The sequence below is a fragment of the Diadema antillarum genome, unplaced genomic scaffold, assembly GCF_040938485.1.
Source record: "Diadema antillarum isolate AM-2024a unplaced genomic scaffold, OU_Dant_1.0 scf00000226, whole genome shotgun sequence".
In the NCBI taxonomy this organism is placed as follows: domain Eukaryota; kingdom Metazoa; phylum Echinodermata; class Echinoidea; order Diadematoida; family Diadematidae; genus Diadema; species Diadema antillarum.
In genome coordinates this window covers 2053342-2179459 of record NW_027271115.1, presented here as the reverse complement: position 1 = coordinate 2179459, position 126118 = coordinate 2053342, and the positions used below count along the sequence as shown (strand labels likewise).

At 38.8% G+C, this 126118-nt stretch overlaps 2 protein-coding genes and 1 pseudogene across 2 annotated transcripts; all 3 read left to right on the top strand.

Annotated features, from left to right (window-relative positions):
- Nucleotides 1-23384: 23384 nt before the first annotated feature.
- Nucleotides 23385-89196, top strand: LOC139724668 (integrator complex subunit 15-like; annotated as a pseudogene).
- A 7479-nt stretch (nucleotides 89197-96675) lies between these two features.
- Nucleotides 96676-100669, top strand: LOC139724705 (actin, cytoplasmic A3a-like). Its single transcript, XM_071635827.1, has 5 exons — nucleotides 96676-96801; nucleotides 97712-97951; nucleotides 98807-99053; nucleotides 99733-99924; nucleotides 100344-100669. Exons 1-5 carry the CDS (start codon nucleotides 96676-96678, stop codon nucleotides 100667-100669), a joined length of 1131 nt encoding a protein of 376 aa, XP_071491928.1.
- A 4771-nt stretch (nucleotides 100670-105440) lies between these two features.
- Nucleotides 105441-116219, top strand: LOC139724667 (ribosomal RNA-processing protein 7 homolog A-like). Its single transcript, XM_071635796.1, has 7 exons — nucleotides 105441-105486; nucleotides 107350-107489; nucleotides 108440-108559; nucleotides 109385-109511; nucleotides 111119-111216; nucleotides 112495-112693; nucleotides 116134-116219. The coding sequence occupies exons 1-7, from the start codon at nucleotides 105441-105443 to the stop codon at nucleotides 116217-116219; spliced, it is 816 nt and encodes a 271-aa protein (XP_071491897.1).
- Nucleotides 116220-126118: the final 9899 nt, after the last annotated feature.

The window sequence follows — 126118 nt, the reverse complement described above, 5'->3', positions numbered from 1 at the left end:
AAGATGAAAACAAAACATTAATTCCATGTTTTGTAACGCTGAAATATAAAAATTTTCGGCTCGCTCGCTGCGCCCGCTCGCCAAAATTTATCAAAAAAAAAGAAATAAGAAGAACAAAACGTAGTGATGACGTGGAAATATAAAAATTTCGGCTCACTCACTCGTAGTAATTTAGAGTATTTTTCCAAGTCCTTAGTTTGTTGGCATAAATCGTTATCTATGAAGCCGTCACTATATCTTGATTAGAATTGTAAGATTTAATAACCAGAAAATGACAAGAATTCCATGTTTTGCAAGGTGAAATACAAAAATTGTCGGCTCGCTCGCTGCGCTCGCTCGCCAAAATTTATCAAAATTTATCAGATTTTATATCACCCCTCACAAAAACCCTTTTAAGTGCTCGAAAAGCATATCAAGTGGACTTTTTTAAGTCCCTACCGGGATGGGATTGGGGTTGAACACTGCTGTATAAATCGTTATCTATAAGACCGTCACTATATCTTGATTAGAATTGTCATTCGAAGATTAAATAACCAAAAATGACAAGAATTCCATGTTTTGTAAGCTGAAATACAAAAATTTTCGGCTCGCTCGCTGCACTCGCTCGCCAAAATTCTTCAATATCTATTACATTTAAATCACCCTCAAAAGACCCCTTCTAAGTGCTTGAAAAAGCATATCATGTGGACTTTTGTTAAGTCCCTACCGGGATGGGGTTGGACACTGTTGGTATAAATCGTTATCTATAAGGCCGTCACTATAGTTAGAATTGTAATTCGAAGATTAATAACCAAAAATGACAAGAATTCCATGTTATGTATAAAGCTGAAATATAAAAAATTTCGGCTAGCTTGCTGCGCTCGCTCGCCAAAATATATCAAAATTTAGGGTTGCCTATTACATTTCAATCACCCTCAAAAGACCCCTCTTAAGTGCTTCAAAAAGCATATCATGAGGACTTTTTTTTTTTAAGTCCCTACCGGGATGGGGTTGGGGTTGAACACTTTTTCAGAAATTAGGGGCGCAATTTTCGCGCTTGCCCCGGGCGCCGTTTTCCCTAGATACGCCACTGACTACCAAGTACAGTCAGTATAGTAGCCTACTGGAAGCAGCAAGCTCTGGAAGCTCTGGGAGTAGCAAGTTACTTGCTATTCAATGTAATTAGTAATAGCACATGGACTTGGTAATCTTTAGTAATACAGTCAAACCTGCCTTAGCGGCCACCTCTCTATAGCGGCCACCTGTTTATAGCGGCCACTGAAAAATCCCCCCGAGAGAAAAGCCATGTTAAAGACCCTGTGTATAGCGGCCACCTGTCTAACGCGGCCAGCGGCCACAACTTTTGTTTCCCGCGGTAGATTTTAACCTGTCTATAGCGGCCAAAAACCCGATGGAGCCGTAGCCGAGCTGATAATTCAGGGTGTTTTTCTGCTTTTTAGCCGTGCCAGTCATTTCTGGGCAACATTCAGTGATCGCCACCGTTGCATTCATCACTTATTCAGTCACAATAATGCACTAATTCATGACTGTGCACATGCTACATCTAGTGTACTGTGCAACAATTTCATAAACACCGGCATTGTTCTATGCATGATACACACGTGTGCATACGTACACACATAAATGTACATGTATATACAACAATGATACATGTACATGTAGGCAATGCACACAAAGTTGACCCGATTACCTGTCTATAGCGGCCACCTGTCTATAACGGCCACTTTTTCCGTATCCCTTGGGTGGCCGCTATAGACAGGTTTGACTGTAGTAGATATGAATTTTTTCAATGACTGAAAGTTAAAACTGAAAGATAACTGAGTGTGAGTCTACAAATTGTGGTTGGATGACTTTATTGCGCCTAAAATTCACTATAGATATCTAGGTCTAGGAACAGTGGCGTAACTATGGGGGACATGGGGGGGGGGGCACGTGCCCCCCCCCCCCCCCAATCCGCTGGTAAAAAAAAGAAACAAGGGAAAAAAAAACCTACGAAATGGTAATTCAAGGGTTAGTAAACTGCTTTTGAAATCGACATGAAAGAATGTTCAAGAAAAAAAGATATTTTTCTAAGATTTCTTTTAACCATAATAAAGAGGTATAACATTGTTCAAAAAGCCCGGAGTCGACAAAAGATTGTGATTCAGCGTGACTCCTGGTTGGCATTTTGAATACAAGCAGGATGTGCGCAGTGACTCAGAATATCGGAATGGCAAAAAGAGTCGCTGCAATGTTGCGCAATGTGATGTTTGATAGGTTGTACACATTTGCTATCAAAGCTTGATCATTGATTATGCAGTGTTGCTATACATACTAGTCTATATTAAAATGCCTCGCATTGCAAATAATAAGACTTGACCTTGGCTATTTCCTAAATTTTCCATCTACAGTCAAACCTGTCTATAGCGGCCACCCAAGGGATACGGAAAAAGTGGCCGTTATAGACAGGTGGCCGCTATAGACAGGTAATCGGGTCAACTTTGTGTGCATTGCCTACATGTACATGTATCATTGTTGTATATACATGTACATTTATGTGTGTACGTATGCACACGTGTGTATCATGCATAGAACAATGCCGGTGTTTATGAAATTGTTGCACAGTACACTAGATGTAGCATGTGCACAGTCATGAATTAGTGCATTATTGTGACTGAATAAGTGATGAATGCAACGGTGGCGATCACTGAATGTTGCCCAGAAATGACTGGCACGGCTAAAAAGCAGAAAAAACACCCTGAATTATCAGCTCGGCTACGGCTCCATCGGGTTTTTGGCCGCTATAGACAGGTTAAAATCTACCGCGGGAAACAAAAGTTGTGGCCGCTGGCCGCGTTAGACAGGTGGCCGCTATACACAGGGTCTTTAACATGGCTTTTTCTCTCGGGGGGGATTTTTCAGTGGCCGCTATAAACAGGTGGCCGCTATAGAGAGGTGGCCGCTAAGGCAGGTTTGACTGTATATGAAACACACACACTCACAAACACAAACAAATTAGGGGATGCTCTATATAAAGTACAGATTTTGGACATCCTTCTCCCGCTTGGTCACTTCGACGCCCCCTCGCTGGTCATACCTCCCCCAATCATGAACATAAACCGACACCCTTGACTACCAGTGGCGGATCCAGGGGGCGCACCGGGCGCCCCCTCCCTCCAATGCGAAAAAAATATACATGTAGCTACAAACGACAGTTTTTGGACGGTAAAATGTCAAAATTTTTAAGATCGCTCGCCTCGCTCGCTCGCATTTAGATATGCCATTCTCCTGATGTTACTGCCAGTAATTGCTAGCAGTTGCGCCCGGTGCGCCCCCCCCCCCCCCCCGAATTTCCAAAGCGAAAAAATATAGCTACAAACGGCAGTTTGGGGACTGTAAAATGTCAAAATTTTCAAGCTCGCTCGCTTCGCTCGCTCGCATTTAATCGTTATGCAATTCTCCTGATGTTGCTGTCAGTAATTGCCAGCAGCAATTACGCCCGGTGCGCCCCCTCCCCTTAATTTCCAAAGCGAAAAAATATAGCTACAAACGGCAGTTTGGGGACTGTAAAATGTCAAAATTTTCAAGCTCGCTCGTTTCGTTCGCTCGCATTTAATCGTTATGCAATTCTCTGATGTTGCTGTCAGTAATTGCCAGCAGTTGCGCCCGGTGCGCCCCCTCCCCTTAATTTCCAAAGCGAAAAAATATAGCTACAAACGGCAGTTTGGGACTGTAAAATGTCAAAATTTTCAAGCTCGCTCGCTTCGCTCGCTCGCATTTAATCGTTATGCAATTCTCCTGATGTTGCTGTCAGTAATTGCCAGCAGTTGCGCCCGGTGCGCCCCCTCCCCTTAATTTCCAAAGCGAAAAAATATAGCTACAAACGGCAGTTTGGGGACTGTAAATGTCAAAATTTTCAAGCTCGCTCGCTTCGCTCGCTCGCATTTAACCGTTATGCAATGCTCCTGATGTTGTTGTCAATAATTGCCAGCAGTTGCGCCCGGTGCGCCCCTCCCCTTAATTTCCAAAGCGAAAAAATATAGCTACAAACGGCAGTTTTGGGACTGTAAAATGTCAAAATTTTCAAGCTCGCTCGCTTCGCTCGCTCGCATTTAATCGTTATGCAATTCTCCTGATGTTGCTGTCAATAATTGCCAGCAGTTGCGCCCGGTGCGCCCCCTCCCCTTAATTTCCAAAGCGACAAAATATAGCTACAAACGGCAGTTTGGGGACTGTAAAATGTCAAAATTTTCAAGCTCGCTCGCTTCGCTCGCTCGCATTTAATCGTTATGCAATTCTCCTGATGTTGCTGTCAGTAATTGCCAGCAGTTGCGCCCGGTGCGCCCCCTCCCCTTAATTTCCAAAGCGAAAAAATATAGCTGCAAACGGCAGTTTGGGGACTGTAAAATGTCAAAATTATCAAGCTCGCTCGCTTCGCTCGCTCGCATTTAATCGTTATGCAATTCTCCTGATGTTACTGCCAGCAACTGCCAGCAGTTGCACCCGGTGCAACCCCCTTAATTTCCAAAGCAAATATATATATACATGTATTATTATATATAGACAAACGGCAGTTTGGGGACTGTAAAATGTCAAAATTTTCAAGCTCGCTCGCTCCGCTCGCTCGCATTTAATTGTACAGTTATGCAATTCTGATGTTGCTTCCATGAGGTGCCCCCCCCCCCATGTTTTGACCCACGGTACGCCACTGAACACCCCCCTTTAAAAAATCCTGGGTACGCCTATGGACTCGACTATACAGTATTCGACTTGAGAAAAAGAATGAAGATGGCGTATCGATATCTCTTGTGAATATCGAATACAGACCTCATTTTAACTTTCAACCAATGAAACAGCCGCAAATTTGCAAAGAATCGTTTTTCAAGTAGTTCAAGTTTTGACACGTCCGGCGCACCATGAATCGAATGACGTCATCTCTTAGTTTGTTTGGGTTTTATCCTTCGATCTCTAACCACTGGATATAGCATAGTACCAAAGACGCTTAATTGAAAAGACTGGGAACTGCGCGATTTTCATGTACAAAACAAATGGACAGCGCGCGGTCATCAAGCGTGCTAATTAATTCATACGCGGGTATACTCAGTCGCACTTGGTGGGTAGTTTCTCAGTTATAGTGGTACGCAATTATACTAATGATGCACAGGATAGAGTGTGTTAGTGAAGGTGTGGCGCGCTCGAGAGTATTGACAATGGTGCGACATGCACGAGGCGCAGCCGAGTGCATGTTTGCAACCGTTGTCAATACTCGAGAGTGAGCCGCACCTTCACTAACGCCACGAAATAATCCTGTGCATCATTAGATTTATAAAATGGGTCGAAAACTAACAGCATTATTCACGTACCTTTGTGGGTCAATACCAGTCAGCTACATGTAGCACTCGCTCAAAAGTCAAGGTGTCCGAAGATGTTCGTCCCAAACATTTACGCACGTCGCACTCGGAAATCCCGCACACTATAAGTACTGTACGTACGTATAAGAGTATACGTACGCCACGTACTGTTATGCACAAGAAAGGCCGCCGGCTGTTGTGGCAGCCCGCGGCCCGAACTAGAAGTTGTTTACAGGATTGACAGCGCGTATAGTAGCGCGTGACGCACTTGTAACAACTGATTGAGTGCGCACTGCTAGTGTAAAACATTGTGACGTACATCGGGCCAGGGAGGTGGAAGAGAGACTCTTCTTAGTGCTTACCTGAAGAAAATAATGCACGCACACGTGACTCATTTCAGCGCTTCCACTTGGCTACATTCTTGAACCCATTTTATAATATACTAATGATGCACAGGATAGAGTGTGTTAGTGAAGGTGCGGCGCGCTCGAGAGTGTTGACAATGGTGCGACATGCACGAGGCGCAGCCGAGTGCATGTTTGCAACCGTTGTCAATACTCGAGAGTGAGCCGCACCTTCACTAACGCCACGAAATAATCCTGTGCATCATTAGTTTTATAAAATGGGTCGAAAACTAACAGCATTATTCACGTACCTTTGTGGGTCAATACCAGTCAGCTACATGTAGCACTCGCTCAAACGGTGTCCGAAGATGTTCGTCCCAAACATTTACGCACGTCGCACTCGGAAATCCCGCACACTATAAGTACTGTACGTTCGTATAAGAGTACATGTATACGTACGCCACGTACTGTTATGCACAAGAAAGGCCGCCGGCTGTTGTGGCAGCCCGCGGCCCGAACTAGAAGTTGTTTACAGGATTGACAGCGCGTATAGTAGCGCGTGACGCACTTGTAACAACTGATTGAGTGCGCACTGCTAGTGTAAAACATTGTGACGTACGTCAGGCCAGGGAGGTGGAAGAGAGACTCTTCTTAGTGCTTACCTGAAGAAAATAATGCACGCACACGTGACTCATTTCAGCGCTTCCACTTGGCTACATTCTTGAACCCATTTTATACTAATGATGCACAGGATAGAGTGTGTTAGTGAAGGTGCGGCGCGCTCGAGAGTATTGACAATGGTGCGACATGCACGAGGCGCAGCCGAGTGCATGTTTGCAACCGTTGTCAATACTCGAGAGTGAGCGGCACCTTCACTAACGCCACGAAATAATCCTGTGCATCATTAGTTTTATAAAATGGGTCGAAAACTAACAGCATTATTCACGTACCTTTGTGGGTCAATACCAGTCAGCTACATGTAGCACTCGCTCAAAAGTCAAGATGTCCGAAGATGTTCGTCCCAAACATTTACGCACGTCGCACTCGGAAATCCCGCACACTGTAAGTACTGTACGTACGTATAAGAGTATACGTACGCCACGTACTGTTATGCACAAGAAAGGCCGCCGGTGTAGCGGCAGATAGCGTTCCGCGGCGTTTTTTGTTCTAGAACAGTATCCGCCGGCAGTTATCGTTTCAATCGGCAGTTATCGTTCCGACATGGGCTGAAATCTGCCGCGATTAGTGACGGCAGATACTGTACAGCGGCGGATTTTGTACGTACAGGCTACTACGTTGTAATAGCGTTGCTTAACCTGCCGCGTGCACGTGATCTTCGTCAGGGACTGTGTCGAAAGAGTTCCGCGCTGCGCGGATTAGGTTCCAAGTGGCTACTGCAGCCATTTTAGTAAGCAAAATGCTGCATGAATCGTCACGAGATGGAGTGAATTCTGCCTCCCTATGAATACACAACAGGGCGGACTTATTCCTCTCTTTGAATACGTTACAGGGACTCACGGTTGACATTTTTATAATCTGTTGATATTTTTATAATCTGCGGACATTTTAGTAGGCAAAGTGCTGCATTCACCTAGGCATGATACCTGCACCATGTGCACTGGAGTGAATTCTGCCTCCCTTTCATTTTCTCGTTTGAGGGGGAGCCGAGGGGAGGGGGTGGGGGAGGGAGGGGGAGGGATCATAATGCTATTCAAAAGCATATATCTATAAGATAATTTCTCGCATGGCTACGAAAAAAAAGATACGTGCGGACCAGAGCTAGCTGTTGTAACCTCGGAATACCGGTCTGGAGTGTAAGTGGAGGCAGCGAAACAGCAGCAGCGAGGGGCGGAAGCAGCAAATATGTGTGGCGCTCCGACAAAATGAGTCATAAGTCGCACGGGGAGTTTTCCCGTAATGAGCCGAAAATGAAGGGGAAGCACTGCTCGGGTCGAAATTTTTTTATGACTGATTTTGATTCCTTGATGTTTTATCTGTTTGTACAGAAAATTTCAGCGTGTAAAAATGAGTACAAGTGTCCCAAATCACAGTTTTTCTGAGACAATTTTTTTCGGTTACATTTTTTTCGAACGCTCGCCTTTGCGTTGCGTTTCGCACCTATTGTTCTTGCCCGATCGGGACTCCGCCTCCGTTGCTAAGGTGTATGCTAATGAGGCATTGCTCTTGACCCCATTGAAGACAAAACAAAGCATGGTGCGCGCGGCGGCGTCGGCGGCCAAGCGGCGAGGGCTTTAGAATTACGCAATAATAGTGAGCTGACCAAGGCTATCGATTTATTGCATGACCAGCGAGTTTCGTTTGATACATGCACTCCATTTCATGAAGTGGTGATTGTTTGACGCACAAATCGCGCTGAAAAAATTAATTCCAACGAATGATCACGCAAAATTTATGATACTTTATCTATGAGCTAATACAATGATCACATATCGAACTTGAAACCTCTTTATGCGTGTGTGTACTTTTACAACGGTTATTAATTGGCCTAATTAATGAATTCATTCAAATAATCATTACTTTCGTTCCCTGGTATGTGACTTGCTGTTTAAAATTCATCTCTGGAGATATAGTAGGGCCTAAGTTGTCAATTATTCTCGTTTTTATAAAGTCGACAATTCGTGTGATAATTCGCCAAATGATGTAACGCGTACTATTATTTCCCTGGTTAATAAAACTTTTTGCCCTATTTCTTATGATGGATTGGGCCGTGATGGCATGGAGAGAAATCGGAAGACAAACATTATTAATGCCCAAATAGCTCGTGTTCCCTTTGGAGGATATTCTGACTCTTGTCATCTGTGTATTTTTTAGAAGTAGGACCTATTTGAGAAAGGGACAGAAAGCTGTGTCGCTACTCAAAAGTGTGCTTCTTCATTTTGTTTTGTTTTTTTAATCAGAACGTTTGTAATGATAGCTATTTGTCGTGTATTGCGTGTAGCTGACATGTGAGAGGTCAAGTCTGCAAAGAATTTGGCTAACAGCTTTGCGAAGTAGCAGCGTTAATTGCCCATTGAATTGCGTATTCTGAGGAATTTCTAATGAAAGAACTCGGACGACACTGTTCACGCCTTAAACCCCGCATCAACGAAGCCTTAAACAATGAAAGGTAAACTTCCTGCTATCAAGGGGTGGATAATCACGCAACCAGTATTCTTTTTTCGCCATTGATAGCAGAATCAGTGACGGAATGGAGCAACAGCTTTGGAGGATCGGCATTATGTCTGCTAATTTGTAAAAGAATGTTTCAGTCCCCTTTTGTGTTCAGAACCACAGTCAGGGACGCTAACTTACTCTATCTCCTACAAGCTATCGTTACTATCTTAAAACGTGAATTTTATGAAAGGTTACAAGTGATCGCGGAATCAGTTCTTCTGCGTGACTCAGGCAGGCTTTTATAATAACATACCAAACTTAAATCGTTTACCTGTATAGAAAGGGCGGGGATATATACACACTTATCGCAATCATCCGGATTTGAGAGTGATACACTCTACTACTTTTCTTCATCTTTCCCCCGACAAAGACCATGTTAATTCAAAACAAACAAACAAACAACCAAACAAACAAACAAACAACCAAACAAACAAACAAGCAGTTGCATTACATCAGAACGTACAGAATTTTTGTGTTTCATGTATTTATAGGTCATCTCTTGATGTATAGTAGGCATTTGTTGTCGTTTTTACAGCGTTTCCTAATAAATGCCTATAGCGAAAATCCAACACAACATTTATCAAGGAGGGAAGGGAACTTAAATTTAAATATAACATACATAATAGTTTACAGAAATCAGACATGTAAATAAGGCAATCATATACATCCGCACGGCCGATTGTAGTCTCTTACTTTGATTATCAAACACGATCGCCTGCATTTACGTGTTTTTTTTTGTTCTAATTTCTTGAACTTTGCCTCATTTTCTCTTTTTTTTAAAACAATTGCTCGAAACATTTAAAAATCGTAACACAGTCTGCTATCCCACAACATAATATTCCATTTGATTCGTCACTTATTGTTGGTCGGGTGACGCCAAATGTTGGAATCTCGAGCGATATGATACACGGCATTTTGTTTGTTGGTTTTCGTCTTATCGCTCAAAAGAATTTTGACTACGATTACAGAGGTATCATCTACAAGACATAACTGATGGTTTACAGAAGTGATCATCAATTCAGTAAGGATTAGTCAAGTCATGAATTCACTTTACCCAACATGTCTAATCGAACTACGACATTGTTTGGGTAACTGCGCCTTTCTTATTCTCATATAGTTCAAACTTATTCTTGACATAATCAAAACAAATAATTCTTTATGTAATTTCTCAAAATACTCAAAAGATGGCCTAAGTCAAAACTTTCTGCAAAGATTGCATACGGCAACCTTTACTAGCCTAAACAAGTTTTCTAGAGCTATCAGTTCCCCCTATGACGATGACTTCGATTGCGTTTTGAACTTGTATCGAACTACTTTCAAAACAGCTATTACCTTTATAGTTCGATTAATGAACCAGTCTTTTGAATTCATAACCAATATTCGTAATCGTAATCATACAGTAACATAATACTGCATGTCAATCAAAGTAGGAAAATGTAAATGCTATATTAGTAGCGCAAAATAAATGAGTAACTATTATCTTCATACATTCTAATTCCTAAGTGATGTTGCTACGAAAATGACACATGGTTTGACGACTGCTTCAAGCAAATAATAAAAAAAAGGAATGGGATATACTTCTAATGATAGTACCACGCCGTACAATGCATTTCACTGTATTTGATAACGTTTAGTTACGTTTCTGTGCGCTTTTCATATACGGAAAATAAAAGGCAGATTGATGCTATTAACATGCTAACACACAACGCATTCAAAATGTTTTTTTTTTCTTAAATACACCGTGTACAATATAATGTTTTAGTATACGGATTGAAACTTTTAATTTGCGAGTCCTTTATAAAGTTATAAGCAGGGTTATTACATTATCAAGCAAAAATTAAAGTATTTAGGGATTTGGATTTGCGCAGAAGACTATACAGTGCTATATATGGCGATCGTTCGCAACAGAGACAATCCTCTTCAATAGATATACGATGTAATTCTGTTTTCATGAATTGAAAGAGAAACGAAAAGAAGTCAAATTTTTAACTTCATTTAGCTTTCTCACCAATTGAACTTAATTTGATCTGCCACACATGATCGCTGTGTGCTCTATAAATTCTATTAGAATATTATTTAATCGGCGTGCTTGTTTTTTATGTAGAATATCACAGGTAAGTTTAATTCATTGAAGTTCATAATGTTTGTACATATGGCGTGTTCGTTGTTTTGTATTTTCATTTTTATAATATATCATGTGTCCATTATCTGATTCTGACCACGAAGATATGGCGACTGTTTAAATGCGGAGCATGTACTGGAAAACTGTAATGTCTCCTGCCAGTGTAGACAAACTAGTTTCTAGTCTATCCCCGCTTGAAATGGAAATGAAATTTAAAAAAAAAAACCGAAGTTCGACCTTCAGCAGATTTCAACCGTTTTGTATAGTGCCTGATTCATGTAATGGACACAATTCTTTAGCACATAAGCAATCACACATCTTTCGGGAATAGATGTGTGTCTTAATGATTGTATCACAAGGAAGAAAACTCGTCTCCTTGCCTGAATTTTAGTTTCTTCCTGTTCAAGCTTGCGTGAAAGAAATAGTTGAACATCAATCGCAATCATTACGAGAGGCACATCCTTAAAAATAAGCACAGGAGTACTGAGACACACTACGAAATAAAAACGGGCCTTTTATCACTATTGACAACGCATGGCATCGAAATGCTTTTTTTTCTTGGGGGGGGGGGGGGTAATACAATTTATTATTCTGGAGGTTCGTTAATCACACAATGAAATATGGTTCGCTATTAGCTTAGGTTCGTTGACAAGAAAATTAAATGCGGTTCCTTTCCGGTGGTTCCTTTTTAATACCCGAAAGTAATCAAGCAATCATTTTTTCTAATAAGGTTTGTGAATACAAAACGAAATGAAGAAGGCCTAAGTATTAATTCCGAATATTTGTCAGTATTATTATCTATACTCCACTTCTCAAATGCAGAAAGATTGTAACTGCAAATGTGATGTAAAAAAAAAAAATCAGCTTTAGCTACTTGCTAAGTTAATGGTTTTTTATATGCTATGGTATTACAAAAGTGACTGAGAATAAGAAGTATATTTATGATACAATCATTGTAAACCCAACGTGAAGCTGTCAAGCCTACATCAACCTTTGCTTCTGATACGTATGATATGTGCAGCATTGGCAAGCGTGATAAGCGATAATTACTGTGCACGCAACGCCTATAAAGGAAATGTGCCTAATATGGCGGGAATTCAGAATGTTACGGCTGTATACAGCTGCAGCAGAACAGACGCGAAAGCAGTCTTTGATGCTCTGCAACATTACGACCATGTGCGTAATTTGAGGGTTTTTAGTACACGCAAAGAACACGATCTCAAAAGACGAGTAAGACGCATTGCGTGCCCGCCTACAATAGGTTCTCAGGTTCTATTTAGGTATTGGTACTTGCTAAACGCATCCTCTTTAGTTTCCATTGACAACAACATGGGTAGGAGAATGGAAGCGATCAACGCCCTCGCTAAAAGACGCTTCTCGGAAGACGCATTGCGTGGCTTTTTTTTTCTTTCTACTGTTTCCTATTGTTTGTGAGTTAAAAACTTGCGGCAAACCACAACGCAGCCGACACACAACGCGTACCGACGCATTCATGCGGCGGCAGCGGCACGGACACAAACGCGCCGAAGTTTACATTCGGGCTGCCGTATTGGTCAGAATCGTTAATGACAGACCTGTCCTGCGATTGGTTAATTATCTTACATACCCAAGCTATCGCCTTATACGGTAGTGCGTACGATGGAGCGTAAACGCCGTCGCTAAGCTGGACTGTTGTATTGTTTCGTCCCGTGAAAGAAACAGGTTGTGAGCTAGAACGTAGCCTGAACTTTGAGAGCGATTTTCTCCGTTATTTAGAAAATGGACTGACATCATAAACGTAGTTAATATTCGTTTTATGATCTATAGGGATATCGAAATGAGTTGTATTACATATCAGTGTAAAGCTTAGAGTCTGTAGAATTCACATATAGGCATAACTACGATTTCATTTTTTGCGACTTTTGACTCATTCCGACGGAGCGCATCACATATAGAGTTATTGTACGTGAAACTCGAAATGGAAGCAGCGAACAAGCAGGGGCGCATTGGCAGAATCAGCGAAAAGAAGAAACCACAGTGAGAAGCAACGATAGTAACGATACCTGCGCTTCAGAACAGTATCCGCCAGTGTTAGGACACGATCTGCCGGCGGATACTGTTTTAGAACAAAAAAAAACGCCGCGGAACGCTATCTGCCGCTACACCGGCTGTTGTGGCAGTCCGCGGCCCGAACTAGAAGTTGTTTACAGGATTGACAGCGCGTATAGTAGCGCGTGACGCACTTGTAACAACTGAGTGCGCACTGCTAGTGTAAAACAATAGCCGGGTTCACACGTACAAATTAGCGGGATGACGATCGCGATGCTCATCCCGAGTTTTTTGGCGAGCGTCCACACGTACCAAATTAGCGGGATGGCGATCGCGATCGGTAGGCCTATCCCGCTAATTTGGCGAGCGTCCACACGTACCGAATTATCCCGCTAATTGCCGATAGAGACAACAACAAAGCCTGCAAACTGGGTCACACAGCGCCCTTCTCTAGCCGGGTTCACACGTACAAATTAGCGGGATGACGATCGCGATGCTCATCCCGAGTTTTTTGGCGAGCGTCCACACGTACCAAATTAGCGGGATGGCGATCGCGATCGGTATCCCGCTAATTTGGCGAGCGTCCACACGTACCGAATTATCCCGCTAAGTGCCGATAGAGACAACAACAAAGCCTGCAAACTGGGTCACGCAGCGCCCTTCTCTATCACTGCTTGCGCGCACTTACCTTTGTCCATTGTCTTTTACGCGTCAGTGGTGTGGTTCGCGCGCTGTTGTTATTGTTCTCCAAAGAGGTGAAGGACCTCTTCGCAGAGGCCTCGCTGTTGTGATGTGCGCATTGCATGATGGGATGTAAAAACTCGAGATTGTAATCCCGACCGTTCACACGTACCAGCGCGCGGCCAATTATCCCGCTAATTGACGAACCAGCGCAAGATTTCTTGGGATTAGCATCGCGATGCTTATCCCGCTAATTTTCGGGTTTTTTCTGTCCACACGTGCAAAAAACTAGGGATGACGATCGCGATGCAAATCTCGAGATTTGTATCCCGCTAATTGGTGTACGTGTGAACCCGGCTTCTGTCACTGCTTGCGCGCACTTACCTTTGTCCATTGTCTTTTACGCGTCAGTGGTGTGGTTCGCGCGCTGTTGTTGTTGTGCTCCAAAGAGGTGAAGGACCTCTTCGCAGAGGCCTCGCTGTTGTGATGTGCGCATTGCATGATGGGATATAAAAACTCGAGATTGTAATCCCGACCGTTCACACGTACCAGCGCGCGGCCAATTATCCCGCTAATTGACGAACCAGCGCAAGATTTCTTGGGATTAGCATCGCGATGCTTATCCCGCTAATTTTCGGGTTTTTTCTGTCCACACGTGCAAAAAACTCGGGATGACGATCGCGATGCAAATCTCGAGATTTGTATCCCGCTAATTGGTGTACGTGTGAACCCGGCTATTGTGACGTACGTCAGGCCAGGGAGGTGGAAGAGAGACTCTTCTTAGTGCTTACCTGAAGAAAATAATGCACGCACACGTGACTCATTTCAGCGCTTCCAATTGGCTACATTCTTGAACCCATTTTATAAATCCAATTAATGTACAATACAAATGGACGCGTGCGCAAACACCCATATATTGCGCAGTGAAACTTAATCATGGCAAGGCGCGTGATCAATAAATTCGACGCAACTGATTGGTGATTGATGCGCTTATTTCTTTTGTCACTGATTGTGTTTTGGCGTATTGTGGCATTGCCTATTTTTCATGTACACGAATTAATCCTTATTTTTCTAAAATATTTTGTTACGATTCAAGCACTTTATATCACAAAAATCGTGTATAATTTTAAAATCTTTTAAAGATAATATTAACACCATTTATCTTATAAATAATCAATGCTTGCGGGCGGACTGAGTTGTGTTCTTAGCTCTGTGATTATAGTTCTGCCCGATCAGTCAGGCGCAAGATCGATTTACCGATCTTATGGAAAAGAATGGTTTTTGGCTGTTTTCAATCACCCGCCGCGTGATGGCGTAGAGATCGTGCTACATAGACTCTACGCAGTCGTTTATTCAAAACAACCAAAAACATCAAAATTATTAATCGATCTGCACGCAAGAATGATAGGAGTTGCGTATACGTGAACGGGTGACATGGTAACTTCATTCTCACACACACACACACACACACACACACACAAACACACACACATGCACAGAATATTTCTCAGTATAGTTTCTTTTTGAAGGTATTGCAGTTTTGTTACGTTATTAGTAGTATACACACACGCACACACACACACATACATACATACATACATACACACAAACACACATATTTTTAGTGTCTCAATATGTAGCGCTTTTATTCTAAGACAATGCAGTTCCATTTCGCGATTACTATGGTCCAAAAACTACCTGGCCTGATGTGCATGCTTGGTGGGGGGGGGGGGGGGGGGGGGGGTCAAGCAGGAGAAGCAAACCCCATAATTTGAAAACCAAACAGGGTGTTGACCCATACGCAGAGCGGGAGATGTTTTTAGTACCGTTTTAGAATGTTTTCCCCTGCTCGTTTGTCATAATTCAATTGCATATCTTGGTATATAAGAAATCAAAACAAGAACAATTACATAATCTTACCCCCCGGTTCAATAGAGGGGTTTCGTAATGTCAAATTTTATGCACACACCTTTGTTAAATTTCGATAAGCAAACATTTGTTCACCTGATAACAAACAATAACATTGTAATGGATGGAATGATCGTCACCCGCTGTGAATGTTGCTATAGGTTTGACAAGCTACAATGTTTGTCCGACTTGGCAATACTAATGTATGCAGTTCGCCTTCTGACTATTGTGATGTGGTTGTATTTGACAGGTGAATACATAGTTTGTCTACATTACCAAATCATCTATTCTGCTCCACCCCCCCCCCCTTCTACTCTATGTCTCTGAGCTTCACGATAAGATGTTACATTGATAAACATTAGCGAGTTGCAACCCAACTGATAACAAACAATACCCTTACCAGATTGCGTTATTTGACAAAGCGCCTGTTCGAACACGTCTATAAGGAACGGTTCGTTCAAATCTTCAAAAATATCGAGCCTAATTACGTATTCCAGTGGAAATTCTCAAAAATGTCATGGCTCATTTTCTTTTATATTAACAGAGAAGTATCATTATGTATTCTTCATGATTCATGCGCTTTGTAAAAAATATTGAGCCATGACATTTTCCGTAAATATTTTTTGAAAAACGGTACTGCAAACCAAACATTTGTTGGCCATAGGTATAACACGCAACGCATCGCAAAGCATGACGGGACTAAGGTTTATGTATTATTCATCAGGCCCCAAAACAACCATAAACCGTTCTTTTGGGGAAGAACGGTATTTCGATCTTGTGCCTGACTGCCGATTGCGGTCCAAATGTGCTTGCTCCATGCATACTGCACGCTTTCCTATCTTGTTAACTCTTTGATAGTACCAAAGATATTAGAGTTAACAAGATAGGAAAACGCACAGAATGTACGGAGCAAGCACATTTGGACCTCATTTGGGGAAGGGAGAAGAATTAAAGTGGAATTTTGTGAGAAGTTAACCCGTTGAAGACGAGTCCCGGGTATAATCGGGCTGGGGTCATAAGAATTGCGTGTAATAGCAAAATCAGCTCGTCTTCAACGGGTTAATGGAACTTAGTAGGGTGGAACATCCTATTACCGGACGCTTTTCTTTGTGGCTTTGAATTCCGTACTCATAGAGTGAAATTTCGGCTAAAAACAACACCACTTATTCACAGACTCATGGAAATTACGAATTCAGCCAACTTACGTCATTTCTTCGTTCCAGTTTTTAGAAAATATGCTTCAAACATACCCCTCTAAAAATAGTGGTTTTTTGCGCGGTGCAAAATCGCATTGTATTACCGGACGCTATTTTCGTAATCGAATAATCGAGGTCTTTCGCACCTAATCCTTGCACCAGAATCACAATTCATCCCACAAATCACCATACACATTCTCACCGAGCGGATGACACACAAAAAAATCTGCAAATGAAGCTCAAATTTCGTATTTTACAGTAAAATGTCTGTCTTGACCATTTCGAACAGTTCACGCAATAAAACCTTGTGAGAAATCGACAACTGGTTAGAGTATACGTGCTTTGTCTATGGGAGCTGCACGCGCGGGTGATGAGTTGCGTGCCCCTTAGCGCACAACTATTCCGCATCGTTCGCGTTTGAGGACGATAGCTACAATTTTTCCGATATTGATCAGTGAACTTTTGGTTCTAATAGAATCTTCAGCATTTTTCCTGTATGTGAGTGGGATTTCATAGAATTTCAGTCGCGAAATGTGATTCAAACATGCATAAATATTAACTATAAACAAGGTACGGGTCACTCAACTATAAATTTGAGGTAAAATGTGAATTTTTTCGTTTTTTTTTACATTTTTATGTGGCGTTTTTTGCGATTTCGGTCCACACAAAGTTCTGTGAGGCTAATCTACGAAGTCTCGCGCGTACAGAATGTCATTAGTACGCAAAAATGTGCGTGTCCGGTAATACCATGGTGTCCGGTGACACCATGCTTGCCCCTACAATTTTATGTGACTTTGTGAACCTTTGCGCAATTTTGCATAACTTTGTGAAAAGTTAATGTAACTTTGTACAACTTTGCGCAATTTTTTGCAACTTTGTGAGAAGGTCATGCAACTTTGTACAACTTTGCACATTTTTGTGCAACTTCGTGAGAAGTTTATGCAATTTAGTGCAACTTTGTACAATTTTGCGCAATTTAGTGCAACTTTGTACAATTTTGCGCAATTTTTAGTGCAACTTTGTACAATTTTGCGCAATTTAGTGCAACTTTGTACAATTTTGCGCAATTTAGTGCAACTTTGTACAATTTTGCGCAATTTAGTGCAACTTTGTACAATTTTGCGCAATTTAGTGCAACTTTGAGAAAAGTTTGTGCAACTTTGTACAATTTTGCGCAATTTAGTGCAACTTTGAGAAAAGTTTGTGCAACTTAGTACAATTTTGCGCAATTTAGTGCAACTTTGAGAAAAGTTTGTGCAACTTTGTACAATTTTGCGCAATTTTGTGCAACTTTGTGAAAAGTTTATGCAACTTTGTACAACTTTGCGCAATTTTGAGCAACTTTGTGAAAAGTTTATGCAATTTTGTACAATTTTGTGCAACTTTGGTCAATTTTGTCAATTTTTGGCAACTTTTGTCAATTTCCACTGTGACATGGGGCCTCGAAGTCCTGGTCAAGGCAGATGAGGAGGGTGCGGGTGGTTCCTATGGGAAGCCCATCTGTCCAAGCATTGACCGCAGCTGTGGGATCCTCTGACGGATGTCCGAGTACCAAAGGCAAACATCCCCTTAAACTAAAACAGCGGAAATATAGAGGTCTTTCTAGTCACTGGTGACTATACTGGTTGTCACAAATCTCTGACATAGTACAGCCAGTGCAGTGGTATGATTATGGCAGGGCCCTCTGGTAGAGCAGTGGCAACACTGACCAGTCTACCCTGCATAAAAAAGACGTTGTTATTATTATCATCATTACTACTATTATTATTGTATTCATATTTATTATTATGATTTCTATTATGATAATTATTACTATCAGTATCATCATCATCATTATTATTATTATTATTATTATTATTATTATTATTATTATCATTATTATTATCTCCCCCGAAATAACAAGCTGCTCGTCTTTATATTCCTTTAAACGTAAATTAAAAGAGTTTTTATTGAGTGCATATTTTGCAGACACTGAACAGTCGTAATGTCTTATGAAATATTGTGGTATGTTATTGTCCAATCAAACATTTTGTCAACACGTTGCAGATTCCATTTAGGGTCTTGCCATCGGGCTCTCTGAATTCATCATTAGCAATTCCACATTCTACTTCGTTTCCCTCTCTTCCTCTTTCCCTCTACCCCTCTCTAACCTTCTATGCAGGGCTTGACGGCAGGCACCAAATGGCTTTATAGTTGTACATGTTACTTTTTGTGTCTTACTGATCATATCCTGGTGAAAGTTTTAATGCAACAATAGTTAATAGTATATATACCAAAGTAGGCTGTATAATAATGATGGCTCGGTCACAGTAAGTTCATATTAATGTATAGTTTGGTTGTTTTTCTTCTTCTTCTTTTTCTTCTTCTTTTTTATTACATAAAATTTGGCAACCTTACATCATCATTCTGGTCTTATCTATCCGTTCTCCGTTTCTTTTTCACAAACACTGATTACTCGGGGCTTTAACACAGCCAAACAAGCTAGCTTTCATGTAGGTCCCGTCATACTTCTCTTTGATCAACCCCATTTCGATTTCGATTTTGACCAGTTATCATTACATGTAATTACTGTGTTATCACCATGTATATTGTTTGTTTTCTGCACATTGTTCACAAGGTAAAAGAACTTGTCTGGTTTCTGTTGTAATGTTCATAAATGAGAAGTATGAAAATAAAATGAATTGAATTGAATTGAATTGAATTATCATTATTATTATTATTTCAAGCATTTCTATGTACTTACAATAATTTGTAAACTTATCCTTTATTATGTATTATGATGAAATTTATGTATTCAATCTCTGTAAAATATCTATAAATATGTTTCTGTTGGAAATGGAAAATGAATGGATCATCTGAAATTAGAAATATCGCTGGCCGTATTTGAATGCTTGGAATGGCGGCATCGCGCAATACACCTCCGTCTGACGCTTAACTGGATGACCACTTTGGATAACAACATATTTTTATTAACATAAATAGGGAATCGACTGATCGAAAATGAATTTGAAATTCAAACCTGCCGCGTAACCGCCAAAGCTCACCAAATGGAATGATCGCGATATCAATACGACTGGCGAACTTAAGAAATCAGCAGAAAAAATTTATATCTAATCACTGCCACGTCATTGAAATCAAGGCGCGTCTCATGATGGTGTTCTTCTACTAAATGTTATTATACAAAAACATTTCCAACTTTTGATCCTTAATAGTTCAGAAACTATATATCAGGTAGCATTGACACTGATATGAGCAATAGCTGAAAAGTTTGCAATTTTGTTGGAGGTGATCTAAAAATGAAGCCATAAATCAGTTTCATTAAATTCAAGATTTATATTAAGGATTCAGATTTTGCTCTATTTTCAACCCTCTGTACAAAACTGACATTGCACAGGGGCCAGTATAGGTATGTATGGGAGTGCGTGGTTAACACCCAGACAATGGTCCTGAACAATGGCCAGGGTTTTAATGCTCTGTTATATATTTATGAGAAATTCCACTTTCACAGCTAGTCTTTATTCATCCTGAGATGTACTCTATGCAAGAACATGAAAACGTGTGCTTATTCTTTTCATGTGCGTGCATTTTACCCTTTACCATGAATTCAGACTATCAGTTCCCAGGGTATTCAATCATGAATTATAAATAAAGCATTCGTGAGCCTGGGAGCAAGAGACCAGAAGCCTAGTCAGCAGAGTTCTAAAAACGTGGTATTCGTTGGTATTCATGTCTATTGTTCGGGGTCATCGTAAGCACACACTCACATACACATCATTGGTTCCTATGTAAATTTGATTTTGTACAGAGGGTTCACAGTTGACCAAAATATGGATTTAATGAAACTGATTCATATACTTTCATATTCAATTCACCTCCACCTAAATTGTACTTCCACCTCAGCTATTACTCATATCAATGATAGTGTTATCGTATATAATAGTTTTCGAAGTATTTCATTTCATTTCATTTCATTTATTAGGTTTCCACACAAATCATACAGTGTTGTGTTTACAACATCCATCAATGACAATGTAAAGTGACACATAAATGATAAGTTATAAGTTCAGTATATACAAAAGCATTTACGTAGCACAAAATCAATTGAAATTATTCTCAAGGGTACATTCATGACGGATAAATAAAATTGTGTGTGGAGAGGGAACCTACATAGAAGCAGATGCTTGTAGGAGTAGGGTCCCCGAAAGAAAATCAACACAGGCTGTTACACTCACACACACTCTCTGCACGCACGCAAGTACACCTGAGGGGCATTTCATGAACCATTTTGTCCGACAAAGTTGTCAGACAAATTTGCTCTCAGCCAATCAGATGCAAGGATTTTAGTAGCTTGTAACGCTTTGCCAGAGAAATATCCGACCAATAAACTGCTTCATGAAATGCCCCCTGGACAAGCGTGCGTGCACTCACACACACACACACACAAACAACAAGGAGAAGAGAATGAGAAAGAGGAAGAGGAGAAATCACCAACTAGACCGTCATAGGGACATAGATGACGGTACCTGCAACTGCAAGAGGAAAGGACAATGAAAGAAAAGAATTAAAAATAAAACCATGTTTAGACCAGAGTCCTGTTCTATAATCATGCCGAATAATCTACACCAGTATCTATCATTTCAAATCATCTGCTCAATCAAATTGATTCATATTATCACCAGAGTATTGCGAAAGAGGTTTATTTTTAAGCTTATGTTTGAATGAATACCAACCGGGAGTTCGTCGTATTTCACTATCTAAAGAATTCCAAAATTCAAAATTCAAAAAAAAAAAAAAAAAGGATCCAAAGTGGGAAATGTTTTTTGTAACATCTATTTGTGTTTGTTGGAGATGAAATAACTTGACACGGAGTTTAAGGTACTAATGGCAAAAACAACCAACCAAACAACAATAAAAACGAAAACAAACCCCTCCCACACACACACACACACACACACACACACACACATAAATGAGTGTCAGACTTATCATTCATCACGTAATATCACAGTCTACTCATGACAACTACTAATCCAAAGAATTAACCTTATTATTTTGAACGGGAGTTATTTACTTGGTGTATTATGAAGCACGTTGAAAATGTCAACTTTAAGTAGTGAAATTCATTGTTCTTTTGGATGCAAAAATGATTTATCTCGAGCAACGCATTATACAGACTGTTCAAGACAAAAGGCTGATTTGAGGACCCGTAGATATTATCTTAAATGGCTGAAATACACGCGTGGGCTTAGGTTGATGTATATGAATTGCCTCTTCTAGTGTCTATATCGAACTCATAATGAATAGTTTGTTGTGTACACAGAAGTAAATATCGGGATTATTCACTATAAATTTGCTATTTTTATCATCTAGGCGGACTGTATTTCCATTCCAAAATGAAACACAAGCAATGATGTCATACATAGACATGATTGAGAGTTGTATTAAGTGGCAGAAGCTCTCAGGCAGGACCAGGATTTGTTTTGTTATCAAAATACCACTAGAAAGGAAGTAGGCCCCATACTTTTTTTTTAATAGCAGATAAAAAACGAAAATCAATCAGTATTCAGTCATATTTGAGAACTTTTAGCTTTCGATAATGAAATATTAGTTCAATGTTAGCCTCAAAAGTAATCTGAGATCAGTAAATGACAGGGTTGGACAATGCCAAACAAACAAGCAAACGAACAAAAAAAAAAGGCATGCTGACATTGATCTTCACGCATGTATGAAAGTATTCGATATTGATGCTGGGAGTCGACGAAAAAAGCAACAACAGCAATACCCTCAAAACAGACAAACAACCACAAGCAAACAAACCAGAACCACGTGTAATGACAAAATGCCGTGCTGATGGGGTTTTGTGATAAGGCATCATAGGGGATCACAAACAATATCTTAGCTCGTAGATAAAATCTGTAATATCACAACAAAAATAACACACACACACACACACACACACACACACACACACACAAATATAAATAATCATTGTGACAGACCATCTACTATTTATTCTACAGACCTATAGTTGGAGAATTATTAAGAGACACTATCGATCCACACTTTGATTATTATGATGTTAAACTATTTTAAGGTATTAAGAAATGTGTACATTCTTACATACAAAAAATAAGTCAACTTATTTAGTTGTATTGTCCGTGTTTTCAGGGTTCCTTGACTGAAACTAGGAACTACTACATAGGGCCTATGCTAATTAGCTGATAAGCTAATTAAACTAATAAAGAAAATTGCCAAAGCTTGCCAAGGGAGCAACCATCTCAAAATGGAAAGTACTGTCGTTATGATTGATTCCTCGTCATAGAAAACCCCATTCTGGATTACGATTAGTGAATTTATTACATAATGTACATATCATGCCAATTAAATGATTATGCGCAATTGGGCAAATTGAAATAAAAAAACCAAGGTGGAAACCAACTTAATTTACTTCAATACTCTTCTAGAACACGAAATACCTGATAAATTTAAACTACCCGACCAACTGGACGATGAGCTATACCCCGAGCATGAGAAGAATATTAGAATCAGAGCCTTCAACAACAGCGCCATCTGTATTTCATCACCTCGTTTGATCTGAAACATGGCAGCTTACATTGAGGAGCAGAGTGGGATCTTGAGTGCAGGTAAACTTCACTTTCTGATAGTGATACCAAGATTGATTTACTTCCAGCGTGTTAATTTAATAATTTAGCTTACATTGCCTTGTATCTAATAGTCTTAAAAATGCTGTAATGTAGTTGCGCGGTGCATTATCAATGGGGAGAAAGATCTCACACTGTTAGGGCTATGCCGTAGTCCCACATGTATCAAATAATGTATGGGTAAATGGTCTGTTAAATACAGGTCTACGAAAACCGTGTAGCTTCTATAAGTTGTTAAGTGAGAAGTTTCTACAGATCATCTAAAATTCCGAGTAGAAAAGTGTTGCTTCTCAAGCACTGATGCATCTTACACACTAACTAGATCTTGTTATGAGTTTCATAAGCAGCTCTACCATTTTTGCATCACTTGTTGGTAAATTTTTTCACGTGAACGTGAACAAAAATCATGCTCTTGAGAAAAGTGCAACTCCTGTCATGATCATCTGTCTTGGCAATCCAGGGGTTTAGGGGCCACACAGTTTTGAGCCTAAGACGACTCTTATTGATATTTTGGGTTACAGGGCCAGGGTAATGTATTTTCATGTGTTTCAGCTTCTCTACGATGTCATTTCCATGCCAATTTGGCCATAAATAAGGAAATTGTTGCAATGATCATTGCCGAATGCACAGAGAAATAATGAATACCAATTCGAGAATTGCTCTCATCACGTGTATAAACCTGTCTGCCTGGCGGAGATGCACATTCTGGTGACATTGAAAGTAGCCAGCAAATGTGATGAATTGTCACCATCAGAATGTGCTGGCTTTAGTTACAGAAGTATTACTATTGGGCGTATTGGCCGGACACGGCCTGTCAGTCAGAGGCCATGCTTTGCTAGAAACTTGACTTGTGATGGACTTCACGTCAAACACAAGTACTGTAGGCCTATCACCAGAATCAAATGTAAAATTGCAATTGATTCATCAAAGTTGCACTTGATATTTGCATATTCCTGGAACCAAATTCACCCAAACATCCTCTCTGGAATGAACTTCTGTTTAGAATAAGATTTGGGGAACTTGCATTTGATTTTTCAAGTTTCTCGCAATGGGGCCCAGGATAGATAGATGCCAGTTTTCTGTTGGAGTGGCTGGCAAACTGTGGCAGATGATGTGCGTATAGAAGGCATACATGCGCATTCGTATTAGGAATAGCGAGTGATTAGCGAATCAGTACACATTGTAACTACATGTATGCGATTTCTGGAGATATCTGAGAATACACTGTATTTATAGCAATAATGTCATTATCAATATTGATCGTCGGATTGTGGTTTACTATGGCATCATTAAAAAGCTGGAATGTGTCAAAATATTTCTGTAACTACATTGTATATGTCAAAAGTGTAAAAGTCAGGTAGAAAAAAGTACATAGCCCCTAAACCCCTTGGTTGCCCTGTCTAGTCTCACAGATGATTGTATGGTTAAAGTAGTCTAGTACATCATGTTTTTGCTATGATGCAAAATTACTGACTTTGTTGTTGTTGGGGGGGGGGGGGGCAGGGACTTGTTCATTCACCATCACTGACTGGTTTTCTGTTAAGATTTAAACCCCTTCTTCGTAATTCGCCAACTGCATAGGTCTATAGAATAGTACTTAGTAGATGGTAATTTACAATTATCTATGTATGATGCATCATGCGTTACCCCGGGGTACCGTAGTACCACGGGTTACCGCGTTGTGTAGAGCCACCTCACGTCCACTCGAGGACAGCCGCAGAGAAATGCATGCACTGTGTGTGCGTGTACATAGTCACTCCCATGCCACTGCATGTTATACGATGCATGCATGGCACGCTGTGCTAGCAATAGCGTGTGCTTCAGTGCACTGGCAGTGTAGTGGCTAGCGCCGCTAGCTTAAGCACCAAAATAATTTTCACTTTTTGGCAACCCAGGGATACAACCTTTTTAGAAAAATAAATAATTCAACAAAATGGCTGATTGTTTCATTTGGTACCCCGGGATACCATTTATGTCATCATATTTATGTGTGTATGTGTGTGTGTGTGGGTGTTTTCCATCACTCAGACTTGTGTTAATGTGTTACTGCTTAGTGAAACTGTTGGTTTCATGTAAATGGAAATGATGTATTACATTTGATAAGTTTTTGTCCCCGCTGAACGAGTTCGAGCAGGGGACTATGAAATGGGCTCCGTATGTGTGGTGTGTCCGTGTGTCCGTCCGTCCGTCCGTCTGTCTGTCTGCGTCCATGCGTTATCAAAATGTTCAATTTGCTACTTCTCTGTCATTTATGAGCCAATTTTGATTCTGTTTGCTTTATATGATAGCACTACATGGGAGCTTTGAAACTTCTACACAAAATTTCAGTTGTGACCTTTGACCTTGACCTTTGATCTATATTGTACATTTTGCTTCAAAATGCTACTCCTTCGCCATTTCTAACCCGATTTCCGATTCCGTTTGCTTTTTGTGATGGCACTAGGTGAGGGCTTCAAAACTTCTACACAGAATTTTGACCTTTGACCTTGGTTTTTTTACCTATATTGTACATTTTTGCCACTAAATGCTACTTCCGGCGGGGACATATGTTACGCACCGTGTAATTTCTACTTTTTTTCAGATGATATAAGCATATGAGTGCATTGCATGTCAGAGATTTGTGACAACTTTTTGTCTCTGATCAGTGACTAATATGAACTCTGTATTTCTGCTGTTTCTAGGGGATGTTTGCCTCTGGTACTCGGACATCGGTCAAAGGATCCCACAGCTGCGGTCAATGCTTGGACAGATGGGCTTCCCAGGAGCCACCCGCACGCTCCTCATCTGGCTGGACCAGTACTTTGAACATATGTGAGAATTTCCCCCCGGGAAAGTTCCCAAACCAGGAGTACGTCAAAGATGCTCATTCAGGAGTTCATCTTTTACAGATCGGCAGAGAAGAATCTGATGGTAAAAGACAGGCTAATATACTAACTGTACCAATTTGATTATTGGTAGTTGCCATTGTTTTGTGGGTTTTTTTTTTTTTCTGATGTGATCTTCTTTGTATCATTCATTGCTATATACATGTATCATAGATAGAGTAACATTGTTCAAAGTCGTGTACATACCGGTAAAAGGATTTTGTAGGATTTAGTAATTCTTTAAAGCAGTCAGGAATAGGAAAGAAAATACACATGCTTCTAAAAGTTTACCCGCAAATTACCAACAATAATGTATACTATCAGGCTTTAAAGGGGATGGCTAGTAACTGATCAGTGGGAATCAGTGGGAATGCTGGGGGATCCAATCCTTGTGGGATTCATTTAACCCGTTGCGTACGGGAACCTGGTGGCCTGCGTATTAAGTCTATGGGCATTTCAGAATTCAGTACGGAACGGGTTAAGAGTACATTATACCCAGTATATCTATTGTTGTGTGAAAATTGTTTGCTTCAGAATTGTCTCATATTCAAGTAATGTGCAGTTTAATGTTTCCAGGTTAGCATGCCTGTACAGTGACGGGGCATTAAACTGCACATAACTTGAATATGAGACTGTTCTGAAGCAAATAATTTTCACACAACAATAGATATATATAATGTACTCTTAAATGAATCCCACAAGAACTAGAACAATCATTCCCCAGCATTCCCACTGTTTCCAACTGATCAGTTACTAGCCATCCCATTTAACTGTGGACATATGTGTCAAATACTCTTTAAAGGAAGCCCAAACCCAAAGAGAAATGTGGATTGAGTGAAAGCAGCAACATTAGTAGAACACATCGGTTAAAGTTTGAGGAAAATTGGACAATCAATGCAAAAGTTATGAATTTTTAAAGTTTTGGTGTTGAAACCACTGGATTAGGAGACTACTAGAGGTTATGACACATTAAGCAGGCAAATATACGTACCGACAGCTGACCAAGGACTCTCATTACAATATGTTACCCTTTGTGTGGAAAAAAATAAAGAAAGGATAAGAAATTTATAGAGCGGTGTTTGGCGTAAATATTCTAATGAAAACGGAAAACGCCACTAAACACAAAACAACAACATACAAGTGTATGTGTGGACAACAATATAAAGAAAATATAAAGGGAATTCCACAAAAATTCAGTTTTCTAGCATAATGAAAGAGCACTTGACTAACTGCTTTCAGAAGCATGAGATATAATTTCTACCCTTAACATATGTCAGTATCAAGTTGATGGAATGCGTAATTTTCATGAAAAAGGAATTTTTGTGGAATTCCCTTTATATTTTCTTTATATTGTTGTCTACACATATATGTCATAACCTCTAGTAGTCTCCTCATCCAGTGGTTTCAACACCAAAACTTTAAAAAATTCATAACTTTTGCAATGATTGTCCAATTTTGCTCAAACTTTCACTGATGTGTTCTACTAATGTTGCTGCTTTCACTCAATCCACATTTCTCTTTGGGTTTGGGTTTCTTTTAAACAAACACATTTTTCATTTATTTCAGTGTAAACAAGTGTGTTGACAAATGTCAGGCATACTGTATCATTCTTGTGAAAAAAAAGATATCCTTTGGTTAAAGTAAACTGTGATGTCTGGTTGTGCCGATTATGCAGCAAATGACTGCAGTGCAGGAGTTGCAGCTGTTGGAGGAGTTGTGCCATTTCTTCCACGAGAACGGCAAGCTCGCCACCACCCACAACGTCTTCGACGCCCTCTTCGGCAACAGCGGGCACCCACTGAAGGATGCGGACGAGCAGCGGCGCAAGGCGATGATGCGACTCGTTTCCCTGGCGATCAGCGTCGGATGCCACGATGTGTTGGATTGTGCAGCCGTGTGGCTTTACAATCAGGTATTATCAGGAATTACCAGTGCTCGCATCGTGCAGACAATATTAGTGTAGTATAGGTGCCATTCTATACAATTTTCAAATTAAATTTTTAATGTGAAGATGGATTGAATCAGATAAGCAGAATGATGGAAGTTGCATCAAAATCTGTCTTTAAAAGAGACTAACAGAATTTCCATTTTCACACATGTTCAACAGAACAATGATGTTTGTCATTGACATTGACAGCATATGCACAGAAGATAATGTGACGTTTCCATTATCTCTCAGTTCTTGCATTTATTTGTTCACACACAAAAAAAGTGTGCAAATCATGTTTTTGGACAACAATTTAGCAATAACAGCATCTCCTAAGTCTTTATCTGTTTGATATTGCAACACAAGAAACAGTTTCATGGGACAAATTAAATGTTTGCTTTTCCACTTCCCTTAAGAAGGAAAATTTAGTGGAGATATGTGTGTAGAGCAATGTGAGGACTTTATAAGTACTGTAAAAGTGAATATTTTCACGTAAGTATTTTTTTTTTTGGTGCTCAACTGGATAAGATGAGTTTTGCACGTTTTTTTATTCCACAGAATCAAGACATGAACTACTGAAATGTACAGCAAGGAGAAATATTTGTGTGCTTTCATTTTTCATGCCAGTTTCTGGTCATACGAAATACACAAAAATTTCAACACTACAAAAATTTCCACTTTTACAGTAACTTTATGAGGCCATCACATTGCCTCATCTAACGTGCTTGGTACAGTATGTGATTTCATAGAATAAACTCTTTTGTGCAGAGACATGAAACTTTGAAATTCCTTAATTTTCATGTTGAATCTGACAATGTTGACTGGACACCTTTAATTCTGTTTCTAGTTCAATTTTACTCTGTTTATTCAAAGTAACTGGAACACTGTGTGGAATCACACATTGAATATCCGCGTGTGTTACACTTTTCACGGGCAGATCCAAGAATTCCGTAAAGGGGAGGTGCCTTTACAAAGGACACCCCCCCCCCATCTTTTTCTTTTTATTTCTTTTGTTTGAACAAAAAATATAAGAGGGGGCGTGCGCCCAGTACGCCCCCCTTTGGATCCGCCATAACTTTTTTTTCGCTCTATCTTTTTAAAATCAGACAGCTATTTGCTCTCTGCTAATTCATGTGTTGGATATTTCATTTTCACTGTGTTCACAACTGTAAAGTAACCATTTTCAAAATGTATTACATGTAGGATCAAAAGATGATTAAGACACAAGTCTCAGAAGTCAAGAAAGACCAAGGAGCATTTTTTTTTCGGTTTGGAAGTGACTGTGAAATAAACAAACAAACAAAGAAACGGGGGGGGGGGGGGGGTACAGATTCCACCCCCTCCTCCTTCAGCCTTTGCTGGAAAAAAAAAGAGTTCAGTCACATATGTTAAAAAATATATGTATACAACAAAGTGTATATGAAAAATGTAGGAGCTTATGAATATTAAAAATATGAACAGGTCAATAGGGCATGCTCTAGAATAGTGAAAGATTGGAAAATACTTCGTGGAAGTAACTGTCTCAATATAGATGTGAAAAAGATTGAAATATATCATTTTTTTTTTTTCACACATTATGTAACCCTATGATGGCCCTCTTGTGAACTGCTCCCTTAGGACTGCTCTGGCCACAGCATCAGCCTGGCCGACTCTGTGATGACGGACTTCTGCGAGCTGGTGCCAGGCACGCAGGCTGCCATCCAGTCTGTCGCCAAGATGTCTCCCCAGTTCACCTACCACCTTCTCACTGCTCTCATGTCTCACTTCAACACTTACCAGAGTAAGAAATAAATAACCTGTTCCTTCCCCAATTCTCTAAATACCTTCAATGTCCCCAAACGAGATTCTTTTTGCCCGTCGACAAAGAACTGACATGTTGGTAATCCACCTGTGCGAAAGCAGTCAAGCGGTGCATGCATCCCCTCCCCATGGTCAACTACATGTGCCCTTGAACAAAAGAAATATCGATCGGGTGGGATGTATGAATAGAGCGTGCGCTGATGGGCTCACAGACTCTTTTGTTCTACACAAATCAGGCACCAGAATGCGATGACTGGGGTCAGTGAACACAGATATCCACTGTGATCAGCTTTGATTGTTAATGTACATGTTCATACGAGTTTTGTAGCAGAGCAAGGGCAAACTAAATCAGAACAAAGGGTAAAAAATACTGTGATGTACAAATTCTTCCAACAGAAAGAGAACAAGCGCTGATAGAATAAACTCTAACCTTTTTATCAAACCCATTTTTCGGGACTTTATAACACAAAGAAACATGAATTAGGCCACGAAAGCAGGTAGCTTTTGTCTTCATCTTCATCAATTGCTCCCACGGGAACCTGGTATACCAGGTTCCCGTAAGAAACGGGTTAATAGTGAAACAAAGTTTATCAGAAGGACTCAAAAATCATTTTCTCCATTTGAATTTGCAGTATATGAAAATGGTCTACCAATAAGCTTGTATGACTAACAATACAGTTTGCCAGGATAAGGAGTTGTTTTGGAGTATTTTGAGATGAAAAGTTTAGAATACTTCAAGTTGTGTTCCCGACTTTTATTTCCTCGACCAAGGAGGTTATGTTTTTCAGGTGTTGGTTTGTCTGTTTGCAAAATAACTCATAGTTGTGAACGGAATTGGATTAAAATTACAGGAATAGTTAATAATGACACAAGGAAAAGATGATTAAATTTTGGTAGTGATCCAGGACACCAGATCTTGATCCATAAATTTAAAAGCAAAACGAAACAAAATGTATTATGTGATGAGATGATCATACTTGTGCAACTACCAAAGGGTTAAGGTAAGATGTTTATCCACAGAACTTACTCAGTGCAGGTTGGGTAATTTAGGCTGAGACGTACTGAATTTTTGTGAGAATGTCATTTTCCTCGGGTCTTTCAAACATGTAAGTTTGCACTATTGCTACGTAGATATGCGACTTTGTGTCCCCAGTGTGTCTTCAGACAGTGATTGCAGCTTGAAGACTTACAGAAATAGAATATTGTTTTCACCTGGTTTAAGCCTTCAATCGTTGAAACAAGAGTCATTTTTTCACTGATACGGCTTCCCTAATCACATCTCTCGTAAGGTACATCTCAACCCATCAAGCTGATCCCACCAAGCCAGTGGAGGTGATCGGTTAACTGGATCGGGGAGCAGCCCAGCATGTGCCTCAGCCACACCCATTGCAATAAGAGCCCGCCCCCTCGCATCCCAGCCTTCCACATCCACCCCTCCCACAAGACGTCCCACGAACCCTCCGGCACTGGGCCCCTCCCGGGCCTCATCTGGCAGAGCGTCCTCTCCCCTCTCATCCTGGACGCCAACCGCCCCGCCATCCAAAAGACTCTTGCCAAGGGCGTGTCCCTCCACGACTACGCCCTGCTTTTCTCCAAGCTCCATCTTGGCATTCTGCAGGTGCCTCTTTGCATCAGATGATACGAAGTCTGGAGGCGGTCCGACGACGTCCAAGGCGAAGTCGAAAGTCGGGGTCCTGACCCTGTCGGACATTGAGAGTGGTGTAATGCTAACCGTACACACCATTCAGGACAATAAGCTTGGCGAGGAGGCAGTGCAGACTGCAGTGGAGAGGATTGCCCAACTCCTGCAAGTATCCATGGCAACAGGGACACTGCCAGTGACCAAAGGTACTTAGTTTAAACTTGTAGTACTGTCCAGCTCATTTCATATGCAGAGAATGCTATAGTGTTCAAGTGATGCACAGGTCTAAGTACATTTGTAGGAATTGTATAGGTTTTCCCACCCAATTTCATCAGTTTTGCTTCGATTTAACAAGGCGATCATTCAAGTTTGAGTGAATTTGAATGATCACCGAGGTCAACATTAAAAAAAGTAATTAGTTCATTTAATTCAATTTAATGAGCATGCAATTTCAAAAGTTTCTCAAATAAATGTGTAAAAAGGGCATTCAAATTAATGCACGTGCAACACATCCAAATTCCCATCAGCATCGTTGTGAAGAAGGTAAGGAATTCAATTTCACGATACGGCAAACATTTACAACATATGGGCAGTGGTTTTGTTTTTCTAGTGTTCTTTGTAGTTTCTTATCTACTTGAATACGCAAACAAAATGTATCTTGAAATGAGACTTTTGCCTTGTAAGAGCTAATATAGGGTCTATGAAAGCTTGTATAACTCCTCTTTGAAAAACATACATTGTACATGTACATTATATTCATACACGACATTGACACTGCTAGAGAAGAGTATACATGAGTATCTCAAATACGGACAGAATTTATGGGCAAAGCATTTGAAAACCAGCAAGACTTTATCACTGGCAAAACCCTTGGGTGACACAAGTCTATAGCTAAGCCGATTGTGGCAACGTATAGATATGGACACCGAGAGGGTAGGAATGAAATCAAAATGTACATTTGAATGTAGACAAAATTTTCAGAGATAGCCATTCCCTTAATGTTACATCGATACTATAAGGGGGTAAATTGAAGGTGGAAGACAAAATTATACTGACAGTACAATAGACTAAACTGAATAAATGAAACTTTGAAATTAAAATGTTATTGTATACAGTAATCCAATATATCACAGTAAAAAAAAAAAAAGAAAGGACCCCTAGAAATGCATGGTAACTTACGATGATTGAATTTGAAATGTTAAAGGACAAGTTCACCTTCATAAACATGTGGATTGAGTGAAGGCGACAATGTTAGTAGAACACATCAGTGAAAGTTTGGGGAAAATCCGACAATCCGTTCAAAAGAATTTTTAAAATATCTGTACAATCACCGCTGGAGGAGAAGACTACTACAGTGTATGATGTCACATGCGTACAACGATATAAGGGAAATAAAAAGAGAATTTCACAAAACTTGACTTTTTAGCTCACCTGAGCCAAAGGCTCAAGTGAGCTATTGCGATCGCCCTTCGTCCGGCGTCCGTCGTGCGTCGTGCGTCGTGCGTCGTGCGTCGTCCGTCGTCCGTCGTCCGTCGTCCGTCGTCCGTCGTCCGTCGTGCGTCGTGCGTAAACTTTTTACATTTTCATCTTCTTCTTGAAAACCCCAAGACCGATTTTCATCAAACTTGGCAGGTAGCATCCCTAGGGGGTTAGGAACTCAATTTGTTAAAATGGGCACCATTCCCCACCCAGGGGGCCCCAAGGGGGGCCCAAACCCCCCAAAATTAAGGAATCTGTAAAAATCTTCTTCTCTAGAACCAGAAGTGATAGAGCTAAGTTAATACTATGAGTTAGTACATTGATGACTGTAGTTTCAAGTTTGTTCATGGCAGAATCAGGGGTGCCCCCCTTGGGACCCAGGGGAGGGGGGTGGGGAGGGGTTCTAATGGGGCCTAAATTGTACATTTTCATCTTCTTCTTAAGAATCCCATGACCCATTTTCACCAAACTTGGCAGCTAGCATCCCTAGGGGGTTAGGAACCCAATTTGTTAAAATGGGCACCATGCCCCACCCAGGGGGCCCCAGGGGGCCCAAACCCCCCAAAATTAAGGAATCTGTAAAAATCTTCTTCTCTAGAACCATAAGTGATAGAGCTAAGTTAATACTATGAGTTTGTACATTAATGACTGTAGTTTCAAGTTTGTTCATGGCAGAATCAGGGGTGCCCCCCTTGGGACCCAGGGGAGGGGGGTGAGGAGGGATCCTAATGGGGCCTAAATTGTACATTTTTATCTTCTTGAGAACCCCATGACCCATTTTCACCAAACTTGGCAGGTAGCATCCCTAAGGGGTTAGGATCTCAATTTGTTAAAATGGGCACCATGCCCCACCCAGGGGGCCCCCGGGGGGCCCACACCCCCAAAATGAAGGAATCTTTTAAAATCTTCTCTAGTATCAGAAGTTATAGAGCTAAGATAATACTATGAGTGAGTACATTAATGACTGTAGTTTCAAGTTTGTTCATAGGAGATCCAGGGGTGCCCCTCGGGGAGGGGGGGGGGGTGGTTGGGAAGGTCCAAATGGGGGCCTAAATTGTACATTTTCATCTTCTTCCTGAAAACCTCATGATGGATTTTCGTCAAACTTGGCAAGTAGCATCCCTAGGGGATCAGGATCACAATTTATCAAAATGAGCACCATGCCCCACCCAGAGGGCCCCAGGGGGCCCCAATCCCCCCAAATTAAGGAATCTTTAAAAAAATGGGACCTTATTGTACATTTTCATCTTCTACTTGAGAGTGCCTGGTCAAATTTTGGTAGAGCTGTGAATAATTTAGATTAGTGACTGCGTGAAAGGTGAACTTGCGATACTCAGGTGAGCGCTAGACCCGCGGGTCTTTAAGTTTTGGTGCTGGAACCGCTGGATGAGGAGACTACTAGAGGTTATGACGTATGAGTGGACAATAATATAAAGAAAATATAAAAGGAATTCCACAAAAATTCACTTTTCTAGCAAAATGAAAGAGTACTTGACTAGCCGCTCTTAGAAAGCAGGGGGAATAAGTGCTACCCCTAACATATGTCAGTATCAAGTTGATGGAGTATGTAATTTTCATGAAAAATGAATTTTTATTGAATTCCCTTTATATTTTCTTTATATTGTAGTCCACTCATACGTCATAACCTGTAGTAGTCTCCTTACCCAGCAGTTCCAACGCCAAAACTTAAAAAATTCATAACTTTTGCATCGATTGCCCAATTTTCCTCAAACTTTCACTGATGTGTTCTACTAATATTACTGCTTTCACTCAATCCACATTGCTCTTTGGGTTTACGTTCCCTTTAAGGACAACATAAATCAACATCATCAAACATTACTGATTAAGAAAAGAGAAAAAGAAAATCACAATATTGGTTGAGCATGAAGATTAGCAAATATCAGATGATGGATCTCAACTGATAATTCAGAATGGCAGATATCTCATATTTCTTGAGATGTAAAAAAAAAAAGATACAGTAATTCAACACATAAAAGATTTAGCCAATTTTAGGTAAATTTCAGACTGTAGCAATACAGAGCTGTACCTTTAAAAACAAAATCATGACAGAGAAGGTATGACACGACCCTTGAGACAAGGTTGTGCAGCAGCTGTAAGGCAAGGTGAATACCAACCAGACACTTTCAGCAAACTCATGCACCCAAACCATGACTCGACTATTCTCTGTCTGCCTCAGATTAGCTTCCGAGGCATTGTATCACTACATGAGATGATTTTTATTCCCCTATAAACATTTTCTGAGTTTTACTGACTAGTCCCAAGCCTTTTTTTTTTGTTATTGTTGATTTTGTTGATTTTGTTGATTTTCTGATAAAGAAATGAAAACATCAAGCATTATCAAAATCAGTTATGAGGAGACACAAGCTGTAAGATCACATTTGGTACATGCTTTTTTAAACAGCTTGAATTATCATTTACATGCTAGGATTTCCATTACCTGGCACATCTGCAATGAAATTTGGGTTTGTTGTTGTTGTCGTTTTAGATCCTTTGAGTTTGGTTAACGATTAATGGAAGTGCATGGCACGAAACTGAAATTGAGCCCGAGAGGTTAAAGGTGAAATGAACAATCTTGGTGCTGTAAAAACATACAGGAGTGTCTCATGTTGCAGAACATTCCCTTATCAGCAGGGTGAGGAATGCATACATACATGTACTGCTGAAGAAGTATTAAATAATGGCAGATCCCATGTTTTAAATCTCGGCATTGCAAATTATGCGTGACATTGAATGAACAATGCAAGACCAGAATGTCTGCAGAGAAGATCAAAACTCTGGTTATAAAACAGATGTTCCTGAACGATGTGGTTTCAGATTTTTTTTCACAACTTTCCCTTTTCTCCCTGATTAATAAGGAGGTGGAATTTTTTTTTTTTTAAACACTGCTAGCACAAATCTATAGCTTGCCCTTTTCCCTAAAACCACGACACAGATGACAAAGTGTTTCAAATGATTAAAAAAAAAAGAACGAAACAAAGAAATGCAAAGGTAAACTGACAAACTTCTCTGCACAAGGCTTCCATCTCTTTCTTCCTGTTCATAATCTCATGGCAAAACGATAACAGAAAGATAACATGCACTGATGATTGAACTTGTGACTAATATGTACCCATATATCTGATGGATTTTCTTTTGATACTATTTTTCCTTATACATTGGTCCAGTTAACATAACCTGAATGCTTCATGGTTATTGCACAAGAAAATCTCCTCACTGTTCAGATATTATATTTGTTTTCCCCCTTGATGGTTTACAGATTTTGATCCAATCATTCTGACAACCAAGTTTTGATGAGAACAACAATAAAGATGACAACAGCAACATTTTCACTAAAGCAGGCAACAATAATACTGATGATGATGACCATATCATTTTTGTTGTGTTTGAATGAAAAGTTAACATCAGCTTTAACTTAACAGTGTCATAATTGTGGTATCTCACGAAATGGCTAATGAAGACATAGGAAAAAAATAATGTTCATGAATTGGGGGCTTCAAAAGTGAAACAAAGCAGAGTATGATGAAAAAAAAAAGGAGAATGTTGACTTGCTGATTTGTACTTTGCCGATATAGAAAACTAAATTCTGTAAAATGGAAACACAACTTTTGGGTAGCTAACATTAGTGGTGAAACCATCGCAAATCTATACCATTAATTCCAGCCATTTAGGTGCTAATGGCTTCCTGTTCTATGTGCTAATTTTGCCAGGAACTGTTTGGCGGCTCGTTCACCTGCGAAAACGTGTGTTTGGACCTTCGCGGTTATCCCAGAAATGGGAAGTTGAAAGTGATTGTGGCAGTTGTGAGGCTGTTTAAATGTTCTCATGTTCCCCCAGGGGAAGCCTGTTGACGAGCCATCCTTTTCAGCCTGGCCAGGGTTTAGCACTATGGGGTGGTAGCCAACGAATAAACATTCCACGGTAATGCACTCCCCAAAACAATCCTTAAACTGATCTATTTGGGTTCTGACTGGCCTTGACCTACTGCAAAATGAGAGAGAAATGTCAACAAATAAACAAAGTCTGACTAAAAACAGACAGTGCACACTGGTGTGAAACGAGAGTGAATTAACAATGCTGTCCTTAAACTAAAGGAGTAAACTGTGACTCCCCTCTTTGACGATAAACACTGAGTCATCTGTTCGTGGTCTTTTGAATAACTTGTGCGATGATTGGCTTGAAGGAAAAGAGCAATTCTGAAGCAATCTACCGAGGAAACGGAGTTGGCTTTTGATCGTTTTATGTCGCACCAGAATGACTGGCAGAGAAACTGAATGCTGTGGTAGAATAGTCCAGTCATCTGTGAGGAATGCAAAACCGAGCGTGAAATGTACAAGACAGAATGATTGATATTTTGCTGGTCTTCCCCCCTTCCCCTCCCCCCTCCTTCAATGAAGCGCAGGCATCAGGGGTGAGGGTACTATGGCATGAATAAGCTAATAATAACAGTAGGGGAAACCCCCAACACAAATCTACTAGGGACACTCTGTTTGCTCTAGTCTGTGACTTGAAGAGGATAGAGGGAGTTTTAGTCACTTCATTTACCTTTTCGTATAGGATACTGATCACACCTGTTGGTGTCACCAAAGGTCAGGACCAAAGCAAACCTTGCTTACAGCTACTGGCCAAATGAAAGCTACAAGTACAAGCCAATAAACCTGAATGTATGCAATTTCAAAACTGATCCAAAATATTCAAGATTACTACTGACTCATGATGCTAGCAAAAAATGTTTAGCATCTAAACCTTTATTTAGAGAGCTGAAAGTTTGATATGTATAACTAATATCCTTGAACAATCTTTATTTTTATTGGATATAATAAGATGTTTCTGACAGATGTTCACATATCATTTTGTCAAATCATTATGTCTAAAAACATACATTTAAAATGCTTCAACAATAATTTGTTAGGAGAAATGAGGGAGAAGTAATTGCCAACGAGTGGACTCCCATATTTACTGGCCTATCTGGAAGATTTACGAGGACAACTAAAGTAGCAATGAATAATCTGATTTATATACATGCCATATCTTGACAGGAGGAAATTATGTATGTCAACTTGGTGCCTCCTGGACATGCTATCGGACAGATTGTACCACAGTGCAAGTCAAATGAGTCAGAAATCTGCTATTAAAATGCCATTTTACGAAGATCTCTGCTGATTTCCCTTGCATGCTGATAATGAAGAGTTGGTTACCATACCACCTGCTCCCGATGTACATTTTTTCCTCTCATTTTCGCTCTTCTAGATACGTGTACCTTTGTTACTTTAAAGGTAGGGAATCCCATTTGCACGCCTTAAATGAAGAGTTGTATAAATACAGTGGTATGTTGAAGAGAATATCATTTTAGAAACTCCCATAAAGTATTGAAAGTGGAAGGTAACATTTAGTACATTTTTTTGACGGTTAGATTTTGAATTGAATTGTTTTCGGGGCTCACCGTAAATTCCAGTACATTACTAGGCTACCTTCGCAGACCCATGTACTGCATGTGTGTCCATCATGTATATTTTGTGAAGAAAGTTCGTCAACACTTACAAACATTTCTATATACATTCTTACCACACACTCTATATGTTATTACATCAACTCTAGTACTTTTAGATTTGTGTTTATAGATCACAAATACAGAAGAATGCAACAAAAAGGCTTAAGTGTGGCTGACACACAGAACTACTGAGTAGTTGAGTTTTGTGCATTATTCAAATTTTAGATAACGGTTGACTTCCAAATTTCTAAGCAGTGGCCTAAGCAAGTCCCCTGAGGTTCATATTTAATGTTTTGCTGCATTTTGGGAGGTCTGTAAAAGGTATCCCCTACCTTTAACCCATTGCAGATGGACTGATTTTGCTCCAACATTCATTTCCCATAGACACCTGCCCGTGTATAATCGGGACTTGTCCTAAACATGTTAACCCGTTGACAATGAGTCCCAAGTATACTCGGGCAGGTGTCTATGGGAAATGCGTGTTGTAGCAAAATCAGCCTGTCTTCAATGGGTTAAAGAGCCAGTATGGTGGGAAGACATCTCCTTTCCATCCCTGGCTGCTTTTACCGTTCCCAACTCGCTCCCTCTCCCCCCCCCCCCCCCCCCCCATCTCTTCCTCTATCTTTCTCTCTTTCATTACCCTTTTATTCTTTTTCCCCCACCCCAATTCTTTCTTTCTTTCTTCCACTCGCTCCCATTCTATCAATCTCTCATTCTCAACCTTGCTCCATCCTCCCTTCCCTCTCTCTTCCTTCTCCATGTTCATTCATGAAATGGCAAGCTCTTTTCATCTCTGGAGGGGAAAATGAAACTCACAAAGATTGGGTGGCGGTGCCCAGGGGCCATTCACATAACGGTGAAATATCACAGAGCTAAAAAAAAAAAAAAGAAGAAACAAATTCCTACATTTCAGAGAAAGTTCCTATAGGAAACTGTGCTAAAAGCTACCAGAAAATAGTGCCAGAAAAATGTCTGACTGGAGAGTGATTTCTCAAACTTTGCATGAGGTTTTCTGTGACAATTTGCAGTGAGAATGCACACACACACACACACACACACACACACACACACACACACACACACACACAAAATGTGATGTTACGTCACATGATTTCTTGCATTCCTCCCAGTACAGATACTGTAGTCAAACACAGACTGTGCAGCTATTGCTTCATCATACCGCTATAGCTGCATGCAGCAGATGCTCAAGCGTAGTGTCCAATTACGTTACAGAGGCAAAGACTCTCAGTATTTCTAACTTCGTAATTTTTGTCACTGTAGTGTCAATGGAAAGTTCTGGCATTGAACATTTTCAATGCATGTGCTATGCAATGATATTGTACTCTGTTTTCATACGGTGGATTGCAAATGTAGAAAAAGAAAAATGAAAATTGCCCATCAAAAAGCAGAAGAGACTCCATTTACACTATCAGAGTACTGTCATTTATAATGCATACTTTTACTATCCTTCTGTTTCCAACAAAGAACAAACTGTGAAATACAAACATGGGTGGAAATTCAAATGAGTGTAAAAGGCCTTTTGTCCATTTCAAAAAAACCTATCACAAAATGTGACATCAGGTACAGATGATAATATGGATTATATTGCCATAGTCATCAAATATTTTAACAGGTAGGCTACCATGCGCGGGACAGGCGCATTTTCCATTTCATCAAATCAAACACATCTACTGTATACTGATGGCATCCAAGTAGATACTCATAGCTCCTTGATGGCACACAATTTGAAAATAGAGTGATTTGAGTTTTTAATTCCATTCATTCGAACCATGCAACCATGAGTATCTCTTCCGAAGGATGGTACAGTGCAGATTGTTGCAAATACAACTTGTGATTTCATGGTTAACAGAGCATCAATGGATTAATGACAAAGCTTCCGAGTTGCATGAGTGCATTCACATCAAGCTAATCAGTCCACGGTTCGTGAGCTTTCATAATTCGTCATTAAAGTTTCAAAGCTGTGCAATATAAAAAGAATTCCAAGAGATATAATGGGGGCTGGGACGGATACAGTACAATGGGGATTATCCTCATTCTACGTGGCTACAAATTTGAGTTGTGACAGTAAAACTGACTGAAGTAGTATGAGATGGATGAAGGTTCTCGCAATTGAAAATGTAAAAAAAAAAAGTATGGCAATACTCGATAATAATCACAACTGTCTACCCTGACATGGTGTAATAATCTTGATTGTATTTCTATCAAATTACAATTGTACCACAGAACTGGTATAGTCCTAGCCTGTGCATGTGTCAAAGCACAAAGTGACATTTTACAAAGGAAACTCTAGCCAAGAATTAAATTTTGCAGATTTGGGAGATCTGCAGAAGGGGTTATCAATTTTCTGCATTGATAATCTGCAAAGCTGACCTTTTGCAGTAAATGGCTCTGCAATCATCTGAATGAACTATAATCATGATATAAAGACTATATTTTCCACTAACTAAAATTCTGCATCTACCTTCATTTTATCACAGAGGATGTCATCTCATATGGCCTCAATCGTTATACACACTGTCACATGGAGACCTGCTGACTTCTGAAAAGGTCAGCATGGCCTCTACATTTTGAAAGAACATATCTCTGCGTGTAGATTCTGGTGTAAAAGCTGAATTTCTGTGGTGTTAAGTACTTAAAATATCTGCCCTCATTCTTCCCAAGCAATGATATCTTGACTCTTACCACCGATCCCTGCCTATTCCTCTGGTGTATTCACATCTGACCCTGATAATGTGTCCCGCTGGGCATGGGAGCACTAAGCTGTGTCAGACTTGAAAATCAACTTGTTTGTATTAATGTGACAGCGTGAACAACATTCTGAAATGAATCTAAGTAAAGCAGCACCATAACATGAAATGGATCTCCAGACCAATCACACTACCTTCAAATGACATTCCATACAGCAGCTGAGTCACAAATTTTGGGCTGCCTAGCAAACACACAGTGCTCTATACGCCAGAATGCAAGAAAGGGTATGAATAGGGACAGGACATGCTGGGGGAAAATACTTCAAGGTCAATGCAAACTCCCCCTCAATAAAACTGTCTTTCAGAGGTCAAACCATTCAGACTACAATACACCTCTGGTCCCAATGTTGCCAAGCATGATTTGAGATGCATGTTTGGAGAAACGGGGTTTAAGTTTGTTTTCATGTAATTTTTGTTTTTAATTTAGATTAATGTTTTCTATCATTTTATGTCTACATTTGTTGTAAGTTGTAACATACAATATTACAAGAATTTCCATTGCAGACAATAAAATGATTAATCAATCAATTAATTGAGTTAACGTGAAATGTGTTTCTGAACAGGTTTTAAGAAAAAAAAAGTTCTCTTGCCAGTATGAAAGGGTTCTCTTTAGCTCGCAGTGATCTTTGGGATATTTTCTTTTCTCACAAGCCCTCCTACCATCTCATCTCTGTTTATCTTTGTTCAGTGTTGAGTTTCCTCACTCCTGAAGGGAGTATTCAGCCTAATAGTCTCTCTCCTCATCACCATTCCAGTCTCATAGTCATTCACATACAAGTATTCAAACTACTCAGACTCCAATGTCTTCCTCATGCCCCACAATTCTCTTTCAATAACAATTTATGTATCTATGATCAGCAGAGTATAGCTACTTCATATAATAACTTGCCATAAAAATCTCTATTCAACATCTTCTGGTTATTAATTTTGCTTATAAAGATTTAAAAAACTTAATCATTGGTGTAGGCCTCTTTTCACTCTATGATTATAACAATGGAAATTAAATGCTGAGGTCTCCATTATACTGTCATTGAAATACACTAATTATTGATAACAGGAGTACATACCTGGATCAATAGAAAAAATCCATACAAATATAAAAGCTGAAACTTCAGAAAATGTGAAAGATTGTGTTTTATACATTTAATACTAGCAATGTAAATCAGAAAACAAGCAGAATCCAAGTTTTAAAAAATTCTTTTTCCTTGTCATACAGAGTAGCAATAACAATATTCATGTCAATAACTGCAGATTTATTGCAACAAGTCTCAAATAGAAAGTTTGTGAGAGGGGAGGCTACAACCTTTAAATCTTCATCAGCTTCAAGCAATTACAGCAGCAGAGTCAAAGAATGATTTATTCTCTTGTCATTTTCTGTCTTGTCCAAATAGCCTGTGCCGAAAAAGAAGTGACTAGCATGTGTGTGAGTGTGAGAATGCCAGGGTCCACCAACATCCGAGAGGTCGTCCATCCTACCCCTAAATTCCCCATGTAGACGCCGCTAATGAGCCCCTTCACATGATTCATGATTCAACTCGTGCAAAGACAAATTGATAACAGAGCCTGAAATTTAAACAACTTCTCTGTCTGTGCCGAGAATCCAAACACGTGCACACGAACAAACACACACACACGCACACACATACACGCACACACACACACACACACAGCTATGCATTTCATATATAATGAAGATATACTGTAGATTATATCATATCATTATTTAAATATATAGTTACAAATCAACCGAATCTCTCATTCTCTAAAATACTGAAATATTAATCACTTCCTTTCATCACCATCCCACTCAAAATAAGAGGATATCTTACAGAATGGATACACATTTGCGAATTTCTTTTCCACCCTTAGTATATCTCAAACATGAATTATGCAGTGGACTTAATTAAAGTGGCATGGTCCCCCATAGCTTGTGTCCAGCGCACACTCAGCAGCAATTTGTAGCGCACATATATTCGGGATGAATACCACTTGACCCTATGTATACCTTGTACGTAAAGAAGAGACACACATGATGAATATCAATTACTGTGATTACGAGTCTCTCAAAATGGGTATGTCCTCCCTCACTCTCTCTCTCTCTCTAAATCTCTTTTGTCTCTCTCTCTATCTATCTATCTATCTATCTATCTATCTATCTCTCTCTCTCTCTCTCATTCTCTCTATCTATTTCATCTCTCTTATCTGTTTCTTTTCTCCTCTTTCTTCTCAATGCCATTCTATTGGTGGCGATGACTGGTGAGCCACGCGATAAAAAATTGAAGCAGATACGACTGACGACTGCGCCGGCATCACGATCGCACGGCCCTCCACCGAGGTCTCCCGCGGAAGTAGGGACGACGCACTGTCTAACACGCGACATTGTATTTGATTGCCTAGATTGACAGATCAGTGCATATAATTCTGTCATGTTCCAATGCATTTTAGGCATAATGTAATGAGGTGTATGTAATCAAGGATACTCAAGAGCCATACTTGCTGATGTCAGGGTGAATGCAATCCTACCTTGCCAAATTTCATAATCAACCATCAATAATGTCTATTATTCTAATGTAATTAGACTTTGCTGAATTATCTCATGTTTCATTCAGACTCTGCTCAACATACAGAAATAGATTGCGAACATGTCATTAGTCACTAATTCGAAACACGATTCTTATTTAATCTCGTGTGAGGAAGCTGGAGTATGATTGTATTTGCAATGCATTAACTTGTCCAGCAAAGAACTGATATAGAGCAATGATATCTCAATATAGAACACATATTTGATACATCTCTCCCTCTCTCTCTCTCACACGCACACACACACACACACACACACTCTCTCTCTCTCTCTCTCTCTCCCTATTTCTTTTTGCTGCATATAGTATTTATATTTTTTTAAAGATCTACATATATCTGGATATATATTTCATACATATGTGCATGAGTATGTATTGGAATCTACACATGAATAAATATACAACATATATCATGTACATAAACAATATACAGAAAGAATGTAAGACAAAGATATAGGAGAGAAAGATAGAGATTTCAATGATACACTATAGACATGCTCTTGATATATAAATCAATACTATACTGATGGGAACACATGATGACTGTAACTCTGAGGTGCTATTGCTATGGTGGTGAAAGTATATCAAGTGTACACCAGCTCTTCCAGGGACATACATTCTATGGTAAAAATATTTAGTACTACTGTAAAGGCTGTTGTTTTCACATACAGATATTTTCGAGAATGAGGTCACAGACATTTTTGCGAGATGTTGTTTTTCATACATGCACTACTCAAATACCCAAGCATGTGGTGATATTTTCGCATGTTGTTAAATTTGCGACCCAACAGTGATTCACAAACTTGAACCCTCACAAAAAGTAGGAGCTTTTACAGTAAGTGAAAGGCATGCCCTCTGGTGAGTTCTCAGTAACAGACTTAATCTATGTGATCTTGATGCTATCAACTTATTTGGCAACCTGTGACCTGCTATAACTTGAGAAGCAATGTTCAAATAAATGAAGAAGGACGCATGGTATGAGCAGACGCTTTGCATTGTAGGGGGAGGTGGAAGAAAGAAGAAAAAATTCCTGTGAAAATTGCTCTTATACTGTCAGATTTCTCGAACGGGGACTTTGGGAGTCTTGGCTTACAATGCACAGTTCATCTGTCACATGGTGAAACCTTAGCATTTGTTCGGGGAGCATCACTTGTAAAGCGAGCTGCTCTCTGAGTTTAGTGGAAGCAGGTCAGTAATTGTACCTTCTTGGGAGAAACACTTCTGCCCAAACACAGCAAAACCCCGCGATGCCAGCTGAAGTAACTGGTTAAGTTGTTCAGTGCACAAGCCCAATGAAAGACTTTTGGACCAAAAACCCACATTTGAACATGAAAGCAAGAGTCATTATACTGACTCACATTAATGCCACACCAAATCCTCCTTAAGTTAAAAGTGCAAGTTCACACTATGCTTTAATTTGCCATTGAGAAATAGAGTAAACTCATTGTTTTGGGTTTTTTTTTTCCCTAGGGCTGTCCATTCCCCTTCAAACATCTGTAGGATTTTGGGGTAAAGCATTACAGAAAATCTGGAAAAATTCATTGAATTGGTCCTGCTTCTTGCAGAACGCATGATTAAATGAGTACCAAATGCAATTTAAGAAACATGTTTTGGAAATGTATGATTGATGTGTGCTTTCACATTTATAACAAAGCAAATATTGTACAACACTTTTCTATTTTGCAAACACATTTCAAGAGAATTCTTTGCCTATATACATGAAAAAGCTCATTTTCACACAAACAGAGTCAAGACCTGTTTGCCAAGTTACACATATCCGGCCATGTTTTCATGGCTGCACGGAAAAAAAAAAAGTCAGTTTGGAAAGTTGTGTAAATGTGAGTAATTGAATCTTCAGAGACACTGAGATATCTCTATAGAAAAAAAAAATCACACAATCTGCACAATGCCAGTGACATAAACATGCAAGTGGCCTCAGAGTTTATCTTTCTGGGATTGGATTCCAGCCATCAAGCTAGTTGGGGATTGGGGGGGGGGGGAGGCAGAATCAATATAAAACATGACAGTGCCTTGGTTATTCCTGAGAAGGCAGCTTGGGAACGTTACATGATGAAAAGCGACTGGTCGGGAGAACTCATTCAGATGGACACCGTCGTCGTGCATTGGGTAGAAACTATGAAGAGACAGAGAGAGAAAAAAAAATAGGAAGCACAAAACAAAGAGCGGGAGAACATCGCATGTCTCCCCGTTTTTGTTTGAAATCAATAAGACATCGGTGATCTAATGGGATTGATTCTCTGTGGAGGGGAGAGACCGGGAGGAGGTGGAGGTGAATTGGTGGAGGCACATTCTCATCCGGCTTGTCTGCCGACAATACCTGCTGACAGCTGTGTCTTCAAGACGCAAAGGGCTCTCCCATCCTCCATCCATCCACCAATATATCAATCCATTTATATCTCTCTCCCCCTCTGTCTCCTTATCCTTCTCTCTCCCTCTCCATCTTTCTCTATTCATATCTACCAACTTATATACATCTATTTCTTTTTCTTTCTTTATCTACTCCTATCTACCTACTTCTCTCCCCCCCCCCTCTCTCTCTTTCTGTCTATATTTCTATCCATCTCCCTTCTTTTCTTATTCTCTATCTACTTCTGTCTACCTATTTCTCTCCCTCTCTGTCTATATTTCTATTCCTCTTTTTTTATTCTCTATCTACTTCTATCTACCTATTTCTCTCCCTCTCTGTCTATATTTCTATTCTTCTTTTTTTATTCTCTATCTACTTCTATCTACCTATTTCTCTCCCTCTCTGTCTATATTTCTATTCCTCTTTTTTCATTCTCTATACTTCTATCTATATATCTATTTTTTTTTTCTCTTTATCTCTATTTCTATCCATCTCTCTTCTTTCCTTGTTCTCTATCTACTTCTATCTATATATTTCTCTATCTCTCTCTATTTCTGTCTATATTTCTATTCATCTCTCTTCTTGTTTTCTTTCTCTGTCTACTTCTACCTATTCAATTCTCTCTTTTTCTCTCTCTATTCTACCTATTCCCATAACTATCTGTTCTGTCTTTTTTTTTTCTCTCTCTCCCCCACTCTCTCTCTTCCTTGCTGTCTCTCTCTGTCCCTGTGTCCCTGCATTTTGCATGTCATCACAGCAGTTTTCGGAGCAAGAGCCTTGTTCTCACCACTCCTCCACTGCGAACGGGGTATTAAATGCAATATTCATGAATTAGGGAGACGAAGATATGATGATGCTCCGTCAAGAAAAAACACCAATGACAGCAACAGCGACCAATCAAGATAAGCTACAAAAAAAAAAAAAAAGAGAGAGAGAGAGAAGAAGAAGGAATAGCTGAAGCACGAAACCTTTTTCTGTCCACTTTAATGTGCGGCATGACTGACTGAGGCAAGTGCGGGGAGGGATGGAGGGATAAGGTGAGACAGGTAGATGGAACAGAAAGAGCGAACGGAGCGGATCCCTCGGATATGAAACCTGCATACATTTGCAAGAATTTTCCTCTAGAGTGGCACAGAATATCACCAGAAAAAAAAAAGAAAGAAAAGAAAAAAAAATCCATTAGGAATATGGCCAGACAGTGCAGCTTTGTCAGTAAGCATATTGTGCACTGTAGATGGGATTGCTTAAAAAGTACCTGCAGTTAGAGAGAGCCTGCTTTTTCTCTAAGGTGTAATATTGCCTAGTTGAGTAAATGTTCTACGACCCTTTTGCTCTAGTTTGTCAATTTCAGTTGTCTTCATTTCTTTATTTTTACAGGGAAGGGGGTCAATTGTCTAGCTACAAATCAAGATAACCTGAATAAAAATGGTATTGTTTTTCAGAGAGTGATAATGCGGTGAGGACTAGCAGATTTTGCTATAAGACACATTTCCCATAGACAGATGCCCAAGTATACTTGGGACTCATCTTCAACGGGTTTAGAGTTGTGACTGTGGAATGACGGTCTAACATTGATGGCCTGATACCACGCATATTAGATGCACAATTACATGTATAAATCATGCTGTTTACAGGTGAATAGAAGCAGGTCCATGGCATACAAATTAGCACAAGGCACACACATAAACAGTGACTGATGCAAAAGAATTCTATCACCAATAGTATTTGGTAATTTCATGAATAAAACCACACCGAATCACAATTTTCTTGCTGTAATATAGAAGGATCTCATTGACATTTCATCTTTTTTCATACGTTCAAAACTGAAACTTGATTTGATTAATGAATATTGTCATTTAATGGAGGACAGTTTGCTGGAGTTAGATTGCTAACTGGTTTGATTCAAGTTCATTTTTTTTCAAACTGTAAGATGTATGTATGCTTTGATTATATCAAAGAAATTATTTCAAGTGATATGCTGGAACACATGTCACTCGTAAAGATACATAATAACTGAGGGAGAAAGGCATGCATCCTGGAATATAGTAGTGTAGATAAATCAAACAATTTATTTTGAAAAAAAAAAATGTATTCATAAAATACTGAAGTCCGCTGTTCACTAAAGATGTCTATTGACCTCAGAATCACACATTACGAAATCTTGAAGGAAAATTGCATTTCTTGTGGCACTACAATTGTATGACGATGATGTTTTTTGATGATGCATTTTATGTATTTCAACCCAATGTTCAACATCCATACGCAACTCTAGTGCATATATCCTGTTACTGATGTCAGCTGCAAAATCTGTTTGCTGATCCTAGAACAGCTGTTTGCTGTAAACTTTCGTTTGCCTGTGCTTTCTTTATATGGCAAAGATGGATACAAAATAATGCATGGCATCTAATGATTCATCAAACTGCCCCTCCCTCAAAAAGCACATCAAAGTGATTTATCAAATAAAAGACAGTTTTAAGATCTGAGTAATCTCTTGCTCCTTGCACAAGGTCAATCTTTATTTCTCATTCAAGCACATAAAAACCATGAGTCATACCTGGTGATATGGATACTACAAATCCTGCCAATGATCATATGCACAGTATCAACAATTCCTTTCTACAACTGGGCCAATCATGTGACTCCTCGTTCTCGTGATCAAAAATAGAACCTGACATGTTATACATGTTGACTTGTAATGGAATCAATCAAACACAGAAAAGTTGCACTTTCAAACAAAACTGGACACAAAATCAAGTTAATGGGACTTACAGTTTTGAAAAAACCAGTGATCCATATGATGACAAGATGGGGGTATGAGGTCATGGCCTGGCACGGCTAAAATTCCATATTGCATACACACTTTCAGTAGATTTCCTTTACAGTCGTAGAATTAGGAACAGAAACAATGATTTATGTCATTATGTACAAACCCATACAAGAGCTATAAAGGCAATAACATCATCATCTCATCTATATGCATAGGAGAATTATGACTGTAATCCTTTTTCATTAAAGCATGTTCAAGCAAATTTAAACTCGACCAACCTTTATATGACAATACTGATAATAAATGATAAATCTTATTTTTTGTCTTCGTTTAATGAACTTTTTACTGTTCATTTTCTCGGGGGGGGGGGGGGGGGGGAGGGGGGGGGGAGGGGGGAGGGGGGGGACCAGAACGCCCTACTTCATTTTTCTTTTCAGAGTCAATGTTAGCATGGGGTCAAGTTTCCCTTTTATGTTTGGAGCTAGCATGTACAGGAGGCCATGAGAGCATGATACGAGCAAACGGGTATTGAAACTGCCATCACCCAGCGCACACTGAATGCGAGGTTTAACGATGCAACATACAGCCGCATGGACATTGCTCTGAGTTGTCCCTTTAAAGACAGATGCCAACAATTCTTCAGCCAAGGCTGATTTTTTTGTTGTTGTTGATGGGGGATGCGGAGATCAGACTCCACTGGACAACACACCCCCGGCCATCAAGCTATCCTGCCATTCAGCCATCCGCTGGTGCTGGTCTCCGCATCTGAACATCTAGCTGAAATAGAAACGGGCATCCCCGTAGGTATGCAGTAATTAAATGCAGCTGATATTGCACTTTGTGTTTTGCAGGCATAAATCTCTCTTTCACTTTTTTTTTTCTTTTGTTCATTTCATCTCCCATCTTCCACATTTTCTTCATTTATCCATCATACATCATATCAAAGCACTTTCCTGTCTACCTACAGTGTATATAGGGCCTAATCTATTCATTGCATTCAGTGGCAAGCAACTTCCATTCCACTCTTTTTCAATGAATGTGCAAATTCTTGATTCTGTTTTGACTGGAAAACATGATTTACACTGTAACCACATAATATTCTGCATCTCTATGTTTCTGTAATATATATACACATACTCCTTCCTTTTTTCCCCCTACTACGATTTCCATCATATATATCTGCTTCGCTTGTATTCTGTATACCAAATCATCTTTCCATGTAGAATTAGAACCATACACATACACCTGGATTAAACATGCTGTGTATGGGCAGGTATGACTTGTCCAAACTATAGAGAATATGGAGTTCATTTACAGAAATTCTAAAAATTTGGTGTTACCTTCATTTTGGAGTAAATATCACAACTAAGAAAAACTGTTGTTGTTTTTTTTTTCAATCTACACCTGTATCTCCTGTGTCATGAACCAGACCAGACCCAGACACACAATAATGGAATCTAGTGACAGTGGTGCTGAAAGGGACAACTAACAGAGTTTCAGTAAAGTATGACCATGTGCTCCAATAACGCTTCATTTTCTGAATTCTTATTTTCTCTTTTACTTGTGAACTGTGTGATCATGTCAATAGGAGAAAAATTATTCCTGTGTTTGGCAAGGGGCATTAGAATGCAAGGCCTTATGTCTTGACATTTAAGTACATTGAAATGAAATGATAAACAAAAAATGAAAATAATACGAGTATATCCTCCTTGTTAAACATATGAAGCATCTTCATTCCAATCTCTCATACAGCTGTTAATCACACAGCATAACATGTAGCTGCCAAAGGTGGGCTCGGGCAACACCACCTTAATACTAATAGCATTTGTTTTCAAGTCACATTTGACCCCTAACCTAAGGAGTAGAGAATTTCATGGCAGTTCTCCAGGGATCACACTGATAACTTCTCTCACATGGCTCGATCCCTTCATATAGAGGCTGGAAAAGATTGGCAAGCTGATAGGAACACAAATGTTCATTGCAGGGCACCGAAATGTATGCAGTGTGATGTGAAAGACATAGCGGTATGGAGGCACCATGTCAGAGTGGAAAGGCTATATTTGAAAATCCCTGTAACGTATTGTGTACAGATTTATCACTGATCTCTACATGTCAGTACAATAAGTACACACGCAGCCGAAGAATCTTAAAGGGATGGTACAGTTTTGGTGAAGATGAGAATTGGGCTGTTAACTTTTTGCGAGTTACCAAGAAACACTTATATGATATAGTACAGAACATACCATTTTAAGAGGAATTCAAAGTTTATTTGACAAAAATCAGGTTTGGAATGGCTGAAACATCCAAAAACAAAGTAAAACAAAGCTATCGTAATAAAGTGTGGGTCCCACACTTTATTACAATCGCTCTTGTTTGATATCTCGGCCATTTCAAAACCACTTTTCATCAAATAAACATTGAATTCCTCATAGAATTACATGCTCTTTCACATTTCATAAGAGGTTTCTCATTATCTCACCAAAAAATGTTAGAAACCTGAAATTAGGTCTCAACCATAACTGTATGATCCCTTTAACTGGAGTCCGCCATTGTCACTGACAACCGTGTGCTCCAATGCACATATTCGCTGATGTACATTATTGATGGCTTTCCAATGTACCGCGGTGGGCAGCGAATACAGATCGATTCAGTCGGGGCCACCCATGTCTCCCATGCCTAATATGGGTCTTTAAGTCTCAATGACATAAGATGGATGGACACACGAGAAATGCACATTTCTCCTCCTACGAGAAAACCATTGTTGGTTCAGAATTGATTTCAAGTTGGAATATCACAAGATGGGTGGATACAAAGAAACACACGTACACACTCCTACCAAAAAGAAAAAAATGTTTTACAATGGTTTAGTTTAGAATCAATTTTATGTTGTGAACATAACAAGATGGATGGATACACACACAAAAAAGAACACACACACACTCCTACAAGAATACCATCATTACTTTAACCCATCCCCGTCAGCTCCCACAAAAAACGTGGTTTTTATTATTTATGACCAAAAGAGGGCGTCCTAGGACCTCAGGCTTGGCCAGGAGCTGTAGAATAATTTTAGCCAATCACAGAGATCCTTACTGGGACTCAGAAAAATAATTTATGCAAAGAAACATATTTTAGAATGTCTCTTATTGGCCAAAACACCTGCCAGGGGTTCGAGCCTGCTGAGAAACTAATCAATATTCATGTTTACAGCGCGCATGTATCTTTGTTGCCCCAGCAACTGCAGTGATTTCTTACGCGCGGTATCGTGATATCGATCTCCTCATAGAGTGCTTGACGATATCTCCTTGTGTGTGTACGTGTACTGCTATGCTATGCTGGGGCGGGCACGGGTGTGTGTGTGTCGAATTCCATTTACGTTAGTGAGTGTGGGTAACTTCTCTAGGTTTCCCGTCCATTTCTCTCTCTCTTTTCTCTCTTTTGCTTTCGTATCATTCTATATCTTTCATTCTCAGAGTACAATCGTACTTCTGAGAGTGTTTTGTTCATTTTTTCTAAGTGATTATCTCGTTTGCAACAATTTAGAGGTGAGTTTTTGTCCTAGTGTTTGTTGAGTTTTTTGATTGAACACGATGTAGCTTATCTACGTATGTGCGCATATAACATCGTAGCTTGTGTGGTACCCACTCGTTTGTTTTCCGTGTAAGCATTTTTGCCGTAGTGTCTTCATCGTTCGTCTTCCAAGCATCGTGTTTTCACCCTAGTTTCTCTCATCGTAGTTTTTTACCTCGATTTTTTTTTGGGTGCAAGATGTTCTGTGTATTTTTTTCTACGGTAATATGCCATCGTTGATGATCTTCGTATATTCATTACTAGTTTTTCACCTCCGTTTCATTTTTGTGTACAACTAATGTCTAACGTGGCGTAGTTACAACTATGTTTAGAGCTAGTAGTTAGCTAGGTCTGCGATGTCTGCATCGTTTGCTGATATGTTTTGTGAGCTGAGAGTGACTATGATGGGAGTGATATTCAGGGTTTTGCTGTGGTTGAGGTGATGGCAAGATGTAATTTATTTTGTGTAACCATGTATGACATATTATTGATGATGGCGAGTAAAACTACGACACGAGTAACCTAGCCTAGGCCAATGATGAGAGCTATAGAGTGACACTGAAGAAACGGGGGCTGATGCTCGCTCGTGCACGGGAGTGGTCTAGAGACCTGCATTTGTGTATTTATATTTTTTTTCCTTTTTCTTATTCACTCGGGTATTGTGCTACCAAAATTCGTGTCTCTGAAGAAACTCAACCAAAAGCTTGACAACAAGTTTGCATCAGGTCTATTCTGTAGTACTAGCACTAGGTTCTAGATCTAAATCATACTGGCGATGCTAATTTAGTTTTCATTTAGAACTCGATGAAATCCATTTTCTTTGCTCATTTTTCAACTGATAAATTATTTAGAACTGTACTTAAATTCTGATGTACTGCATTCACCATTGTAATAAAAAAGAGCCTGCTGATCAGGTGTTTCATTGTATCCTTTTCATTTCCTCCCTATCCTTTTGGTTTCCTTCCTGTCACTTTCTTCTTTGACCCTGGATGGAAAAAAAAAGTCCCATCTTGCCATGTAAAGACAGAATACATAACCATCATGAAATATCAAGACATTGAAGTAATAATAAGAAATATTCAAGTGACCAAAATACTTGTTTGTGAAAATAAATAACAAATGAAAGGTGATTTCTTATGGAGCAGTTCTTTCAAATGTCAAACAGCTTCGATAATGAAGCAAGTGAAATCTGAAAACTATCCTGGCAACAAGTTGAAATTGATAGGGAATTCTGACAAAAACTGTCACACCATTTGATGTTTGAATTTGTCTTTTTATTGGATGAGGTTATAAAACTTAGTGCCGCCGATAAAATAACAATCCTCTCAATTTGAACAAGAGCAGTAGGGTGGTACACTAGTACGACTCAGTAAACAGCTGATTATTTATGCATCGTATCCATGGGCAACTGCGGGGTAACTGCAAGAAGGCGCAGGAAATTAGACTTGAGTCAAGAACGACTATTTATTATTATTTTTTTATTCAAACTATTTTTTTTCTTGGACTAAAAAAAACACCCCAAAATATTTCATATTACGCTTCTAAAATATAAAATGAATATATGAAGTCTTTTTATCGTGATTTTATGAAGAATTAGAATTATTAAAAAAATATAGATACTAGACGGGCTGAACAAGGAAGTCTAATTTCACCCCAAGAATTTGCAACACACCGCATCTCGGGTGCATTCCTAGCGTTCTTGCCGCACTCTCACGATCACCTAGCTAGGCCATGTGCACAAGCCAGTCACATGTTCACAGTACACACGTTGTTAGCCAGTTCACCAATCTCATTCCTGATCTCGTGCGTGTAGAAAATTCTCTCAAAACTAAGCCAGACATGATTTTGGAACATACATTACAATGTCAAGACCTTTTCAGTGGACTTTGAATTCGCTATTTGTCTGTTGTAGCTCTTGAATGTACGACTTCGAACGTCCGATTTGTTTTTTCTACACCACGTGGAGTCCAGGGTTTTCTCAGCCCCATGCTTCTCCACACACGTCACACTAGCACTGTGTACCTGTGTATACACACAAGCCATCGCGATCGAAGTTTGAGCGATAGCGATAACATGTGCGGAGCAGACATGCGGATTTCAGCACAGGGTAAATGAGTAGTTGAACGTATCACGATTGTAAAACTAATCTTTTTCTATGTCTCTGCAAATTTGAATTAGGCTATCTCAGCATAGATAGATTATGATACATTACAAAATAGATTAGCCATAGCAAGAACTTGCTTACATGAGAGTTATTAGATAACGTTGCAAAATAAAAACCCCGTCATTGAATGGAATGTTCCAGAGCTATCTCGGGGGCGGGGGGGTGGGGCTCGAGGACATTATGGACACGTCGATTCGCAAGTGGGTAAGATGTGATTACAGATGGCTTGAAATGAAGAGGATTTATCAATGAAATACACAGAAACAATATTTTTTCATAATTCCTGCACAATTTATTATTTCTTTTCATAAAATTCACATAAACTAGTGCTGTATTGAGTCAACTAAGTGCATATTAGCACGAGTGTACACGCATCATCCCTCCTGCCTAGTGGGAATGACACAGGCAGTTTTTTCCATGACGTATGAATGCTCTTCGCGTGTAGATCGCGCCGTAGGGAAGATCGCGCCCAAGTTCATGGCCAACTTACTAGGCAGGCACGATATTACAGATTACACAGAGGCCCGTACGTGGATGGGTTAAAGGGTGTGTACAGTTCTGGTCGAGGTGAGGATTTAGCTTTTAACGTTTTGCGAGATTTTCAGAAACCACTCTATGAGATGTCAAAGAGCATGCAGTTCTGAGGGGTATCAAAGTTTATTCGATGAAAATCGGTTTTGAAATGGCTGAGATATCCAAAAACAAGGTGAAACAAAGAGATCCTAATAAAGTTGTGGCATGTCGCCTTTTATTATTAGTACTTTTTTGGATATCTCAGCCATTTAAAAACCAATTTTCATCAAATAAACGTTGAATCCTTCTTAAAATTACATGCTCCTTCATATTTCATAAGAGGCTTTTCATTATCTCACTTAGAAATGTTCAAAACATGAATCCCCACCTCAACCAGTACTGTACAGTTCCTTTAAGATTAACTTTAGGTTGTGAACATCACAATGGATGAACACAAAAGAAACACATTGGCCCTACACCCTTTCCTACATGTACAAGAAAACCATTATTAGTTTAAAATCAATTTCATGTGGTGAATTACACAAGTTGGATTGACATACAAGAAATATCAACTTTATATCCTGAAAGAGTTGATAATTTTTAAAGTGAAAAGATTTACCATGTTGAATATGTAGGCCCTCAGAAACACTACACAATCTGAAAGGAGTTCTATGACTCTCCCAGATGCAGCCCATTTCTAGACTGGAGATACCCTTCAAGTGAGAACCTGGTCTGACCAAGCCTACCTAATAATATAACTTACTGCATCACCAGGGTGGTCCACAAGGGGTTTCAGCATGTCGCTGCAACATGCTCAAATTCTTGTGCAACATCCTCAATTCTTTAGCAACATCCCAAAAGCCAGCAACATGTTGCGCAACATCCTCAAGAATTTGCAACAAGCTCAAAATAAAATGTATTCTAACATGTGAAAAACATGTGCAAAACGTAAGACACGATCAAAATACCTTACACTTAGATATTCCTGTGCAAAACATGAGAGAGAACATTGAATGTAAGCAGCACAAAGAGAGATAAGCTGTGAAATATTGCTTACTACGTACTCATGATTTGCACTCCGCGCACATACATCTGAGCTAGCAACATGCTCAAATTTCAAGTTGTGGACCACCCTGCATCACTTACAATATTATTTACCACTATATAAAATGACACAGTTACATTATATCATAAGATATGATTGCTATTACACATTAATTCTTTCTTTTTTTTTAAGTAAATGAGTTTGCCGATATTATTATTATTATTATTATTATTATTATTTATTCGGCATTTGCAAAACAATACAAGTGATAACAGAGAAACAGAATAAACAAACAAAACACAAGAAAACATAGTGTCAGGCTTTCCCTGTTGAGCTTCCCGAAGGAGCCGGGTTGGAAAAAAGCAATCAAAATCACTATGACCCTTGGGCCTCTCCAACCAACTTAAGGAAGCACATCAGGGAACTGTTGAACATAAAAGAAAAGAAATAATACAATTTTGAATTAAGCGTGTACACCAAGGGATTTTTTCTTCATACAAGCAAAAAATATCATTGTGGCAAATGGGTATTCCTTCCACCCCCCCCCCCCCCCCCCCGTAAAAAGAAAAGAAAAAAAAATCCAGTATACAAAAAAAAAATGTTATCAGAGTACATCTCAACAACAAATATCCCCTCTAACTGCACTGCAGTGTATGAAGCCAGCAAGTATCATCAACATCCCCCAAACCATCTTCAATACACTGTAAATATAAAAATAATTTCAAAACTTTAACTTCATCATTACCCTGAGACTACATAACCCAGCACTTTCTTTAAAATTCCCTTGTGTGGTATTACATACACCACTGTGCAATATACATTATATATCACACGCCAAAAGTCATAAATACAGTAATATCAAATAATGCAAGGCATGATTGAGGCATAAACATCCCCCCAGAAAAAAAACTATAAAATTACTAATCAGTTCATGTTATATATGTCTTACACAAAAAATCTGAAACCCACAGACAAAGATATAACTGGGTCGCAAACAAAACTGAATATCAATCAATATTCTGTGTTTTATGGCAACCAAGAGCAATCATGATAAGAAAAACAGCAAAAAAAAAAAAAAAAAAAATCACAATTATCAGGTAAAATCAATCATAATCTTCCTTTAGACATGTCCTGCATCTTCCAGGGATTGAGATTAGCTGATTTACAATATACTGATGACACAGAAACCTGAAAAAAGTCGGTAAAATCCTCTCCAAATGAGAGCAGAAATCAGGGCACCAGGGCACCCGACCTGAGATAACACACTCATACAGTTTAACTTAACAAATTTGTGTATTTCAAACAAAGTCAAAGTACAGAGACTCTCATACACATGTACATTGTATGTTTATCATGCCTGTGGTTATCAATACACTACATTAAAATGAACCTTTCAGTTGTTGAAGGAAAGATGAGAGAGAATCAATGACTGCCGAGTCCCTTACTGAGTCAGGTAATTTGTTCCAGAGTCTGGGAAACCTACGGGTGGGGGACAGGAAGAGTACTTGGGTTCTAGACGGGTGGTGAGTGAATGTAAGAAGGTATGGGTGCCGGGTATTTATCTGATATGATGACAAAACTGATCATTTTACAAAGTATTTTCAGTTGATATCCTTATGTCATAATATTTCTATATAGTGTGAGTGTGTGAATATATAAACAAAGGGGAAGGAGAAAAACAATTATTTTCATCGTAGGATCCTGCCTTGTTTATTTCCATTGTATTAAAGGGAAGATAAACCCTAAGAGCAATGTGGATTGAGTGAAAGCAGCAACATTAGTAGAACACATCAGTGAAAGTTTGAAGAAAATCAGACAATTGATGAAAAAGTTATGAATTTTTAAAGCTTTGGGGTTGGAACCGCTGGAAGAGGAGACTACCAGAAGTTATGACGTAAGAGTGGACAACAATACAAAGGAAAATTATAAAGAAAATTCTACAAAAATCCATTTTTCATGAAAATTACAATTCTGTCAACTTGCTACTAACATATGTTAAGGGTAGTAATTATTCCCCCTGCTTCCTGAAAGCGGTTAATCAAGTGCTCTTTCATAATGCTAGAAAAATAATTTTTTGTTGAATTTCCTTTATATTTTCTTTGTATTGTTGTCCTCTCATACGTCATAACCTCTAGTAGTCTCCTCATCCAGCGGTTCCAACACCAAAACTTTAAAAATTCATAACTTTTGCATCGATTGTCTGATTTTCCTCAAACTTTCACTGATGTGTTCTACTAATGTTGCTGGTTTTACTCAATCTACATTGCTCTTTGGGTTTACCTTCCCTTTAAGTATATGATGTGTGTATTTGCGTATAGTTAGGTGGGTGTATCACTGCACAAACATACATGTTACAACCATAGCTCAATAGAGTTTCAGAGGTCATTGACCTTTCTCTTGCCACTCAAGGTTGAAGAATGCCCAGGGGGACAGACATGCCAATCTTTGACATCCGTGTCAAGATATCCACCCTCTCTCCCTCTCATTCTAGAAGTGCCAGGATGGTTTGGCTTTCAGGGATTTACAAAATATATATATATATATATATATATATAAAATAAGAATTCCCACTCTGTATGGCATTGATAAAAACCATGTTGCCTTTAAAACATGACCTCCCTACCCTTGTGCCCGCCTCTTGATTGATGCGTGCAAGTGTTCTACTCGTCAAGCTGTGCTGTGATTCCTGCCATTGTTCCTAGGCCCACGTAATGAGCGGGGATATTTATGTCGCATGTATAACATTTTGCATCCCCCTTCTCAAAATTTAACGCATTCCTGCAGAGGGTCGTACCACATGAGGAACATGAATCTGCACCTGTTCACGTATGACCTACTTAAATTTTGTGGAGTCATTCATAGTACAAGTACTTTGGCTTGTAACTACCCAGGTACCTAATCTGGATTATCAGGTACTTGTCGCAGTATACCACACACCATAGAATTCCACCTGTCTTTGGCTGCCATTACAACCGCACCTATCCCTACCCCTACCCTTCCCCCTCACTGCCCCTCCCCCTTCCCATCTGCTGGGTTTGATGGACATGACAAATCTGTCAGTGTTATGGACACAGGAGCTCAGGGTCCTGTTGCATAAAAATATGTCCCTATGCAATCAAACATTAGTCAGAAAATCAAACCTAAGTCAGGTATCAGCCAATCAGAATGAGTATTCAGAGACTTGGGTTTGATATTCTGATTCATGTAGGAGCTCACCGTTATGTAACACGGTCCAGGTTTTGCAAAGTGGTGTTGTTTGTTTGTACGTAAGTATATTTGTTTGTTTGTTTGTTTGTTTGTTTTGATGAAGAAAAAGAACAAAATTTACATCCATATTTCCCAAATGAAAAGCGGTATGTGCCTCTTGTAAATATCCTGATATGACATTGCATTGTTTGTGTTCATATCACCATAAATGGAATAAAATTTTGAGACATGACTCCATCGCAGCATTCTGTTGGATACAGAAGTACACAAGTTGCCCCTTCTGACATCTCCTGCTGAGAAAAATGTGATAAACTTTTTTCTCGATTATGGTCACTACAAACAAGCCTCAGAAAATTCCCTCAGCGCCTGCTAATTTTATTGCCCTTCCGCTACTGTTATGAGAACAATGGTGTCTACAAGGCCAAGCACAATCAAACTTTTCATTAGCAGGTGAATAGATCAGACTCATTAACGCTCAATTGCAAATTAGCAACAGCAAATTACTGTAATTGACTGTCGACATTGAACAGAGCTTGAATGAGGCATTGTAATTCAAGTCACAGCATAGTTTTGGCATTAAAATAGAGGACCTGTGTTTTGAGAGGAACTGCAATTTTTTTCATCACAAAAGAATGAGTGTGCCATGAAAAAAAAAAAATGTCCTTGAATGGGGATAAACTTTGCTGGAACTACAATTTCCATATATATGCAAGAACATGCTCTCTCAAAGCTAAGAAGTTCAACATGGGATGACCTTTTATGAGTGAAATCATTTTGTATTTGCCTCAAAAACATATAAATGATCATATATCATTCATATGTTTGATTGCTGACATTTCAGACTGTCATCAATCTTGTCAAAGCCTTATATCAAATTATGTTGCAGTTTTCTTCATGACTACCATGGAATAAAGAGATAAAAAACAATATTCAGAGAGATAGAGAGTTTTAAAGTGTATGTATAGTTTAATTGATTCATGGTATAAGTTAAAGCACGGTCTACCCTGACATTTAAGTAATTAATGCAGCGCACTGAATGGCTGCTCACTCTTCCAGGCTATTGCAAGGCTTGAGCTACTATTGCCTGTGGTAGAAGCCTTCCCCCCATTTCTATTTTTAACAGCCTGATATAGTATGCAATTTGTATCATTATCAAAGACAACATGATTAAACAAAATGTACTTGTTGATGATGCAGCACTATGCATTGTTCAATATGCACGGTGCATGAGCATGAAAGGTGAATCAACTACATTTATCACTAATTCATTCTGTTATTTAAAGCACACCTTCATATTGGTGTAACTCTTGAAAGAATTAAAGACCATGTGAGCACTGATATAAAAATGTATACAGAAAATAAATGTAGTATATGCAACATGCATATTTACAATATTGATTTAACTGACACTCTCGTCTGAAATCGATATGAAGGACACCCAATTGAATCAAAATCACACTTCTATTTCGACACGATTCAATCCCCAACAGTCTGCAATTTTTGATTTTTCCACTAAGCACAGGAGTAAATATGGATACAACACAGAGCTCTGCAGAACTACAGATAAGCAGAGATAAAGATACATATGGGGATGAACTTTGTAATACAAACAAATGGTGATATCCTATTTCAATGAACATACAATATGAGAATATGAGTATGAACAAGCACAATCTATATTTTGTGCTGGTGATTATACTGGACAGCTTTCCTTTAAATATGATTTGTCATCAATACTGTACACTGGGCTTTAATTGTTGTATACTCAAATTGAACAAAGACCACTGATCTTTGATCTTACTCTATACTCTATCTATAAACCAGAAGGACAGTGGCGTATCTAGGGAAAACGGCGCCCGGGCAATCGCGAAAATTGCGTCCCTAATTTCTGAAAAAGACTAGTGTTCAACCCCAACCCGATCCCGGTAGGGACTTTAAGCAAAGTCTTCATGATATGCTTTTCAAGCCCTTAAAAGGGGTCTTTTGAAAGTGATTTAAATGTAATGAATTTTGATAAATTTTGGCGAGCGAGCGCAGCGAGTGAGCCGAAAATTTTTGTATTTCAGCTGACAAAACATGGAATTCTTGTCATTTTTTGCTTATCAAATCTTACAATTCTAATCAAGATAGTGACGGCCTTATAGATAACGATTTATCTATACCAAGAAACTGAGTACTTTAAAAAATATTCTAAATCAGGGGGGCATTTCATGAAGCATTTTGTCCAACAACTTGTCGGACAAAATTTGCTCTCAGCCAATCAGAAGCAAGGATTTCAGTAGCTTTTAACAGTTTGTCAGACGAGATATCTGACAAATTGCTTCATGAAATGTCACCCATGTACGAGCGAGTGAGCCGAAATTTGTATATTTCCGCGTCATCATGACGTTTTGTTCTTATCTCCTGTTTGTTTTGATAAATTTTGGCGAGCGAGCGCAGCGAGCGAGCCGAAAATTTTTGTATTTCAGCTTACAAAGCATGGAACTCTTGTCATTTTTTGCTTATCAAATCTTACAATTCTAATCAAGATATAGTGACGGCCTTATAGATAACGATTTTTACCAACAAACTGAGGACTTGAAGAAATACTCTAAATTAGTACGAGCGATTGAGCCGAAATTTGTATATTTCCACGTTATCATTACGTTTTGTTCTTATCTTGTTTGATTTTTTTTGGCGCCCCCCCCGTATTTTCGAAACCGTTGGCGCCTTCTTTTGGTCCAATTGGCGATCGCTTCAGAACGAAAGAAATAGCAGCCGCTGCTCCGTGAAACATTTTGCCTGCTAAACATAAAATGACATGTGTGAACACAATAGACATTGTCATTTTGTCCGCGCCATCATCACATTTTGTTCTCACCTTCTTCTTCTATATAAGATTTAGAGAGCGAGCGCAGCAAGCGAGCCGAAAATTGTTGTATTTCAGCTTACATAACATGGAATTCTTGTGTGAACACAATAAACATTGTAATTTTGTCCGAGTCATCATTATGTTTTGTTTGATTTGGTTTTCTGCCCCCCCACACCATTCTTCCTCCCCCCCCCCCCCCTTTCCGGTGAGTTGTTTCTTCTTCTTCTTCTTCTACTTCTTCTTTTTTTCTTTTTCTTTTTTCCTTTTTTCTTCCTTTTTTTCTTTTTTCTTTCTTCTTCTTTTTTTTTTGCGCCCCCAAGGAGTGGCGCCCGGGGCACGTGCCCCCCTTGCCCCCCCCCCCCCCTAGATACGCCACTGCAGAAGGATATCAACTTTCCATACAAGTCTATGGTTTTAACACTACTGCAGTTCTACAACAGTACCAACAGATGAGAGGCAGCAGGGTATTACTATCCACAAATGTCGGAGAGCATTAACCCGTTAAGGATGAGTCCCGAGTATACTCCAGCAGGTGTCTATGGGAAATGCGTGTTGTAGCAAAATTAGTCCGTCCTCAACGGGTTAAAGCAGGTTTGGTTCTGAACAAGTAACAACCATGTTAACTACATGAGTAGAGTGACTACACAACCAATGTTGACTAAAGCCAAAATTGTATCTTTCCATTATCATGTTCAAACACGATAAAACTTCCAAATTAGCACTAATTTTTCATAGTTTTATGTTACAAATGAATTGTTCCTACCACATGCTGACACTGTATCAAAAACAACAACAAAAACGTATTACAGCAATTGTATATCCAAGTTGAGTTTGTACAGAACAAAGAAGCATTCAGCCATAGCATGTTTGTGTACAGCTATATCTCTTTTTTATTGGTACAAACCACCAGGTGGTAGCTTCTTATCTGCCCCCAACATCCTAGTGCTAATTTGATGAATAAGCTTTTTATCAGGCTGATATGTTGACAAGTCTATGATAAGCCAATGACTTAAAGGTAGGGAATCCCATTTGCACGCCTTAAATGAAGAGTTGTATAAATACAGTGGTATGTTGAAGAGAATATCATTTTAGAAACTCCCATAAAGTATTGAAAGTGGAAGGTAACATTTAGTACATTTTTTTGACGGTTAGATTTTGAATTGAATTGTTTTCGGGGCTCACCGTAAATTCCAGTACATTACTAGGCTACCTTTGCAGACCCATGTACTGCATGTGTGTCCATCATGTATATTTTGTGAAGAAAGTTCATCAACACTTACAAACATTTCTATTTACATTCTTACCACACACTCTATATGTTATTACATCAGCTCTTGTACTTTTAGATTTGTGTTTATAGATCTCAAATACAGAAGAATGCAACAAAAAGGCTTAAGTGTGGCTGACACACAGAACTACTGAGTAGTTGAGTTTTGTGCATTATTCAAATTTTAGATAACTGTTGACTTCCAAATTTCTATAGAAGCAGTGGCCTAAGCAAGTCTCCTGAGGTTCATATTTAATGTTTTGCTACATTTTGGGAGGTCTGTAAAAGGTATCCCCTACCTTTAAAACCAATCTATGTCTAGAGGAGCATGATGGTTAGAACACATAAATGGGATCGTGCTTTTCTTTGTCTACCCAATCTTCATGAAACAAACGTTACTCTATTTAAAACATGAAGTACAACTGTAGAGATTAAATGATTGTACAAAACTGCATTATGTGTGTCAGGAAAAGATGATCTTATTCTCCTTTGCCTCATCTATTTTTGTACACAGGGGAGGTATTCACATCAATTATTATTTTGCAACATGATTGATATTCAAGCAAATATTATATGATTACAGTTTTACATATTTTCTTGTACATGTACATTGCATCTTTAAATAATGCTATGGCATTATCAAATGCAAAGTTTTGACTTTGAACCCATGTTAACAGCTTTTCTGTTCATTTTTTGTTGTTGTTCTTTTTTGTGGGAGAATCAAAGAAGAGGAAGGTTATCCTTTATTTGATTTCTTTACTTGAATTTATTTCTTCATTGTGCATATTTATTTCTTTATCTTATTTGTTCTTCTTCCTGCTGCTCAAAAACAACTTTCCATGTTCACTGAGAAGTCTAACAATCTCTCAGACATTATATTCATATATCCATGAATGATATATTTTTCTTTCAAGACCATTCATAATCATATTACAGGAACTGTGCACTTTGCAGGTCAGCATAGTCACATACCATCAGATATATATTCAGGAAGTACTTTCTGTATGTGTTAACATCTGTTTGTTTGCATGTTTGTTTGTTTGTTTGTATGCTTGTTTGTCTGTTTGTTTGTTTGTTTGTTTACTTCTCGAGACTTGCCCTGCTATTAAATGAGGCAAGCAGTCAGAAATGACAGGTTTACTACTGAAGGAGTTGGGCAGGTCAAATAATCAATAAGTTACAAAATTTGGGCAGGTAATTTGCGATACAGCTACCCATGCCAAACACAAACTGATGTCCTTGTCATAATCAAAATATGACACTGATATTTGCTCTCTGAGTATCGCGGCATACGCACTCTATTTGCCAGATCAGTATCATGTCGTCATTGGATGAATTTCCGCCCATTCTCATGTGTCTACCGATATGGCTTTGACTCGTTTTCGTCCCGTTGAAGCCTGTGCCTGTTTGCAGAGTATTTGCATCACAGCGCTGCAGGAGAGAGCGCACCAAGATACATCGCGCTGTGTGCGCAGCTGAAAGGTGCCGCTAACGGAATGGTAAACTGGGTAATCCTCCGGCCCCGATTGGGGGGGGGGGGGGGAGGGGGAGCGAGAGCGCCCGTGTTAGGATGCTCCTCTAAAGGGCTTTTTACACTTGTAAATTTTTGCTTAGCCCCGGATCAACGGTGGGGCTAAGGGGGGGCCTTAGCCCCACCGTTGGTACGGGACTATCCTTAGCCCACTTTCTGTTTACACTCGTTTTTGCCAAAGTGGGCTAGCCCCACCGATAGTACGGTACTATCTGGCCCTGCAAAATAGCAGGGGTTAGCACCGCAATTGCGGTGCTAGCACCGCAATTGCGGTGCCAAGCAAGTGAGTGTAAACAGAACGAAAAAATAATCCTGGGCTAAGCGACGGAGACGAAGTCCGACCCTCATTGACTAATCAGAAACGAGGTAATCAAGTGCTGCCGGTGCGTGCGTGTACGTGTACAGTACACAGCGTAATTATGAATATTCATGTGGTTTGGAAAGTCCGGGGCTAAGAAATACAAGTGTAAAAAGGTTAGTTTTCTCCTTAGCCCCGGACAAGAGATAGTACGGGACTAATTGGCGAGTGTAAAAAGCTGAAAAAATTGGTACGGGACTAACGATAGTCCTGGGTCAGAGAAAGTCCGGGGTTAAGAAACACAAGTGTAAAAAGCCCTTAGGTGTGATTGGAAAACCAATGCAAGATGAGCATCGCACTTAGGGGATGGATGCAAAATGTGCAGATATGGCTGTAGGCGCCACTTCCACGAATTCCTATTCCAAACAAATTTTAAACACATTTGTATTTTTAAAAAAAGAATCAACAACAGCAACAGTGCAGAAGGAAAAATGGATCCAGATTCCATTCTGTAAATACTGAGAACTTTTTTTTTTTTTTTGTAGCGGATGCAGCACATCGGAAACGGACAGGAAATGAACAGAAAATGGCTGCTGGGAAACTGACCAGTATTCAATGTCTTTGGATAAATGTATTGATAGCATCCACATATGTTGTGTAGAATCAAGTTTGTGTGAAGAAGAAGTAGGCCTACACATAGATGCAATTTTTTCCCCTTAGCATACTCGTCCAAATGAATAAGATGAAGAGGTGGCAAGAAGGAGAAAAGGACAAAGACAAAGAAGGAAGGAAGAAAAAAAAACCTAAAAAGAAGCATGAAAAGAAAATGAAGAAGAAGAGGAGAACAGAAAAAGAAAAGAGCAGAAAACACTTGGGAGTAGCAGAAAAGTGACAAATGGAATGTTCACCATAATCAAGATATAAAGTATAGAATGATGAAACCAGAGAGCATTAACAAATAACATATAATCGAAGTATCAGTAAAAGATTGCCCTTTTTTTTCAAAGTGAACAGAAAAGAGATCTATGGAAAGATATCTATTTCTCATACTGGATTCTTCATCGAAAGAATGAATACCGATGAAGGCATACTACATTTGTACTACATATATCCATACATGTCCACATCTAATAGACGCATATTATGTTTTAATGACAACAGTGTTGCTCAAATTTGTTCTCGATGTCATGTATTATACTACATGTATATGACAAAGACGATGACTGATTAATGGGGACACTATGCAAACACCAGACCATCAATTAAAAGTGTGGTGTAACCACATACCTGTAACTCAGTGACTTACTCAGCCTTTCACCAAGTTTCTCACACACATGTAATTCTACACATGAGTAGAATGCTCTGGAATCCCCTCACTCGGCCTTGGGGCGGATGCGCCAGATTATTTCCACAGGCGGACAGACATAGTTTCGATATCATTTATGCATCTAGCAGACCTGGAATATATTTCACCATGGAGACACGACCAAACAAACCGGGATACAGAGATTTAAATACTGTATCTCGCAATCTCAAACATGGGTTTGGTATTTTCATATCACGCAAAGCAGCATTGGGTTGATATGCCTTTGTAGAAGTCTGGGAGTGAAAAGCAGAGATCTTTGAAATAATGGGATATAATGTGTATACAAGCCAGAAACAAACAAAGGCATTTTCATGATGATGTGCGCTGCACATTACTTAAATTTCATACATTATTGTATCAGCAATACACACACATGTTATACACGGCTCGACACTAACTTTTTTGTTTGGTGGCCCGAGAGAAAAATTTCGTGGCCCGAAAAAACAATGAAAAACATTAAAAGTCCTTTTTTTTTAATGAGTCAAATGTTTAAGTTTTATGATAGCAAGAATTAGAAGTTTGACATATAACTACTCATAAATAAACTTCAACAAACTTGCAACACTCACTCTCAGGCACTCATTAAGTCCTTTTCATCCATCCTTTGAACAAATTTAACTGCTAATTTCCGGCGCAAAAAGTTACGAATTTATTGACATACTTTTTCAAAAAAATTTGGTGGCCCGAGGTGGGCCACCAAATTTGCCCTTTTTTGAAATTTGGTGGCCCGACTTTCATTTTTGGTGGCCCCGGGCCACCGGGCCACCGTTAGTGTTGAGCCCTCCTTTAAAGTAATGGATTAGGCTATTAATTGAAGTGCAGACGGTCAGTAACATAGCACAAACTGCGGTGGGATTGTGCCCCTCTTCCGCTGAACTGATAACAAACTGCTTCATTATTGAATATTTTGACTCTTGAACATGGCACTTACGACTTAGGTGCTTGGACAGAGGCTTCTAATTGGGAATGCCATAATACAGCATCTTCAGGACCAGGGGAGGTGGGAATAACAGCTTCTACCTCCCCATGTGGACATTGAGATAAAGGGCCAATTATTACCTTTCAAACAGCTTTGGACCGGGATGCACAAACATGTTCATTTGGCCCCTTAAAAAAGATAATAATAATAATGATGATAATAATAATAATAATAATAATAATAATAATAATAATAATAATAATAATAATAATAATAATAATAATAATAATAATAATAATAATAAATAATAATAATAATAATAATAACAATACTACTACTACTACTACTAATAATAATAATAATAATAATAATAATAATAATAACTAGAGAAGCACTCTGAGAGCGCAGACCTCTGCCAAGCATGCAGCTCATTTTCATCACTGATCTTGTTTTTTTCCATAGAGATCAATGATTTATTTCCACCCATACAAACATGGTACTTACAGCATTGTGTGCTGAAAGTCGCCCGATTTCCCAATGATGTAGAAGCCTTTGTTACGTCATAAACCTTCAGCTGCATGGCGCGCCTTGCCCTAGCAGAAACTAGAGCACGCACTTTAGTGCGCATATAATGCAAACCTCAAATACGCGCAGCCTGAACTCCTAAGTTCATTGACCCTACCTGCCAAACTATCCAAAATCCTTTATAAATTCCCCCAAAATTCTTGGATCACTACCTGGTACCAAAATTTCTTCATCTGTTACTTGTTTCATCTTGAACCTTTCCTACAAGTTTCATTCAAATCTGTTCACTACTTTTTGAGTTATTTGCACACGGACAAACTAACTAACTAGCTAACAAACAAACCAACGGTAACGAAAACATAACCTCCTCCCTTGGCGGAGGTAAATAACAAATGCCTGACTAAACTACTCAAGTGGTAAATGATAATCACCAGCTGGTTCAAATCAAATCAAATGCTGAGCACTGCAGCAGCAGTTCAGGGCATTATTGTATAAATGTGCTGTTACTTTTACACATTTGTCTAAATAGCAGTTCCTGTATGAGCACCTAATGTTTCCATTCTGCACAAATCTATACAGAATGAGACAACAGATGTGTTGGCAGTTTTGAAACACAATGAATCATTATTGAATCTATTATCACATTACATCAATGAATCTATTATTATTACATTTAGTCTTCACATCAAATTATTAACTGAGCCTTCTACGGTCTGACGATCATCGGCCCATTTGGGAAATTTGCAGAGGTAATGGAGATGGCCGATAAAAGCTGCTGGGACTATTAGGCGACCATGTTTTGTGTGTGCATTACTTTGATTTGCAGACCATGCCCCACCAGTGCTAATTACACCAAGGTACAGGTCAAGACGGGAGATAAATGGTGCTCAATCATCTTTCACCTCAAATCACAGCACCTGTACAACACTTTAGCGAGAAGTGGAAGAAAAATCAATAAAGCTATGTATGAGAATGGGGCGCCTAATTCTCTGAATGCAGCTAACCCGTTTCACTTAGGCCACAAGCATTGTTAGACCGTAATAAGGAGAGAGGGAGGGGAGGAAAAAGTCTGTGGCGAGCAGGTCGCATTGAGCTAGGGCGAACAATCGCGGTCTAATCCGGGACGACAAAGCTGCGAAGAAAAGGGAAACTGTCCTCTTTGTTGGGGCTCAGGGAACCCTTGAGGAAGGTAGCTGGTCTTGAAAAGGAAACAGTTACATTGCAGCTTTTTACAGTTATTCCCGAAGAACAGAGGAAGAACCTGGCGATAATGGCAGCAACCTATAGCCTTAACTGAACGACTGAAAGAAGGGCTGAATGAATGAAAGTGCTAATTTACCAGCTCCTTTGCTGCAGCAGGCCGGTGTGACTACCCAATCGTGGGGTCGCTGAGGACGAGTTTGGAATTCATCAAGGAAGTATAATGCAGTACAAAAGCCATGTGCAAAGAGCTAGCCTTTGTAACGATCGCTTCACTCTCGCGTATTTAACCAACAGAAATATGCCTGTAAATTGGCAATATCGCTTTGCTCTCCCCTCAAATTTACAGACACATTTCTCATCCCAAATCTGTCTGTTCAATAAAGACGCTGAGACTGCTTTTAAATGGCATTATGGTATCCTGTCAAGAATATTCACTGAACAGCAGTGGAAAAATTTATCCTTTCCTATAAATACATAAAATTCCATACTTGATGGGAAATTTATAAATGGTGATTAACGATCGTTCCATATAACGGTGAATGTAAACAAGATTGCTGGATACGGGGATTTGTAGCTACATTGTACTTCGCATGATGAGGGAGCAATATTTTCTGTCCTCTCCCTACTCACACACAAGTACTGTACAGTAGATTGGGCAATCAATGACAATAATTAAGGATAATATTTACATTGTATATCATGCAACTAATACATAATATTATCTACTGTGCATCACAAAGTAATAATCATGACATACATACACTGTACTAATTCAAACAGAAGTAGCATTATTCAAAAGATGAGTTTTTAACCTGGTCTTAAATTCCTTTTAAAACTGTAGCTGCTTGCCTTACTCGCAAACACGGGGAGATTATTCCATAATTTCGGTGCAACAAACAAGAACACCCTATCATAAGAGTATAGCTTTTGATTTCCCTGATGGATATTTCAATAGTGTGTTATCCCGAGAACTTCAGAGATGGTAAAATGTTTGAAAATGATGATTTTTAACTCTACAAGTTCCTGTATATACATGGGTGCTGTACCATGAATAGCACTATATGCACAGTGAGAGGTCTTTGACTGAGTGTGCTGTCTTGTAGATATCTCTACAAATATGGACATGCCACCTGCTACAACATTCAGCATGGATATATAATATGCCAGAGTGCATGTGCTTGTGCTATGGGGGGTCTCAACCACAGGTTCCATTGACCATTTTACACAACACGTGCCCTCTTCTTGCCTGCGAAAAACACAACAACTGTGGATTTAACATTGCAAGGCCGAGATTTCAGAATTCAATGAGAAAGTGCTAAGCTAAAATGCAAACATTTTCCCTCTCTCTGGATCTCCATCCCTTTATTCCTGCATAGTCAATGGGATTCAAGCATGCCATTGCAAACAGGACCAGGCACTCACATGAAGAGGTATTCTTTCTCTCCCTCTCTGCGTTTGCAGGCTCGGGACAGTATTGTTGTTGGTGTTGTTTTTGTGCCAGAAATATTCTAGGGACTCTGGGGTTCTCTGGAGTTGCACGCATGCATATCACCCGTAGCCAAACAAACGTACCAAGTATATGCCAGTGGTTAGCCCTCTGTACTGAATAAAGCATGTTCCACAAAGAAAGACTGCACTTAGCTGGCTGCACAGTCAAGGAATGTGAACTCCATAGACTCTCTTCAAAGCATGTTTAACATTAATCACAGCTGAAGCTGCTTATTGCGAAAAGTATAAGAGAAAAATAGCCCCCTAATAGAAAGCACATAAACCATAACTATACTCGTTACATGTTCCATCATTCATTCACAACAGTAGGTAAAATTCACCATGGAAGAGCTTGCAATCATAAGTCTACATACAATATATGTGAAAAAGTTTGATTGGCACTGACTTGCACAACTTGTACTTGGCAGTCTGTAGGCTATTAACTATGGATGCTGTAGAAATGGCCAGGTAAAATAACAAGACATTCTTTTGTGACCTCAACAAATGATCCAAACTTTGATTGGAAGTCGTGTGACCAAAAATCCTGAATTTTCTTCTGTGAGGGAGTTCTCACTTGCAAATCATGACTCACCAATAAAAAAAAAAAAATTAAAAAAATGACACACACTCTTGTACAGTGTAAGCTGATTAAATTTGTGTGTGTGTGTGGGGGGGGGGGGTTGTGTGTGTGTTTTTTTCAAGGCTTTTGACACAGCTGATCAGTAACTTTCACTGTACAATGTAATGTCATTGGCTTTCTACAGTCTGAACATTTTACTGTTTATTATAGAGCTAGTGGCTCCTTCACCAAGTTTTTGATGTCTTCCTGTCCATCTCTAGCCTTGAGAAGAGCATTTAAAGGTCTTCTGGCAAGGGACTGAGAAGTAAACAGCAGAGAGTCGTAACTCCTCTAGATGTATGTCACAATATTTTATCGAACGTACAAATCTTCATTAAATGAAGAATGTACATTATAAAACGGTGTGCTGCTGTTGTTTACAAAAACCTTTTTTCATATAACATGACAACTGGTCTAGTGGGAGAAAATGCGGCTCCCTACGCCCCTCCTAAATGGTAATAAATAATGCTTGGAACATTGTTTTTATCTGTGTGTGTTTTGTTTTTTCATGAAGAAACTTTCAAACCTGCAGAGGGCAATTTTTCCGGCCTTTAGCACATTTCTTGTGGTATAATACACACTTCACATGCAACATACACTATTATTGTATTAAACATTTTACAAACTCTTTGTGTTCTGAGCTCTTACAATACACATTTACTCATATCAGGCCCTAAAGTTTACAGCAAGGAACATAAAATGTTTTGTGTTTCTTTGATTTGACTTTGATACACTGGAATCACCTCAAGCTCTTTAATCCTCTTGGGAGAGATTACTAGAAGACCCAAATTCATTCAAGAAGTAATTGTCAAAATGGACCACAGGCCTCGAATTTCGCCAGTTTTAGGGACAGGCAATTTTTGGTTTTAGGGGCACTCTCTCTCAAAATTTTTTAAGGGCAGCGAGGAAAATTTGCAGTAAGCATGGTAATTTTGAGAGAGGCATTGCGGCAAGTAGATAGGGCATTGCGGCAAATTGCCTTTTGCCTCCCGGGTAATTCGAGGCCTGGGACCAAATGCAGAATTATTCTATGCAATTTCACATTTGTGACTTTTTCAAAGAATTCGGGGAAAATTACTGACCAGATTTTATCAATAAGAAAGTCTTGCCTCTTGAATTGTTATCTTTCACAAATTGAGAAGAAACTTGACATCCATGAATTATGCTCTTTACACGTAGATATTAAAGTTTACTTTGTAGCTCCCAAAGACAAAATCAGTTTGTACAGTTAGAACATGAGATGCAATCCCATAGATATGGCTTCTACTAAACGAGTTGAGCATCAAAGGGGACTTTAGATGGAGACTAAGTATTTCACCTTGCTTCTATCCAAGAGATGCTTGACGTACAATAGATACCCCTGCACCTAGGCAGACTCAGAAGTGGGTGCTATTGTTTGGGGAAGCATGAGGAGTGATTTGTAGGACTACACATATCCATGTGGATTTGGTGATCCAAAGGGCCATACTTTTTCTACCCTACTTCAAAGATATTACCACGGATACACCGGCAGGTATATGTAGAATGAGTGGGTACTGTTGGAAGCTGTAATATCTTATATCTATCGCTATCAAACACACAGACATACAGACAGACAAGCAGACACTACACACACCAAATTCAAGAAAAACGAGACATGAAAACTCGTCACATTGAGGACGAGTTAGGTGATACGCTTGTGGTCATCAGATGACAGTCATCTGTGATCGACAAAGAAAAGAATGTGATATAGGCACCTTGAAGTTATATTGAGCGTACATGCGAAACCGTTTCTGTAACCACTCGGCCACGGGTCATCCACGGAAATGGTAAGACAATAAAAAAACAATGTATAGATATAACAGGGGGAAAGTCAATGCCCACTCAACCAACGTGGCCGTGTGAACATCTATTGCATTGCTAGACGGAAAAGCGGCCTTGTAACGACTGAGGTCGCTATGCCATTTCTGGCAACTTGGGAAAAATACGTCCCGCAGACATAAAACCTATAATCGGCTGGTTTTGATACCTTGCCTTTAATCACAATTTTCAGTGTAATGACGTCATCAAATTACAAAACAATGACATCGTCTTGAAAGACAATTGTTCAAAGTACAACACCTCAGTCGTCGTCATTACATACTATGATCGGTTTGACAAAGTCAACCTGCAAAATTGTGCTGCAGTCGAAGCAATGTGGTCTCCAACACACAAAAAAGAGGGATATGGCGTGTGTGTGTGTGTCTGTGTGTGTGTATAGGTGCGTTTATATACGTACGTGATTTCTACATGGACGAATATGTAATACAAAATTGAAGAAAAAAAAGTAAAATAGCCAAGTATTTTGTTTCGTGATCTTGTGGGGTTCCAACCCGCAACCTTACGTCTCTGAGACGTCGCCTTTAGCCACTCGGCCATACGTCTCGACGAGAAAATATGGGGAACGTAAACTTATGTATGTGAAAGATACATGAGGAATCGTTTTGTCCACATTCCATTTTCATTTTCAGTTTTAAACTGCAAAATTGTCAATCTGATGAGGAGATTTCAAAGAATAAAATGCATGATTACTGCAGCTTATTGTCTCAGCTACAACATACTAAAGTTTCAGAGGAAATGAAGCAAAATCAGCTGAGATAGAGGTGCTTAAACGTTGTCAAGTCAATGCATGGTTTTAAAAAAAATCACCTCCCATAGACATAACACGTAAACTTGTCCGATTTTGTGTCTTTACTTTTATCACAATTTAAAGTATGATGACGTCATCAAACTAAAACATCGATATGGATTTGAAAGACAGTTGTTTAATGTATAATATATAAATCGTACGTTGTCAGTTTGCTATTGACATGACAATCAATCACTTGAATATGAGGCAGCTATTAGCACCTGTATGAAATTATTATAGGCATGGTTATCAAATTCCCTTAAAATTTCCTTATTATTGCTTTATTTTTACACACAGTTAAGCTATCTCTTTAAACTCGTCACAGTTTAATGAGAATCATGAACATCATACATTAGTACCATATTCAGTTCCATAGCTGATCGCGTTTGCTAATTAAGATTTATTGTCTAGAATGTGCCATATGGCCAACCTGTATACACACGTGGACACACAAACACAATGCTAAATGTATGTATCAAACCTCTGTAACACAACTTTGAACTAACTGTAGAAAGTAACGCTGCACTTATCATACATACTTTTTATCATTATCTGAAACTCCACAAAAACCACTAATTGACAAATAATCATCAATACAGAAGACTGACTTAAAGGAACAATTCAAATACCTTTTTTTACAATGTATAGCTTCTTACATGTATAAAATCAGCACAAAGTAACCACAACTACATTGTGTTACTGAATTGATATGAACAAATTTCATTTTGTTACAATATACCATGATCAGCTTGAAAAGCCCAGCCTGTAATATTATGCAGCAGTCGAAGCAATGCAGTCTCCAACGATAAACAAAGGGATACTGTGTGAGTGTGTGCGTATAGGTGTGTTTACGTGCGAACATGACTTCTACATGGACGAAGGAGTAGTACTCCATTGAAGAAAAAAAGTAAAAAACAAAAATTATTATTTTCTTTCGTGCTCTTGTGAGGTTCGAACCCGTACGTGTGCAACCTCACGTTTCTGTGACGACACCTCTAACCACTCGGCCATACGTCTCGACGAGAAAATTAGAGGAACGTAAACTTATGTACGTGAAAGATGAATCAGGAATCGTTTCGTCCGCATTCCATTCTCATTTTCAGTTTTAAATTGCAAAATTGTCAACCTGATGAGGAGATTTCAAAGAATAAAATGCATGATTACTGCAGCTTATTGTCACAGCTACAATATACTTAATTTTCAGAGGAAATGAAGCAAAATCATCTGAGATAAAGGTGCTTAAACGTTGTCAAGTCAATGTATGGTTTTTAAAAAAATCACCTCCCATAGACATAACACGTAAACTTGTCCGATTTTGCGTCTTTACCTTTAATCACAATTTAAAGTATGATGACGTCATCAAATTTCAAAACCATGACATGGACTTGAAAGGCAAATGTTCAAAGTAAAACATATCTGAATTTGGGGTGATATTAAGCTTAAACAATAGAGATACGAGTAAATGAATGTCAGAAAGAGTACCTCAAAAAAATTAATTCCACTTTTTTGATTTCAGATGATGATATGATGACGTCATGAGTTTTCCTGGCAATATTGGTACTTGAAACGTTATTTCCAATTCATATGCTTTTGTAATATGCAATAGAAATATAGGGTCAATGGACGATTTAAAGAGCTATGGCGACATAAACAAAAACATGTTTTTTCACTATATTTGCAGAAAGACGCGCGCGCGGAATTTCAACTTTGACGCCAGTGCATTCCTTTGTTATAGGTCAAAATCGATCGGAAATCAATGGATATTGTTACTCAAAGTATCAGAAATCCAAATCAGTCAAAAAAATTGCATTTTCATGTTGGTTACGCTTCTGCGCGCGAAATTGCGCGGACAGACGCGCACGCGAGAAAATGTTTGAAACGCTTAGAATTGTCTGAAACTTCGAGATTTCCCATTGGGAAGTCGTTTTGAGCCTTTTAAAATTTTGACGCGCGCAAACGCGCGCGTAATGATGACCTTGGTAACTAGCGTTAAAACGTAAGATAGAGCCTGACCTGAACTTTATGTCCACCGAAAATGATACAGAAATGATATCTAGTTATGAAGTTATGATCGATCATGTGACAAGGTCCGAAAATCACAAAATGGCGCCTAGATGACGTCATAGATATGTTACTGTCATGAAAACCTTATTGTGGCTAGATATTGTTATGAGACATATTGACTGAAAATGTTATGTTATTCCGTAATGTCATTGTTGAGATATTGACGACACAAAATGTGGCAGAAAGAAAGAAGAATAAAAAAAAAGAGAAATTTTGACAATCACAATAGGTGATACGCTGATAGCGTATCACCTAAAAAGTTTTGAAAAAGGGGCATGATCAGACAGATACGAGCCATCTGTTTACAGCCTTAACATGGAATAGAATGACATGGGCAGATTTAAAGTCATGCAACATAGAACCCAGGCTCAATTTTTCTTTCAATCATGTTTTTTTTTAGGTGATACGCTATCAGCGTATCACCTATTGTGATTGTCAAAATCTCTCTTTATTTTTTTTTATTCTTCTTTCTTTCTGGACAATTTTGTGTCGTCAATATCTCAACAATGACATTACGGAATGACATGAAATTTTCAGTCAACATGTCTCAAAACAATATCTAGCCACAATAAGGTTTTCATGACAGTAACATATCTATGACGTCATCTAGGCGCCATTTTGTGATTTTCGGACCTTGTCACATGATCGATCATAACTTCATAACTAGATGTCATTTCTGCATCATTTTCGGTGGACATAAAGTTCAGGTCACGCTCTATCTTACTTTTTAACGCTAGTTACCCAGGTCTTCATTACGCGCGCCTACGCGCGCGTCAAAATTTTAAAAGGCTCAAAACGACTTCCCAATGGGAAATCTCGAAGTTTCAGACAATTTTAAGCGTTTCAAACATTTTCTCGCGTGCGCGTCCGTCCGCGCAATTTCACGCGCAGAGGGCGTAACCAACATGAAAATGCAATTTTTTTGACTGATTTGGATTCCTGATACTTTGAGTAACAATATCCACTGATTTCCGATCGATGTTGACCTATAACAAAGGAATGCACTGGCGTCAAAGTTGAAATTCCGCGCGCGCGTCTTTCTGCAAATATAGTGAAAAAACATGTCTTTGTTTATTTCGCCATAGCTCTTTAAATCGTCCGTTGACCCGATATTTCTATTGCATATTACAAAAGCATATGAATTGTAAATAACATTCCTAGTATCAATATTGCCAGGAAAACGCGATGAAGTGATCATATCGTCATTTTGAATAAAAAAAGTGGAATTGATTTTTTTGAGGTACTGTTTCTGACATTCATTTGCTCGTATCTCTGTTGTTTAAGCTCAATATTATCCCAAATTCACATATGTTGTCCTTTAAACATTTGCCTTTCAAGTCCATGTCATGGTTTTGAAATTTGATGACGTCATCATACTTTACATTGTGATTAAAAGTAAAGATGCAAAATCGGACAAGTTTACGTGTTATGTCTATGGGAGGTGATTTTTTTTAAAAGCATGCATTGACTTAACAACGTTTAAGCACCTTTATCTCAGCTGATTTTGCTTCATTTCCTCTGAAACTTTAGTATGTTGTAGCTGAGACAATAAGCTGCAGTAATCATGCATTTTATTCTTTGAAATCTCCTCATCAGATTGACAATTTTGCAGTTTAAAACTGAAAATGAAAATGGAATGTGGACAAAACGATTCCTCATGTATCTTTCATATACATAAGTTTACGTTCCCCATATTTTCTCGTCGAGACGTATGGCCGAGTGGTTAAAGGCGCCGTCTCAGAGACGTGAGGTTGCGGGTTCGAACCCCACAAGATCACGAAACAATTTTTTTTTATTTTACTTTTTTTTCTTCAATTTGTATTATATATTCGTCCATGTAGAAATCACGTTCGTATATAAACGCACCTATACACACACACAGACACACACACACGCCATATCCCTCTTTTTTGTGTGTTGGAGACCACATTGCTTCGACTGCAGCAACATTTTGCAGGTTGACTTTGTCAAACCGATCATAGTATGTAATGACGACGACTGAGGTGTTGTACTTTGAACAATTGTCTTTCAAGACGATGTCATTGTTTTGTAATTTGATGACGTCATTACACTGAAAATTGTGATTAAAGGCAAGGTATCAAAACCAGCCGATTATAGGTTTTATGTCTGCGGGACGTATTTTTCCCAAGTTGCCAGAAATGGCATAGCGACCTCAGTCGTTACATGGCCGCTTTTCCGTCTAGCAATGCAATAGATGTTCACACGGCCACGTTAGTTGAGTGGGCATTGACTTTCCCCCTGTTATATCTATACATTGTTGTTTTTTTTTTGTCTTACCATTTCCGTGGATGACCCGTGGCCGAGTGGTTACAGAAACGGTTTCGCATGCACGCTCAATATAACTTCAAGGTGCCTATATCACATTCTTTTCTTTGTCGATCACAGATGACTGTCATCTGATGACCACAAGCGTATCACCTAACTCGTCCTCAATGTGACGAGTTTTCATGTCTCGTTTTGCTTGTTTTTGTTTTTACTGGTAAGCAAAACCTGAATTCTACTGTACATTCAAAGGTTTGTTGTTATGTTTGTTTGTTTGTTTGTTTGTTTGTTTTGGTTTGGTTTGGTTTTCAGTTTAAGTGCTGATTTAAGCATCAGTGTAGCCTTACGTTTACATCATGCTCATCCCCAGTCCATACTTTCTTTGCGACCTGTACCATGAACAATAGCCATTCATGCAGCACCTACACGTAGATTTTAGTTCAGATCAACAATCAGTTTGCCTTTTGCTGTTGATCCAACAATATGCTCTTATTAAAAGGGCAGTCACCTCTGACAAAAGGCTGTAATAGCTTCTTTATCAGATATGGCAAGGCTCTTCAAAGCAGGAATTTCTCATACCTATTTTGAAGCTACAATTACTGTGAAAAAAAATAACAGAAGTCCTGTTATTCACACAAAACATTATACTCACAATGCATGGCAGATGATAATCAATCTGTTTCATGCACAGGTTTTGTCACAACTGGTGACTTGACTAATGTCAATGAAGCAGAAAATGTGATTTCTGCAAAAAGAAATGATCAATTCAACCACAGACATGAGGAGATATTGCTCCTAAATTTGTTTATATTTTTTCCCAACATTCTGAAATATCAAAGGCAATGCGACCTGCACAGAGTACAGTGTACAATGTAAGAGATATTTTGTAAGGCATTACTTTTCATACAATCTAAAGACAGATTGTAATCTTGTGCTGTACAAAATCTGGAGCTGGTCTTGGCAATTCCTGTTTTAACAGTTTTACAAACAAAGGAAAAGCTACAACATTTGCCTGGGACAATCCCAGTTTTTATAATCAGTATCAATCTGTAATACTATGGCCTGGTTTAAAGAGTAAATTGCCTAAGAGAGGAACAATTAAAACCCTCTTGGAATGAACTTGAACTAGAGGGCTGGCTGAAAGCAACAGTAAAAAACAAAACAAAACAAAAACAAATGACTTCAATAAAACAGCTATTAGAAGAGTTACATCAGTTTGAATGACAGGAAGTCACCTAGAATTGACATCCGATGCAGCCTTTAATATAGCTTTAGTGGTCAGTTGGCTTTGACACCACATGCATAAGGCCCTACATTATTACCTATATTGTCAATTTGCATCAGCAATACACTCTTTCCCATCAAAAAGTATAAAGCCTATAACACATATTTTACTTAGCCTCATAATTCATTAATTCTTTCCCCATCAGTTTGAACACAAAAACTACAAATAAAATCATATTTTGGGTCAATTACGATTACACAACGGCAACCAATTTCTCTCTGAAGTCACTGCCACTTGGATACTGTAGGCAAGAGATCTATGTGATTTACAGTGAAGGATTCATATTCTTTTACTTTCTAATACTAGGTCTGACTTTAACTTGGTAAAAACAAATAAAATGGGCAGGGTTTTTGCAATATTGTAGGCCCCTACTTGTTTCAATTTTTAAACTTTCACAAACCTTCATCTCCTGTTTCACAGCATTTATTATCAATCAGTCAATCACTCCCTAAGGGTCATTGTCCTTTTATTGTCACACAATACTGAAGAAGGATACTGCATCAAGTTCACACCAATACTTGACAGTACTAGTCTATTGCACATTGTACAGATGTACGTGTCCTAGGAATCTGAAAATAGTCCAGCACACTCCCAGTGTGTTCTTGTGTACATATCATGTGCGTGTGTGTGTGTGTTAGTGTGTGTGTGTGTGTGTGTGTGTGTGTGTTATATTAGTAAACAGGATAAAGTATGTGTACATGTGTGTCAGCAGAAGAAAAAAAGAGAGAGCACATTCATGCAATTGTACCATCCATGCAAGAAAAATGACCAGTAATGTACAGTATGCAGTGTTGGACAATGACATTGCAACCCCAACATGCAACAGAGGGGCCTGGCTGAATGATTTTTTGATTGGCTTTGTTATTTCTGTATACAATGTACATGTAGGCCCTACAGGCCCAGCAGCATGGCCTAGAAAGTTCTACTATACACAGCACAGATAGCAAGACAGATCCACAAAATACGAAAGACATGATTTGCAAATTGAATTGGCAAGGCAGTGATTAAAAAAAAATACTTACGTTGTATTCAAAAACAAATCATAATAGATTAAGCAGCCGCTGTATTTCTATTTGTGGGTTATATTACATTATCATGTACAGTGGTATAATGCAACTGTACAAATCGCATCACTGAGATATTACTCTAATGGGATCTGTTCCCTACCCTGCAAGCGTTAGACAAAGGCCACCAACTCAAGTTCTATGGCTGATAGACAGAGCAAAGACAGCTGTGCAATATTCCCAAGAAATGATAAGGGAAACAACAAAACAAAACCCAACGGCATCACACATTTGACACCGGCGACCAAAGTACACATATCAACCATCCAATAGCAAATATGCCATCTAGACCTCTTTGTCGTGCCATCAACCTGCATATCGAGAAGAAATTGCCCACTGCCGGTTACTGTAATGGATACCAATTAATTTTTCTTCATCCTCTCTTGCAAGTTTGCCCGGTGACGGGGGGAAAATATTTGTGCTGTGGGGCTCACAAAGTTTGCATAATCATCTACGCTTTGGTTATATCAAATGGTGAAAGTGTAGATTTTACAGCACCTTCATTGCAATGGTGTCAACTTTGCATCGCATACATTGTATATCATCCTCATCTCCAGAATGACAGACATTGATGACAATATACCAAAGGTACTTTATGACATTGCTCTTCTCTCCCCCCACCCCTCCACATTTTTAAGACTTCTGCAACAAGCATCTAAATATGCCATTGTCATTACATACAAGCAGGTAGCCAGTAGTAATGAAAGAGTTAACTAAGTTTAAGAGAGGTGTACAGGTTTCCTGGCCCTCGGTATGGTGGGAAAGCAGACACATGTGCAAATATTGAACTACCGGCTCCATTCCTAAAAGCATTTTTATGAATGCATACTAAATGATGCCAAAGCAACAATACAGTACATTTGTCTACACACCTCTCCTATGGAAGCACAGAACTTGTGTATCAACGTATTTCTGTTTTATTTTGTTTGTCCCATACACACGTATTAAACAAGATATGACAACTGGTAAAGCTTGGTGCAAACTCAAAATCAATTCAGCAGTAAATGACAGCCAGTTTAATACATTGACATCACTTGTTAAAAGGCACTTCATAATCAAGTACCGGTATGCACTTGAAAGGCCTACTTGTAGTAAAGTACTTTAATACACTATTCAAGTTTAACCAGCATCTATTTAAAGATAGTACTGTATGCCTCATTCTATAAACAGAACTTTCTTTAGATATCATTTTCAACTATGGTCAAGCACTCTGTTCTGTGAGTTGAAATTTGAGAGTCAAATATTACATTATCATAGATTACCATCTCCCTGGGATATGGCTTATTCATTAATCCACATTGACTATTCAAAAATGGAAGTGTCAAGATTGGTTATATGCATGTCAACCTGAACTTAGAAAGTGAACTGGAAACAAAAACAAAGCACAGGTTTACTGATCTCCTTGCACTTCCAGGATGATTGAACATCAGCTCATTTCCTCTAGACAGGTGTAAAGAATGCATTACAGTTTTAAGCAGTTTTGTTTTATCTATATATGCAAAGGAAAGGTGACAGAACCTTTGCAACCGACAATGATCACTCAACACTGTCAAAAATGATGCATACTGCCTGTCTGCTCTGCAAGTCTCCCTCTCACTCCCCCTGCCCCTCCCCCATCAAGTTTGGGACATTAGCGATCCTCCCTTTCTAACCGAGATGTTTACATGCAGAGCATCAGAGTGTGACATTAAAACAATCTCCACTGACTGGCTGCACTCTGACCAGGGTGCCTACCCCCTTGATGTCAGGCACGCGACACAGCTTGATGTCGCCCTAACATGCCGTGAGAAATGGTTATGGTGACAGGTGAATGACAAATGGGTAATTTGGGGAGAGAGGGCTGGGCACACAATCTAAATTTCCTTGTTTCTCGAATCAAGCACTGGATGGTGCAAGGAATATTCTAAACACAGACTGATCATCTGAATCAGTCATTATTAGAATGTAGAGGAGATACAGAACTTAAAGGATGAAGAGCATTTTACCTCAAAGAAAACATTAGATCTGATCTCACAATGAAGTCCGGGTTTTAGACAATCACACTTTCTCTTAATAGAATGGAAACAGGTCTAGCAAATCCTCCTCAGTGATACTACTACTTTTCTTTATGATCTCCATAATATTCTGCATATTATGAAATATCATCTACAGGACAAATTGCAACAACAGTATAATGTGTGATTACTGCCCTCATGTAAAATTGTATGCTTGCAACAAAATCAAATACAATATCTTTGTTTAAGCCCCTCTTATGAAGGGTTTCTTCTAATTAAAGTAGAAAATGCATTGTCTGATATTCAGTGCATTAATAGATGATAAATTGAATGAAATATCTAGTATCAGCTACACCTGGCAAGGCCGAGGTTATTCGGAAAAAAAAAAAAAATGCCCACTGTCATATATCTACGATATCCTCAGGCTTTTATCAATTAGTCATGAACCAATCGATGTCAGGACATTGAATAGAAAGGTATTTCTTGATGAAATGACATGTCTGTCTGTCTGTCAATTACAATAAATCAATCTAATTAGCACTTTAATAATGGAGAGTGTTAACTGAACCAGAATATTATCATCAAATGAACAATGGCTTGCAAGCAATTGAATATTTTCAAAGCATCATCCCATCTTATTGCCCATATTGGACATGTCAGTGTATTATATACTATACTTTAGTTTTCAATTCAATTCAGTTCAATTCATATTTATTTCATTTTGCGATGAGAACATGGACATTTCTCTTTCTTTGGTTTGGTTCAGAGAATAAGGTATTACAAGCAAAACAAAGCAAAACTGGACCCTTATTACTTTGATATTTAAAATATGGACATCGCATTAAATAATCAGTCACCTCAATGAGTTCATGGACTGCAATATTAATATCATGCAGAGTCAGTAATCATTAGGAATGAGACATAAATGCTGTGTTTGTGCTCTTCAACAGTCACAAACCATCTAATTAAAGCATTGACTGCCTTGCCTTCGGATAGAAATGGAGCATTGCAGCTTTGCAGAAAATTTCAAAGTGACTGAGCACACTGTCAAGGCAAAACTGATAACTACAGACTGTAGAGTCTACCAGGTGATGCCTAAAGCCCTGGGAAGGCACAGCTCCTCATAACAGCTGCCATGTATCCTGTGTATTTTAAAGTGTCCTTTGTCATAAATGATGTCATCTAACATTAACAATTTCTTGTTTCCTTCAGTGAGGGGAGTGTGTGCTTAAATATCAACTCAATGCTTTACTGGTACTTCAATTCTGCTAATTGTCTGTTGAACATATCACAGGTGAACTACTGTAAAACGAGGAATTTTCGCGTGCACTTTAATTTCGCGAATTTCGCGAGCGCCAAGATTCGCGAAATTAAAATGCACGCGAAAGTTCTTGTTTACACTATATGCATTGAACGCCAGTGGCACTTCGCGAAAATTTCATGCCACGAAAAAGGCTGTCAGCTCCAATTCGCGAAAATTTCATGCCGCGAATATATCATGTTTTACAGTTTATTGTTCATTAGTTTACATCTAGAGTCTTGGTAGGCCTACGATCTTGTCATTGAAGTGACCAATACGGGTATTCCCTCTTTGTTTTGGTACTTCTGTGTACTTTCTGTATCCATGTGTGTGTGTGTATGATCCAGTACGGCAGTAGGTGTAACGTTACATCTTCATTTACTGCAGCAGCGACCCCATACAGACAAATACGTACTGTGTTACAGCGCCCCGCGACGGGGTTACATCTTCATATAAATTACCGTACTCAAAAGAATATAATCTGATACGAAATGATGAGATTCTTCATTCTTCATATATACATGTACTATAGAGAGAAAACATCAGAATATTTCTGTCAAGGTTCACAGTACTGTAAGTTAGGAATATTATTAGAATTTCCTTAAATTCTAGTCTAGCCACCCTACTAGACCTATTCAAACGTCAGGGGCTAGTTCGGTGCGAGATCTTTTAACCATCGTCGCCTCGATTAACCTGATTCCCTGGATGTTCACCTCGACCGCCCTTTAAAAGCTTTATAGTTTGTTTAACAATAACAAAAGTTACCTGTTCTTTGGATGGACACTGTGAATCTTCGTTTTTATGGTCGTCTGGAGCTTTATTGTCGCCAGTATTTCCAAGAGGATTAGTTACAGCTACACCGGCAGTCTGAACGGAGTTCGATAAGGGCTCCTGATCCTGGACATTGTCTCCGCCGACATCTCGGCGCGAATTATTGTTGCTCTCGCTCCCAACTTTTCCGGCATTCACAGACGAAAATTTGTCTCCCGTTATCGCAACTCTATCCCGTATTTCACCATCGATGATAACTATATTTCCGATTTCCGTTGCCATCTTCATTGAAAATATAGTCCAAATGAGTAAGGCAGATCACACAAGGAGCAAACAAATTTTGCCTTTCCGAAAACAGTCCCGCAAGCACGTCAGTGTTGACAAAGATTACCGTTTGGTCCGAGGTCCGTGTATCAACAATCACAGGAGTGTCAGAGCTTCTGGATGGAAATCACTTTCATTCATCCAAGGAGAAAACATCGCAAGAATCGGAAACTTTTAAGTGGGTTTCAAGCATGCATGCAGAATGCGATCCTTCTATAGTAGCTACCCTCTCAGTTGTCTTTATATTCCTCGATCCTAAAAGTTTACGATGAACTCAAGAAAAACAACTCATTAACCTCGTAATGAAAGTGCATCCTGGAGAACGGACTAGCGGCGCGGCACGTACTCCTAGAAATGTGTGTGTGTTCGCGTATCACTAACGATGGATTGTGGTTGTCGGTGATTGGTCGTGTGTTCAGCGAGCCCATGGCCATTCACTGAGTATGAGAAGGGAAAACGTTATGTGCTTTGCCGATGGTAAGCACTATTTGGGCACCCGTCCCGCTTCATCATGAATATTCATCAGGCAGTAAGATACTGTACTAGTAAATGGCAGAACGCTGGATACGTGCAAAACGTATGGCCGGGAAATGTAAAAATCTCGAAAAATTGCATCAATGGGTGATGTTAAAACGTCTCTCCGGGAGATGGAAAAATGTTCAGTTTTGCCGAGAAATGTAAAAACGCTGCCGGGAAATGAAAAAAATATGTATTTCAACGGTATTACGGATACATGTAGATGATGAATATTCATGATGAAGCGGGACGGGTGCCCCGATAGTGCTTACCTTTGCCGATTTGGTGGAAAGTTACATGTCGCCCTCTATGTTTACGTACCATACAGGGAACCTGCAGGTGACGATCACGGGTCGACATTCTTCTTCTTCTTCTTCCAATAAGTACATCACTCTCAAAGAGTATTGTCGTACTGGGTGCTATAGGTGTGACTACAGGAACAAACATAACATCTGGTGCAAGAAGATAAACTTAATGGTGCAAGTAAAAAAAAAACCTCCTTAGTATGAGGGTTATCGGAGTGTAAGTGGTTTCAAACTGCTCCGAAAGGTCTCGAGAGACGGAGCTGAAACCACAGCTGTGGGAAGGCCGTTCCATTATTGTAATACTCGAGTATTATTGTAATACTCGAGTATTCAGGAGAAATAATATGCATTTTGTACTCTGGTTCACTGCAGCAGCTATGGCTGTACACATTATAAGTTTGTTTTGTTCTTACTTTTATCTACTTGCTTCCTACTTGATCTCTTTAGAATCTGTATTATCATCACTGATAGAGTAGCGCTTGTTGAAGGCCAGACAGTTGAAAATTGTTGTTTCACAAATTCACACTATATCCTGGTATTGTTTTTGTTTTTTTAATCCTTAGATTATTCTTGCTTTTTTTTAATACTACCTGGCAAAATGTAGTGATTTTTTAAAAACTATTAAAAAAAAAAAAGTTTCCCAAACTCCCAAATCAGTGTAAAATAAATTACCTCTAATGTGAATATATTCCATACCAAGAAGATTGAATACTTTGTTTTATTTTTACTGGATTTACAGGTAAAGTCTTTACTCATTGTTGACTTAACATTTTTGTCTCTCCTTTTTTTTTTGGGGGGGGGGGAGGTCTCTCTCTCTCTCTCTCTCTCTCTCACACACACTCTCACTCTCACTCTCTCTCCCTTAAAATAAAGATATATGGAAGATTTGCTTCAAACTGGATGTAATATGCCCGTTAGTTAATACATTCAAAAATTGATTTGGGAATTGGCTACCGATCCTACCTGTGGGAACAGTGATTTAAAACATTTTCAAGATATGGCATTTAGTGCATGGGCCCTATGTGTAGGTCTTTTGTACCACAAAACATCCTATCAAGGGCATATACAATTTTCGCGATAAAGCCTAGAACACAAGGAGATCTGTATTTTCTCAATATAAACCACCGTATAAATGTAAATGGTTTATATAATCTGGAAACATTTTTATTATAACTATTGTTCACATTTTGAATAGTTAACAATACTCAACATCGATTTTACCGATTCAAATTTTTACAATGGTGTTTTCTATCCCTAACTCACATTTTAGAACTATTTTAAAGCACTAATGCTGAGTTTTTTGTCTCATCTACAAATGGTAAATTATGCCTTTAATGTAGGCCCTAATCGGAATACATACGTACATGTGATTTATATAGCGCTATTTTCAATTTCACTGCTCAATGCGCTTAAAGGGTATGGCTAGTATAATACTGATCAGTGGGAATCAGTGGGAATGCTTGAGGATGATTGTTCTAATCCTTGTGGGATTCATTTAAGAGTATACATTATATATCTATTGTTGTGTGAAAATTGTTTTCTTCAGAATGGTCTCATATTCAAGTAATGTGCAGTTTAATGTTTCGAGGTTAGCGTGCCTGGTCAGTGACGGGACATTAATCTGCACATTACTTGAATATGAGACCGTTCTGAAGCAAATAATTTTCACACAACTGAAGATATTGTACTCTTAAATGAATCCCACAAGGATTGGAACAATCATCCCTCAGCATTCCCACTGATTCCCACTGATCGGTTACTAGCCATCCCCTTTAACACCGAAAAAAAAAAAACAGACCGAGAGTATAACAATAAAAGAAGAAGAAGAAGAAGAAGAAGAAGAAGAAGAAGAAGGAGGAGGAGGAGGAAGAACAGAAGACGAAAAACACGTCCTTTAGTTATAGCTCCTTTGCACGCGCTTCAATAATATCAAACACTGAACAAAATCTCGCTGTTAGTTTGCAGCCACGTTGTGATGCAATGCCGGCAAGGCCTGGGCAAGTTTTCTTTAATAAACCACCAACAACTGCGCTCTAAGGACCCAATGAAGAAGCAAGACGTTGATCTTGTTTCAGAGAGTTTCCTCGTTCTAGTTTATATCATATACGCCACGTTAATATGTAAAAACCAATGAATTAAGAAAAAAAAACCAAGTGTCTGACTGGAACTGGATCCATTTCACTCTGTCAAGAACAAAATTGTATCTGCCGCGACCACCAAAAAAAAAAAAAAAAAAAAGGTTTCATAAATAAAGGGGGAAAAAAGATCACTGGTTCCATCAAGCATACTCCAGTGAAAAATACAGTATTTTTTATATTATAAGAACATATTGTGAAGATACCGTATTTATTTCCAATTGAGTATCCAGAAGGGTCTAGTTATAAGGTTCCTCTTCTTCTGTTAAAGTCTGCCTCCTTCAATGAGCTGAAGATTTTTCCAGGCTGTGTTATTCACATTATGATACAATTTATTTACAGCATTATTTACAACACATAACAAATATTAAGAACAAAGACTAGCCGCTGTAATCAACCGTTAGTCGGTTATGGAATGCACCTACAGATGGCGCTACAACAATTTCCGAGGACAGGGAATTCTGGACCAGCTCCCTATCACTGTTCTCGGGAAGAACATGGCGATGTGATTCAATCTCTGTAGGATTTCAGGGTTACCTGAAGAAGAAGGCGAAGATGTGGCCAGGAAGGTCATTGACCTAGGCAAGAAGATTGGGGTCAACCTCGATACCAAAGACATTTCGGTCGCCCACCGCAATGGCAGGAAGATTCAGGGACAACCCCGGCAAATCTTGTGCAGATTAATTGTGTCAAGAGCCTCTGCCGATATGCTGCACGCCAAGCGGAGTCACCTTAAAGACCTCGATGAGTATACCGTAGGAAGGTGTACATCAATGAGGACCTCACACCTCTGAGAAGTCGTATGTTGGGATATGCCAAAAGCGTACCTGGTGTGAAGCGCGTGTCCAGTAAGAACGGGAAGATCTTCTGCAACATGTCCACGAATGACAGGCTTGTCATCCTGGACTCTCCAGACGACATGCTCAAGCTCGGGCTTGAGAGTGTCGACTATAGGCGGCTTGGTCTTGGCTGTTACCTGTATGCTGAGGCCAGTGGCGTATCTAGGGGGGGGGGGGGGGGGGCAAGGGGGGCACGTGCCCCGGGCGCCACTCCTTGGGGGCGCAAAAAACGAAAAAAAAAAGCGAAGAAAAGAAGAAAAAAAACGAAGAAGAAGAAGAAAAAAAAAAACTCGCCCGGAAAGGGGGGGGGGCAGAAAACCAAATCAAACAAGATAAAAACAAAACATGATGATGACACGGACAAAATGACAATGTTTATTGTGTTCACACAAGAATTCCATGTTCCGTAAGCTGAAATACAAAAATTTTCGGCGCGCTCGCTGCGCTCGCTCGCCAAATATATATATAAAAAAAGGTAAGAACAAAACTTGATGATGACGCGGACAAAATGACAATGTCTATTGTGTTCACACATGTCATTTGATATTTAGCAGGCAAAATGTTTCACTGAGCAGCGGCTGCAATTTCTTTCGTTCTGAAGCGATCGCCAATTGGATCAAAAGGCGCCAACGGTTTCGAACATGGGGGGAGGGGGGGGGGGAGGCGCAAAAAACCCCAAATCAAACAAGATAAGAACAAAACGCAATGATGACGCGGAAATATACAAATTTCGACTCACTCGCTCGTACTAATTTAGAGTATTTTTTCAAGTCCTCAGTTTGGTGGTATAAATCGTTATCTATTTTATAAGGCCGTCACTATATCTTGATTAGAAATGTAAGATTTGATAAGCAAAAAATGACAAGAGTTCCATGTTTAGTAAGCTGAAATATAAACATTTTCGGCTCGCTCGCTGCGCTCACTCAAATTTATCAAAAAAAGGAAAAAGAAGATAAGAACAAAACGTGACGACGCGGACAAAATGACAATGTCTATTGTGTTCACACATGTCATTTCATATTTAGCAGGCAAAATGTTTCACTGAGCAGCGACTGCAATTTCTTTCGTTCTGGAGGCGATCGCCGATTGGATCAAAAGAGGGCGCCAACGGTTTCGAACATGGGGGGGGGGGGCGAAAAAAAAATAAAAAAGATAAGAACAAAACGTAATGATGACGTGGAAATATACAAATTTCGGCTTCAGTTTGTTGTATAAATCGTTATCTATAAGGTCGTCACTATATCTTGGATTAGAATTGTAAGATTTAATAAGCAAAAAATGACAAGAATTCCATGTTTTGTAAGCTGAAATACAAAAATTTTCGGCTCGCTCGCTGCGCTCGCTCGCCAAAATTTATATATATATATATATATATATATATATATATATATATAAAAAGAGAGATAAAAACAAAACGTGATGATGACGCAGAAATATACAAATTTCGGCTCACTCGCGCGCACTAATTTAGAGTATTTTTTTAAAGTCCTCAGTTTGTTGGTATAAATCGTTATCTATTTTATAAGGCCGTCACTATATCTTGATTAGAAATGTAAGATTTGATAAGCAAAAAATGGCAAGAATTCCATGTTTTGTAAGCTGAAATACAACAATTTTCGGCTCGCTCGCTGCGCTCGCTCGCCAAAATTTATCAAAATTCACTACATTTAAATCACCCTCAAAAGACCCATTTTAAGTGCTTGAAAAAAGCATATACATTAATGTTGTAGACTTTGTTTAAAGTCCCTACCGGGATGGGGTTGGGGTTGAACACTTTTTCAGAAATTAGGGGCGCAATTTTCGCGCTTGCCCCGGGCGCCGTTTCCCCTAGATACGCCACTGGCTGAGGCCTAGGATGCAGGCGGAGGACCTGGAGCCCACCACCACGTCAACCCTCCTAAGTTGCTGCCCCACCCCCCTGGAACCCAACATGATGCTTATTCCTCTTCCAAAAGCTGTGAATCTATCTGCAAGTACAACGGTTATACTTCTACATGCCCCAACACCAACAACACTTGTAACTCTTCACCTGCCCACATTGATATCCCCAGTGACAGTCTCAATGCTATACCCCCCACAATGCTGGTGCTCCATCATCTGTTTTTGACCACCAATACTCACGAAAAACTGACTCCGCTACCTTGAACATAGCCCTTCTGAATGTGTGTGGTCTGGTTAATAAGGTTTCCCTTCCTGACTTTTTGAACTTTACCTCTGATAAAGACATTGTATTGTTGACTGAAACAAAAATGGATGCTTTCGATATTCCCAATGTTCAACTAGATAATTACTCTCTGTTCTTTAAAAATAGAAAAGGCTGTAGCCATAAATCAGGTGGTGTTGCCGCCTATATCAGTAATAATATTATTAATGATTTCAAGATTCTTGACGGTAACTGTAATAATGTGCTATGGTTCCAAGTAGACAAGAAGGTTATTGGCTTCCAGTTTTTATTGGGCCTTGTTTACATCCCTCCCGAATCCTCTAGATTCTCTTCTATAACATTATTTGATGACTTGGAGAATGACATTGTTAATCTTTCGGTAAAGGGTGGTAACAAGACAGTTACCTGTTTGTATTGGTGGAGATTTCAATGCGTGGACAGGCCGAAAACCTGACTATATTAGTTTTGATAATGATGTAACTCCCAATGTTGGTCATGATGAAAATATATTTCATCAAATTGTTAACATGAAGACTATTGATACGCTCGGTTTTGAGCTGCAACATAATTCTTCACACAATGCTACCAATAATTATGGTTTGAGACTAATTCAGATGTGTAAAAATTTTGATCTCTACATCGCAAATGGAAGGCTCGGATATGATCGCTATTATGGAAGGCCAACCTGCAAAAACTCTTCCGTTGTGGATTACTTTATTATGTCTCCTGAAATGATGCCGTTTGTTTTGCGATTTGAGATTGCAGATTTTGATATCACTTTATCTGATGTACATAACCCTGTCCTGCTCAGTTTCTACAATAGTAACTCTGATCCTTGCAAAACTACTGAACCTGATATAAAAGATAAAGATAATCAGGATAATGTTCCATTGTTTGTTAGACCTTGCTGGAATACCTCTATGGAAAAGCCCTTTCTTGATAACATTGATGTGGATCAGATAATGAAAATGGAAGCTGAGCTGGACAAGCTTCTGCTGAAACCTGTGTCAATTGATTCTCATGCAATAGATTCTCTAATTGGAAAAATCAATGATATTATTATGTTTGTAACATCTGCCAAACTGACAGGCTGTATTAAAAATAATAAACATAAAATTAGTATATGTAATAAAAGTAAAAATGGTAGCTCCAGTTATCAATATAATAAGTGGTTTAATTATAATTGCCAAGAAGCTAGAAAAAGGTTAAATCGAGCTAAAGTCAGATACAGAAATAATAAATCACAGACAAATTATGTGAAGATGAATGACATGGGTAAGCTATATAAACAAGTACTTAGAAAAGCTAAATGTAGCTACGAAAAGACATTTGTAAGGAACTGAAATCTAAGAATCCTATAAATTATAGGGAGTTTTGGAGACTTCTGAAAGACCCAACCTCTAAGCAAGTTAACCAGGCTAATTTTGATTTGCTTGTTAAGCATTTTTGTGGAACTGAATAACCCTCTTTGTGTAAATGATGTTTGTAATGACCACATACCTCAGGTCAGTTTAGATTCAATTAATACAATTATTAATAAGGACTTTACTGAATTAGAAATATTTGTCAACTACAACATAATAAAGCTGCTGGTATAGACAATATTCTTAATGAATTTATTATATAATCCAAAGAAAAGATGTTAAGCATGTTGACAAAAATGTTTAATGCTATCTTATTATCTGGTTGTACTCCTGATGAATGGTCAATAGGTATTATTAATTTGTCCAATACTCAAAAAGGGCTCACCCCTGAATCCTGATAATTACCGAGGCATTTCTGTTCTCAGTTGTGTCGTTAAACTGTTTACTTTGTTACTTAATAATAGAATTTCCCAGTTTCTGGTAGCGTCTGGCTCACTTGGAAGTGAACAAGCTGGTTTTCGTCATAATTATTCCACATTGGATCACATATTCAGCCTCAAATCAATTATTGACCTTTACCTCAATAAAAAGAAGAGGTTGTATTGCACTTTTATTGATTATCGGAAGGCCTTCGACTCTATAAATAGGGTCAAACTGTGGAATCGACTTATCGCTTATGGCATAATTAATGGTAAGGTCCTAAATGTTATTATTAATTTATACAAGAAAGCCAGATCATGAATTGTGTTAAGTCCAACTCTGGCCAGCTATCACAACTTTTTCCATCACTAGTTGGAGTAAGACAGGGTGACAACTTGTCACCCCTCCTTTTTGCAATCTATTTGAATGATCTTGAAAGGTGCCTCTTGAATTCTTGCAAGGGACTTTCCCTTATTTCAAACCTCACATAATATGACATACTACAGACCGATGATACAGTTGTTTACCTAAATTTAATTACACTTTTGTATGCTGATGATACCATAATTTTAGCAGAGTCAAAAGAAGATATGCAAAAATCATTAGATACTCTTTATTCTTATTGTAATGAAAAAGACCTGAATATAAATATATCCAAAACTAAAGTTGTTATATTTTCAAAAGGCAAGGTGAGAAACATCCCCTCATTTCACATAGGAAACTCAGGCATAGATGTTGTAGATGAGTAGGCCTATGTTTATCTAGGTATTACTTTCAATTATAATGGGAGCTTTGCTAAAGCCCAGAAAAAACTGTATGATCAAGCCAGCAAAGCTATGTACTCTTTGATAGCTAGGTGTAGGAGACTTGCTCTCCCTATTGATATCCAACTTGACTTATTTGATAGTCTAGTACTACCAATTCTTACCTATGGTTGTGAGATTTGGGGCTACTCTCATTGTCACCTCGCCGAAAAGCTCCACCTGAAATTCTGTAAAATAGTTCTTAGCTGTAAATTGTCAACTCCTACCTGCATGGTGTCAGGTGAACTTGGACGCTATCCAATAGCAAACCACATAAGGTACAGAATGGTTAATTTCTGGGCAAAACTCATACACAAAAGCGAGAGTAATATTGCTTTTACCATCTATAGTCTTATTTTTCAGATGCATAACACCCAAGGTTATCAGTCAGAATGGTTAGAATGTGTTAGAAGAACTCTTTCAGATTGTGGTTTTAGTGGGGTTTGGTCATCACAAACATGTAACCTTTCATGGTTGAAAGCCAACATTAAACGAAGATTGGATGACCAATACACCCAAAGTTGGTATTCTTCTATTGAATCATCAAGTGCCTGTATAAACTATAGAATTTTAAAGAAAAAATCTGGCCTTGAGAAATACTTATTGATACTCCCACGAAAATATGCCATTAACTTGACTAAATTCAGATTGGGTTTTACCCATCTCCCCGTAGTACTAGGAAGATTTGGAGATATTAGTTATGATGAAAGGCACTGTACTCTGTAAAAGTGAAAAGATTGGTGATGAATTTCATGTCCTTTTTGAATGCAGTTCATTAGAAAATACCAGGTCAGAATTATTACCAAGTTATTATTATACTAAGCCAAATACATATAAAATGGAAAAGCTGTTTAATGTTGCAGATAGAAAGATTTTGATCATACTTGCCAAGTTTGCCCATGCTATTATGGTGGAATTCAAGTCCTCTAAGCCACCATTTTAGCTCCCCCCACCCCCATCTCTCCCCTTCCCCTCCCCGTAGAATACATTTTTCCCCCTCCTAATTCCATGACTCTTAATATTACTGTTTTACTTAGAAACTATAATGTCTTATGCACCATTACTATTTATCCGGTTCCGACTTGAAGGGATGGTTCAATAGTGGAACATAATCGAAGCTTTCAACTGCTTTAAAAAACCCTTTGTTATTGTATACTACGATTAAAATGTAACTTTGTTATACTTTAGAACCTATTTATTTAATACAAAGTATCAAATATTGATAATCGTCTTTGTTTGATATCATAAATCTTTTTTTTTTTAAGTTTAGACCTCCCTCTACCCCACTGCTGAACCTTCCCTTTAAGTAACTACATAGTAATTAATTTTGCTTATACTGCCAAGAAAGCATTGATTCACAGATTGAGTGACGGCTGACAACTGTATATACATGTATATATTTTGTACACTATTTGTAAATATGTTCTATATCGTTATAGTATGATAATATGTTTACATTGCATGTTATGTACGTTTAAGCCTTTATATGCCCCCACGGGGCAAAAAGGTGTTATTTTCAATAAAGTTCAAAGTTCAAAGTATCTGACAGGAATGTGGTGAGATAACTCTCGTCAACTGAGTAACCTGTTTGGTATTATAGTTCTATGCCGAAAATGAGTAAGATTATTGTGTATTTTGTACATCATGGTTAGCCTGTCATTTTCTCTGCACTGTTTTAGAGCGGTTCAATCAAGTTCTTGCAGCATTTTGGTGATCATAGTTGAGATATTGTGGTACTTGTAGCGATTTAGAGTGAATCTCGCAGCTCTTCTGTGGACCATTATTTCCACTCTGTGGTTCACAGCACTTTTTGTGGAGAGGTGAGTGAACTTTATGTGGAGCGAGAGGGTGTGTCACATCCTCGCCATAATGAATAAGAAATGAGGATAATGTACAGCTTTAGGATCTTCAATCTGCATCCGATCGTAAGATATCCATATATGGAAAACATACCTCACTAACGCGTAAGTTCATTTGCATATCATGTACAATATATTGTAGAAGACAATTTAATGCGGAAAATGTGATAATGAAAAAGAGTCAAATTAGGAATGAAATAAAGGTTTCTCATGTGTTCTAAACGCCATCTTTTTTGAAATTTTTAATCAAATTCTTGTTGAGAGTTGAAAATGCAGAGTGTTTGTGCTTTCTTTCTTTCTTTCTTTTTTTGTCTGTCCCCTTAAAAAAATGGTAGATTCTATCCGCATCAAGGAGCATAGCGCGCATCGTATCATTAGCGAGCGGCATGCTGGAGTAGTATTACGTGCACGTGGCGACCTTGCCACAGTTAATGCTTTATCGATGCGCGCAGTGTTTTTGCCCTGCGCTAGCGCTGCCTCCGTGCGTGGGCATTGGGGCCACGAAATGGTCTAGTTTTATACATAGCATGCATGTATAATGCATGCATTGATTGCAGGAAAGATCCTGCACACACACTCTGTATATTACATAGCTGGTATTGCATGCAGTTGTTGTAATCAAGGCAATACGATTGAAGCAGGTCCTACAGCTTTGCTTGATCCTTAGAATCGCTTAGATAAAGATTAATTAGAATCTATTACAGGGGTATAGGTCCACCGTTAATCTTTTGAATACGAGTACTGCATGCTGGAAAGTACTTGGAAACCAGGAAACGTGATTTTCAGCGTCGATTCAATTGTGTACTAGAACTCATCCGATCAAAATGTATGACGAAGAGGTGGCCGCTTTGGTTGTTGACAATGGATCAGGAATGTGCAAGGCAGGATTCGCCGGTGACGATGCTCCGAGAGCAGTGTTTCCATCGATAGTTGGAAAACCAAGGCATCAGGTTAGAGGTCCACTTTCCTAAAATGTTATTTGAGGCCTAGCTAGTTACGTCTAAACGTTAACGATTTGTGTCGTTAGATAGGAGTTCTAAGATTAGTAAGAATCACGTCTACAAACATTTTTCTTTTCTTTCTTTTTTTAAACCAACATCGCTGCCCACCGGTCGAGAAGAGGAGTCAACAAATTAACGACTACTACAGTGATGATACTGCATGATAGTAATGTTAGACCTACGTGTCCGAGATAAAGTCTACAAATTTACAATTCTAAAGTTCCATACTATAGCCATAGGCCTAGATCATGTTAGATCATGATGAACTCCTGATAGTAGCCCTTTAAACGTTACACTTTTTACAGTTTGTAGGCCTAACCTGTTTCTCGTACTGTCGTAGACGTAGTCGTTCTTGAGTCGTATATCATGGGCTAGACTCGAGCTCTGACTAAAACACGTCAACGTTCACCGTTTTAAGTTAGGCGTGTGCTTGCGGGGGGGGGGGGGGCACGAAGGTAAAAATGGTGTGTGCAAAAGTAAAACATTCATGGAAGACTAAGTAGATCTAACACGGCTAGGCTTTGTCTAGATCTACGTGAGTAGGCGGCTAGGCCTATTTTTTTATTGTCTAGACATTAGAACTCCAGGACCCAACCGAGGTGATCTCTCTACTACTTACTAGAAACTCCTTGTCCTACTGCCTAGTCCTACTAAATACTATACTCTATAGAATCTAGTACCGGTATAACTAGTTAGAACTTAACCTAATCCTGACTCCTAGTAAAGAGAGCAAGTGAAAGTCTCAATTTCCCTCTTCTTCTTCTTCTTCCTTTTCTCTCTCTCTCTCTCTCTCTTTTTTTTTTTTTTTTTTTTTTTTACAAACAAAGCATGTTTGTTTGATTTCTTCTTTTTGTTTCAGGGAGTGATGGTAGGCATGGGGCAGAAGGATAGCTACGTCGGTGACGAGGCCCAGAGCAAGAGGGGTATCCTGACCCTCAAATACCCAATCGAACACGGCATCATCACCAACTGGGACGACATGGAGAAGATCTGGCACCACACCTTCTATAACGAGCTCCGTGTCGCACCCGAGGAGCATCCCGTCCTGCTCACCGAGGCACCGCTTAACCCCAAGGCCAACCGTGAGAAAATGACACAAGTAAATACATCCATGACACAATTTTCCCAACGTTTAGGACTCTGCTGGATCATATTGTATTTGGGACAGTACGAAAGAAATGGAGTGTCCCGAGTATAAATATCACCTTCATTTTTTTTTTTCATCAACAGTTTTGGCACGCAATCGTCACACATTTTTCGTTGAGCCATGAGCATTAATACCAATAATTGCACAGTCGACGTCTACTAGTGTCTAGTCAAGATTATGTAGATTACTAGATATCTGAGAACAATGGTAAAAAGTAGAAATGTATTGCAAACGTGACGTGTTTTCGAACTAAAAAAAAAAGAAGAAAAAGAAGAAGAAACAAACAAACACACAAGCAGCCCAACAAACCAGGGAGGGAATTAAAACAAACAAACAAATTCAGTTTACAGACTCAGTTATAGTATTACGCAAAACTTTGGCAAAAATGTAGAAAGAAAATGATATAAATGTTTCATAGAAATACTCAACGAAATAATTCTTGTCTAATTAAACTGAAAGACAATTTGAATATCATGGAATTTGAATTTATAATGAATTTCTATTAGGTTAGCAAAACTTGTAACAGAACAAAACAAAAATAACCAACAATCAAAATGATACTGAGTTGTGTGTCTGCAACCTGTAAGCGATCATGCTTTTTTTTTTTTTTTTTTTTGTAATCGTAGTGAAACTTGCACTGATTCTTCTATTTCAATGTCAAATCATAAAATTTAGAATTGAAATTTGTTTGCATCGAGCTGTCAGCCCAAACATACATACGCTCAACACCAGATAACCCGAAATTTCATGCTTTATCTCGTCATAAATTGCGTAACGTGACGATATATTTATCCCCTTTCTTGCCAGCTTATGTTCGAGACGTTCAACGTGCCCGCCATGTATGTGGGCATTCAGGCTGTGCTCTCGCTCTACGCCTCGGGCCGTACCACGGGGATCGTTCTGGATTCCGGTGATGGTGTGTCGCACACGGTACCCATCTACGAGGGGTACGCCCTGCCCCACGCCATCCTCCGCTTGGACCTGGCTGGACGCGATCTCACGGACTATCTCATGAAGATATTAACCGAGAGGGGCTACTCTTTCTCCACCAGTGGTCAGTGATAAATCGGCTTTAAGTTTTGATTCAAAAGTAAAATATGTTTTTCCCCCTTTGCTGTGTTTTGTTTTTCGTAATTCACGAGAGGTAGGCCTGCTGGGATGCCGTCCATGAAAAAAAAAAAATAAAAAATTGTAAGGCACGCAATTAGAATGTGCATTTCTGCACATGAACTGGTACCAGAACAAAAACAAGCAAACATACAAACTCACAGTGAGAAATAAAGAGTGCCCGCGGAAAGATTGCTGGTAGCGAAGTGATCGAGTTGATATTCAAGGTTACTACTGAAAGCTAAATATCTCTAAAAATGTCATCATATTTCTATTATTGCGTTTTCTCGTAGATGCCATCTGCTTTTGTTTTAGTTCAGTTGCAGATCGGGCCTACGCAGTTACAGTATACATGAGCTCGAATGGGAAGTAGGCCTATCAAGTAGACCTGTAAGAATACATTCATTTTCGTTTCGTGAAACAAACGTATCCCAAAGAACATCTACTAAGGTTGTAACTTATCAAAAGAACATTGATGAAAAGAATACCTGTTGTTTTATCTCTAACACACACATAGACACACACACACACACGCACACACATACACACACACACACACACACACACAAGCACACTCACTTCCAATGCCGATTTTAAACAATGCCTGTATCCCGTTTGTCACACAGCTGAGCGCGAAATCGTTCGCGACATCAAGGAAAAACTGTGTTACGTCGCTCTTGACTTCGAGCAGGAGATGGTGACTGCGGCTACGTCATCCGCATTGGAGAAGAGCTACGAACTCCCCGACGGCCAGATCATCACCATTGGCAACGAGCGCTTCCGTTGTCCGGAGGTCGTGTTCCAACCAGCGTTCATCGGTGAGCGATTGAGGTCTATTGTAGCGCAGAAGTTGTCTACACTTTTGTGTAACTTACCACAAGTTGCGTGTGACTTATGATTTACGTAATCTCCACTTTTTTCCAACAGACATAGGCCCTAAAACAATAACAACGATGTCTAGTAGCAACTGACTTTGGTTACATGACTCCAATGTGGCGATGAGCCACGTAACTTGTCTTACGAAGTCATGCAACGAAATACCTATCACCAACGATTGTTTTATCATGTGCGTTCTGCGGGTAGCATAAATCTTACGAAAAGAAATATCAGAAGAGTGAAGCACGACATGTCCATAATAACGGAGAAATCATGCAGAGTGTGAAATGAATTCTTTGCAGCATGCATGTAAAACGTTTAAACTGGCTTATTACTATTTTAACGACAAATTTTCCAACAGGAATGGAGTCAAGCGGCCTTCACGAGACTACCTACAACAGCATCATGAAGTGCGACGTCGACATCCGGCGCGATCTCTACGCCAACACCGTGCTCTCTGGCGGCAGTACCATGTACCCCGGCATCGCCGACCGCATGCAGAAGGAGATCACGGCGCTGGCCCCCAGCACCATGAAGATCAAGATCATCGCTCCTCCGGAGAGGAAGTACTCCGTGTGGATCGGCGGTTCCATCCTCGCCTCCCTCTCCACCTTCCAGCAGATGTGGATCAGTAAGCAGGAGTACGATGAGGCGGGACCCAGCATCGTCCACCGCAAGTGTTTCTAGTTGGAAAAGGAGAAACACAAGAAAGAATTAAAAAAGAAGAAGAAATGATCTCTTCTCAGTTGTGTGCGAGTAGTTAATTCTTTGGTCCAGTCGTTTTCATTTGTTTCTGTGCTTTGGTCTTGTTTATGTTTTTATTTTTTTCCCGACTCCTGAATGTGACTATGCTACAGTATTTCTCATTTAGGCAAATTGTAACATTTTCTTTCATTGCAAGACATAATGCTTCCAAATAAGTGATGCTTTAGAGGAAAATAAGGTTCGTGCAACACACTGTTTTGGCTAAAAATTTGGATATGACAAATATATTCACGTAGGCCCCTATTCTAAATGGCATTGTTATGATAACGGTTATCTTCCTGCAGTCTCGAAGTTAGTGCAGACAACACATGTGCCACATTACAGCTGTTCCAAACCTCGTACCATGACGACCATTTTCTTTCTTCGTTGGCTTCATATGTCATTACGTCTCGATCTTGCACTTGTTCGGTGATTTTACATGTTGTCTTTGCATCTGGATAAGTAATATGACGCCAAAGTGAAATATCGTACACACTGATTGTTACTCTTATGTTTGTGTTAAAAAGAATGGGACAACGTTAAGCCATGATTATCCGACAAAGCTGGGAGGGGACACGAAAGACACGACGATGAATTCAGGCTTATACATAAAATAATTCCAACTTTTAAAGCAGCCGCATTCTTTGAGAATTGAAAGTAGAAAAGTCATGCACACTTTTATGCAGTGTTAACACACAAGGCAGTTTAACTAAATCGATTTTTAGAAAAAAAAGAGAATTAAGTTAGAAGCGTTCATGTCCGGATAGGCAGATTGGTCGTCCTCTTTGTTGGCAGCTGTCCCTTTGAGAGTTTGTGTGACTCTACTGACTGGAATGATATCAATTTCCGATAAAACATACAACGTTTAATGTGAAATAAATGTATAAACACTGATTTTTATCCGTGTGACACATCATAACAATTGAAATCGTAAAAGCGCCATTGAAATATCATGTCGGTTTATTCGGGGACATCTACTTTCCAAAAGATTGTCTGTCACTTTAAGAAGGGTTGGCTCGAAACCGTTAAAGAATCAGGATGACAAAGCATTCTACTCTTTGGCTTGTAAACTTATTTTGAGAGAAAAGAAAAAAAATATGAAGGGCAAGAAAGCTGAAAAAAAATGTGATACTCTCTGTAACTTATAAAAACAAACAACGATCGACAAAGGTCTTTTTGTTTAAAGGAAAATGCAAAAGAAAAAATGAAGGAACTTCCAAGGATAACGATGATGATGACGATGATGATGATGACAAAGACGAAAACGGCGTGAAGAAGGATTAGGAATAGGAGGAAAGGAGAAGAAGAAGAAGAAGAAGAAGAAGAAGAAGAAGAAGAAGAAAAAAAATTGAAATGACACCTGCAGAACTCGCACGGCCATATTTCTTTATAATTGTTGACGAAAAAGTACTGAAATTGAATTAAAGAGAACACATGGTCACTTACATGTAGGATTATCGTTAGTTTCGTTGTTTCTTCTTTCTTTCTTTCTCTTTTCATGATCATAAATTGGAGTTGTAACAGGCTAATCATCTTCTGTTATGGCTGTAAAGCACACACGTTTTGTGTCGCACACTTTGAAAACTTCCTATGTACAGTTTTTACTGGGCCTCTGTACGTATGTTTGTATGCCTCATGAAATTTTGTTAATGTTGGAGTGAATCCCGTCATTTCTGATGCATTTTGAATAATTAATTCTCAACTTCATAGAATATCGTGTGAATTGTTTTCATTTTATATCTTTCTATTTCTTTGCTTTTCTTTTTCATTGTCATGCACTCGTAAAACTCGTAAACTAAGGACTCGTTGAACTACAAGCAATGTGGGCGAAAAAAAATATATTGTATATATATTGATATCACGGACAAGCATATGGAAGGGTTTAAATACAAAAATGTTTGCGTGGAAATGAATGTAAGTGCTGCGTTTATTTATTGTTGTTTTTTAAGAGGAAAAATCATGCATTTATTAGTAAGGCCTACATTGTATTTTTGTGTTTCTCGCAAGGTAACAATGGTATTATAAGAAGTCCTTCAGCAATCTTAATCTAAATTTCAATTGCTAACCTCTGACCTGCACACATAATTATCTTTCCCTAAAAGGAAAACTCGTCACAAATATTGCACTGACAAACGATCATATTACATTTAATGCAAGCCTTGTTACTCCTTGTTTGTTTTTCTTTTCCGTGCACAGTAACCTCCTAATGAGAAAAAATTCCAAGAACACTTCTGTTGAAGGGGACAGGAATGGCCTCATTCTACCAATTGTCTTCAAGAGTTGATAAAAACAAATATATTTCCTGTAATCTTTATTGAAATGTCATTGAAATCATTGTAGCGTAATCATAATAATTCTATCGAAATGAACACATAGTCCTCATGCAAATAACAAAGTATTACAAATTTTGAAAACTATCATTTGGGTATAAAAAAAAAACACAGGCACACACATACTCATAAATAATTCATTTTCTTATCTGCCATGGAAACAGATAAATGATTTGGATTAATTACAATATCAGCACGTTATAACACGAACGATTTTGATAGTGTGTATAAAAAGACAAAAAGGCACCCCTACATACATAACCACTTTTTTTTTTTGATAATCTATTCTTATGATGTCATTTTCCATATCAAACATTCATCTTGAATGTATGCAAACAATATACAATCAATGATTAATCAAACGAAAAACGTATTTATCACTTGGGCGACGCGAAGATCATAACGATACATCTTAAATTTATACACAAACATTCCCCTACACAAACACACACATACGAGAGACATGCATTTTATGATAATAATAATAATAATAATAATAATAATAATAATAATAATGATAATAATGATAATAATAATGCTAATAATAATGGTAATAATAATACTAATGATGATAATAACAATGATATTAATAATACTTAAATAACTCTTAATACTTATGTTTCTAAGCGTGTTGATACGGAAAAATATTAAATCAAAATACATCATTATGTACGTATAATGTGAGAGAGCAATTCAATTCAATTCAATTCAATTCAATTCAATTCATTTCATTTTCATACTTCTCATTTATGAACATTACAACAGAAACCAGACAAGTTCTTTTACCTTGTGAACAATGTGCAGAAAACAAACAATATACATGGTGATAACACAGTAATTACATGTAATGGTAACTGGTCAAAATCGAAATCGAAATGGGGTTGATCAAAGAGAAGTATGACGGGACCTACATGAAAGCTAGCTTGTTTGGCTGTAAGCCCCGAGTAATCAGTGTTTGTGAAAAAGAAACGGAGAGCGGATAGAAGATAAGACCAGAATGATGATGTAAGGTTGCCAAATTTTATGTAATAAAAAAGAAGAAGAAAAAGAAGAAGAAGAAAAACAAACAAACTATACATTAATATGAACTTACTGTGACCGAGCCATCATTATTATACAGCCTACTTTGGTATATATAATATATAAACTATTGTTGCATTAAAACTTTCACCAGGATATGATCAGTAATAATCAGTATGATCAGTATGATCAGCATAATCAGTATGATCAGCAATAAAAATTGGTATCGAGTAAATAGATAAGTTTTCAGCAATGATTTAAATGGAAATCATAAAATCATTTTTATAGAATAGCAGAGCAATTTCTTTCCTTACAAGTCAAGTTTAACTTAAATTTTGTCAAACAGTTTGTATAGACCCTATATATATGAATATATATATATATATATATATATATATATATTTAATTGATATTTAATATTTCTTCGCACTGTCATCACTGATGAAGAGGAAGGATCATCGAAAATTCGGATTTATCATTAAAATCAAGATTGGCATTTAATGCATTCCACTGCTGTGATATTATGTATGTATGTATATATATATATATATATATATATATATATATAATACATAGGTATATATATATATATATATATATATATATATATATATACATAAGTAACAAAACTGCAACAAAGTTCATGCTGTATACACCAACGGTTTATTTCTTCACAGCATGGACTTTGTTGCAGTTTTGTTACTTATCTTTTTATCTTGCCAACACACCATGGACTACCTTATCAACATGATACTTGTAGTCCGCGTGTTGGTACCACTCTACTTCGTCATCTTTTCTAAATTTCAGTAAGATTCACATTATGATGGGCGGGCTTTTGCATTTTGTTGTTGTTGCTGTTGTTGTTGTTGTTGTTGTTGCTTTGTTTGGACAAAACGAAAGTACATTGTGATGTTTATGATATTCCTATAAAGTATTCATCCAAACTAGTAAATGATGTCGATACCTATGAAATTTTATAAAACTTTTATACTTTTCCAAAAGTGCGCAAAACTGATGGGTACAATCATAATTTCATCCTTATTGATGTTATGCTTACGGTCGGTTTGACAAGCAAATCAAACAAACAAACAAAACTAAAAGTCAAGTCAAATACTTGATAATATTATGTTACCAAGTCAGAGTGTATTTTCTTCATCTGGTAAGAGGGAAAATTTTCGAATGATGGTATTTTTATTTGCTTGTTAAATGGAAAATCAAAGTGAACACGATTTCTCTAACAGTTGACAGCGAATGATAATATATTGCATGGATTACCCCGAGTATCACATCAAAGTCTTTACATTTACAGGGATTGTAACACTCAGCATGCAGCAGCCGCAGATGGCGCTATCTTGATAAACAGCATGGCAGCTCCCATTGGGTTTGTTCGTGAACTTGGTGGCTTCAAAAGTAAGTCTATTTTTATTATATTCCTCCGTTAATACGTCTTTATATTATCATTTCGGTATACCATCATTTCATCAATTTTCACCGATATAGTTGTCGCCAAACATTTGGTTTTGCATGCTTGGTTGCATTATAAGCCGTAATGGGGTAACCGCAGCAGCGACCCCATACGGACAAATCAAACTGTGTTACAGCGCCCCGCGACGGGGTTAGTAATGGGGTCGCGTTCATGTAACCTGGTGCAGCGTTTGACAATTCAATAGTCCCGTATTATAGTTTTTGTGTAACTTGAAGACGAGACTTCAGGTTGTTCAGTTTCAAGTTCGCGAACGCAGCTGCTGAAATTTGGGGCTACTTTCGTGATGAACAAGAGATCATCAATTTCCAGTATGAATAGGGTATTCTGTCATCATTGTCAATCAACCCCATCAGTGGAAGTTTGGTGGCAAGCTATGCAGGTAGACTGGTGTTATTTCAATATTTGTTAATTGATTTTTTAATTTTACTCGCACGGGACCCTCAGATATTTTATTTGACCGAAAGATTGGTCTGTATCTGGTCATCGGGGATATTTTCCGCGGAGACCGTGTCTGGTTTCACGGATCCCCTCCTATACACAGGAGGAGAGTGATAACGTCAAAAAAAAAAGTAATAGAATAGCAAAATAAAAGACTCCTCTGGACAGACGTATTAACTGCACATTCACACAACTACAAAGGGTACAAGCACAACACACACAGCAACAATCACGCCTGTTGCTGAAATAATCAGCAAGTCTGAAGGACGCAGGAATACCAGAAGAAGAAGAATACGACTAAATTTTGTGTGAAATGAAGGCTATCCATACTATAGTATTATTGGCCATAAAGCACATTGCCCATGATTCAATACCTACACTATATACTGTAAAACGAGAAATTTTCGCGTGCATTTTAATTTCGCGAATTTCGCGAGCGCCAAAATTCGTGAAATTAAAATGCACGCGAAAGTTTTTGACTACACTATATGCATTGAACGCCAGTGGCAATTCGCGAAAATTTCATGCCGCGAAAAAGGCTGTCAGCTCCAATTCGCGAAAATTTCATGCCGCGAATATATCATGTTTTACAGTAGGTGTAGGACTGAAGCATGCAAATTTAAGCAGGCTATGGTACATCATTGTATTTCCATAAATAATGTTGATGAAGGGTAGTGCCCTAGATAGATTGTTTTGGATAGATTGCTAAGCTAGCGACTACATTTGATCATTTTAAGCGATATGTCTTTTTGAATTACTCTAAATGTCATCATGACGTCAGATAAGACATTCTGGCATGGCTCAGGTTTCACAATAATAATGATAATGATAGTAAAAAGTTCTTATATAGCACATTTCAGACTTGAAAAGAATTTCAATGCGCTTTACAAACAAACAAACAAATTATACCATAATACAAAATATAGCAACAAAAATTACAATTTACCAAGCATGATATATTACTCTGCAATCACTATTTCTTAAATATACATACATTGAAGGTCAGAGTTGCCAGTACTACTGAGAAATGACTTCAAATTTAACAATCATAGGCTATTTCGTAAAGATAGGTTTTGAGTTTTTGTTTGAAATTGTCTAGGGAATAACATGTGTGATATCATTAATCATGCTTGAGTTTTTATCCCTATCTTAAAAGTCTTGTGAAGATTGAATAGCACAATGCTACAGTCTACAGAGTTATTGTACAACATTCTGTTGTCCATTTGTTTCTTTTTTATGTGTCATGTTTTTATGTGTGTTTGTGTGTGAACGTACGTGTGTATCTTCACTTCATGCTACAATACTGTATGTTGGTTTTACTCTTTTTTTGTTGTTGTTTCTTTCTGCAGTTGTACCAGTAAAGTTTAATGAAAAGAGTAAAGCTGGCCATTTGATGTACTGCAAGGAGCACTCGGTGAAAGAAAGTGACGATATCAAACCATCCCACAGAACTTTGTTTGTGGTGAACGTGCCACCATATTGCAACAAGGTTAGTGCTGTCAATTGTCACATAAACAGTGTCAGTAGGCATATAGGTTGTTGTGCACTTTGCCTTTATTAAGGTAAAATGCAGATTATGTAATTTAAATATCATTTTCCCATTTGTCTTGTGTTTATCTTACCTTCTCGTATGTTTTAGACTGTAAGTACAAACTGTACTTTGTAAATATTTTGCTGTCTTCAAACATCTCTAAATTTTGTTGGCAGTATTAGACCTTGTTTTAATTGCAAACAGTGCATTGCTTGTAATGTTCATTGACTGTGTTATGTCAGTTGATATCATACAGATGAACATTAAACTTCACTCCACACATACAAGATGCTACTGTACATACAATTGCCTGGGCAAGTGAAAAATTAAAGTTGGGCAAGTGTTTTAGAACAATGAGAAAAGATGCACAAATTGGGCAAGCAAAAATGTTTTGATGCCACTTTTCTTCTTCTTTTTTTCACTCTCTCTCTCTCTCTTTCCCCTACAAACCCATGAAGTCAACCATGGAGAAGCCCAAAGATAAATTGTATCTGTTTAGTGATGCAACACATTGTGATTTCATTTCAGCAACTTTTCAAAGACAAAGACACCTTTAACCTTGTAGTGTAATGAGCATTGTCATTACCCTATATCATCTTTGACTGGAATAATAAAATAGTTGCCTGTAAAATTACTGATGGGATAACCTAGATAGCAATCAATATATATGATAGCTGGTAGACTGATACTCATAAGGGCCATTGTTAGATGCAGCAAGCAACTTGACATAAAAATAGCTGTTGTATAAGTAATCATCAGTCACACATGCTAGTCAAGTTGTGTGTCAGTGCTTCCAAGGGAGTTAACTGTTTCTTTATTTAGATACAATTTGTACCTCCTAAATATTTCTGTAAAATCTACATGTACCCTTCTTAGTATTAGTAATCCTTCTTATCCTACAAAAACAGGAATGCATGGAGCGACTCTTCGGCGTTGGTGGACCAGTGGAGTCCGTCAGCCTCCAAACGAAACCGGGCAAAGATGAGGATGAAGTCCTGGAAAAAATTTACCCCATGAAAAGTACCAAGGTAGCTGTCTATTCCCAAGGGGACAATGCCATTCACAATGTGGATTAAATATCTCTTTGTGAATGCAAGAAAAAGACATGTGATACTGGGTAGTATACAGTGTATGTTACAATAAATCTTACTCCTGTCTCATAAAAGTAGATCCCAATAAAGAGTAAACTGTACTCCCCCAATGATAATAATAATAATAATAAAGGGCATTTATATTGCGCCGCTACTATAATAATATACTCTACTGCACATTACAAAGTAATAATCACAACATACATAAGTCAATAATACAATGAACAGTCTAATACGCAACCCGATGGATGCAAGGACAGCAAAGGTCTCGTGTGAGATATTTTATAGAAATATCTTTATGAGTAATTCCCTCTTGTTTTACATTTTGATTCTAAACATTCGTATCTGAGATATAGTTAAATCCTCTGATTTAATACTTTTGGCAACTAGTTTCCATTTATAAGCAATGAGCTATGGACTGGTCATGTATACCAGAATCACTTTGCTGAAAAAACAACAACAACAACAACCATGAAAAACATTGTGCTTTCATCTGATTGCATGACAAAGTGTTATTTTTGTAAGTTATGACCACCATTATAATGCAAAGCTGCCAGGTCTCCCTGATTCTACAGGAGGCTCCCTGAAACAAATCCAATACTCCTCATTTCCTGAAAAGAGAATATAAATGCCTCTTTGATTTGTGATTGTATTTTGAGTTTGAGTTTGTTTTTTCCACCTGTTGAGATGCAAGTATCTCCTTGACTGTTCTTTGGCACCTCCCCAACTTTCTAATGTGTGAACGCTTGATTTCTTTCCAAGGGTTTCAAAATGGCCTATGTTGTCTTCAAGCATGCATCGTCCTTGAGAAAAGCTCTGAAGCACCACTACACATCTCCATTTGTCTTGTCACCAGAGGGAGAGAGCTCTATACCGACGGGTTATAAGAGTGAGTTCATCCTTAGGAAATTTTAATTTGCAAAGGAGTAATAATGTGCATCCCTTTTTTTTTTGGGGGGGGGGGAGGGGGGAGGGGGGAGGGGGAGGTTTGCAAATCTCATGAGTCAGGTGCTATTCGTGAATATTGAAACTTATGAAAATACTAGCTTTGATCCCAACATGAATGTGACATATATACACACATGTATGTCACTGTCCATTTCTGTACTCCATGCTCATGAATTTAGTATCTTGCAAAATTGCTGAGACGTATCAATTTTCACACACAAAAAAATTAGACTCACTAAATATATGGTACATGTATATACATTACTTAAGTTTGAAAAATTAGGGTATCTTTTGTATATTACATACAATGAAAGCGTACAGAGAAAATATTCCTATGGCATAGAAGTCATGAGCATGTTTTAAAAAAGAGGAGGGGAAAAAAAAGGCAAGTGATGATTTTATGTTTATGAAAATTGTAAGGAGCAATGTTTTGAAACACCCTACCCTATGCCTACATCCCACCTAGAGCCCATCACTGAAATATTCTCTTTTAAAGTAGGGCAGTTGTGGGAAACCTCTGGCAGATACCTCTATCTACAATTTTGAAGCATCTTTCTCTACACATCATAAATAACTCTGGAAGAGTTTTGTTGTCAGAAGTTTCCAAAATGGCTTTACTGTAAAAGTGGAAATTTTCATGGTGTTGAAATTTTCACGCATTTTGCGCAACCAGAAACTAGCATGGAAATAAAAGCACGCAAATATTTTTGCTTGCCATATGTTCCTGTGCGTGATGTCTTGATTCCGCGGAATTAAAAACACGCGAAACTCTTCTTACCCTGCCAAGCCCGAAAATATCCACTTTTACAGCATACTTTTTCTTTAGATATATAAAATATATGACATATGAATGGAGATACAACTGTCTGTAAACAAATGAATAAATTCATTCTTTTAAATGATTTACAGAATGTGTATGATTGAGCAAGGTAATAAATGTATAATCAAGAGACTTTACTTACAGCAGGCTTTAGTTACAGCAATAAACTCCATGGGCCCGGTAAACTCATGTTCATCAGAATTTTGTTGTGTCAGGTTTGGAGGGCAACCAGATACAAAATGGAGCATTCAGAGACTCCAACTCTCCTGTTTCGACGGGAGATCTCCCGCCGAAAACCCATTTTTGCAAAATCTCCCGTTCTCCCATTTGAGATCTAATTTCTCCCGCCCTGGCTTAATATCTCCCGTTGGAAAGGATTTCTTACTTATTGCTATCGTATGTTGCAAAAATAAGCCTTAGATAGCACCAGAGAGCATCTATAACCCTAGGAACTTCGCACACATAAACTTGGAGTCTCCCGTTTGCTAGGGGTTTCAGGCAGGAGAATCTCCAGATCAGAAGGTGCTTGGGGTTGGAGTCTCTAAGCATTGAAGCTTACAGAAAGATTCTATGTTCTCTCTTTCTCTCTCTCTCTCTCTCTCTCTCTCTCTCTCTCATAATGAATAATTTGTTATATCAGTTGCCTTTGTAACCAGGTGCCACTTCATGTATTTTCCTTTCTTGTCTTTTTTTTTTTTTTTTTTTTGGTGGTGGTGGTGGTGGTATAGAATGGTGCCAAGAATATGCAGCCATGTGGTCCGACCCTTTAAAACTTCAAAAGAAAGTTGATGACTTCATGGTAGAGTTTGACAAGAAGAAACAGGAGGTAAGAGGATTGTATATGTGGACTTCTCTGTCATTCACTGATGAATACTGTGTACAATTTTTTTTTCCTTTTTGCAGTGCTTTTATTTCCTTGAATTTCGTGAATAGGTTATGAATTGCGAAAATGAAGACGCAAAATTGTTGAGGAGAATGGAATTACAGTTGTAAGTCGCACATGTTATGACAAGTCTTATTCTGGTGCTAACATATTTGTATGCGTCTGCTGAAGCTTTGGCCCCATGCTCAAATCGTTGAAATACTCATAATTCTTTTCTGAGAGATTTGATATCATTTCAAGCAATATTTTAATGAAATGGCTTGTTTGAGAAGTCACACTTTCTTCTGTATATTTGAGTTATGTGGATTTCTTTCCCAGTAATCATGATGATAAGAAGACCAGAAGGCATGAAATTAACAGCTTGCAGAAATATTGATCAACTGTCATTCACTGAAATATCAGTATGTATAGCATACAAATGATGCTCATTACACAGGGAGTTAGTAAGCATTTTCCACTTGATGGTAACTTCAAAACAGTCCCAAACACACAAGGAGCAGTGTGATTCGGATTGTTTCAGGGTTATGGAGGGTGGATAATTTTGTTAACACATGCTTGACAAATGTACAGTATTTGTTTTGTAAAATGTGGCATTAAAGACTGGTGACATGATAGTTCTTGGCCAATCATTTGATTATGATCCATATCACCATTTTTATAAATTATGTCAATGCTATGACAACTGCAATTTTCAATTCAATCCGAGATGTTTTTTACATACATATCTTTTCAAACGATCACAAAATGTGTGAATGCCCTGTGGGTTATTTCTCTACCTTTGGAGGTGCAAGCTTGTTGCTACTTTTCGACTTAAACCTCATCACTTGAGTTCCAAAATCCCATTAAATTTCAGCATCAGTATGCCTACTTTCTTAATTTGATATACTGTATGTGTCATACATTTCACTGTGTTTTTGTTCCCTCGAATTTTGCAACTGGACTAATTATTTGCAAAATTGATAACTCATGAAAATATCACCTCAGATAACAGAAATTAGCATATTATAATTACTATCTCCAAGTTGTAGAGTTGTTAAGTTGTCTCGTAAAGGGATGATACGTATTTGCTTATTCATTCTTGATTGCAATTTTCAACACTAGTAAAACTGTCTTGCAACTTCCAATTTGTGAAATGTACAATATCTTGCATACAGTAGATGTTAATGCTTGTGTAGGTGTACCTAGACATGTCTCATTCCTTCTGTCTCTCCATTCGATCAGGAGGAGGAGCAGGCAAAGGAGGAGGAAGGGGTACCTGACGAGGATGGCTGGATCACGGTGACCAAGAGGAGCGCCAAGCCAGTGGTGGCCCGGACGGAGCGGCAGCAGCGCCGACTGCAGGCCAGGGAGAAGCGGAAGCGGGCGGAGAAGGAGCTCATGAACTTCTATACCTTCCAGACCAGGGAGTCCAAGCGAGAACGTTAGTTTTACCAGCAATCATTTCCTGAAGCAGCAGTCCTTCAAGCATCATAAATTTGCCCCTATTTTTGTTTCTTGTTATTTCTTTTTGGATAACATTTCTAGATTTAAGTTTACGATGGGATTGTGTCATCAGTAAAGTGAATTAAAAAGACTTAAAATACTGCCACATACAATTTCGCTATTACCTTAAAAAATGTTGCATTTAACTGCACACTGTGGACATTCTACTTATAACTTTACTACTATCTTATGAATTTTGCTGTTTTTATTTTTGCATTGATGAATTTGAGCTCTTGTACTTCAAAGGAAGTTCTGTTGAAGTCAATGGAGGTAAATCTTTCAGGTACCCAGGGAAGATCAAGGTTGCCACATATTTCAACATGATTTGCTTCTTTGTACGATGGTGTTGATATTTTGCTGAATACAGTATTCATCGCATAATCGGGACAGGTTGGGAGTAGCAAAAACGGCCCCTTTAAGCGAGGTGCCCGATTTCGCGATGAGTACTCACCATACACTAACGGCATACGACATGTACATGTAGTGCACACACACACACACACACACACACACATGCATACTGACGTACTGTACATGTACATGAATACACAACACGCTACCCCCCTCGGCGCGACCCTCCAGCTCTCCCTGCATTCTCGCAATGATGTAGAGTAATCGCAACCGGGTTCGATTCTTCTGTCAAACACGCGTGTACACGTAATCAATGTCAGCTCATAGTCTAGATTCATAAAACGTTACGTATTCGCACATAAATTGAACCCTTCTCATCTTTCACGCTCTCCCTCCCACTCTCTCCCCCATTTCACTGAATACGTAACTGTTCATAGCCCTCATTTCAATCATGTAACTTTTGCCCGGTCACAACTGAGGAAGATTGTGACGTACACACAGATCACAGTGTACAGCGGTATTGAAAGTTGAAACCAAAGACAGTAGATAACAAGATACGAAGGCGCGCGATAACAATGGACTTTGCCCTCAGAGCGTATGACTGAGATTAAACAACGCACACAGCCTGGGCTGTATGAGCGAGGCATGTTTTTTATTGGATGTGAGTCGAGTAGGAATTGCAAGCGAGCACATGGCTTTGCTTATGTAGGGGAGAAGAATGTTCGCGAAGGCATGTGCTTTGCAATGGCATGGATACTTATACACGGCGCTTTCGCGGCTATGCATGTACATGTACTGGATGGACGGAGGTCAAAACACACCAATCCGAAGCTTGCTTTGTAAGTTTGTTGTAAAGGACAACTGATACGGAATCTTTGAAATATTGTTGTGGTATTTTGGTAGATTTTTTGTGTAAAATATTAACAAAATCAAAGATCGCTTGAAGAAAAATTGTCCCGTTTATCAGAGGTCCCCGCCCGATTATCCAGTGAAAATAACGTGCGTTGGAAATGTTTCTGGGAAGCGTATATCATTTAAGCGAGGATCCCGATTATCAGATGCCCGATTATGCGATGAATACTGTATTGTGATTGTTTTTTATTTGTTGTTTTATTTTTATTTTTTGCAATTTTTGTCTCGCCCACCGGAGGTGAAGGCGAGACTAAGGGATCCAAATGGCGTCCGTCCGTCGTCCGTCGTCCGTCCGTCGTCTGTCCGTCGTCCGTCCGTCGTCCGTCGTCCGTCGTCCGTCGTCCGTCACAGATGTTAAAGTTTACCTGCAAGACTCTCTTATGATGCATAACTTGGCAACTGTTACAGCAATGGCAGCCACACTTGGGTGATAGAAGCACTAGGGGTATCTTCATGTTATGGTGTTGTCAGAGGTCATGTGATGATGTCAAAGGTCATTTGAGGTCATACAAGACTGTATATTAAAGAGTATGTGCAAGACTCTCTTTTCTACGTTAAAGTTTACCTGCAAGACTCTCTTTTGACAAATAACTTCACATAAGTTGCTTGGATTACAACCTAACTTGAGTCATAGATGCACTGGCGGTACCTTCATGTTATGGTGCCGTTGGAGGTCACAGGATAAGGTCAAAGGTCATTTGAGGTCGTACGTTAAAGTTTACTTGTAAGACTCTCTTATCACATGTAACTCGACACATGTTGCTACAATGGCAATCAAACTTGGGTGATGGATGCACTGGGGGTACCTTCATGTTATGGTGCCGTAAGAGGTCACATGATAAGGTCAAAGGTCATTTGAGGTCATACGTTAAAGTTTACTTGCAAGACTCTCTTATCGCACGTAACTCAGCATATGTTGCTACAATGGCAATCAAACTTGGGTGATGGTAGATGTCTCTTGGAAAGTTGAAGGTAACCACAAGGTCAAAGGTTACAGACAGGGGTCAACGAACTTTTAGGGCCCAATGTTAAGTTTTTAGGGCGCATTTCGTTTATGGCTCATAACTTTTGATCCCTTTGTCCGTTTGTGACCAAACTTGGATGGAAGATGTCCCTTGGGGAGGTGAAGGTCGTCACAAGGTCAAAGGTCACAGACAGGGGTCAACAAACTTTTAGGGCCCAATGTTATGTTTTTAGGGCACGTTTTGATTGTGGCTCATAACTTTTGATCCCTATCTGACCAAACTTGGACAGTAGATGTCCCTTGGGGAGTTAAAGGTCATCACAAGGTCAAAGGTCACAGAAAAGGGTCAACAAATTTTTAGGGCCCAATGTTAAGTTTTTATGGCGCGTTTTGATTACGGCTCATTACTTTTGATCCCTTTGTCCGTTTGTGACCAAACTTGGATGGTAAATGTCCCTTAGGGTGTTCAAGGTCACCACAAGGTCAAAGGTCATAAGCAAGTCAATTAACTTCTGGGAGTTATAAAAAATATTAATTCCTTGTGCACGAATGGGCGAGACACAATTTGGCGATTGCCTTGTTTCATTTCCTCCATCTTTGTTGATAAGTTTACAGTCATCATAATGTGTGATGAATGAATTGGTTGTACTGTCAGATTGACATTAAAAAGAATTGTGTCCAGGGCTTGACACTAACTATTTTTCTGTGGGGGACCGTGTGAGCCACTAAAATCTTTAGATCCCAAATTTTGGTGTCCCGAAAAAGAAATGTAGGGGCCCAAAATACCTTTTACAGAAACATAAGCATCCATTTTGAATCTTGTGAACCTGTTATAGACGGGCTGATTTTGTTACAATGCACATTTCTCATAGACCCCTGCTCGAGTACACTTGGGACTCATCCTTAAAGGGTTAAGTGCCTGACTGGGCCATAAAATGATAACCTTTTTGGAAATTTGGTGGCACAGTGTAAATTTTTAGTTGTCCCCAGGGCCACTAAGCTACTGCTAATGTCAAGTCCTGGTGTCTGCCTAGCCTCTTCCCCATTTGCTGTAATCATGCATTGTGTTTTATTCCTGTTACATTGTACACAGTGGCAGTTCCAGCTTGCCCTGTAATGCCAACATTTATTTTTTGTTTGACTTTCCACAGACATAGCTGAGCTGAGGAAGAAGTTTGAAGAAGACAAGCAAAGGATATCTCAAATGAAGGCAGCGAGAAAATTTAAACCGTACTGAGAGAAATCGAACCATATTGAGAGAAACCAAGCCCAAGAAGTGGAGGGGAGCCTACCCATGTGGACTTTGGAATAGTGCCCTGAGAGTTCTAAAACGATTTGAGATTTGTTGAACATTTCACAAGGTTCTCTTGTAACAAATCATGTTGGTCAACATCCTTGGGTGCTTTTAGAATGTTATGTCTACATTCAAATGTCCAAGCGGTGTCATTACAGTGTTATTTTAAAGATCTGAAACATTGTGATATGTTCGGTGCTGTACTCACAGATATTTAGAGAATCCATATAGACAGTACATCAGTTAGTCTTCACATCCCTTCTGCTAGAGAGAAATCTTCCACTATGTGTCTGTGGGAGACATGTGGTGTTCTTTGTTCTGGCTAGCTGAAGCTGTTTGGAAGCTGATATTCTCCTGTACAACCTTCGAGTTCATTTGAAAATTGATTTTGTAATGAAATCTTGCAAAGAGATACTGTACTTTCTTGAGAGAACTTTCTTGAGAGACCAAAACAACCACTGTATCAAAACAACTATCCTGTTATTTGGTTTTACTATTAAAGTCGCTGTACTGCAACTGAATTTCATTTGCTTGCATTGAAGATTCTTGTTATGCAAATACATTTTGTTAGCCACTAGGTTGTGCCACCAGTAGGAAACCCGTATTCTTTTTATTAAAACACAAAAGAAAGAAAGAAAGAAAAATGTCTTGTAGTGGGGTGGGTGGAGAAATTATTCAATTTACTGTCAGATCACTGAGGAGCGAGTCAGTCCGTATGTGCCAGTACAATATAATCATTTAAAGATTGACCATGGAAGCTGAATGACAAGATGAACACAGTATATACAGTGTATGCACAGAAGTGCTTTTCTTTTCTGGTCCGACCACAGCATGATGCGCCATGTAATGTATGCAGCCAGCGTATTCTTCTGTGCTCGTGATCTTACAGTTTTTGTACAGTAAGATTAACCATCTCTGTCATCTGCGTTTGGTATCTTGCAGCATGTCAAGAGCTCTTCACTGGCCTCCTTTCTATGGTCTCGTGCATCTTTTCGGCCTGCCACCTGTTATCTGGGTCTTCCTGGATTTTGTTTTCCATGGATAAGAGATTTCACATTGTTTACCCGTATGTTTGATGGACTGGTTGGTGATGTTAAATTCCTCCTTGTCAGCCTGTGACTTTCCTGATGGTTCACAGTAGCAGTCAGTACCCCTGACTCCCATCGCCTCTGGGCTCCAAAACTTGTCAGGTCGACTGGCTTGTTAATCTGCATAACTCTTCTTGTGTGCATGAGTTCCTGAGGCGACAGTTTGAACACGATCGATCCATCCTATTGGAGTATGACGAGCTGTATACAGTGCACTCCCGTTACAACAAACTCGATTATAACAAAATTTTGTTTTAACGAAGTAAACTTTTGGTCCCAGAATTATTGCCATTAAAGTCTGTGGTAAAAAATTTGCTTATAACAAACACAGTTATAGCGAAATTTTCATTATGACAAAGTCTTTTCCTAACACCAGCGACAAAGAAAAACAAAAGAAATGTGCTCAGTTATAACAAAATGCGGATCACTTTTGTAAATATGTAGCGGAACAATTCATAGCATTTCTAGCGTCTCTGCATGGGCGAACGCTTTAATCACTGTGTGTTCACTTCGTGTGTCACGCACAGTTTTTGAGTAAACTTGCATTATTGTAATACAATAACCAGAAATTGAATAAGGTTAATCGTTTTTTTGTTCCGAAGGTTCTTATTACAAAACGCACAGATTCTGACACACCAATGTCCGTTAGTACGGAAATGAAATAGGGTTTGTTATCACGAACATTTTGGTGTTATTCCAAAGGTTCATTATTAATAAGGTTTGTCAGTCCGACAATGAAATATGGTTCTTATTACGACGGTTTGTTAATCCGAAAATGAAAGGAATTCCAAACTTTCATTAATCGCAACATTAAAAAAAATGTTTTGTTAATCCCAAAGAGAAAAAGGTGACTCCACTAACTAAATTTAGGAATTGCAAACCTTGTAATCGTCTTTAAGAAATAAGCAGCCTTTCTCATTTTTGTGATTCACAAACCTCCTTCGGTATACGAACCTTATTTCACTTTTGGATTAAAAAAAAGCCTTTGGAACAACGAACCTTCGGAATAGTGAACCTTTCTCATTTTAGAATTTACAAACCTTCGGAATGATGAGCCATATTTCATTGTCAGATCAGCGAACCTTCAGAAAGCAAACAATTTATTATTAATATGTAAATTATGAACTTTCGGAATAACGAATCTTCGGAAGGGCAAAGCTTCAAATGAACAAAGCTTCGGAATCCCGGGAATGAGGAAACCTCGGAATAAGGAGTCTTCGGAGTAACGAACTTTTGTATAGAAATGAACATTTGACATTGCAAATTGTAACTGAATCCTTAACTGTCATTTTCTATACATGTGTGACAATACAAACAACTTTCCATTTTATGTTCTCTTTTAAATGTAATATTCAATGGAATTAAAAAGGTAACATCCCATTTCACATACAAAAGAAAACTGCCAGTCCCAAGCATTTCGTTATACCGCTAGTGCACTGTAATTGCCATACTCTGTCATTTCACCTCCATGTACAATTGTAGAGCCGATATGGATCCTAAATTTTTACTTCATTGTAACTGGAATTTCATTGTAACTGTGTTCGTTAAAACGGGAGTGCACTGTGTATCATAACCTCTGAATCGTCAAGGCACCTCTGTCATTATAAAAGTTACCTGTAACATTCATACATGTACTTCTATTTATTTTGGCAAAATATAAAACAATAAACAACTTACAAGATGAAGAATATGATGGGAATCTGCCTTGTAGATTATTTCAATAATTCCCATCAAATGTGGGCATGTTAGCTTCTTTTTTTTTTCCATCTCCATTCCTCTCTGATAAATCTTCTCTTTCCTCATGTTGGTCAGGTACTTCCCTTGTCTGATATCTTGCTGACTTCATCTCAAGCTGGTGGTTGGGCTAGCTCCATCTCCTGTAGGCCAATTGCTTTCATCTTTAATGTTAGCGTGCAGAATGGTTTAAGACTCTGTGCTCACACTGATCTCCGTCCTCCGAGTTCTGACAGTAGTCCTGGTTTGAAATCAGCATATCCAGAAATGATTGCTGGCCTTCATCCAACCTTTCCTCCCCGATCATCATCTTCCAGAGTCAGTTCTTTTGTAGATCCTTGTAAGAGATCACATACTGTTCATATGCCTGCTGTATGTCAACAATTAGCTATAGGAGCTCTATATGACACTTATCAAAACATTCTCCAAGCTGATGAACAAGACTTTAGGTTTGTTTTTTTTTTTCACTTCAGCCATGGATTCCGAGCAGGGTCTGCTGTGGTCTGCTGATTATCTGTCACATAATCCTGTCACTCGTGATCCCAACACAACAATACATTATTACGGAATGAGGGAAACCCTGGTGGCCAACTCGAAGCACACACGAAAACATAACACACTTATTGAAACTGAGCCATTATAGACAGACAATATATTGTTATACTGTATATATGTATATATATATATATATATATATATATACAATGTATATATATGTATATATATATATATATATATATATATATGACAGAGCTGCCAACTAGTACTGATTTTCAGTAATTTCTACTGAAATTGGAGAATACTGAAGGTTACAATCAAATTACTGATTTCAGAAATTAGTGTCTGTGATATATTCTATTGCACTTTTGAGAATTACTGATTTTCACTTAAAAAAGGAGCAAATTACTGATTTTCAGCCATCAAAGTACTGAAAGGCTTGTGCAAAAGTCGGCAGCTCTGATATGAGATTAAAACCTAAAATGGCATTAAAACGCTTTATCCTGGCGAGGAAATTAAGCGCATGTTTAAAGCGTTTTAATGCCATTTTAGGTTTTAATCTCATATATATATATATATATATATATACATATATATATATACATATATATATACACATATATATATATGTATATATATATATTTATATATGTATGTATATATATATATATACATATGTATATATATATATATATATATATATATATATACACATATATATATATATATGTATATATATATATATACATAATGTACCCCATCACAATTTGATACACTAAATGAGCGTTTGCAATTATCACAAGAACTATAAGCATGGGTGATTTTGTAGAAATATCCTGCCTGTCAGTGTTCATTAATGTAAGTATATATATGATTAACTGAGATTATAAAATACATGTATAACTGCAGAGATAAATCATCTGTCTCCACAGAAAAACAAAAACAGAAGAGTCAATACAATCACATTATCGAGTGATTCAATCTGACCCCAGATGTTGAAACTTATATCTACTTACTTTGCAATTGCCTGTGTGGATGAAATTCTAGGTGAAAAGAACTTTTAAACGAATATGGTGTGTGTGAGGAGGCCAACTCAGATTTCTAATCTGTTTAAATTGTGGTAACCGCACAGAGGATATGCAGGAATAGAAATTGATACATAATCAAGGTTCTTCCTAAATTCATTATCATGTCTTTCTTTTTCTTAACATTCAAGTAAAGGTATACAAGTAGTGAGTTCCACCACTGGACAAATCAATCGATTTCTGAGATGTAACTACAGGTGTATTGATTGTATTGACATTGTCTTGAAGTCAAGTACCCCAAGGTCACTGTATCATCTGCATGCATTGTGATAGCAAGACACTCCCCTTTACCACCGTTAAATTCATTAGTATACATTAAATTGTACAAAGAGAATGAGACGGAAGATTGATGAGCATCAAAGGTTGTTTGATCAAACTTGACAATCTGTGTTATGTTCAAACAAACAAACAAACAAACAAATCATGAATCAACAACGTGATGTAAGGATTGAAACCCATCTTGTCCAATTTCTAAGTTTACAAAATACTGAAATACAGTTCGTGTATTGTGTTCAAGGCACTAGAAATATCGAGAACGTTGATCTGTCCTTTGATCCATTTGTAAATATAAGTACATTGTAAAGCGAAAGTACTACAAAAACTGTGCATGAAACTTGTATTTTATCTGATAAGTCTGTCAATATACATGGATGGGGTCCGGGACAAAGGAATTCAAAAGCAAGCACTCTGTGTGTGAGGAGGCCAAAGTCTGACTGTGTCGTATATGACCATGTCTGGCACCCCCCCCCCCCCCCTAACTACTGAAACACAGATTTTGGTCCAGTAAAATGTTAAAGGTGACTCAGCATTCATGTGGGGGGGGGGGGGGGGGATGAAAATCGTTCCAACAGCCTTTCATTGCCTCTGCCGTCACTAGTACCGTCTACTCAAAGCAAAGAAACATCCGGACAACATGCTTGTTGGCAGCTCTTTTATACAACATCACAACTATTTTGCGAACCAAAACCTATACTGATTTTAGTGATTCCTGCACTCATTATGTGCGATATTTGTTCATTATATGTCGTGTCACAAATGTGGCTGTTTCATGATTTACTTCAGGCATCCTTGAAGAATAAATCACACAGAGATCTGTTATGTACTGAACGGAGTTGAATGTGCACTTATGCGATGTTGGTAACACAATTGAGTCATGATTCGTCATTACAGCTTGTATGTGTGTATAAGCAGATGTAATTAATGTGTGTGTTTGTGCCAAGTAGGAATACAAACCTTAGGACAAAGTCATGACTGTAATAAACCTTACACCCTATATTCTCCCATATTGGTTACTTATTGGGACCTTGAGTTGCATTATGACAATCTTGATCAAGATCGATTCAAATGCAATGTCGTTTTCGAGGCGGAAGAGGATAGCTACTACATGTACGTTTATTTCCTACATAGGAAGCTTGCAGCAATATCACACCACTATGCGATGTGTGTGTTTGCAGTATTTATTATTCATTTATTCATTCTTTAACGAGCAAAGTAATCACAATAAACAGTGCGTCAGCAAGGAATGTTGTATGTGTGTTTATATATATATATATATATATATATATATATATATATATATATATATATATATATATATATATATATATATATATATATATATATAATGTTTTGCTGCTGTTGTTGTTGTCGTTGTTTAGGGGAAGAATGTCCGGTAGAATAATCTGTTGTGATTTTTCTCCCCCCCCCTTTTTTTTTTAAGTTGCAAAAGTGTGTGGAGGTGGTGCGGGCTGCAGCTCTCCTCCCCCTTCCTCCATCCGCGGCCCGTGGTAAGGAGTGGAAGGCAAGAGATACGATTAGATGACAATAAAACGTAGGACATTCCCTTACAGAGGAATCATCATAATACATGTACAGAGTTCAGACACTCTATTTACACTCTACTTATATTATATCAACACACATTGGACTTTATGTCAATTATTGCAATGTTCCGCATTCATAAATCTCGTGACTTATCTACAGTGGCGTACCGTGGGTCAAGACATGATTGGGGGGGGGGGGGCACCTGATAAGTGTATGCTTGTGCGTGCGTGCGTGTGTATGTGTGTGCGCGTGTGTGCGTGCGCTGTCGGTCTGCAAACTTATGGGGACTGCAATACATAACGGAATGTGATACATTCCACAGCGCAGTCATTGAGCAACATTAGGCGTTTTCACATCAGCCCGATAAAAATCCAAGCTCAAGATATTTTTCGCGATCGTGAATTAGCGGAAGAATGTCCGATGGAATAATCTGTTGTGATTTTTCTCCCCCCCCCCCCTCCCTTTTTTTCTTTAAGTTGCAAAAGTGTGTGGAGGTGGTGCGGGCTGCAGCTCTCCTCCCCCTTCCTCCATCCGCGGCCCGTGGTAAGGAGTGAAAGGCAAGAGATACGATTATAAGATGACATGGGCGTCACCAGGGGGGGTGCGCTGGGTGCGAACGCACCCCCCTTCAGAACCTAAAAAAAAAAAAAAAAAAAAAAAAAAAAAAAAACGCTTCAGTCTGCGAGCGACCTCAACGCCGGACACTAAAAAATTGTTCTTTTTTCATTTTTCTTCTTATTTTTTTTTCCACCAGGAGGAAAACTAAACAAAACAAAAACAAAACAAAAAACAAAAACAATCGCACCCCGGCTCTGGCAGCACTGATGCTATACATGTACATCACGTGTTTACTATCTATCGCCCGTACTGTATACGTAAGGTATATTTCATTCATTGTGCAACGGATTGTCACTTCAGAAAATACAAAAGCTCCGTCGCATGGTAGGGAGATACCACGCCCACCCCCTCCCCCATTATAGGTCTCCAATCAGTGGCGTAACGGGGGGGGGGGGGGGGGGGGGCGGCGCTGGTTGAAAAAAAAAAGATCAAAATGGTAATTCAAGGGTTGGTAAACTGCTTTTGAAATTGACATGAAAGGGTGAGCAAGAAATTTTTTTTTTTTCTCTAAGATTTCTTTTAACCATAATTAAAGAGGCATCAATAGTGTGAAACATTGTTCAAAAAGCCCGGAGCCGAAAAAAGATTGTGATTCAGCGTGATTCCTGGTTGGCATTCTGAATGATAAGCAGGATGGAGCAGTGTACTCAGAACATCCGAACGGCAAAGAGTCGCTGCAATGTTGCGCCATGTGATGTAGAATGTACACCTCTGTACCTTACACTTTGTTATATCAAAGCTAGATCACTGAGTGTTGTTTTACATACTATAGTCTATAAAAAAATGCCTTGCATTGCCAATAATAAGACTTGACCTGGGCTATTTCCCAACTTTTCCATGTATAAAACACACACACACAAACACAAACAATTAGGGGATGCTCTAAAGTGCAGATTTTAGACGTCCTTCCCCCGCTTGGTCACTTCGACGCCCCCTCGCTGGTCATACCTCCCCCAATCATGAACATAAACCGACATCCTTGACTATCAGTGGCACACCGCCTCCCCCTCCCCCCTAATTTCCAAAGCGAAAAAACATAGTTACAAACGGCAGTTTTGGGACTGTAAAATGTCAAAATTTTCACGCTCGCTCGCTCCGCTCGCTCGTTTTTAATCGCTGTGCCATTCTCCTGATGTTGCTGCCAGTATTAAATTGCCAGCAGTTGCGCCCGGTGCGCCACCCTCCTTAATTTCCAAAGCGAAAAGGAATAGCTACAAACGGCAGTTTTTAGAGTGTAAAATGTCAAAATTTTCAAACTCGCTCGCTCCGCTCGCTCGCATTTTAATCAATTCAATTCAAACTTTATTTCATTTTTCGAAAAGAACATAAACATTTCACTTTCTTTGGTATCATAAAATAAGGTTGCATAATCAAAACAAAGTAAATTGAGAAAACATAATTGCGGAACCTTGGGGTGACAAAAACGTTGTAAGGAAAATTGATTGACTGAAGTGATACAGACAATGTAATCGTTATGCCATTCTCCTGATGTTGCTGCCAGTAATTGCCAGCAGTTGTGCCCTGTGCGCCACCCCCCTTAATTTCGAAAACGAAAAAATATAGCTACAAACGGCAGTTTTTTTGACTGTGTCAAAATTTTCAAGCTCACTCGTTCTGCTCGCTCGCATTCAATTTTATGCCATTCTCCTGATGTTACTGCCAGTAATTGCCAGCAGTTGCGCCCTGTGCGCCCCTTAATTTCCAAAGCGAAGAAATATAGCTACAAACGGAAGTTTTTTTTTGCCTGTAAAATGTCAAAATTTTCAAAGTGGCTCGCTCCGCTCGCTCGCATTTGAATCGTTATCCCATTCTCCTGATGTTGTTGCCAGTAATTGCCAGCGGTTGCGCCCGGTGCGCCCTGCTTAATTTCCAAAGTGAAAAATATAGCTACAAACGGTAAATTTTTAAATTTAAAATGTCAACATTTTCAAGCTCGCTCGCATTTAATCGCTTTGCCATTCTCCTGATGTTACTGCCAGTAATTGCCAACTGTCGCGCCCGGTGCCCCCCCCCCTAAATTTTCAAAGCGAAAAAATGTAGCTAAAAACGGCATTTTTTAAACTGTGAAATGCCAAAATTTTCGAGCTCGCTCGCTTCGCTCGCTCGCATTTAATCGTTGTGCCATTCTCCTGACGTTGCTGCCAGTACTTGCCAGCAGTTGCGCCCGATGCGCCACCCCCCTTTAATCTCCAAAGCGAAAAGATAGAGCTAAAAACGGCAGTTTTTGGACTGTAAAATGTCAAAATTTTCAAGCTCGCTCATTCCAATCGCTCGCATTTACTCGTTATACCATTATCCTAATGTTGCTGCCAGTAATTGTAAGCAGTTGCGCCCGGTGCGCCCCCTTCATTTCCAAAGCGAAAAAATATAAGCTACAAACCGCAGTTTGGGATTGTAAAATATCAAAATTTTCAAGCTCGGTCGCTCCGCTCGCTCGCATTTAATTGTTCTGCAATTCTCCTTTTTTTTTCTTTTTACAAAAACTAAGGTCCCTCCGTGGGAGGGGTATCCCCCTCTTACACCCTCTCCCGCTCGGTTGCTTCGCTCCCTCGCCGAGGATCTCACACCGTCACATAATGTACCCCCGTAATAGTCCTTCATGATATTTTTATTTTTCCCATGCTCTGTAAACGCGACTTTTACACTCTTGTTTTTTTCAAAAAGTTCCTGCAGTGGGAGGGGGTATCCCCCTCCAACACCCTCCGCACTGAAGGAGCGGAATGGATCATCGCCGAGGATCTCACACCGTCACAATAATGTACCCCCGTATATAGTCCTTCAAAGCGAAAGATTCGTGCATGTATACAATCACATGTATAATGTACAATATACAGAGTATGTGTAAATGTACATGATGACACAGGAGCCAATGAATCACATTAAAAAAAATCTCACAGTTTACATTTACTGTCAAAACGCACCCCCCTTGAAAAAAAGCTGGTGACGCCCCTGGATGACAATAAAACGTAGGACATTCCCTTACAGAGGAATCATC

What these genes read in the sequence shown, in the direction of transcription:
- LOC139724705 (XM_071635827.1), top strand. Translation starts at nt 96,676, where the DNA reads ATGTATGACGAAGAGGTGGCCGCTTTGGTTGTTGACAATGGATCAGGA. An exon ending in TTGGAAAACCAAGGCATCAG is followed by an intron (nt 96,802 to 97,711) that starts GTTAGAGGTCCA and finishes TTTTTGTTTCAG; the next exon opens with GGAGTGATGGTAGGCATGGG. An exon ending in ACCGTGAGAAAATGACACAA is followed by an intron (nt 97,952 to 98,806) that starts GTAAATACATCC and finishes CTTTCTTGCCAG; the next exon opens with CTTATGTTCGAGACGTTCAA.
- LOC139724667 (XM_071635796.1), top strand. Translation starts at nt 105,441, where the DNA reads ATGGCAGCTCCCATTGGGTTTGTTCGTGAACTTGGTGGCTTCAAAA. An exon ending in TGCCACCATATTGCAACAAG is followed by an intron (nt 107,490 to 108,439) that starts GTTAGTGCTGTC and finishes CTACAAAAACAG; the next exon opens with GAATGCATGGAGCGACTCTT. An exon ending in TTGACAAGAAGAAACAGGAG is followed by an intron (nt 111,217 to 112,494) that starts GTAAGAGGATTG and finishes CCATTCGATCAG; the next exon opens with GAGGAGGAGCAGGCAAAGGA.